Consider the following 114330-nt stretch of genomic DNA (forward strand, 5'->3'; position numbering starts at 1 on the left):
AGGGAAGATAAAGAACTTTTAAAAATAATAATGTTATTTCAAATAAGGTATTTCAGAACTGTACACACACATCATTCCAGTGAGGATTATGCGCCAGGCCTTGTATAATTTAACCAGTACTACCAGAAGTGATCAGCAGAGGGAACAAGAGGAGTTTTTGGTGACTTTCTGTTGGTTTTGTTTTTGTTTTCATGAACTCAAAAACCAGAGATGAGTAAACACCAGCATGAACCTCCTTATGAAATTGAGAACCAGTTTATATGGCGTCTGCCTCCGGTAAGAAACCCTTGTATTTCAGAGCAAATATCTTCAGTGCATAAGTATTAGCTCTGCTTGGATTCTGTACCATTTCTATTTAAGGTAGGCTATAAAAACTGAGAACATTTGTTTCCCAGGAATCATGTTCTATTAAGCAGTCCTATCCCAGTGTGTACTCTTTTAGCAGCATTTTTTTGTCCTGTACATACCACTTATCATGTGGGTTGATTTCCTGGCAAACAATTGTGACAATGATGGATTCAGTATCAACAGCCTGCTCATTGGACAGCCAAGATAAGACTCTACTGAAATCTTTTCTGTCACCTCAAAAGGGTTAGTGAGAACGACCACGTTCTTCAAATTGATCACCATGCAAGGCTGTTGAAGCTCCTGTCAACATTGTGTTAGGTTTCCCCCCACCCACCCATTGAGACCTATATTCAAGTATTATTTAGTCTACAAAACTATATTAAGATGGGCTTCAGAAAGTTGTTTCCCCCATTAGGGTTAATTAATGTACTCAGTAAACTGCAGCTAAACCTTTCTTTAGCAACAATAACTGAAGGGTAGCAGTGAGAGGCAGGAATATAGAACTAGGAGAAGGCATTGACTGTAGCTACTAAAAGTCAACAATGATATTAGAGTTCACCTCATCCTAAATTGACCTGCACAATGCATGGTATCTCATGGTACATGGCATTGTTCCTAATGTTCCTAAGGCTTAACGTTTTTTTAAAGAAGGACTGTCTCTGACATATCTGTTATATTAACTGCCAAGTAGACAATCTTTCTAATTTGTCAATTTATCTCCTTTTTAGGAACATGCTGCTACTGTCAGAGAAATTATACATTCCGGAAGTGCCGCCATGAAAGATAAACTAAAAATTGACTTGTCTGGTAAGTAGTTAATATCCATTCACCATACATTGAACAGTAACTTACTAAGGGATTGCTCTGTGCCAGGTGCTCTATTCCATACTAAGGATTTGAAAAGAATAGAATGTGTTCTCTGTCTTGATGGACCCTAAGAGAGGCTTAAATCACTCCTATCTCTTCTTTTAAGAGGAAAAGAAGTAGATATTATGCACCGTGAGGTAATTATGAAAATGTGTATAAGAAAGAACTTAGGGGTCAACTGTGGGATTTGCCTACTGCTGATTGTCTCCAACATACAAGCTTTGGGATTTCTAACTATGACAAATGAATGTACTGTTCTTTGTTTACAAAGGTGACACACCTTTCTCTCTTTTAAACAACATTTATTAGGTTTTATAGATATAGAGAAGCAGAACCTATGCCCTGAAAATCTGTGTGTATGTGTGTATGTGCATTTAAACCAGGGGTCCTCAATCTACAGCTCGCGGGCCACATGCAAATACAAATACTGTATTTGTTCCCGTTTTGGTTTTTTACTTCAAAATAAGATATGTGCAGTGTGCATAGGAATTTGTTCATAGTGTTTTTTTAAACTATAGTCCGGCCCTCCAACAATCTGAGGGACAGTGAACTGGCCCCCTGTTTAAAAAGTTTGAGGACCCCTGATTTAAACTGTGATTGCCACTTTGCTTTAATTCTAGCTGGATCACCCATTGCAAATCAAAAGCTGCAGAGGGTTTGTTTTTTAAATTATAGAATGTCCTTTGTTCAGAGAATTTTACATGACAATACATGTATTTATTTAATAAAACTTCTATGTTAAAAAGAAAATAAATACAGATAAGTATATAAAGAAGGAATATAAAATGGCCCATAAACCCACAACTCTAGTAGCTCTATTGACATTTTTAGAAAGGGCAGTACAAGTTTATGGCTAGGAAATTCAAATAAAACAAAAAAGTTCAAAAGGAGGAGCGAAACTCTCTTTCATAGTGCCCCAAAGTCAGTGCCAAAAATAACTAATACTAACCATTTCTCCTTGTATTCCCTTACAGACAAAACTTTTATGCATAATATAATCATTTAAATAATCTCTGTTTTTAAAGTTAATTTACACAAAAAAGAGCATGTGAAATATAGTTCTGCATCTTTTTTTTTTCACTTACCATTAGAAGATTACACTTGAATCCTCAAAAGATATCCATATTTGAGACATCTGGGCAGGATTCAGAGTTGTCAGTGTATAATGTATATCCTATATAATCCTATATAATAAAAGGCTAATATGCAAATAGACCGAATAGTGGAACTACTGGTCACTATGACACGCATTGACCACCAGGGAGCAGATGCTTAATTGCAGGAGCTGTCCCCTGGTGGTCAGTGTGCTCTTACAGGGGGAGTGCCACTCGGCCAGAAGCTAGGCTCACGGCTGGGGAGCATAGTTGTGGTGGCGGGAGCCTCTCCTGCCTCCGCGGCAGCACTAAGGAACCTTCGGGGGGATGTCCGCCTGCCAGCTTAGGAGGGAGAGGGCCTAAGCCAGCAGGCAAACATTCCCCTGAGTGGTCCTGGACTGAGAGAAGGCACAAACTGGGCTGAGGCCTCCCCCCCTTCCATAGTGCACCAATGTCATACACTGGGCCTGGAGTATATTAATAACATACATAATTTTATTTCAAAAAGTTTTTAATCCTCACCTGAGGATATGTTTATTGATTGTAGAGAGAGGAAGATGGGGGAGAGAGAGAGAAATATTGATGTAAGAGAGAAACATCGATCAGTTGCCTTCCATACTCGCCCAGACATGGAATCGAATCAGCAACATTTTGGTGTATGGGACAATGTTCCAATCAACTGGGCTACCTGGCCAGGGCTACATATTTTCTTCAGTGTTTGGTGATTGTATAAAATTTTATATTTGTGAAGCTAACTAGAGGTTATACATTGAGACTTACTAGCAAGATTCTAAGATCAATCCTTCCCTCACCCAACCCTTTGAAAACACCCATGCATAATGACATGATTAAATGCTTCTTATGGTATTAAAATGAATGGCTTTGAATGAACGGAATTTGCCTTTTAGGATGAGAATGAAACATTTACTACTTTGTTCACATTTGTTCACAACCATTACTAAGAAAATTCTATACCTTTGATCAAGTGACACAAACTGGGGGAAAATGTATTCCATTTACTCTGCCTTCTTTCCTTTGGGGAGTTACTGAGTGCATGTACAATCCTATATAATAAAAGGCTAATATGCAAATAGACTGAACGGTGGAGCAACCGAACAACCAAACAACAGGTTGTTATGATGTGCACTGACCACCAGGGGGCATGCACGGAACATGGCAGGCAGGCGTTGGCAGCAGGCGGCAGAGCACAGAACATGGCAAATGTTGGCCATGGTAGGATGGTGGAGCAGGTGAGCAAAGGTGCCAGATCAAGGTGGGGCACCGGTCGATGTCATTGGGGTGAGCCTCTGGTGGTTACTGAAAATTCTTTCTCCCGTATGCCACGGTCTGCCAGGGTCCAGCCCCAGCGGGCCAGGGGTTCCCAAAGGTGTGGACGGAGTCGGCGAAGAATGATTTACATGGAGACAACGTTCAGATGATCAGCATAGCTCTCTTTAGTCTCCATGGATCTTCCTGTGCCTGGCTGAGGCCACAGTGAAAGATCCAGAGGCAAACTAAGCCTTTATTTTATAGTCAGAGGTAAACAAGGTAGTGGTTACCATAGTTACACTGTTCTTGTGAGTTTCACTTGTTTTGGCCACTTCCTGCACCTCCCTCAGCCCATTAGCTTCCCAGATAAGATCTAGGGAGCCTTATAAGGTCAAGCCTAATTATGCTAAGAGGACTGTGCCCTCTAAGCTGGGACTTGTTTGTGACTTTGCCAACAGGTCAGTCCGAGGCTTAACCCTATAGCGGCTCCCCACAACAGTCCTGCCCAGTGCTCCCACCTGCGGCTGGCGCCAGCCCCGTTAGCACCTGCTGCTGGTGCCAGTGCTGCTGTTTGCACCTGCTGCCAGCGCCTGGCACCGGCCCTGATTGCTCAGCACTGTCAGCGGGTGTGAGCAGTGGCTGCCAGCCCTGATCACCACTGAGGGCTACTCCACATCCCCCTGCTCCTGAGGGGTGATTGGGGCAGCAGCTGCCACTCGCACCCACTGATGGCACTGGCCCTGCTCTCACCCACTGCTGGTGCCGGCCTTATTCACTCTGTGCCATCAGTGGATGCAAGCAGGGCTGGTGTCTTCAGCGTGTGGGAGTGGTGGTGGAGGGAGCGGAGCTGCCAGCTGACAGGATACCAGGGGCCGTGATGGGAGGGGCCGGGTGGGGTGAGGAGGAAGGGCCGAGACCTGCCCCTGTGCCCACTGCAGCCTTGCTGCCCACGGTTCCTTTTAAGGTGCAGGAATTTGTGCACTGGGCCCCTAGTTCTAGCATAATGAGAAATAGTAGACTTCACTGAAAGACTAGTTTATCACACGTCTTAGTTATTCAAACCCTAGGAAGTTTAAGAGTACATTGGGAAGATGTCAACTTTAATCTTTCCTGCTTCTCTTTAGCTGATGGACGTCATGCAGCTGTTGAGGTGAAAGATGTCTCACTAACTGCTAAGGTGGTTGACTTGCCTTGCGTTATTGGAAGTCTGAAGACTCTTGACAATAAAATGTTTTATAAAACGGCAGATATTTCCCAGGTATGGATGAGTTTTCTTAGTCTCCTAGCTCTCACATCCTTCCAGGAATCCCTTCTCCCTCCTTTTCTCTCTTTGTTTTTATTTATTGATTTGAGAGAGAAACATTAATTTGTTGTTCCACATATTTATGCATTCATTCATTGGTTGATTCTTGTATGTGCCCTGACCAAGGATTGAACCTACAACCTTGGCATATTGGGATGACACTCTAACCAACTGAGCTGCCCAGCCAGGGCCCTTTTCTATTTCTTTCAGTGCTTCTTTACACTTGTGAATGGCTGCTTGTCATTTCTAATTCCCAGCTCAACTGTACAGAAATACAATGGCATGTTCTGGTTTAGTGTTTCATTCATAACTTTTCACTATTTTATTTTATCCAAGTAGCTTTTAGAGCCCCCTGCTTGCCATCTCTAGTGATTTTAATTACTTGAAATGCTAGAGGCCCAGTGCATGGATTCATGCACTGGTGGGGTCCCTTGGTCTGGCCTGTGCCCTCTCGCAATCTGAGACCCCTTGGGGGATGTTGGGACTGCTGGTTTCGGCCCAATCCCTACAGGCCAGGCCAAGGGACCCCACCGGCGCACAAATCTGAGCACCAGGCCCATTTCAGCCTGATCCCCACAGGCCTGGCCAAGGGACCCCACCAGTGCACGAATCCATGCACCTGGCCTCTAGTATGCATATAAGATCTTTGGTTAATCTCTTCATGCCCTCCCCCCTCCCCACTTCTCTCTGAGATTCATCAGTCTGTTCCATGTGTCCATGCCTATGCATTGAGCGTCTGCTCCCCTGGTGATCTTGCAAGTCATAGCTACCAGTCAAACAGTCTAATGGTCCAATGGTCGGATGGTTGCTTAGGCTTTTATATATAGAGATATGAACATCTGGGATTTCTTCTGAACTCTCTGATAGAACAGTATGCTTTTAACTGTTGAGATTTACGCTGATTCTTATCATCTCTTCTCTTGATTTTTTGTTTTCTTTCTAAATCAAAATGCCAGGATATATCTGTTTTAACCATATTCCTTCTACAGTGTTAAACACTCAAGCTAAAAAATACCCACTCAAAGTCCACATACAGAGTCCACATGCCAAGACACAGAGAGAATGAATATGAATGTATGTAATACTTGGTTTTCTGGAAATGTCAAGTAACATTGTCCTTACTTCGATCCTCTAGGACAGGGGTCCTCAAAATACAGCCCGCGGGCCACATGCAAATACAAATATTGTATTTGTTCCCATTTTGTTTTTTTACTTCAAAATAAGATATGTGCAGTGTGCATAGGAATTTGTTCATAGTTTTTTTTAAAAACTATAGTCCAGCCCTTCAACGGTCTGAGGGACAGTGAACTGGCCCGCTGTTTAAAAAGTTTGAGGACCCCTGCTCTAGGACTTCTGGTGGTAAGAATGATCATGATTCATTACTAACCCAAGGTCTGTGTCCATAGTCAACATCTTTGTTTTTGTTAAATGTAGATGCTTGTGTGCACTGCTGATGGTGATCTCCACTCTTCTCCAGAAGAAGCAGTTACCTCTACTGATCTTCAAGTAATCAAGAAAAAGGAAAAGGAGAGACAGAAAAAATATGCCTGGAAGCATGGCAGTAAGTCACCAGCCCTTTTGCTCATTGTGGCTGACTACATTTATCTGTTGAATCCTAATTACTTGTGAACCAGAGACCCATTTACCACACTTGGGTGTTTGGTTCATTAGGCATCCAGACATTCTTTAAGGAAAGAGTCATGTCATGAGCCAGTAGTTTATAACATGACATTTCTCCTTATAAAATTCAGGTAGATATGTGACTACCATTAATATTATATATGTTTCACTATGTTAAATTTATTTTAGTTACTCCACCACTTAAGAATGTCAGAAAGAAAAGGTTCCGCAAAACAAGAAGAAAGGTTAGTTGCATGCTATTTCTATGCCTACTGGGTGGATTGGGAAAGGATCATTAGCAGGGTGTGGGGGAGGGGGAAAGATACGGTTGGGGATTAATTGTTCATTCATTTATATGTTCGATAAACATTTATTGAGTGTGAGCTAAATGCCACTGTGTGCTAGCAATTGGGAATATATAGTGAACAAAATACCAACCTGATCCTTGAGGTTATAGGCTAGTCCTTTAGGTATCTGGTTGTGTCTTGAATTTGAAACTTTTGCTAATGCTTTTAGTTTTCAATTACAAGATTTAGTTTTAAAGTGAACCCATGCAGCACCTGAGATTTGGGAATTGTGGTTATATTCCTAAACGTTACCTCAGATTTTTAGAACCATGAGCAAGCTACTGGAGTATTGTAGTTTGGTTTTATTTTTTTTAATTAAACTTTTTTTTATTTTTAAATAATTGTAGAGTCACGTGCAGTTGTAAGAAAAAAAGGGAATTACCACGTACACTTTACCCAGTTTCCCCATTGTAACTTTTTTTTTGCAAAATTATAGTACAATATCACAAAGAAGAAATTGACATTATTACAATTCACCAATCTTATTTAGATTTCTCCAGTTTTACTTCTACTCCTCTGTGTGTGTTAGTTGTCTGCAGTTTTATACTATATCCACCTACACAGTCAAGATACTAAAAAGTTCTGACACCCCAAGAACCCCTCATCTTGCCATTTTATAGTCACACTCACCTCCCACCTACCTTATACCCCTAGTCTCTAACCCCTGGCAATCATTAACATGTTCTATAATTTGTCATTTTGAGAATGTTATGTAAATGGAAACCTACAATATATAACATTTAAGATAGGCATTTTTCCACTCAGCATAGTTTCCTTAATATCTGTGCAAGTTGTTGCATGTATCAATAGTTCATTCCCTTTTATTGCTGAGTAATTTCATGGTATGAATGTACCACAGTTTGTTTAACTGTTCACCCATTGAAGAACATCTGGGTTGTTTCCAGTTTTTGATAATTATAAGTAAAGCTGTGAACAGGTTTTTGTGTGAACATAGCATCCGTTACTTTGGGATCAATGACCAGGAGTGCAATTGTTGGGTCATATGGTAGTTGCATGTTTAATTGCATAAGAAACTGCCAGACTGTTTTCCAGAGTGGCTGTACCGTTTTACATTCCCACCAGCAATGTACCAGTATGTGTGAACTACCTTCTCTGTATCTTCACCAGTATTAGGTGTTGTCACTATTTTTTATTTTAGCCATTCTGATAGATGTGTAGTGATCTCCTTGTGATATTAATTTGCATTTCCCTGATGACTAATGATGTTGAACATTCTCTTGTTTGCGTATTTGCTATCTACTTAATCCACTTCAGTCAAATGTCTGTTCATGCCTTTCATCCATTTTCTAAATTGATTTTTTAAATTGTTGAGTTTTGAGAGTTATGATCTAAATATTAGGGTGTTTTTTTTTGGGGGGGTCATATATCTGGTTTGCAATATTTTTTCCCAGTCTGTAGCTGGTCTTTCATCTTCTTCATAGGACCTTTCAAAGACCAAAAGTTGTTGTTTTTTTAAATGAGGTCCAATTTATTGATTTTTCTCCTTAAGGGTCTTGCTTTTTGTGTCAAGCCAAAAAACTTTTTGCGCAGTCCAGATCCTCAAGATTTTTTTCTATATATTTTTTTCTAAAAAGTTTAGATTTTACATTTAATTCTACAATTTGTTTTGGAGTTAATTTTTGTAAGAGGTATAAGGTTTAGTTCAAGGTTTTTTTGTTTTGTTGTTGTTGTTGGTTTGTTTTTGCCTTTACTTGTCCAATTGCTTCAGCACCATTTGTTAAAAAGCCTATCCTTCCTCTATTGTGTTTCTTTTATACCATTGTCAAAAATTGGTTGGGTATGTTTGTGTGAGTCTTTTTCTGGGTTCCTTGTTCTGTTGTATTAATCAATGTGTTGATCCTTCCATTGATATCACATGTAGTTATATAATGTCGTGAAATCAAGATGACTGTTCTCACTTTTTTTTTCTTTGTCAAGATTGTTTTAACCTTTTAGACAGCCTGTACCTTTCCATATAAATTTTAGAATAAGCCCAGCCAGTGTGGCCCAGTTGGTTAAGTGTCGTCCCATGCACCAAAGGTCACTGGTTTGATTCCGTCAGGGCACATGCCAAGGTTTTGGGCTGGATGTCAGTGGGGGGTGTTCAGGAGGCAGCCAGTTGTTTCTCATTAATGTCTCTCTCTCTCTCTCTCTCTCTCTCTCTCTCTCTCTCTCTCTCTCTCTCTCCCTTCCTTCTTGTCTAAAACCAATTTAAAAACATATTTTAAAAAGATTACATATTACATTTTAGAATAAGTTTGTCTATGTCTATAGAAAAGTCTTGTTGGAATTTTGATAAGGAATTGCATCAAACCTATAGATTAATCTGAGGAGACTTTACATCTTTACTAGTCTTTCAATCTTTGAACATGGCTGCCTTGGCTTTTATATTGTCAGTCTACAGCATTCATTGAATGCCTACTAAATGTAAACCTAAGTTAAGAATAGTTTTAGACTCTTTAAGCCTTAGTGAAGTATGACAATCGTACTATAACTTCATTGTTTATTATATTTTATTTTATAGCTGGTTGATTTCAAACAAGTCAAAGAAGTCAGCTTTACTGAGGTGGCAGTCATAATATAACCTTATTGTTTGCCCTTAGTATGTTTTATTTCATAGCTTATTAATTTCAAACAGATAAAAAAAATCATAAAAGCTACTTTCAAGCCTTCTCACCACGAAACCTCACTCCCACACAAACACTGAATTTGATTCATTGAAAAATGAATTCATTGTTTAATGTCTGATAACTCCTAGAGGAAAAGATATAGTTTGGCCAGTGACCCCTTGTATTCTAATCAGCCTTTTTTCTCTGATATTTATTTAAAATGCCATTTTTTTTAATAAGTCAAGGCTCACTTTTTACCAGCAGTTGTTTGCAATCACTATCCCCCCTCAAAGTTCTAATTTCTATCTGTGGCATGACAAATCGGTTGCTGTGGAGATGATTATGTAAAACTGGTTTAAGGGCCGAAACCGGTTTGGCTCAATGGATGGAGCGTCGGCCTGCGGACTGAAGGGTCCCAGGTTCGGTTCCGGTCGGGGGCATGTGCCTGGGTTGCGGGCATATCCCCAGTAGGAGATGTGCAGGAGGCAGCTGATCGATGTTTCTCTCTCATCGATGTTTCTGACTCTCTATCTCTCTCCCTTCCTCTCTGTAAAAAATCAATAAAATATATTTAAAAAAAATAAAAAATAAAACTGGTTTAAGGGAGAACACATAGCTAAGATCCATTTTTTAATAGGAAAATATATAAATAATAAAGATGTGGGGAAGTGGAATCTGGGAATTTGGATTTTAAACTAAATTACTTCTAAATAACAAATAAGGAATTATAGTTCTTTGCCAATGTGGGTCAGGGCAAGAAATTAAAAATTGAGGCCTAAGGGTTGCACCTCTGAGGTCTTTAACATAGAGTTGCAGGTTAAAAAGATTAAATGTCTCAAGAAATTTGATTGGGAAAAAGAATAAGCTTAACATACACAAATCTAGAACCTGGTCAAGATTCCTTCGTAGCCCTAGCTGGTTTGTCTCAGTGGATAGAGTGTCAGCCTGCTGACTGAAGGGTCCAGGGTTTGATTCCAGTCAAGGGCACATGCAGGTGTGCAGGAGGCAGCCGATCCATGTTTCTCTCTCATCATTGATATTTCTATCCCTCCCTCTCCTTTCCTCTCTGAAATAAATAAAAATATATTAAAAAAAGATTCCTTCATGAATAGCATTACTTAAAGTATAAATTTGGATGGATATCTTAAAAAGGGTTAATTGTTTGAATTTGTATGTAGAAAAAGGGCTTTCCTGGAAAATACAGGGTGTTAAATGATATTACTAATATTCCTCCTACCCCCCACTTTGGTACAGTGCGCTGAATCTGTTGATCCAGAAAAGGAAGTGAAAAGACTGCTGCGCTCTGATGCTGAAGCTGTCAGTGTCCGTATCCTTTTGTATTAAACTAGGGGCCCAGTGCACGGATTCATGCACTTTGAAAGGAACTGTGGGCCGTGAGGCTGCAGTGGGCACAGGGACAGGCCTCAGCCCATCTTTCACACCCCTTCCTGGCCCCTCCCACCACGGCCCCTGGTTTCCTGTCTGCCAGCAGCCCCTCTCCTGCTGCCACTACTCCCATGCGCTGAGGGCACTGGCCCCACTCGCACCCACTGCTGGCGCAAAGCAATTGGGACTGGCACAGAGCGATTGGGGCTGGCACCAGCAGCAGGTGCGAGTGGTAGCTGCCAGACTCAATCACCCCTCAGGAGCAGGGGGAGGTGGAAAAGCCCTGAGGGTTGATCAGGGCCGGCAGCCACTACTCGCACCCACTGACGGTGCCAAGTGATTGGGACTGATGCCGGGAGCCAGCAGTGGGTGCAAACAGCGGCTCTGGTGCCAGCAGCGGGTGTGAATGGGGCCGGTGCTGGCAGCAGGTGCAAGCACCCAATGGAACCACAGCGTGTGGGAACAAAGAATTTTCAGTAATTACCAGAGGCTCGCCCCGATGACAGCGATTGGTGCCCTGTCTTGGTCTGGCGCTCCCACTCACCTGCTCCACCAATTCGCCATGGCCAATGCCCGCCATGTTCTGTGCTCTGCCGCCTGTTGCTGATGCCTGCCATGTTCCGCGCATGCCCCCTGGTGGTCAGCACACGTCATAGCGACTGGTTGTTCAGTTCTGCTGTTTGGTTTATTCGCATATTAGGGTTTTATATATATAGATATGATATGTGTAGTCTGTTCCATTCCATATGTACTTGCTGACAAGCCCTCACTTCTGGTACTTACGTGCTGATTTTGATGTATAGAACTTAAGATTTTTGGAAATGTTACTTTCTAGCTAGGAACAGTGAATTCATAAAATAAAATTTTATTTACCAGTACATGTGTAATTCAATATAATGCACTTCTCCATACTAGGAATCTGGATAGAAAGGCCTAAAGTTGGATTAAAATAAATAGCACTTTCTGCAGAGAGCCTCTTCTCTTTCAATGGCATCTTCTCCCTTCTTTCTGCTTTTTTCCTTGACCGCCCCTTTCAGGATGGGAAGTAATTGCTGAAGATGAAACCAAGGACATCGAAAGTAAAGGCTCTGTTCCAAGCTTTGAGATGTCCCCAGGAACAAGTGGCTATAAGCCGGATGATAGCTCACCAGGTATTTTAATAAAGGCAAAAAACAGGAGCTTCAGAGAGGGTAGGTGTTGACACTGTGCAAGACTACTCTCTATAGACTTACAGGCCAATTACAGGAGAAGGATGACTTTGCCCTTCTTTCTGATTATTGGTCACTCAGTACTTTGTGGGTTTTTGATTGCGGTTCTAATCTCTCATCAATCTATGGTATTATCAATTTCTATGGGCCCTTAGATTCTCTAAATATCTTGATCATTTAATACATGAATGAATGTTACATTGTTTTATATTTCCTGTCCTTGTTTTTTTGAAGGGACTAATATTCCTACAAGAAAAATTACTTATAAAATTCATTGGTCAGCCCAGCTGGCGTGGCTCAGTCTTGAGCATCAACCTATGAACCAGGAGGTCACGGTTTGATTCCTGGTCAGGCCTTATGCCTGGGTTTCAGACTTGATCCCCAATAGGGGGTGTGCAAGAGGCAGCCGATCATTGAGTCTCTCATCATTGATGTTTCTATCTCTTTCCCCATCTCCTTTCCTCTCTGAAATCAATAAAAATATATTTTAAAAAATTCATTGATTGCCCAGTAAATTTGAGGTGAAGAAGTACAATGGCAGCTGGAATGGAAGTCACTTGAAAAGTTTCAGGTAGTCTCACCTTTTTCTTGCTTAAAACCAATAGACTATCATATGCTTCGGAGGATACTCAATGATTCTAGCAATAGCAGTGATGATGAAGAGGAAAAGGATAAGTACCAGGACGAGGACGAGGAGGAGGAGGAGGAGGAGGAGGAAGAGGATGATGATGATGATGATGATGATGATGATGATGATGAAGAATTTTACTATGATTATGAGAATGAAAAGGCGGAACAGTATTATGAAGAGAATATGGAAAGGGAGCTACAGGCCAAGTTAATTGAATTTGGCCAGTGTAAGACAAAGGAAGGAATCAGTTTAATAGGTAAGTTAGAAGAAAAAACAAAGGGGTGAGACAGAATGGGTGGCAGTGCCTAAGATTGACTCTAAACATACATTAGTTGTAAGGCTAAGTTTGAAAGGTTACTGCTCAGATGTATAGTGGACTTTTATATTTTTTCTTTATTATATAGGATTTATTTGGAAAATGTGGGCATGGACGCCCATACATGCAGGCATATACCCCTTAAACATAGTGGACTTTTAGTTGATTTGGATTTCAATCCATTATTTTAGGCTGTGTTTAGATACATAAAGTTTCTGTCTATCTCTGTTAGTCGTAGAAATTCGGAAGCATATTCATTACATGGAGAAAAAGATCCAAGACATTCAGTGCAGAGCACAAAGACAAAAGAATCTCATCAAGAAAGTGGAAAACCTGACACTGAAGGTAAATTCTTGTTGGCTGGTATAAAGATATCTTGGTATCTTACTTTTAAAATCCCATCTTGGGTTTCCATTCATGTCTTCCCTGAGCAGCATTCTTGTTCACTCATGAAGCTAAACAACCTCTTAGAACCCCCTAATAATAGCTCTACTTCCTTTTATCTGAGTAATTTTGATAATGTCACATAAGCATTTTTTGGAAGGAGCCAGGAGGCTTGAAATAATAATTTCCAATATTGAGCGTTTCCTATGTGAAAGGCACAGAAAGAACTTAACATTTTACATGTATCATCTCATTTCATCCTTACATCCCTGAAATATAGGTACTGTTACTATTCCCATTTTATAGATAAGGATTTTAAATTCAAAGTGGTTAGTGGTTAAGTAACTTTCCAAGGACCACAGAAAGCGGCAGGACATAGGATGAACCCTGTTGTTTGTACTAAAATGTATTCATTGCAGTGAAAGAGAATTAACTAAATTTGTTTTTAAATTTTATTATGCATCTTTGAATAAGAATCAATATCTTGATTTATTTTTATTAATACACATTTCAACTAAAAGAAAATGTATGTTTATGCCATGTTTGCTTTCCTTTTTATAGAGAGGGAAATTCTGAAGCATGTTGAATGACCAAGTGACATAATAGATGTGAACACTTTGAAAGATACAGATATATATGGTATTGTTGTTGCATGCAGCATAGTTAGGAATAGTAATATTCTGACCTAGTGCAGGGAAATGGAGGCATTCATTAACACCAAATTCCAAGCCAGATTTTTATTTTTTATTTTATTTTTTAAAAATATATTTTATTGATTTTTTTCAGAGAGGAAGGGAGAGGGATAGAGAGTTAGAAACATCGATGAGAGAGAAACATCGATCAGCTGCCTCCTGCATACTCCCTACTGGGGATGTGCCCGCAACCAAGGTACATGCCTTTGACCGGAATCGAACCTGGGACCCTTGAGTCCGTAGGCCAATGCTCTATCCACTGAGCCAAACCGGTTAGGGCCCAAGCCAGCTTTTTAAAAATAGTTCACCACAATCAAAGGATTTGTGCTAACTAGAACAATGTAACATGAGGCATTTCTTTATTTCAGGACAAGAAAAAATGCTACGTAGGGTATATAAAATCAAATTGATGGTCTTGTAGTTAGGGGGTACAGTTTTTATACTCTAAATCTTTTAAAAAGAGTACTCTTTTGTTATGACTGACAGTTTTCTTACGTATCAAACTATTTGCCAAACTGTTTGCCTCTCTTGGCTCTTCTTCTTCTTCTTTTTTTTTTTTTCAGACTCAGCATGCATTATTTACACAATTTGTTTTTCAGAATCATTTATACTCTGTGCTGGAGCAGCTTGAGTTACAGAAAAAACAAAAAAATGAGCAGGTAAGAAATGTGTTTTCAAATCAATCAGAAAATATTTGATACAAATAATACCCCACCCAACCCTCAATCTCATTTCTGACTGTTCTTTTTTGTCATTGTTATTAATCCTCACTGAGGATATTTTTTCAGTTGATTTTCTAGAGAGTGGGAGAGGGGGAGGGGAAGAGAGAGAGAGAGAGAGATATTGATGTGAGAGGGAAACATTAATTGGCTGCGTCCCATATGTGCCCCATCTGGGGATTGAACTTGAACTGGGTATGTGCCCTGACCAGGATGAACCCAGGACCCTTTGGTGCACAGAATGATGCTCCAACCAACTGAGCCAAACCAGCCAGGGTTTGGCTGTTCGAACAGTAGTGGTCAAATCTTCTAAATGAGGGTAGCAGGTTGGAATAAGGTTTTGTGAAAATTCACTCATTCAGCGGATATTAAGTGGAATGTGTATTAAGTGAAATTTTCTGGATATACACAGTGTTTTTTTAAATTTTATTCTTCAATTACAGTTTACATTCAATATTATTTTGTATTAGTTTCAGGTGTACATCATAGTGGTTAGACAATTAAATAATTTACAAAGTGTTCCCCTTGATATTTCCAGTACCCACCTGGCACCATACGTAGTTATTAGAATACTAGAGGCCCGATGCATGAAATTCATGCAAGAGTAGGCCTTCCTTCCCCCGGCTGCTGGCACCAGCTTCCCTCCGGCACCGGGGACCCAGGCTTCCCTCACAGCCCTGACTTCGTCCTGAAGGTCATCTGGTCTAATTAACATACTATGCTTTGATTATTATAGAGTACTGACTACATTCCCTATGCTTTACTTTACATCCCCATGGGTATTTTGTAACTGCCAATCTGTACTTCTTAATCCCTTCACCTTGAATGAGACATACAATACTCGTCCTCATGGAGCTAACAGTGTAGCAGAGAAGGCTGACAGTAAACAAATTATACAAACTTAAAGGTGCAAATAATGCCCTAACTGGTTTGGCTCAGTGGATACAGCATCAGCCTGAGGACTGAAGGGTCCCAGGTGCAATTCCGGTTAAGGGTATGTACCTCGGTTGTAGGCCTGATCCCTGGCTCCAGGTCAGGGGGCATGCTGGAGGCAACCAATCAATGTATCTCTCTCACATTGATGTTTCTCTCTCTGTCTCTCCCCATCCCTTCTACTCTCTCTAAAAAGAAATCAATGGGAAAAATATCCTCGGTTGAGGATTAACAAAACAAAACAAAACAACAAAAAAAGAAGAGGATGCAGATCGTGAAGAAGTGCTGTGAAGGAAAAAATGTCAATGGTGCTCTTTGAATAGAGAGTCCTGATTTAATTGGGGTGTGTGTGTGTAATGATCAGCCTTTCTGAGAAAGTTATGCTTAGGTTGAGATCTGATGGATAAGTCCAGGCTAAGGGGATGAAGAGCTTTTTGGATGGAGCATATGCCAGGTCCTACATTTGGAAAGAACGTAGCCTCTTTGAGGACCTCGGGAGTATTCAAAACAAGGAAGAGAGTGACAACATAAGGTTGGAGAAATAGGCTGATGCCATATTGTCTGGTCCCTTGCAGGCCATGATAATGAGGATGGATTTTAGTCCTAAGTGCAATTAGAAGCCCTTGAAGAGTTTTAAGCAGGAAACTAACATTTAATTTAAAAGATCACTCTGATTCTTATATGGAGAATGTATTATAGGAGGGAAGGACTAGAAGAAGGAGGCCAGTAAAGAGGCTGTGTGGTAATATAATGAGATGATGGTAACTTGGACTAAGGTGCAGGCAATGGAAAGTGTGTGTGTGTGTGTGTGTGTGTGTGTGTGTGTGTGTGTGTGTGTATAAAATTTTAACTGCCATATAAATGTTTTATAACAGCTTTATTGAGATATATAATTCATATACCATACAATTCACCCATTTATTTATTTATTTATTTAGTTAGTTAGTTAGTTATTTTTGCCATATCTTTTTTTAAATGGAACTCAAAACGAATACTTTATAGGAGTCAGAGAAAAATACTGCTGCTTAGAGGCTTCAAGAAATTGGCATCATGTATAAATACACGCTACAGATACACAGATCCCCCTGATAAGGCCCTTTACCACACAATGTCCTTTGCCCTGAAAACTATATAGAGGAAAATTTTAACTGCATAAATGAATTTAAGTGTCTGACTATGTTGTAGGACAAAAATGGAGTAAAATTAAACATTATCATTCTCTTGACTATAAGAGGATACCATCACTTTCTTATTTGGCAGCAGTAGAAATACATCCATGTTGTTTTTTTAATTCACCAATTTAAATTGTACAATTCAATGGCTTTTAGTACATTCACAGAATTGTGCAGCCATCACCACAATCAATCTTAGAACATTTTCACTATCCTCAAAAGAAACCTGTATCCATTAACATTCACTTTTCATTTCTTCTGAATCATGCCTATGCTTCACCTCTAGGCAACTACTAATCTACTTCCTACTAGTCTACTTTGCCTATTCTGGCTATTTCATATAAGAAGAAACATATATATTCTTTTGTGTCTCATTTATTTCACTTAGCATAATGTTTTGAAGGTTAATCTATGCTGCAGCATGTATTAGTACTTTATTTCATTTTATGGCTGAATAATATTCTATTGTACCGATATACCGCATTTTGTTTATCCATTTATCTATCAATGGACATTTGGGTTGTTTCCACATATTCGCTCTCACTAAATAATGCTGCTATGAACATTCATATATGAGTGAATACTTTTTAAAGGTGGAATTGATGGGACCTAAGTCAATTACTGGGTGTTGAAGGAGAAGAAGTATTAAGGATGCATACCAGATATCTAACTTGAATAACTATTATTTAAAGTCATAATAGAGTGAGCAGAGTGGAAATATCAGGGCAGTGTGTGATAAGTGGGTCAAGTAGCTATATAGAAAATATATGCTGACTCCAGCCCTATACTTTTGAGGGTAACAATTTTAAAGAGATTGGAGATCATATTATGATAATGGGCTTAACATGGGACTCTTAAGGTAGAGATGATGCTGTCCCCCATCCCCATCCAACAAGGCCGGGGGAATTTTTTTTTTAAAATATATTTTATTGATTTTTTACAGAGAGGAAGGGAGAGAGACAGAGAGTTAGAAACATAGATGAGAGAGAAACATCCATCAGCTGCCTCCTGCACATCTCCTACTGGGGATGTGCCCGCAACCCAGGCACATGCCCTTGACCGGAATCGAACCTGGGACCCTTCAGTCCCCAGGCCGACGCTCTATCCATTGAGCCAAACCGGCTTCGGCAAGGCCGGGGGAATTCTTATGTTCTGTATGTTCCCTTCCTCTCAGTAAATCACTTATCCAAGTACTGCTTATAAACAACCATATGAACGGTTAATGCCAAGATTGCTTTAGCACCCCCTAAACATCTTTGTTTTCATCAACATAAGTAGTTAATATTGGGGAGTGCTATTTTCAACATAGAAAGATAGCTATAAACTTTATTCACTCAGAGCCCTTTATGTTAATTCATTTATTTAATGTAGATTTATTGGGTGCTTATTTAAGCTAGATTCTGCAGAGAACTACAAAATGCTTACAACACAGTTTCTGCCTCCAGTGGAGAAGAAATCATCAGAAGGATAGGAATTTAAAGGACTGCAAGCTCACTACTGGCCACTGAGATTAGGAAAGACTTTATGGAGAGATGGTGTTGGACTGGGGCCTTAAAATGTGGGTTGGATTTTAATAAGGAGATAGAGAAAGGAGGGCATTCTGTATAGAAAGTAGCATGTACAAAATGGCTCGGGGTATTGATGCCAGGCAAAAGAGTTTAGATTTTTGATGTAGGTCATAATGAGCCACCAAAGCTTTTTTTTTTTTTTTTAACCTGGGGAGTAGTAATTCAGGAGGATTTCTCTTCCAGTAATATAGGGGAGAAATTAGAGTGGGGAAAGACTAGAGGAAGATGTAAGAGATAGAAGGAATCAGAACTCAACAATTGATTAGACTTAAAGGACAAAAAGGGGGAGAAAGAGGAGTTCAAAGCCTGGGTAACCAGAAAATGGTGTGCCATTAACACAAATGAAAACAACAGGAAGATATTACTGGGGGTGGAGGATGGAGAAGATGATTAGTTGAGTTGGAAGCACTCTAAAATGGTAGAGTGGAGAGTGGCTCATGCATAGAAATGATCACTGAAGCTGTGGGAATAGATGAGTTAGCCAGGTTGACTGCTCAGCAAGATGTCTGAACCTATGGGGAAAGCTACCTTTAGGAGGTGGTGGGTGAAGCAAGAGCCCACAAAAGAGAAAATTGGACCAGTCAGTGGTTGTAATCATGGTCAGCATCTGAGTGAAAAAGGCCTCTAAATTACTGCAGGTGGCAATTATAGTAGTTTCAGTAGATGGTGTGCAGCATAGGATCATTTCACAATGCTCCATTCTTTTCATTTCACAGAATGAAAAGCCACATTGGAATGTAGTGAACTAAATTGAATAATATTCAAAAACCATTTTTGTTCCACAGACAGTATATTTCTGAGTGTTATTAGTCACTTTGCCATTTCAAGTAAAAAAATAAATAAATCCTACATCACAAAAGTTTCAGGGCTTCTGACTTAGAGTGCATTAGGATAAGAAGAACATCACAAGCTCCTAACTGGTCAGGACTCTGAACCAGTTTCCAAGTGTCTCTTAATGTGGCAAGAAGCAGCAGCTAAGACCCGGTATAAAACCTACTGTGTTCATGAATCAAGAGGCTCTCCCAACTGTCTTACCTTCTGACTCTTTGAATATGACTACAGTAATCCCATCTCCATTACTCCCACACTGAGCTATGACCTCTGTATACTCTTCCCAGAAGTACAAATTCTTAACAGCAAGCATATTTAACTTTTCAGTATATTCAATTTTAAAGCTTCCTTTTACAAATTTGTCAAAATAAAGGACAATATCACGGCTGCAGCATTGTGTATGTATTCTTTTTGTTTGTTAATCCTCACTGAGGATATTTTTTTCTTTAATTTTTAGAGTGGGTAAAAGGGAGGAAGGAAGGGAGAGAGGGAGGCAGGGCAGGAGGGAGAAACATTGATGTGAGTGTGACACAATTGGTTGCCTCCTGCATGCACCCTGAGATTCAACCTGCAACCCAGGTACATGCCCTTGAAACCCAAGTACGTGCCGTTGACTTGGAATCAAACCTTCAACCCTTCGGTGCCCAGGTCAACACCCTAACCACTGAGAAACACCAACCAGGGTTCTGTACACATTCTTTTTTTGTTTTTTTGTGTTTTTTGTTTGTTTATTAATCCTCACCTGAGGATATTTTTCCATTGATTTTTTTTGAAGAGTGGAAGAGAGAGGGAAAGTCAGAGAGAAACATCAATGTGAAAGAAACACATCAATTGGTTGCCTCCTGCATGTGCCCCGACCAGGGCCCAGGCTGGGAGGAGCCTGCAACCAAGGTACATGCCCTGGACCGAACCAAACCTGGGACCTTTTGGTCTGCAGGCCAACACTCTATCCACTGAGACACCTGGCTAGGGTTGTACACATTCTTGACTGTGGCATTGTTCTTTGGAACATCACAACATTAACATACCATATAAATGTCAAATTACAGTTCTTTTTTGGTTCATATAAGTAAATTCTAGATCAAGTAGTGGAACCTGATGATTTTTTCATGTTTTTCTGCCTCTCCCTACAGATAATTTCCCTACAGGAAAAACTGAAATTTTTTCTGGAGAAGTGAGGAGAGCCTTCAGCCTTGCACAGCCAGATTGAAGATTGCATGAAACTGCATGTTTCCATTTGTTTCATTGTTTTATGTTGAATCATTTGTATTCGTTTCTCTGTGCCACTTTTTGCTAACTATATTTGAAGTTTCTAGTAGTGTAGAAAGGGACAAATTATAAAAAAGTAGTAGACCTAAGGACACAACTCAACTATGGGACTTTGCTTCTCTTTATGAATTTGAGAATTATTTATATTGCTCTGTTCCATGGTGCCATCAGATGATTCAGTCATGCTTGCCAAAGGCAGTCTAAGCTTGAAGGCTATGCATCTGGTTTGCATATGTTTTAGCCTTTTCTTCTGTTTGCTTTATGTATTTTCTAAAACATTGAATAAATTGAGTCATTTCTATCAAGGGCTAGGACTAGCTACAGTGAATTTAAGTGCCTACTTCATGGCAGCTAATAGTAGGTTATGCTCTGTCTCTGTTCATGTAATAGGGGCTGCTTTCCTCCTCAGGGATGATTTTTTTACTTTATTAGTATTTATTTCATGCTAAATTTACTCCTGGACCATAAGTTTTTGTTTCTTCAGTTTTGTCTGGGGTATCTTTTCCTTCTGTGCAACCTCTTCTGGTTTAGGAACAACCTGCTCTTCTTCAGTAAGGAGCATCTCCATGTGGCAGGGAGAGCTCATGTATGAGTTAATCCGCCCATGAGCTCTGTAAGTTCTGTGTTGCATCTTCAGAGCTTTGTTCACCTAGATGCGCTTAATGACTAGAGAATCTGCATCTAAACCTTTAAGTTTAGCATTACTCTCTGCATTTGTAAGCATGTGCAGCAAAAATTCAGCACTCCTTTTGGGCCACCGACCCTGTGTCCAACCCCACTGTTTGGCCTGGGCACACCATGAACGCCACCATTATAACGAAGGAATGGCACACATTGCTTCTGTAAACTGGCACCCTCACATACTTGGTGGCTTTTCAAATATGCATACCCTTCGTGGCCTGGGCAGTTTCATGAGTGCTCTTTTTTAAGTTTTATTTTTTATATATTTTTATTGATTTCAGAGAGGAAGGGAGAGGGAGAGAGAGATAGAAACATCAGTGATGAGAGGGAATCATTGATCGGCTGCCTCCTGCACACTCGACACTGGGGACCGGGCCTGCAACCTGGGCATGCGCCCTTGACCTGAATCAAACCCTGGACCCTTCAGTCCACAGGCCGATGCTCTACCCACTTTGTCAGACCAGCTAGGCCTCATAAGTGCTCTTAAAGTGAAAACAAAGATTTGAACCTCTTGATTTGAATAATTTTGTGAAGTTTTCTGAGTAGCGAACCATTTTTAGAGGTCACCTCAGGCCACTTACGGGAAGAATCAGGGATGATTTCTTGCCGCTACAATCTTTGCCCTGATGTTGTGTTTTAGGACTGTGTCTGGTTGTTATTTGCTAGCTAAGGGAATAGAGCAGAGATGAAATTCTAAGGGTTCCCCTTATTCTGAGCCTCTTCATCCTAACCCCCATCAGAAAAGGTTAGGAAAGACCAGATGCTGTAATGACTATGAAGACTCCCTTAAAAACCATGGATGCATATGTTTTTTTTTCAGCTGCATATGTTTTTTTTGTTGTTGTTAAGGTTTTCCACTCTGTAATCTTTAAGCAATAAATAAATTCTTCATTTTAAATGGATTGCTGTCACTTTATTAAACCACTTCCAAAAGGAAACTGGAGAGATAAGCAGTTAACTATGATTAGGAAATGTCACAAGATGCTGTCAATACTGGAGCTCCTTCTAAAGAGCTCCTAGGATAACTCCTAAAGAACTAAGCAAATCATCTCATATTAACCATAGAGCTCCAATATTTTTATTGAATTATGTTTTAGTGGAATGAACATATGGTTGAAATCCCAGCTCTACTGCTCACCTTGGACATGTTTCTATACCTCTTAGAGCCTCCATTTCCTTATCTGGAAATCAAGGGTGATAATGCTTATTACCAAGAAGCATCTGAGGGTTTTCTGGAAGTAGTCCAGCTAGACCCAGGTCTGGTCCCAATTGATGAAGTTGGTGTTTCTCTGGTAAATGTACTCACAAATTTTCTCTGCCACTTCAGGTACTCCAATTACAAATTGAAGTTAGTAAGCCAAGGGCAGAGAAGGGGAGGTCAATATGTATGGGAAGGGCCTATGGAGGAGGGATAAAGACAGAAGGAATGCTGGGGGCTAACTAATGCAGGGAAGAAGTGGAATTAAGGGAGATAGACATGTTAAGGGTAAACTAAATGAAGCCAAGATTAGGTGAGAAGTTATAGGACAGCTTGAAAACCAAAATGATATAAAAATATTACCTCCCTCCTCCCCCGCAGAAACCCAGAATTTAAAAGATGAGAAGAGAATGGGGAAAAGGAATTGAGTGTCAGAGGCAGAAGGTGGGAGAAGAGGTAGGGTTTAAAAAGAAGGTAGGCCTTTTCAGATGAAGGAAGGCAGGGGACTGGAACAGAAACAGATAAAAAGTACCCAGGGCACATGGCTGGAGAGACTGAGATCAGTGAGGGTGGCACATATGCCATACATGGCATCCAAGGGTGAGAGAGGTAAAAGAACCCTATCTAGTCTCTGTTACTGCAGCCAGAGCTCTGCTGAGAGGCAAGGGGGAAGGGAAGATAACAGGAAGGGACAAGGTCAAATTCATGTGTCTGCAGTGGCCTTTCCTTCCAATACCATATCTCATTGTAATCCTGGGCAACTCCTTTGCCATTGCACTCCAGTCCCACAAGGCATATTGCCACCCTGACTCTCCATCCCACCCAACATACACATATATGATACCTCACGAAGTCTTTTTTTTTTTTTAAATAGCCCAGTGATTCTGACTTTTGTATATTACAGACCTGCACTGACCAACATGGTATCCACTAGTCACCTGCAGCTTTTGAACACTTGGCATATATCTAGCCTGAACTGAGATGTGTAGCAAGCAGAAAATATACACAGGGTTTCTATAGGGGGACTGCTCTGTGCCAATGGCCTAGCAACCTCACACTATCCTCATAGGTCACATAGGCAAGGCTCAAATGCAGGCTGCTCTGGGCCTTGGCGAATGCCCTGTAATTCTATAGGAACATGGGAAGATAGGCAGTCTCACAAGGAGCTCCTACAAGATCATTCTCACTCACCTCCTTATCTTGAGGGAGGCTGCCATGAGGCAGTTTCTCATCTGTCTCCTTCATTCTGGTGAGGCATGGCACTTTATGCCTGCCCCCCAGCACCAAAGGGGACATCTGCAGGCCATAAAACTGCTTAGCTGCAGTTTGGAATTGGCTACTCAGCAGCAAGGTACCCCAGCATCCACGGTACATGTCATAAGGCTCCTTTTGTTTCATTGTTGTCCTGTGGGACAAGGGATGCAGGGACCTAGTACCATTGCTGTTCTTGCTTTTGCTGTCTCTCTAAGTAATAAATTGTCTGCATCTATGTGGGTTTCTTATTTCTTTATAAGCCTGTTCCACAATTTCTAAGACTTCTCTTTTAAAAAAGGAACCTAAAATATCATTAAGAATCATTTTATACTGATTACATGTTGAAATAATATTTTAGATATACTGTGTTAAATAAAATATATTTGCAAAATTTGCTTCACCTGTTTATTTTTACCTTTTAATATGGCTGCTAGAAAGTATTAAATTGCATATGTGGCTTATTTCTATTGGACAGTGCTGTTATAGATTGGTGAAAAAAGAAAAACTGTGGTACCAAAGAGGGACTAGCAGAGTTTTATTTTGCCAGAAAATGGCATTTATAAGAAACTATCACCACCAATTATTTACAAGGACATTATACATATAATCTAGAGAATAGACCTTTAAATTAAATAAATGTAACTTTATGGCCACTTACTGCATTATTCTTTTTTGTATATTGTTTCAGGCTGGTAAAAAAAATTCCTCAGATTAATGAGAATGGTATTGAAGAACCATTGCCATAAGAGCTCATTTGGTGAGGGTATAACTAGCTAATGTGTATAGGGCATTAAGAAGCAACCACTTCAGGTAACTGTGGTGGATGTAGTCCTTTTGGTCCAGTACGTATTGGACTCATCTGGTAACCTATGTTTTGCAGTGCTGCTGTGGCTTCTTGGCCCACCTTCTCTTCCCACACACAAATAAGAGAAGGGTGTAGAATATCAGAGTCAAAGAATATATATAACCAGAGGAACCAAAGTAAACAAATACAAATTTATTCTTTTCAAAGAAGACTTCAAGGGAAAGGAGAAAAGCACCACAGCGAGTGGCAATCAAAGTTAACTAATTTGTTCCCAGCCCTGCCTCTTTGTCTCAAACATTTCCAGACTTATGTGTCACCCTTGTCATCTCCCCCGAATCTCTTCCCCAACTCCCATCCTCGTGACCAGTTCTTGCAGCCAGCAAGCAGCATAGCAGGCTTCAGTCCAGCCTCAATACTGCCCTGGGGACAACAAGGACATTCAGCAGGTCCCTCCGCCAAATGCAGCAGCTGTGGGAGGAGATGGAGGCTGGGAGCTGAGCCCTGGCCTTGAGCCTTTCCCTCTCCCACAGCCATGGGTGTTAAAAGCATAAGAAGGAACTGAAATATTCCTTTGTTCCTAGGGCCAGATTTGGCAGGGAGTCCCAGAGATAGAGGTGCCCTGCTGAGCAACTAAGTCTCCACAGCTCTAGGGCAAGGCCTCTAGTTTTCTCTTCCAGGGCTGTTTATCTTAAGGCAGCTACTTCCTTGGTTATTTGTCACCTATGTCAAAGAAACTTTGATGAAATTCTTGGCCTGAAATGGTTTCAGAGGCCACAAGTCTACCATTGAGAATGTGTATTGAAGGAACACCCTAGCCTGAACACACCACCTCAGAGAGTATGAGTATTCCTTAAAATGAATCTGGAGGCAAACCATCTCCCAGAATTGGCCGTTGCCTGTCCTCAGGATTTCTTATTACTGTAACCTAACAGCCCAGTTCCTGGAACAGATAAAGTCAAACAGGTTTCTCCACAATAAAATATTTCCAAACTTTGGGCCTTGAAGGAAATGGGTACTTGAAAGCCTTGATTTCAGCCTTTCCATTCTGGAGGGAAGGGCACATGTCTTCCTGGGTAGGGCCCTCCCTAAGGTTCCATACAACAAACAGCCACATGTCCTCCAGCCAGTCAGACTTCCCTAACAATTTTCCAGTCAACATGACCCCACTATGCTCTCACTACAAGCAGAGGTACCTTCAAAATGGCTTTTTGGCCTATATCAGATTCCGTTGAGAATAACTGGCCTATCAATCCTAACTGTTTATTGATACTATTTGACAACAACCTCAGCAAACACGTTTCTTATCACAGATGCTAACTCTTCAAGTCAGACATTTTCCTCAGGCTGTCTACCCAGCAACTCCCTTCACCACACTTTCAGTTGAGGGCCATAAACTATGCAACATCACACACAATACCTCCAGGAAACACATACGTGACAGATGCCTAATGACATACACCACATCTCAGTAAATGTCACCTTAATTTGGATTCACAGTGCCCAAGGATCCATTTACCTCACTACAGGAAAACTGCCTGCACATGAGGTAGTGACCGTCACTGGAGCTTTGAGAGATAAACAGGCATACCTTGGAGATATTTTGGGTTCAGTTCTAGACTACCACAATAAAGTGAGTTGTAATCTTTTTTCTGATAGAGGGTCTTGCGTTCAATTTGTAAAAACAATGCAACATCTGTGAAGCTCAACAAAATGAAGTGCAATAAAAGGAGGTATGCCTGTACTTACCTCGGACATTAAGGTAAAAACAGGACCACAAAGTGTCAGTAACCCTGTTAGTGAGAATTCAACACTTCACCTGTTGCTTCAGTCCACCTAACAGCACAAATCCTACATAACAAAATCTACATCTTCTCTACTATGCCTGGCCCACTGCAGTTGCCACAGGCCCTCAGCAGCCCTGGATCTCTTGAGTGGAGTGAGGGTTACAGAAAGGATTTTCCAGGATTTCCCTGGTAAAAGATTGTTTTATAACATCTGACCCCCTAAAGCTTAGGCAGCCATAAACCTCAAAGACCCAAGCTTTCTGTTTTATAGCAAATTTCTTCTATCCCATTCCTGCCCACAATCTAGGCCACTACAAATATAGCTTCCCCCCACTCATGGACAGATGCCTAGGCTCCGTGTTTAATGCCCACCTACCACCTGCTCATCATATATCCGGATACCTAAGTCCTTCTTCCCAGAGACCTCTTGAGCAATAAGGTAGATGTTGTGATGAGGTCTGACACTGTAGGCCTTTGGCTTAATGCCCTGTGGTGATTCTAGAAAGAGGCAATCCTAGGCTTTTGGATCCAAGCTGCTGCCTTCCCTCCTATGCAGCAGATAAATCTAGCTTCCCAGAAGCTATATCCACTGGCATACTGCTTGATTATAACACAGCACCCCAAGCATCTCATACCCTCCTGACCTCAGTGGCAACCACAGCTTTCTTCATGGACCTGAGCCAGACTTAAGAACTGGAAGGGGCTAGATAATGTATTCTGTGTCTTAGCCTTTTACAAAGGCTACTAAAAGCCTATTTGTTACTTCTTTTCTGCATGGGGTAGGTAAAGCTTAGATTTGCTCTATTTTGGTATCTGAAGCATCATTCAGAGGAGCCCTAAAAAATTCATCCAAGGCTCAGGTCTCAAGAGAACAAGATTTGCAGTGAGTAAAGAGAAGAGAGTGACTCTTCCTGTTAGATTCCTCTATGGCCACAGGCTTCTGTTGCTTTGGTATTAAAGACAGCTCACCCCAAACATGAATAGAGAGATATCCTAGGGGAGCAGCCAGGATACATCTATCTGTTTAACCAGAGGCTTGGGCTAACAAAAAGCAAGGCAGAACATTAATACTTCAAGAGGTATTAGAATTTAATGTGTGAGTGAGGCCAGAGGAGTACTGATATACAGTAGATATGTAGGATAGATATGTATGTATTTAAATTTAGGCAAATGAAGTCAATTTTAGGGCTCTAGGTTATAAAGCTCCTTTTGAAAGAAAGCTGCCTCAGTGGGCTCTGACTCTGTTCCCAAGGTCACTTCCCCCTCCCCCACTATCTACCCTGAATAGTTTCTGGATAAAGGGATCGTGGTATACATTGCCTAGTAAGAGTTAGTTCAGTTTGAGATTTGGGTTCACCTTCTGGAGAGAATAGTTTTATGCAAAGGAAGGCCAGGCTGTTGCCTGGATGGAAAATGGTCAGTGGCTCCTAGGAACAGGCCACTATTCAGGGTGGCCCATTGCATCTGCCTTAGGATTAGCTGGGGACAATCAGCCACCTCATCCAATTCAGTCTAAAAGAAGAAATGCTGTTGGGCAGTCACACTCTTCCAGGCTAGTTGGTGGCTTCCTCTTCTCACCCGAGGAGAGCAAGACCCCCTTGCTGAGTAAGTTGCTTCCCCTCCCCCAGGGTTGTGAAGTAGATTCAGAAGAGCCAAGGGTGGCTTCACCTGGATTTTCAAAGCAACTCAGCTGTTCTCTCATGATGCTGAGGCCTTTAGGAAAGAGGAGGATGGGGGGTGGGGGTGGAATCTGAGCCCATAAGTATTTCTTTAATGTTTCCAAATGTAAGGTGGAAATAGGACCTAGAATGAACTGTTCCCGTCCCCATGAGAAAGGTCTGCCAGTAGAGGTCTGAGGCAGAGGAACTAAAGATATTTGAGGAGGAAACAACATCTAGGTAGCATCAGGATGGCTAGAGGTATGCCCTCGAGCTGAAGTAATATGACACATGCTGTCCCCAGATTTTTTTCAGGAGCACTTTGATGGAGAGGGGTTGTCTCAGGGATACCCTTTTACCTTTCTGAGTTGGGCCAGAAAATAGGGCTAACTCCTATGGATTCATAATGTTGGAACCCTGGGGTCATTAGGCTTCCCTATCTCCATAATTCCATGGAGAAGAAAAGGAAACAGCAAGCATTACTTAGCTCTGCAAGGCAGCTTCTTTGCTCCCCATCTGAGTGGCCTCCAAGTGCTATTTGCCTGGGCTGCAATAGAAATGTACTTAGGGGACCAGTCTCAGACTTGAAGATTAAAGGGCACATTTTTGGAGTCATAGGAATCATTCCTTTCCTGCACACACCCACCTCACATACCACCAGATCTCTGCTGCTGCCTAGAGCCCAAATAACTCTGGCTGAGAAATGTGGGGCCAGTGGGGACTGGAAAGATTGGGTGAAGGCTGAGGAAAGGCTTTGACAGAACTAGGAGAGGACTATGCACTATAGCATGGGGATATGGCTCCATCAAGAGGCCAGCAGTGTGTTGGCAGTCACATCAGAGCTTCGCACACTGGGGAAGGCATGGCGAAGCTTCTCCATAATGTCCTCCAAGCACAGGCTGACATTTTGGCTCTTTGACCCCACATCATCTGTGTTGGAAAAGAGAAATTTGGAAAGGAAACTAGAGATTCCCTAATGAAGCAAAGGGGCTGCAGTAGGACACCACAAGCTGAAGGGCAAACCCACAGCATTTGTGTCTTCTCAGGTGGTGCTACATGGATGGTGCTCAATATACATATGCAGAATTAAAAAAAAAAAGAATTAATTAGTCAATAAGCCAATCATCCATGCTGCTAGGCTCAAAGCCACGAGGAGAAACCAGAACCAGCCCTAGCAGAACTTTAAGTAGGAGATCTGGGGCAGGACAAAGCATGGAGGAAGGGGCTGGGGGAACTCACCTGCAGCTTCAGTGTCTGGAGTAGTCTGTCCCTTCTCCTGGGGGTGACTGCCTTCTGACTGCTGTGGAGAGGAAGCTAGGGACGAGCCTGCAGAGCCATTGCCATTTGATTCATTGGGTGGCTAGGAAGAGGTAATGCATGACTTAAGTGGCTTTGCCTTCCTGACCTTACTTTGACAGACTCCTGAACTTAGAAGGGGCCTTAGAGACCTCATGTCCATCCCTTTGCCCTTGGACTTCAAGAAACTTTGGTAGTGCCCCAAAGAGTGGCCTACCCTTTGTGGAAATTTCTTAGAATATTTAATTACCAATTACCTTCCTCCTTCAATAAGATGTATCAAAGTCCCCCAGTTCTTATAAGAATGGCATTGCACCTAAGGGTCTCTTGTTGTTATGTCAGCTATAATTATGCTGTTCAAAAACAAATTCTCTCTAGAAATGTGGAGTTGCACACCTGATCCTCAATTCATAACATATCATAGAGACCTCCAAGCATCTAGAGGACATCCCTTGGAGGATCTGGGGAAGAGGCAGGGTGTGGTATCAACTGGTATGTATAATGACAATAGGTAACATTTATCAAGTGTTTATTATATTCCTGGCATTGTACTAAATTCTTTAAATGCATTATCTCATTTTATGGTCACCACAATTCCATGAAGTTGGTATATTATTATCCCTATCTGACAGATGAGGGTACCAGGGATTAGTGAAGCTAAGTAACTTTTCTAACACCCCACAGTCACTAATTGGCAGAGCCACATTCAAACACAGGGCATTCTGATTCTAGAGCTACACTATATAATATACACTATCTCTCAAAGAAGAAAAGGATAAACAGTAAAAAGAGCTCCCTTCACAGAAAAAAATCTTGCTCTTGCCAAGCATGTTCAAACTTGATTCTTTCCAGCAGACATAAGAGAAAAATCAGTTTGGGATGATTCTTTGAACTTTGTTCTTTCAATACTGGGTTCAAATAGGTTATAGGGAAGTGAGCTCTCAGAAGTCCTCTCTCTACCCCAGACCCCACAGTGGCTTGAGAGTAACACACAAGGATGGAGTGAAAGCTAGATGGAAGAGAATTGGCCAAGTAATGCAACATACCAGGCCTGGCCTTCCCTTCCCTTCCCTTCCCTTCCCTTCCCTTCCCTTCCCTTCCCTTCCCTTCCCTTCCCTTCCCTTCTCTTCCCTTCCCTTCCTTTCCCTTTCCTTTCCTTCCCCAATTTCCAGTCCAGTTCTCTTCAGAAGGCCATCTAACAGCCATGGCCAAGGAGTTCTTTCTTTCCTCCCCGTTGTCACATATCTACTCCACTGCTACCCATCTCTACCCCCTGAAGGGGTCACACTGGCCCTTCCCCTGGCTTCAGCCTCACCTGCAGGAGCAGTTCCCTTAAGCGCTGCAGCTGGGACTCTAGCTGCTTGTTGTGGTCTTCAAGGATCTGCATGCGTGTCTCCAGGCGGCTCTTGTGCTGCCGAAGGATCCGTGCCTCAGCCAGAAGCTCCTCATTGCGGTGGTCCTGTGCCACCTCAACAGAGCCCTCAGCCAGGGTGGGTGCCTCAGCAGCCTCCTCATGCTGCCACTTCAGGCGCCTCAGCTCTCCCTGGAGAATCCTGCCACGGACAAAGAAGCCAAGATCTATGGCCCTAATGAGTTCTTGACTATCCCGGTCCCAAATGATCCCTCATATCTGGGTGTGAGCAATACTTTGGCTCTCCCATCCCCACCACCACCCCAGCCGTGTTCTTGCTTAAATGGCTATATCCACTTCCTTTCCAGCACATATGCCATTTATTCTGCCATCCTTGGGCCTCAGAGCAGAGAGAGCTATTATTTCATATAACAAATATCAGGGCTTTAATGTGCTACTTAGGTGATTGATTCTAACCTTAAAAATCAGGCAGAAATACAGTCTGCAAAAAATGAGGCATTATGGCCACTGACTCACCTTCTGTGTTTTTAGATATTTAGAAGACATAACATAAACAAAATATCACCCATCTTCCCTCTTTTGTCAACTACCCTACTCTTTGGCCTACTTTGAACACCCATGTTGAGTCATCAAGAACACAGATTCCAAAGAGATCATCTGCTTTGGGGACATTACTTTTTTTTTTGGCAACAGAATTATTTTCTCCCCATTGTTTCCCAGGGCCTACTAACTGCTGCTCTTATGCAGTGCTTCTCAAACTATCCATAGTGAAGACTTATGGGGTGATAACTTTGTAAGTTACATGAATATCTAATCACTACGTCATACACCTGAAACTAATATAATATTTTGTCAACTGTAATTGAAAAAAAAATTTAACAAAAAATAACTATCCATAGTGAAACACTAGGGGGATTTTTCAATCCACTGTGGACCAATATGTGGTCTGAATGTGCATGGCTAGTACACAGCTCACACCTTACATGACTTGCCACACAAGTTCAACAACAAAGTGATCTATACCCTATTTAATGAAGATAAATCCACTAAGTATGTGCTGAGATGTCATGGCAATGTCAATAAGCATTTCTAAAAATTTACTCTCTATTTCTATATTTATCTTGTTTTGAACCAGTAACAAACACCTTGCAGACTGGCCCTGTTCTAAGGACTTGCTACTACAAGTACAGTCTGTGGACCAGTGACATGGGCACACCTGGGAGCTGGTTAGAAACAGAGGAACTAAGGCCCCTACCCAAACCTGTAAATCAAAATCTGCACCTTACCGAGCTCTCTAAATGACTTGTATGCTCACTATTGTTTGAGAAGCACTGTTCTATGGATTATACTGCATGCCCCCAAAGTGGCTTGGACCATCCTCTGGCCCCTGCTGTCATAAATACTTTATGGAGTTAATACCATTCCTGTCATCTTCACCTTTGCTCTTCCAGTCCTCAAATATGCTATGCAGTGTCACTTTCCTCTTCTTTTATTATTTTAACTTAGTGGTAGGTATCTCTTTCCAATCCAACCCTGAAAATTCTCTGAGGGCAGAGACATGTATACTCTCTGGGTTTGTATTCTTTCTGCTTGCATCTAGTGGGTACTTGAAAATATTTGGGTTGAGTTAAAGGGGTTTAACCAGTTAACTGCCACGCATCCAAAGATGCTTTTATCTCGTTTGCGTCTATAGATGCTTATGGTGTACAAAGGGTTAAAATAATTACTAGACTAGCTTGCACTTATTGAATACTTACTCTAAGCTATGCACTGGCTAACACATTATATGCCTGATCATTTGATCTTCCCAAGTGCCCCTAGGAGGGAGGTACTATTACCAATAGTCCCATTTTACAGATGAGGAAATGGAAGGTCACAGAATATAACTTGTTTGAAGTCATATAGGTAGGATGTAGAAGTGCCAGGACTTGCAAGCTGCCTGACTCTAGAATCCCCATAGATCTGTGTCATAGCCACACCCACCGGTTCTCATCCTCTAAGTGGGCCAGGACCTTCTCTAGCTCCCCCTTGCTTTCTGTGGCCATGCTGCATGGAACCTGCTGTCCGAAGCCTGGCTCCCGGTCTGTAATGGGGCTGGAGTGCCGCAACAGGTACTGATCCTCGTCTCTGCATGGGTGTGGGGAGAGGAAAGGAGATGGCTGGGCACTGAAACAGCTCAGGGCATGAGTTCTCAGCTCCCAGTTCAGGCCTCTGGAAATGCATGCTGAAGGATTCCATTCTAAGTCACGTAGAAAAGGAAAAGACTATGTATTTAGGTTTACGAGGAATGGAAGTATTCAAAGGTGGCAGAGGTCATGATTGGTATATATTAGGACAGAGTGTTTCCAGTATGCTGGGGCTTGTGGATTCTTAAAGCCCTATGGGAAATGATTCCCTGTTTGTGCTATTCTTCTACCCCACTTTCCCTTCACTTCCCCATCCCCAGAAGGATCACTGGCTGCCTTAGTCCAGGTCAGGGCCAGATTGATCCATGTAGTTAGCAGCTCCTAGGCCCTCTGAGCAGGCCAGATACCTCCCTAGAGATGCAGGGCCTGTTCTTGGGGCTATAGCGCCAGGGAGTATCTCTGGCCACACTTCAGTCACGTCCCTGGTATCTCCCAGGGTTGCTGTGGCACTATCTGGGCCTTCGGCATCCTGAGCATAAGGTAATGGCTCATTTCTGCCAAGTTAGATGAAAACAGTCTTCATTCTCAAAGCTGGGATAAAAGGATGGGATCGTGCAACAGAAAGGGATCTGGGCAGATGGCAGGGAGGTAGTTCATCATTCATCCCCCCCCCCCCACACACACACACAGCCCCGCTCAGTTAATAGAGGGCAGACTGCTTCTCTTTCTAAACTCTGTGCTCAGAAAGCAGTCTTCCTTCCTTAGGGTATCAAATACCCTAACCACCATCCCCCCTCCCCTGGAGGATATACCCTTCCCAAGTAAATAGTGGCAGAAGGATCTTAAAGAGAGCTAGCTATTCCTGGAAAAGGAGCAGCTGTGAAAACTCACATGCTGTCATCTGGGGACAGGCTGTCATTAAAGAAGGAGCAATTTTGATTTTCCATCTCAGCAAGCCTGGGAAAAAAGAGGAGCAACAGAAGGGAAAACAGGATGTGGGGCCTGCTTTCATCTCAAGCATTCTAATCCCACAATAGAATATTAGTTTTGGGGGCTGTCCCAACCACACCTAAGTGTTGGGACTCGCTGGTTGCCACATACCCCACTGTGCACACCCCCCCCCCGGCCCTGACTCCTTTCTCTTTGCCCCAACCAAAAACCCCTTCCCCATGAGATTCCTTATAATCCCTGTCCCCCAAACCTGGTGGTACCTGCTGGCGAAATGCTCAATGCGGGAGTGTGTGTCAGCATGTGGCAACCTCGGGGAAGAAGCCGGCCTAGAAGAAAGCAGCAAAGACTCAAGAGGACCAAAGACTGGGCAGCTGGGCAACCTGTTTCTTCACCCCCTCCCCCAATTAGTGAGATGGGAAAGAGATGATGGGAACAGGATACAGAGACTGGATTTACAGGGTCTAGTTCTTAGGCAGGATTCCTAGTCAGGCACAAGTTGAACTGCTCTGTCACTAGTTGGGTTTGCCCTGGAGCACTCCCCTAGCCCACATGGCACTCTGCCCCTTCTTAAACCCAGGCTCAGTGAGGCTGTCCACAGTTCCCACCAGCCACTGGTACTCACGTGTCACTGTACTCGGCCTCCAGCACTGATTGCACAGGCAGATAACCTCGCTGAGGGTGTTTGCTGAAATAATGCTTTGAGCGGAATTTGTTCTTTAAGGTTGTGGCAAAGTCTCTCATATTCTCACTGGATGTGGTCTGAGGGGACAGCGGGGAAAAGGACTTACCTTAAAGGCTTTGGGACATGATGGGGTAGGTGTGGCTGCTCCCCTAGAGCAGGGAACGTGACTGGTCCTCCACTCTTGTTCATGCCTACCACACCCCACTCCTAGAAAAACGTCTAGGAAGACACATGCCAAACTATGAACACTGGCTGTCTCTGAGAATTTGGACCATAGGGGTGGGGACCAGGCTGAGGAGAGAGAAGGACTTTCATTTTATACTTTAAATACCTCTATATAATTTGAATCTTTTACAATGAACATATATTCATTAATTTTTAAAGAATCATTTGCAAAAATTCTAGGGACATAGATGAACAGGAGGTAGAGGATTATCAGTATACCATCTTGAGCCAGTTTTCCATGCATAACTTTTATAATATTTACTGATCCCACTGAGTCGCACATGTTTCTGTGCCAACAAAATTTGGAGAAGAGATGATAGCTTGGAGAGATGGATTATGGGAAAACAGGTTGAAAAATGGGAGGTATGGTGGGAGAGAGCAGTGGGGGAATATAAGCATCCCAGACATAGGCTTGGGGCTTTCGGAGTATCTATGAAATGGAATGAAATAAACGAGTTGAGGGAGCTGAGTCAGCTCAAGCAGCTAAGTCTGGAGCTGTGGATCCTGAGCACAGTGGAGGAGAAATTGCGTGGCTGGAGTCCAAGGATGTTGACCAATGTGGACTTAGGTGGCTATGAAGGGCACAGTACCCAATGAAAACCAAGTGGAATTGGAGACCCAGGTAAAGAACATACCTCCCCCCCTCCCAAGAGACTAAGTAATTAATTTGAGGACAAACTTGGATATTAACTAGAGAGATGGAAGCAATGACAAAGTAGCAGGTGAAGACCAGGTGACAGGAGCAATATAGGAAACTAGGCAGGAAAAACTAAAGTGAGCAACAGAAGCTTGTTGCCTAGAACTGTCTTACACTATTTTTCCTGAAACTTTTCTCTGCAGGAAAACAGTGAATGCCTTTTAAATGGCTGAGAGTGTCCTGGGCTCCTATACCCAGCTGTGGCCCTGGTGATGGAGAAGCTCTGCTGGAAGAACATAGAGGCTTGAATCCCCCAAACTGGTGAATCATCAGGACTGCTGGGAGAATGTTCCCCACAGGAGAGCCGAATACAGTCAGTCAGTGCTTGGCCAAGTAGATCAAGGGCCCAGAATCTGAGAGCTGTCTCCCCCTCCCGCTCGGCCCAGAGGCTCCATACCGGGGTGTAATACTCCATGATGGGGTAGTGCAGCTTGTTGCCTTTGCTGGCCTTGCCTGTCAAGAAGCAGGTCTGGCAGATGTCCACGTTAAATTGTTTCAGACTCCGGTACCTTGGGGAGATGAGAGGTTGTAGGGCAGAGTATCTAGTGGACTATAGTGACCTCCCCATTCCCCTAACATCCAAATATACACACACATCAGGAGAGGGTAGAGCATGGAGCCATAATATGCTCAACCTCCTATACATAGCAGTGGAGTCCTTACTAAATGACTAGCCTTATTCTAGAGAACATAAGTCTCCATCAAACTACATGCTCAGACTCCTAGGAAGTGTGGGAAATAGCACTGTCTCAACATCCTTTTTAAAGTGAAGGGGGGTGCAGGTATAAATTGCTCACAATAGCAAATAGCTTTCTAAAGAAGGATCACCCCAAAAAAGTCCAGTCTCACCACCTACATTGGAGAAGTCACTCTTTCCTATGAAGGCCGCTTATTCTACCAGCCCTGGGTAAGTTAGCTAAAAGTTATTCCCAAAAGTTGTTTTTAAATAATAAACCCTATTATTACCCAATGTAGACTAGCCCTTCAAATCCAGTTCCAAAGCCTGGCTGAGCTGCCCAGGCCTAGTAGTATATAGAATGGTGAAATGCCTAGACTTTGAGAAGTCAGAGGAGCCAACATCTGGTCCTAGATCTATACTAACCAGCTGTGTGAACTTGGGCAAGTCACATTCTACCTCTTTGCCTCATTTGCTTATAAAAAGACTGGGTGGTTGTAAAGGGGGTGTGTATCAGTGCTTTGAAAAGTCAAAAAACTGAGCATTGTATGATGAAAGTCATTTTCAGGATTGTGGCTATTTTCGTGGAAGGGGAATGGGAATGTAATCAGGAGAACTTAAAATGTACTGCAATAATTTTATATTCCTTACGCTTGGTGGTGGGTAAGCGCTGTGGGATGCTGGAGCTGGTTCACAATAGCTCACAAGAGCCAACTGTTACAATTTCAGGGATTTTCTAAGCTGGTTGTTAAATACAGCCATTATTAAAAAAATAAATTCTATAAACTCACAATTAAGTAAATGACATTAAAAACTGAAGTAATAAATACTCAAAACTCATGAGGTTGTTTATGTCTATTGGATTTTCATGGTGGAAATACTATAAATAGTGTGCAACTGTGCATCTCTCCCCAACCTCCTGTGGGTAGCTAGACATCGGCCACAGTGGGAGTATTTACATCATGGAAATTAGCAAATGCTAAAAATTAGGTTCCTTTCTTGCTTTCTGTAGAGTCAGTTGTGAGCCATTTGCCAGCATACCATTTGGTACATAGATGTTCTTATGTCAGGATGCTGGGGCTTCTGAGTTCTACTTAATGCTCCCTGGGAAACCACAAGCAAATTACTTCCCTTTCTGTGCTGTTCCCTCCCCCTCCCCCTTTGGCTTCTCTATACATTTTTGTAGGTCTGGAATATTTCACACTACAACTAAAACAAAAGAAAATATTTCAGATTTTTTAAAATGTTAAACGTTGTGCAATAGAATTACAATACATACCAATGTACACTAGATTAGCTGTAATTATATTATTATGCAATACATTTTTAATATATGATTTATTTGCAACATGGCCTATTTACAATTATTATCATTCCATCAGGTACTGTTTTCCCTACCTGAAGCCCTTGATGGGGCACTGCCTACAGATAGAGCACTTGGTCTGATGCTTCACTTGCTCAGCAATGGTGACCCGATGCAGAACAGCCAGCCACACCATGGATTGGGGCTCTAAGTTGACCCATTCCAAGAACTGTGAAGCTTCAATGACTGGCTTCCCAGTGCTCTAGAGAAACAAGAAGTCCAATGGTAATGACTGAGGCCCAAAGTGTCCCTAGAATGGCAACCCTCCCCAAAGTGTCCCTAGAATGGCAGTCCTCCACAAAGTGTCCCTAGAATGGCAACCCTCCCCAAAGTGTCCCTAGAATGGCAACCCTCCCCAAAGTGTCCCTAGAATGGCAGTCCTCCACAAAGTGTCCCTAGAATGGCACCCCCCCCCAAAGTGTCCCTAGAATGGCAGCCCTCAGAGGAGCAGGATAACTAGCAAGGCCTGGGTTGGCCTAGTGTCCAGAGGTGATTACCTCTGTCCTGTTCTAGTAGAGCTGACACCCTTTCTGGCAGGACTCTGACCCTAAAAGCCCAGAGAACCCTCTGCCCTGTTGTTCCATCCCAACAAACTCCCTTATATCTGAGTAGTTCAGATCAAAAGCTTAGCTCTTAGTCCTCCCTCCTTTCTTTCTACCTTCCCTCTCATAAGCCCTCCCTTCCACCCTCCCAAGTTCCATACTCACAAAACGGAAGCAGCTACGGACACTGGGCTCCACATTGCTGCCCCCAAAGGCTGCCACTTCCCCCAGCTGACGGGGCACCTGAATGGCCTCATGAAGCAGGACACCAAGGTGGCGTTGGTCACACTGGCTGCCTGAGTTGGCTACTTGGCTGAAGAGGTCTGCTGGCCCCACCATAAGTCATGGCCAACCCCGATGCAGGAATGGCCAGAGAATGAGCAAGGAGAGAGCAGAAAAAGAAGACAGGGAAAGAGCACATAGACTTAGCTAATGACTTTTGAAACTGGAATACCTAGAGGCCCATCCCTGACCTCCTAGAAGCTCAAGAGTTCTAAAAATAGCATTCTCTGAGTTCAAAGAGTAAAAGTGAGACAGGCAAAAGAGAGAGTACATCAGAAAGAGAGGGTATAGAGATGAAGACAGAGAGCAAGCTATGTGAGAGCAGTGCCAGACACAGATATAATACTGTTGGGAAAAAAGATTCTCAAGAAGCAAGATGAGGGTGTATGGGGCTCAGTTGTGCCTGAACATGAGTTACAGCTAGTCTTCCCTAGCTTATGTAGTCTGATATTCCAGTATTCTCTCAATTATCCACACAATTGGAAAGAAACACTGGCATGGATCATCTAAAAAGAGGAGCTATTCAAAGCATTTGATCATTTAAGAATTACCTCTAAGTGATTGTGGAATAGACTGTGGTACTTATATTTGAATACGAACTATATCTGCCCTTGTGGGAACTTTCCTATTCCACCACCCCCTTAGAAAACCTCCTCCAAATATTATTGTCTGTCTGCTTCATACCTCACCTAAGGCTTAGAAAACACACAAACATGGAAGACAAGGGCCTGGCTTTTCATAATGGATCCATTACTGACAAGCTTGCACAACATTAGGTAAGTCATGAAACTATACTGAAGTTTTCCTACTTGTAAAATGAAGATAAATAATCATCGTCCACCAAACTCAAAGTAATGTTGGGAGAAATAAGTAATATAGCTATGGACATGCTCTGAAAGGTTTCCTTCCTTGTAAAGTTTTCCCAGACTGCTGTCATTTCTCCTCTGTGACATGATACAGCACATATCCTTTACCATTCTGATTAGTCTAATTAACACTGTAAAATTGCTTTCTGTGTACTTTTGTCTCCTCCTCTGGACTGTAAACCACTTGAAGCAGGGACCATGTTTAATTGAACCTAGCACTCACCACATTTAGTACAGTGGTTAATACACCATAAGCACTTGACAACTAAGGATGCTGCTATAGAAAAGTACAAAATGTTGTACAAAAGATGAAAGATGGAGGAGAAGACAAAGGTACTATATACCAGAGAGGTTAAAAAATACAGAATTACATACTGTGCACTGCCCAATAATGGGGATTATTGCACCCTGCCCATGTAATCCACATAGAAAGTCTTCAGTAGAATGTGTGACATGGCTTGAGCTCCAGACTAGAGAGTGCTAAGCCTTATAGGCTATAGGGAAATATAACTATAAAGTCCGGGCTCTGGGTACCCCAGGATGCTAACTCAGATCCTGGTAAAGTAATTACATCAGATTAGAAAAAACCAAACCCATTGGAGTGATACTGGCAATAAAAATAGGCCTTAGGCCCATCTTGGTCTTTGGCTATTATAGGTTCTTTGCAACAGCCTGGCCCAGAAAGTATCACAAGGTAGCCTGAGTAGTCCTATGCTAAGTCATAAGACCTACCTTCTGCTTGTCTTATACCATCTCTCCTCCCGCCACACCTCTCCCTCCACCCTACTCCACTTCTAGAATTTGGAGTTGTACTCACACTCCAGTTTTTCCTTCACTTCTGTGCCACACAGGCATGCAATGCCAGTCTTAAAGGACAATGCCCGCATCTTTCCACTGCGACCACTAGGTTTAAAAGAAGAGACTGAGAACATGAATATATGTAAAGGGTTAACATCTTGTCAGTCATTTCCCTCACAGAATTGACTTCAATAGGGCTCTGTGCCAACCATGTCCCAAGCTGAGTTGGGTCCAAGTCCACCATGGGAGAAACCCCTTCCCACCAGGTCCACTCCAGATGTCCCATTGAATTTCATCCTGGAGACTGCCAGGGTTTTCAGTGCTTACCTATCAAAAACATTGAGGAGCCAATTGAGGCTCATGTCCACACAGAGTGGCACGTTGACCAGGATGCCTCTTTCCTCCTCCAGCCGTTCATATAAGGCAGTCAGGCAGTGAATGACCTCCACCACATCCATCACATGCTCACTGGCCTGAAGATCATGCTCATTAAAGATCTCCAAAGCTGTGGTTAAAGTGACCAGGTCCACTGAGAAAGAAAGGAGAAGGGGAGAAAATACAGCCAAAAGAAGAACCCCAGGGGCTAGATAAGGAGATAAGGCAACCAGCTTCACCAAATTTAACTCAATTTCCAGACAAACCATTTGTGAGAATGACACAGCTTGCTCTTTACCAAGACACTCATTAGAAGGAAGGGGAAAACAGCAAAACCCTCCTAAATTAACCCAAAAGGTTTCTATACCCATATGTTCTTTGACATCAGTTTCAAGATGGTATGATATGAATAAACTCATATTTAAAAATCCATTTCTCTGTCTTTATACATATTTTATCTGTAAATAGATTTGTCCATAGATTTTGTCCTAAGAACCTAGTTACCAGTTATGAAGGCTCAAGTGTGCTTGGGTAAGGGTAACATACTTCAGGAGAACTTTATAATTACCCCCAATGTTGGAAGCAGCCTAGCCAGATGTGCCAGGAAGATTGAATAAACAGTTTTTCTGAGAAAGGCCAGAAAGCACATTATATCTGCAACCATGTTGTCCCCTAACCACTGATATCTGCTTCAACAGATCTGCTACTACATTCAATCACCCCAAAATGGCAAAAGAATACAAGCTCCACACTGGCCAGTGTGGCTCAATTGGTTGAGGATCATCCCATGCACTGAAAGGTCGCAGGTTTGAATCCTGGTCAGGGCACATGCTGAGTTGCTGGCTCAATCCCCAGTAGCAGGTGTGAAGGAGGAAGCTCATCAATTATTCTCTCTAGTACAGCGGTTCTCAACTTGTGGGTTGCAACCCCTTTGGCGGTCAAACGACCCTTTCACAGGGGTCGCCTAAGACCATCCTCTATATCAGATATTTACATTACGGATCATAACAGTAGCAACATTACAGTTATGAAGTAGCAATGAAAATAATTTTATGGTTGGGTCACAACATGAGGAACTGTATTTAAAGGGCCAGAAGGTTGAGAACCACTGCTCTAGTATCTCTCTCTCTCTCTCTCTCTCTCTCTCTCTCTCTCTCTCTCTCTCTCTCTGTCTCTCTCTCCCCTCCTCTCTTCTCCTCTCCCCCCCCCCGCCATCTCTAAAACCAATAAAGCATATTTTTTAAAAAGAATACAAGCCCTCAGTGGTTCCAAACCATCATCTGGGATACTTCCTGCCATAAAACAATTGCTTGATTATCCATGTTTGACAGGGAAGAAGGGACAAGGAAGAGGATAGCTGTGGGTTAATTTGGAAACAAGTCTGGGACTTTGGGAGAAGAGAAGGGCCCTGGAAGAGCAGGTGTCAACAGCCAGGATATCCCAGCCTTTGGAGAGTTCCCACCAAGTCAATCAACAACCCTGCCCAAGGTAGGATGAAAGTGGGAAACAGACCACAGATGAAGAAGGGAAGAAGCAGAGGGGGAAGGCCATAACGGAGTGTGATGGGAGACTTACAGCGTAGTGCCTTTTGAACTCTGCGTAGCTTCATGGCAGTGCGATAAGCTGAGAACTTAATGTTGTTCAGATCAGCTGCAGAGAATGAAAAGAGATCTACTCAGATCAGGGAAATGCAAATTAAAACCACAACAAGATACCATTACACACCCACCAGATTGGCAAAAGATAAAAGTCTGACAATAACAAGTGTTATCAAAGATGTGGATGAATAACTGCTGGTAGAAGTGTAAACTGAATACAATGTGGTATTAGCCAGTAAAATTGAACGTTCAGGTCTCCTACAAGCCAGCCTGTTATATATCCAGATCAGTGATTTTCAAGTGTTTTTTGCCCAAGACACACAGTAAGAAATTCATTTTACATCATGATCCAATATATATACATTCATGTGAGTATGTATAAATAACTGAACCAAACATTTCAGGAAATAATACCTTACTAGATTTTACAAAGTAAAAACATAAAATTAATATCAAATAAGACTCTTATTAAAGATTTGTAGCACTTTCTTTCATATTTCCTAGTTTGTTTCAATTTTTAAAATGCTTGTCATAACACTGAAACAATATTAAACCTGTAGTCTGAAAAACACACATATGTGTACCAGAAGACATTCACAAGAGCTCTTCAGCAGCACTGTTCTTATTAACTTCAAACTGTAAACAAGCCAAATGTCTATCAACAATAGACTAGATAAATAAACTGTGGTGTATACAAGGGGACACTCTAGCAGTTAAATAAATGAACTAAATTCACATACATCAACGTGAATAAAATTTGCAGCCTAATGGTGAGTCTCTGTTAGTAGCAAAGGTAAGGCACATGAGAGTCACATTCATTACACCTGGGAATTGCCTTTCAAAACAGATCTGGTTTACGTCTACAAGCATAATTTTTTAATGTGATAATAAAGTGGTCCAGGGTGAATGTAGAGCCTCCAGTTGAGGGAGGTGCAGAGGGGAAATGAAAGGAGGCTGCTGGAGAAAGGACAAGGCATTCACTTCCATCCCCACCCGCTTGTTGAACGGGATTCCCTTCTGTTCTCATAGAACAAAGGCAGCTGAATATCCACCCTATACAGGATCCCTGAATTCTTACCCAGGGTTTGATATAACTCGGTCATCTTGGGATGGTCCCAGCATGTGGTCTGAGCCTGGTGGCTACAAACAAAAGCATCAATAGCACCAGGGGCCACACCGCCCCTCACCCCCCTCACACATGCGCACACCACTCAGCGATAGGTTGGATGCAAGGAGCTGCAGGATCCAGGGTTGAACCCTGAAGATCCCAAAGCACAAGGGATCACCTTTACCCAGGTAGAATCTTGAGCTCTTGAGATGAGCAGGAGGAAAAACTGGACTGGATAAAGGAATTCAAACAGATAAGGAGTGACAGGGACAGGTAGAGAAAAAGACAGGCGAGGGAGGGGGTGGGCAGGTAACTGAGCCGCTTCTGATTCAGATGGTCACTCACTTGATATAGTAGGGAACTCTATTGGGTGAAATTGCTCTTTCCCAGGGAACCTGGACAGAGGCTGGTAAGGAAGAAGAGAAAGAGAAAGAAGCTGGTCACCAATGCTCTTCAGGCCCATAGAGAGCCCCTGCTCTGTCATCCCAAGGAGAGGTCAAACCCCAAAGGGAATGCTTGACTCTCATTGCCAGATCTTAACAGGCCCTCAGGGTGGGGCAACTAATAAACACACTTCTCTCCTTGATCTTAGGGCAACGAAAGGAGAAGGTTGTCACTGATATCCTCATATGCCAAAGACATGGCAAGGGCATGAACTGGAATACTTGATTTTGGTTACCCTAAAAATCTTCTCCCCGACCAGACTGGCATTTCTATCCATTCAGCTACAGGCAGCTGGTGTGCTCCTATGGATATGAAGTGGAATCTACATTCCTCCTGGGGCTCAAACCCCTTCCCGAAGAAGGTCAAGGTACTCAGTCCTGTGGAACAATAGGGAATGGTGCTGTCCATTTCTTTATGGTGAGGAACTCTTTAAAGGATGCCCCTCTCTGCTCCATGTCTTTATCTTCTGATGTTGCAGGAGAGGCTGTTACCTGACCAACCTCCTCATTGCTATTTCCCTGAGTACAAGAGCCCTCTGCAGGTATAACTATATACAAGTGATTGTAATAGCAATAGTTCTGACATTAACATTTATTGAGTTCCTACTATGTGCTAGATACTCTTCTAAATGCTTTGTGTACATATCTAATTTTCATATCTGTATTGTCACCATCTCCACCGCTACCACCCTGATCTGAGTCACTATAATCCCTCACCTGGATTATTCCAATATGCTTAAGAAGTCTCCCTGTTCCTACTCTCAGTCCCCAACACTCTGACTCTGTTGAAACATAAGTCAGATCATGTCATCCTTCTGCTCAAACTCCTCCAAGGTTCTGCATTCCATTTAGAATAAAATCCCAAGTTCTTACCCTAATCTACAAGGCCCTCTGTACTCTGGCCTCTTGCCACCACTCTGACCTCCCACTCTCTCCCTTGCTCACTTCTACACCAGCTTCCTTGCTGACACTTAGGCATGCCCCTGTCTTAAGGTCCTGGCAGTTGCTGTTTCCTTTCCCTGGTATGCTCTTCCCTCAGACATCCACATGGTTCATTTCCTTACCTCCCTGAGGTTTCCTCTTCATCGCCATACTCTCAGTGAGGCCTTTCCTGACCACTCTATTTAGAATTGCAATGCCTCCCCCGCTTTAAGTTCATCACTTCCTATTCATCCCTTAGCTGCTTCACTTTTTCCCATAGCACTTGTCACCAATTTGCCTCATATATGTTTTTACTTATTTGTTTATGGTCTGGCTCCCCTCACTAGAATTTAAGCTCTATAGGTCTAAAGACTTTCCTCTGTTTTATTCACTGATGTAGTCTCAGTGCCTAGAAGAGTCCCTGGTCCATAGTAGGCTCTCAATGAATATTACTGAAAAATAAAGTCATTAATTCCCATAACCCTGTGAGCTAGGTAATATATTTACTTCCTTTTATATATGGGAAAACTGAGGTTCAGAAAGGTTAAACTATTTTTTTCAAGCTTGCACAGCTATTAAGTCAAGGAGCTGTGTCTCAGACCTAGGTCTCGCTGATTTGAGAGCTTATCCTTTTAAACACTATGCTACACTCCTTTATCCTTACTGTGCCTAGAATGTCAAGGTATACTGGGATCCCACTACGTCCCCAAAGGACAACAGTAGAATCTCCTGGAAGGTGGCTGAGGCTCTGCTAAGTAAAGTCCAGTTTGTCTCACGTACTGGAGAGGAAGTGCTGTGACCCAGGCCCAAAGTCCCTGTGGGCATCCTGCAGCTGCTTAAGCCTCTCGCCAACTGACACCTATGGAAACAACAGGTAGGAAGTGAGCAGATTCATTCCAGGTATTTAGTGTGGGATTTCCAGGTGCCTCTGAGAATCTTTGTGAACTCCCTCATAGACTGATTCTTCTCTGGTTGCAACTCCTCCCACCATCACCCAACTGCTAGCTTTCCCACAGCATTCCCAAGGGTCAGAGATGAGCATCTCTAATTCCAGACCACAGTCACTCTTTTTTTGTTGTTTTGTTAATCCTTACACGAGCATATTTTTTTCCATTGATTCTTAGAGAAAGTGTAAGCGGGAAGGGGAGAGACAGAGTGAGAGAGAAACATCAATGTGAGACACATCGATTGTTTGCCTCCTGCACACTCCCAACTGGGGCCAGGGATTGAGCCTGCAACCAAGGTATGTGCCCTTGACCAGAATCAAACCTGCAACCCTTCAGTCTGTGGGATGAAGCTCTAACCACTGAGCAAACATCTAGGGTCACAGTCACTCTTTGTCCCTGTATACTCTAAGTATCCATATTAGACAGGTCCCTCTCAGATCCTCATTTCAAGTACTCCTTGTAGCTTAGAGGTTGAGAAGCCTGTTACCTGGCCCCAAATTACAATTTTTCTCCTATGTAGGTCCCATTTCAATGCACCTTCACTTCCTTTGGGTCTAGAGAAGTTCCTCCCAAGCCTAGTTATATTGAGGCTCTTCCCCATGGTTCACTCAAGAGTTCTCTACCTGCAGCTGTTTCCACCGGATGTTGATCTGCTCCAGGGCCCGGGAGTTCTCCATTGACAAGTGCACATCAGAAATGGCAAGTTGATGGGCCAGATCATTCACCAGCTTCACTCCATCTTTCATGGGGGAGAATTCTTCTTTGAATAGCTGTGGAATCAGAGCCCAAGTCCCACAGTGGACAGATAGTGGGAAAGATAAACCATTAGTTATTCACCTCAACTCCTCCCTCTTCACTCCAAGATTTTGATCCAATAGAACAACCTAGGTGCTTCCCTATTAGGGTAACAGGACTAAGATATAGGTGGCCACTGCCCTTATCCTCTTCCTTTCCTACTCACAGGAAACATCAGAGAAAGAGAAGACAGTAGATGACAGAGGAGACTCCAGCAAAACCAGCCCCCAAATCCAGCACATAAATTGATAGGCTTGGTTGTAGTGCTGGTCAACAATGGCCTCTCAGGAGCAGAAACATTGTCAGTGTCTGGGAGGAGTGTCAGGTATCAGGGTGGACTGTAGCCAGGTGAGGGGGCCTATATACCTTTAGAGCCTGGATGTGGTCAGGGAGTGAATCAATGAAGAGATCCCCAATGGGCTCCCAAGTGGCTCGGACTCCCTCAGCCTGAGTCAGAGTAGTACTTAATTCCTCCATTGCCCCTTGGATCTCCAACAGCTGCTCCAGAGTGCGCTCAATGTGGCGGTGCTGGTCCACACAGCGGGCTGTCAGCTTCTCCCATAGTTCACTGGCCACTGTCGCCTGCTTCCATACAAAGCGGCTAAGATTCTGGATCCGCTGTCTGGGAGAGGTATCTGCAAAGGCAGGCAGGAAGCCAGGTTAGGCCAACCAGTCAGGGGAAGCCCATGGAAAAACAGAGACAAAGACAGCCCTTTGTAAGATGTGCAAGCATGTGCACCCATGGGCATGCATTTGTACATGTATTTATACAAATGCATTTTGCACAAACAAATCTGTAATCATTCAAATACAGATTTCCCCATGATTGTGCTCCTTTTGTACATTCAGGTTTTTAAAAAATTAAACTTTCTGCCCAGCCAGCATGGCTTAGTGGTTGAGCATTGATCTATGAACCAGGAGATCACGGTTCAATTCTCGGTCAGGGCACATGCCCGGGTTGCAGGCTCGATCCCCGGTGTGGGGTGTGGAGGAGGCAACCAGTCAATGATTCTCTCTTATCATTGATGTTTCTATCTCTCTCTCCCTCTCCCTTTCTCTCTGAAATCAATTAAAATATATTTTTAAAAAATAAAAATTAAACTTTTTATTTTGAAATCATTATAGATTCACATACAGTTGTAAGAAATAATACAGAGATCTCATGCACTCTTTACCCAGTTTACCCAAACAATAACATCTTGAAAAACTATAGTACATTCTCACAACTAGGATATTAACATTGATGCAATCCACCAATTTTGTTTAGCATTCCCCAGTTTTAGTCATGTGTGTGTGTGTGTGTGTGTGTGTGTGTGTGTGTGTGTGTGTTTAGATCTATGCGATTTGATCACATGTGTAGGCTCATGGATCCACTACCATAGTCAAGAGAGATAATGTTGTTTTCCATCTATTATATCATGAGGATTTCCTCATATTCTTTAAAAATGGGCATGGTAAATGAGTAAAATATTTTAAGAGGCACAGTGAGGCAAATCATCCAGAGTCCTATTTACATAACACTGAAATGTGATTTTGCATTAGTGTCTGCTGCCCACTTCCATCCAAAGAAGGGATGCATTTCATGAAAGACCAACCCCAGAGAAGTTAGTGTAACATGCCCAACTTTTCCACCTAGGCTCCTAAACTGTAGGTTTCTTCTTCCTCCTTCAGACCTCCCCTCAGAAGTAGATTCATATCTCTAAACTCTAGGCCAGTGATGGCGAACCTATGACACGCGTGTCAGAGGTGACACGCAAACTCATTTTTTGGTTGATTTTTCTTTGTTAAATGGTATTTAAATATATAAAATAAATATCAAAAATATAAATCTTTGTTTACTATGGGTGCAAATATCAAAAAATTTCTATATGTGACACGGCACCAGAGTTAAGTTAGGGTCTTTCAAAATGCTGACACACTGAGTTCAAAAGGTTCGCCATCACCGTTAGGCTAACTGGAACTGTCCTGCTCTCTCTTGAGTTTGTCCTATCTAAAGCCCAATGGACAGTAAATTGAGAACTAACCTCCTACTGAGGGGCTCAAGGAAATTAGAGGGTCAATGGCATTGACAAAGGGCTCAACTAATGAAGGGTCCTTCCAGGCAACCACTCAGACCTAATCACAACAGATCCCAGTAGCCTTATATGGAGATGTAGAGTGGCCCATTCTATTGAGGAAAGGTGCCAGAAGTCACTAGGGTCAGTATCAAAAAGTCATACTCAAAATTCTTCTCAAGTGTCATCACCTAATTTTTTAGATTTGAAAAAGAACTTTTTACTTGCTGGTTGATTAGAGCATTACCACATGTCTCTTTCTATGTTGAAATAAAGTCGTATATTTTAAAAAGACACTACTACTACTTGGATTGATGGTGTCAGCTCAATGCATTTGAGTCTTTTGTTTTTTCTTTTTCATGGCTCATTAGAAGTCCACATGTGATGCTCCAGAGCCACATACAGCTTTGGGACAAATGTAGGTGTACCCTGCTTCAGGCTCTGTTCTCTTTGCTTTTTCTTGTAGTATGAATCTCTCCTCTCCAACTTTGGACTCCTAGGAGAAAGCTATCCTCCTAGGTAACAGCTGAGAAAATTAGCTTGGGGAGGGCAGGAAGGTGTTTAGTTGTTCATAGTTCAAGAAGAAGGGTGAAGAAAGGAAGACCACCCACCTTTGCTCTCCAAACGAGGCTCCTCTAATTCCTCAAATGGGTGCTGGGACAGGAAGGCCTGAGCTGACTCTAGCACGGAGTAGATATAGGGGCCCCGAGACTTCACATCTTCCATAAATGTCTGTGAAGTTTAGCAACACAGTCAACAGGGAAGAAAAGTCTTTCAATCAATCACTTTACATTCCATTCTACAATTGACAACCTTTCTTCTCAGTGTAACTTGATCCTGTGGCATTGTCATGTACCTTTGGCCTATCCAGACAAAAAGTCCTCCCTATAGGCAGAAGAAAGAATAGCTGTGATACTGGAACATCTATGTAGTATGAAATGCGTCTCTTTGCCATAGAGTAGAGAGAATCGTGGAGACTTGGGGCTGGGAATTTGGGTTCTTTAGAAGACTGAGAAAGTTCCCTGTAAGGGGCTTAGATAAATCAAAACCAGAATGAGCAAGATTACATTGATTTTAATTAACTTTTTATTGAAGTATACATAGAGAAAAGTAAAAAAATCAAAAGTGCACATCTCAATGAATTTCCATTAAGTGATTCCATCTCTATAACTAGTACTGAGATCAAGAAACAGAACTCCACTAGCATCCCAGAAGAGCCTCTCATGGCCCTTTCTGGTCACTATCTTATACTCCCCCCCCCCACTCTACCCCCCGTTGGGTAACCACTATTTTGTCTGGTAATTCCACCAATTAGTTTTTCCATTTATATAAAAGGAATCATACAGTATATTCTCTTTTTGTATCTTTTGTTTCAATCAACATACTGTCTTTAATATTCATCCATGTTGTGACACAAAATTATAGTTTATTTTCTTGTGTTATATTCCATTTTGTATGTATTTTTAATTGCGATATAATTGACATATGATATTGAGTAAGTTTAAGGTATACAACATATTTACTTGATACATTTATATTGCAATATGTTGCCATTGTAGCATTAGCTAACATCTGTCATGTCACATAATTATCATTTTTTTCAGTGCATCTGTATATATTTTTAGAAATCTGTTGCTATTTTCTGATTATAAAGGTAATATATGTCACAGAAATCTTAGAAGTTTCAGAAAAGTATAAAAAAAAATCAAAAAGAACTCCAATTTCATAATCTAGAGTTGTTAACCATTATGGATATTTTGATATACTTCCTTCTTATGTTTTTATATGTTTGCATACATGTACTAACATGTATATATATTTTATAGAATTGAGATCCACCTGTATATGTTTTTGTATCCTATGTTTTTTCAATTTATGTTATATTAGGTTTATTTTCCATGGCTCCACTAAAAATCATGGCATGATTTTAAGGGAGGCCAATATTTGACAGGAGAAAGAGAGAGAAAAGATTTGAGTTTCTCTGTGGAGTGCCATTCACAGGTCTTTAGGACCGCATGCAACTTCCTGTTACTTTAAGTATGTAAGCGGAGACTGGGTGTCCTTCTGACAGGGTACTGTAGAAGCAATCCCTTCACGACTGAGAGGCACACACCATGGCCTCCATAATTTGAACCTACCGCATGTGTCTCCTTTTCCTGTTGCACCAGGGCCACATCCCCTTGTAGGGGCAGCTGCGCTGACAATTCCTCATCCTTTTGGCTGAGCCAGTCAATAATCTCTTGGAGAGAGAGCTGAAGCTTTCCACTGTGGTCTGAGAAGGCCTCTAGGCGAGCACTGCACACAATGGGTAAGACCAATGATTTTCATCTTGTTGTTTTTTTTTTTTTTTAAATATATTTTATTGATTTTTTACAGAGAGGAAGTGAGAGAGATAGAGAGTTAGAAACATCGATGAGCGAGAAACATCGATCAGCTGCCTCCTGCACACTCCCTACTGGGGATGTGCCCGCAACCAAGATACATGCCCTTGACCGGAATCGAACCCGGGACCCTTCAGTCCGCAGGCTGACACTCTATCCACTGAGCCAAACCGGTTAGGGCTTTCATCTTGTTTTTAAGTGGCAAAACATTTTCTCCCAAACAAACACTTATGTGGAACATTAATATATATATATATATATATATATATATATATATATATATATATATATACACACACACACAAAATACCGACTTCTGCGCATGGGCCAAGAAGTTTTAATCACACTGTACATGTGCGCCCGCACATGATATTTTGTGGAAGAGCCACACTCAAGGGGCCAAAGAGCCGCATGTGACTCGCAAGCCGCAGTTTGCTGACCACTGCCCTAGAGGAACTCAACTCATGCCAACTGCTCATCCACAGAGGCTTTTTGGAGCCTGCTCTCTGAGCAGGGAAGGATGCAATAAGTGGGAAGGGCAAGTCAGGGGGTTGAGTGTAGGCACTCACATGTGCAAGGATGCATACAAATAAAAGAGGTCCAAGGGTCCCAAAGAATAATAGGCTAGAGGTATAACATATGGCATATTAAAAATGTGCACTGTATAATAATCTCTGTCAGCCTCACCCCACAAATGAACCATGAGCTGAGGTCCAGGTGGTGGGAAGCTGGAGGCCAGCCTAGGCTGTGTGCAGTCATCGAGTCCATTCCCCTTAGCTGGCAACAATAATGATGCATTGCCTCCGTATTACCTGGGCCAAGCCCTTTCCCTAAATTTTTGTTTCCACTAATTCTCAGAGCAACTTTATAGGTAGGCACTACTATAGTATTGCCCAGAGAGGTTAAGTAATTTACTCAAGATCACATAGTTAAGTCACTAATAGAGTTTTAATTTGCATTTAGTTTTATCTGACTCCAGAGCCTGCATTTTTTTCAATTTCTCCACACTGCCTCATCCCTACTAGAGCTTACCAGAAACTATAGGTTTGGGCTTTGATGATATAGTGTGGAGAAGAAAAGTGTGGGGTGGGGGATACAGTAGGGGTAGGGAAAAAAGGAACAAGTGATATAGAAATTGCCTTCCAGCTCTTACTGAATTGTCCTCAGCACTAGGTGGGTTAATAACGAATGGATGGGAATAGAGCAAGGGTGGGGAACATCTGGCCTGAGAGCCATATAAGGCCCTCAAAATAATTTGGTCTGGCCCTGCCAAGGCATTAGGGGTGAGTTAATTAAATGTTTGACCAACATAGCAGGCTAATTTTTTAAGCTGATAATTTTGTATGGCCCACAAATAAATATTCAAATAGCCCTTGGCAGAAAAAAGGTTCCCTACTTCTGGAGAAGAGGGATGAAAGAATGGGAGAGAGAGAAGATGAGATCTACCAAGATGGAGAACAGTTATGCAAAGAGGAGGAGGAGGAAATAATCATATCTTTCATTTATATATCAGTGCTTTTAAGTTTAGCACGCATTTTCATATCTTAGTTGAATTCTCATGACAACACTGTGAGGTAGGTAGGACAGGTATTATTCCTTCACCCATTTTTTTCCTTAAAAATAATCCAAACAAATGGAAGCTAAAATTCAGATAACCAAAACCACTTAGCCAAGGTGACACAGCTACTTAAACCTGAGGCTCAAATCCAAGTCTCCTGATTTCTGACCCAGGTTTTTCCTCCAGTGCCAGAGAAGGAAAGGGAGGAGAAGGAGACAGTTAGGCTAATGAAAGGGTGAGGTACAGGCTGAGAGGAGAATGACAGGCTGCAGCAGTAAAAGGAGCCCAACACTGTCCAAGCCAGGTTCCTACGGCCCCTATTTGTAGGGAGCAGGCCTTACCGGAGGTTGTGAGACTTCTTCTTGATTTCATTCCAACACAGATTCATGGCTGACGGTTCCAGGGGTCCAGAGGTACCAACAGACCCATTGAACAGCTTTGTGCTTAGGCAGAAAACCCCAGCACCATCCTGAGGAGGTACAGGGGAGATGGCAGCAGCTCTAACCTGGACAGAAATACAGACATCCTGTGACCCCTGGAGTGTGCCTCACCCTGGTCTGTAGGAAGACAAGGGTGGGACAGGTGTGAACAAGGAAAGATAAGGGTTTGTTCCAGGGTATGTTTGGGGGTGAGATAAAGACTCGGTGGCTCTGTTCATTGCAAGGTCCACTCTTACTATAGGTCAGTCACATATGGCTGCTGATTACTATAGTATTACTCTTATTATTGTAAATTCTGCCAGGACTACTGCCCAGGTGTGAACCTGGAAGTCCTTGCATTAGGTAAGAGCTGCTCAGAATTTCCCCAAATGCTGGCAACCACAGAAATAGATGAGCTGTAAGCTCCTATTTCAGGATCCCATCCTTTACCCAACCTCTGGAAAAGAAAGCTCAGACCAGAGTGGGCAGCTAGGAGGACCAGCCATGGAGTCTACCAAAATCTCAGGTACCCAAGCCCACAGCCCATCACTTGTCGCTCTTTGGGGTAATGTAGGGTTTGGATGAATGGGGTTATGCCAAATAGCCCTAAGAAGTTAGCTGCCTCCAACACAATGTCAAGACTGCTCAACAAGGGGGGCAGTAGGGGTGGAGGAAGGGGGAGTGTGGAGGAGGAAATCTCAGCTTAGCCTCTTCACCCAAGCCCCGGGAAACCCACTACCTGCCTGTCCACCTGCTTGCCTTCTCTGGAAAGAATACAGTCCCATTTGTGGCTGAGATTGTCTAGTTTCCTTCCCCGCCCCCCAGACTTCTTTCCCACACAAGACTCTCCAGGCAATTTAGAAAACCAACCATACCATTAAAACCACAGCTTGCAGCCACATACTAATAGGGAACTGAGGGCGCAGCCAGGTTCTGGGGCAAAACTCTTAACTCAGTCACCCTGCATCCCAAAGAGCTGACACTACCTGTGCTGCAGGGACTCCGTTGCAGGATGGAGCAGCTCCATGATTATCCCTCAGCACAAATCCAGACCCAATGCCTGGTGAGCCACAGGCAGTCTTGACAGGCTCTGAGCAGGCTCCCGCAGAGAGGGCAGGCAGAGCTTCGCCAGGCCAGAGGTGGGAGCTGTCACCCTGTTTGTTTACTGACCCCCCAGGAATCTTGAGGGGGCGGCTATGTAAGGGCTTAGCCGGTGAATCAGAGCTTTGTCCCTAGGGAATTCCGGCTCACTCCCAACTGGGCCCGCCACACCGGGGCCAGGAGGGCCCTCCCAAGCTGGCAAGGATGGCAGGAGTGGGACTGGGCATTCCATGGTGCTGAGGAGGGGCATGCAGAGAGTAGTGCCTGCCGACTTATTTTCATTTGCTGTGGAAGACACAAAGGATTCACTCTGCTTCCAGGCCCATCTCTCCCCTGAGGTGGAGGAAAGGATCAGACCACTTTGGTGACAAACCTCTCTGATAAGCAATTTCCCAAAGGTCTGCTAGGAGGATGGGCTTGGAAATAAGCCTTGTCTTTGACGAAGTAAGTGTCCTTAGAGGCAGTGAGGAATATGTGTGTCACAACTGGGGACAGAGCCGTGGGGTAGCAGGATCAGGTTGTTGGGCAGCAGAAGATTCATTTGAGCCCACTGTGAAAACATGGGGGTGCTCTGCCCTGCCTTTAGAATGCAAAGATGGGTAGGGGTAAAGTCATACCCCGCCCCAGACATCCCACCCCACTTTAAGGCCAGAGGGAAATGGATGGTCTATGGACAGCCTTGAACCTCTGCAGGGGAAGGAAAGGGCAAAATGGCAGTGAGCAGCTCTATGTAGGGGCCCAGTTCTAGAGAGTCTCTTGTGCCCTGCCTGTGCTGCCCTGGGCCACTGGCCTGACAGGCAGGGTCCCTTCTGTATGTGAACACCCTCCTTTTCCAGCAGACTTGCCTGGGGAAAGGTTAACATTCCCAAGCTGGACTCCCACCCCTCAGCACTAAGGGAAACACTTCATTTTTACCAAAAAGGGTTCTGTTCCCATCCTTATTTATCTCCCACAGAGTCTTCTGGGCTTTCCACAGTTCTACATTGTTTCCATGCTGAGGCCCACCTACAGGAATACTTGGAGCAGCTGCCTGACCCTTTCTGAGAGTCTGGGATGGATGGGGGATGGCAACTGATGGTAGGCTCAGCATGGAGAGTGGCTCTCGTTCCAGGTCACAGCTTTGCTTATGCTGGGATAATTGGGCTCAATCCAGTCTTGCAGATTCTCCTGGACTTGGAATGCCCCAGAGTTAGAAATGGTCCCTTGTGACCCAGCCACAACCAACTTCTCCTGGTACTGTAGGAAGTGCCTACAATGAGCTGGCTCCACCCATGTTAGTCTTTCATTCCCTCTAGCCTTCTTCTTAGTCTCCTAACCCCCTACTTGGCTCCCTTACTATGTTCCTTCACCCTGTCCTCCCCTCCTAGTTCCCCCTTATACTCACAAGTCCATGTAGCAGAGACAGGCAAACAATAGGTAAATAATGAATAATAATTGTCTTCTTTCCCTATCAATGGCTTCCTACATCTGGCCAAGATATTTGCTTCTCAACTCCACTCCCCACAGGGCTCTTTCCTCATCTCTTGAAGCTTTAAGACAAAGTCGGGGCCATCGGGAAGGAAGAGAAGTGACTGGACAATGGCAGAGGAGAAAAGGTGGTCTCACCATTGTCAATCATAAAATGAAGCCCTCAGGTCCCTGTGCTTAGGCTGTGAAGCTTGAAGGGGGTAGACAATGAACAGGGCAAATCTTTTGAAAGGGCCCAGGCTTCTCGATCCCTTGATCCTATGAAAGTTCCACTCTGGGGAAGAGGTAGGTGCACTGAGGGACTCTAAGTTGACACTGACTTTGAGAACATGTTAGATGTAGCACTTTCTCTCTGGCTAGATGTGGAGAAAATAGCTCAGGAGAACCTGGATCTTATGCCTCTCTGGACTTTAACTCTCCCTCACTATTCTCCCCCAAAATGGGCTCCCCGGCACTCACATTCTCCATTTCTACCACCTTCCTTCCTTCCTTCCTTCTCCCTGTATATTCATCTGCTGTCTGTACCTCCAGCAATGCTTTAGCACAGCAGCCCACCTGTGAGAAACTAGGAGATATAGTATTTTCTTACACCCTCTTGGCCTCTGGACCCCAAAGCACTGTAGGGCAAGCCAAAATATGCTTATGCTTCTCCCTTGTCAGTTCAATTTTCCCATGGCCTCTCTGGCTGCCCTCTTCAGGATTACTGCCTCTCACACATTGTCTGCCTACCTACCAACATACACAAGCAGGCACACACAGTACCACAACTACACTCCTAGAGGAGGAGAGAGAAGAAGCAGGTATCAGGCACAGGGGATTTTTAGTGGGGCTGAGCCAGGAGTTTCAAGTAAGGCTAGGTACTTGAGAGGAGCAAATGGAAGGAGGTGTAGAATATGAGGCATGCCACAGAGAAGCCAAGGCAAAGGAAGGTCCTGCCTAGACTGTGCCCTGTACGAATACGGTCTTCTGGAACGCCCCTTGGATGTTAACATGAAACCAGCCCCCTCAGCCATTGTGGGCTTTGGCTTGCCCAGCCCAGTACATTTCCGTGCCCAATCCTCCCTCCCCTAAAATGCCTCATGAATGACAAGGGACAGGCCAGAAGGAGGCCATGTGCTATCCAAGGGGTTTCATGTATATGAAGAGTGCCCCTGAGCTTTAGGAAGCATGGACACCCACAAGAACATATACAGATCCTGTATTCACTTTTTCTCCTTTTGCTACTGGCTTCTTACCTGAAGCTGGGGGTAGGTACTTCGGAGGCTGTTGCTATGATGGAAATGGTCAGTGGCTGGCCACTCATGACATCGTGGGAAGGTGTAAGGGCATCCCTGCATGACCATAGGTTGCATCAGAACCAAGGCTCATGGGGGGGGGGTGAGGATGGGCAGTGCACCCACCGTTGATCATAAGCACCTGGAAGAAAAACAAAGGAAGATTTAGTTAAGACCTAGAAAAGCCCTATCAATCAATCAATCCAGCTCTTACCTAGAGGTGCTTCCATCAGTTGTATTAATGAGTTTTCAAAGCTTACTGACCTACCGAATAGTTTTTTTCCAGGTAACCATGTACCATAAAAGACTTTGTCTAATTATTGATCAAGGAAGTATTTATTGTTTATTCATTACATTTTGTGCTAGAAATACAAAGATGATTTGCTGTCTGACATCTCACAGCCTAGGGATGGGGGTAGGGTAGGAGGCAGCCATGTAAGTTGATAATTATAATAAACTGCTTATGTGGCAAGTGCTATAATTAAAATTTGACCAGAAGGCTAGGAGAGAACACAGTGGAAAACAATTAATTCTATCTAAGAACATGCAAAGATATCAGAAAGACTGTGTTTGAGGTGAATCTTTTCTTAAAATATATTTTTAGCCCTAGCCAGTGTGGCCCAGTGGATAGAGTGTCAGCCTGCAGACTGAAGGGTACCAGGTTCAATTTTGGTCAAGGGCAGGTACCTTGGTTGCAGGCTCCTCCCTGGCCTGGGCCCTGGTCGGGGCATGTGCAGGAGGCAACCAATCAATGTATTTCTCTCTGTCTTTCCCTCTCTCTTCCACTCTCTCTAAAAAATCAATAGAAAAATATCCTCAGGTGAGGATTAAAAAAATAAATAAATAAAATATTTTTATTGATTTTATTGGGGTAACATTGGTTAATCAAATTATATAGGTTTCAGGGGTACAATTCTATAATATATCACCTGCATATTGTATTGCGTGTTCACCACTCCAAATCGTTTCCGTGCATCAGCATTTGTCCCCCTTTCCCCTCTCCTACCTCCCCCACCCCCATTTTCCTCTGGTAATTACCATACTGTTATCTGTGTCTATGAGTTTTCTTTTCTTAATCCCTTCACCTTTTTCGCCCAGCTCCCCAAGCCCCCTCCCCTCTAACAGCTGTCGTTCTTTCTTCTTTGAGTCTGTTTCTATTTTGTTTGTTTATTTATTTGGTTCATTAGATTCCCCCAAATAAGTGAAATAATATGGTGCTTGCCTTTCTCTGACTGGCTTATTTCACTTAGTATAATACTCTCCAGGTCTGCCCATGAGGTGAGTCTTGAAGGATGAGTAGATGTTTGCCTTTGCAGAGAAGGGGAGAAAGGGAGAAGGGCAGTCTCACCAGAGGGATCCATCTGTGCAAAAAAACCTTAACATGTTCAAAGTATAATTATAATTATAAAGTTCAGTATGGCTAGAGTTAGGAGGCACAGAGATGAAAAAGACATGGTGCCTGCCCCATGAGGAGTTTACATACAGAAAGAACAGATGTGGGGAAAATCAGGCCATAAAGTGTAACTTGCATTAATAATAGAAGTATTAAAAAACAACCTGATCAAAATAATAATAATAATAGTAGAAGTATTGATGGGATGGAGTGAAGGGATAGATGAGGTGAGTTCTACCTGGTCAGGTCAGGAACAGTCTCTCCTAGAGGAAATATACTTGAGGTGAGTCAAGAAATAGAAGTTGGATTGTCATTAGACAGAGAAGATAAAACAAAAAGAACATCCTAAACAGCATGAAAATAAAATGTATGATGTGATCAGAATACAAGGCAGGTGCCTTATGGGAAGTCGCTGATGAGGTTGGAAAATGAGGCTGTGGCCAGATTGGGCCGTGCCTTGAATGACAAGCAGAGGCTTCTAGGCTTTGTCTTGCAGACAACAGGGAGGCACTGAAGACTTTAAGCCAGGGAAAGACATGACCAGATTTGCATTTTAGAGAGAGCCTCTGGCTGCCTTGTGAAGTGATTCTCCCAGGGAAAGAACCCATTGAGAAGATGTTACAATAGGCAGGCAGTTGTGGTGAGGATGAAACAGAGAGCATGGCTTTGAGATATACTGAAGAGATTAAATACATTGGGCTCTGTGATCAATTGGATGTAAAGTGAAGGGTGAGGGAAGTGAAGAAGACAAAGGTTTCTAATTTGGGAGCTGGGTGGATAATGTTGTTGATAGTAAGAGAGAGAAGGAGCAAATTTGGTGTGGTGGGGGTGAGAGCAGTGTTCCATAATAAGCTATGCTTGAGACAGTCAGCTTTATATGTTAGTCAGTAAGCTTATAAAAGGAAGATATGAGTGAAAAAATTAGATGCTTAAACCAATTGACAGCTTAGTGACTATACACCAATGTAATGAGAATGGGTAGCAAAGACAATGTTTGCAAATGATAAAAGTGCTGGGCAAAGACATGCGAACCCTGATCCCAAAGGACAGGAAGTAAGCATATTTAATTCCTGATGCTGATGATTCAATAACCATCATTTTAGTCTCTATTTCAGTGGTACCCAACACTTTAGGTATAAGAAAGAGTCCCTTCTTAAGCTTAAGAAAATCACACTTCACCCACTCATATCTACAATAGTAGCTGTATTTTAAGTACATACAGAGTGAGAAAAAACACTTATCTATTTTTTTAAATGATAGCATTATTATTATTATTATTATTCCTCACCCAAGAATATTTTTCCATTAAATTTTTAGAGAGAGGGATAGAGAGGGAGAGGAGAGGGAGAGAGAGAGAAACATTGGCATGAGAGAGACACATCAATTGGTTGCTTCCTGCACATGCCACGAGAGGGACTAGGGACAAAACTGCAACCGAGATATGTTACCTTGGCCAGGAATCGAACCTGAGACCCTTCGGTCTGTGGGCTGATGCTCTAAACACTGACCAAACCAGCCAGGGCAACACTTATTCATTTAAAGATCTGATCTGTAGACTCCGTGCATTAAACACCCTTCCCTCCACTCAGGGGTCTATGGTCCAAACATTGGGAATTACTACAGATGATGGGAATCACTACAGATGATGAAGGTGCAAAAATTTATGGACACTTTCTTGTAGTCAAATTCCCTAGATATTACACAGCTACATAACTCCTCATCCCCAAATAAATTCCCCAAAGAATAATTTATTTATTTATTTTTAACATGAATGCTTCTTTTTTCCTAGTAATATGTTTTAATTAAGTTCATACTGTTACTGTTGTAATTAGATAGTTATAAATAGTAGGAAGGGAACAAAGGGGAGGCCAGACATTATAAGCATGGCCATCTTGGCAACTTCACCAGTGTTGGGGTCCATCCCTGCAGGTCCAGGGATTCCCATAGGTGTGGATGGAGTCGGCAAAGGAGTCTCACGGAGACAGGGTTCAGTTGATCAGCATGGTTGGGTTTTCCCAAAGAATAATTTAAAAGGTGGCTCCCCTCTGATCCAACACCAACATAAAAGAGTTAGTACCTCAAGTAAAAATGAAGTATTGCTAAGAATGCACTATAAGAATGAAACTAAAAAGGCTTGTTTTCAGACCCCTTTTTATATTAACATTTTCATTTTTGCCAATTACACAAGTAGTGCATGTTTTTAATAGAAAAACTGGAAAACACAAAAATTATAAGGATGCAAATAAAACTAATCTATAATAAATACTACCATCCAGAAATTACCATTACTAGCAGGTTTGAAGGTTTGAAGCCCTACATAGTTTTACTATGAAAAATATATAAATATACTTTAAAAATAAAATTGTCATCATAGGAGATTTTATATATATATATATATATATATATATATATATATATATATATATATATTTAATTTTGTATTGTGCCTTTTTTCATTTGCCATTTATATCACAATCACTTTAGAATGTCACTAACTATTCCTCTAAAACATGATTTCTTAATGGCAGCAAACGTGATAGAGTGGTGTTGTTGAGGCCATGGGCTTTGGCATCAGACAAACCTAGAGTCAAATTCATACTATTCAACCAAATAGCAGTGTGGTCTGGGACAAGTTCATCTCTCTGTACTTCAATGTCATCTGAAAAATTGGGATGACAACAATACTTCCCTCATAGAATTGTTCTAATGATTAAAATTGTTCTAATGACTAAAACTTAGGATAGTGTCTGGAAATAGTACACTGCTCAATAAATGTCAGCTGTAATCATTATTGTATACCATTTCATTGAATGGATATATCATTATAGTTAGACATAAGTCACACTGCAATGAACAGCCATGTGAATATTTATAATTTTTTCCTTGGGATAATTTCCTAGAAGGGAGAATTCCTGGATCAAAGGGTATGAACCAATTTCAGCTGTGATGCATAGTTCTAAATTGCTCTAGAAAAAAAAGTTAGATCACTTTATACTACCACTGGCAATGTATGAGAGTGCCAGTTTTCCAGCACACTTGCCAACAGTGACATGATCTTATTTTAAAAATATCTTTGCCAAATTTGTGATGATGGCATCTTGAAGATTGCTTTGTATTTCCTTAATTATTAAAGATGTTTAACTCTCCCACTACATTTTTTTGTGGCCAGGTGTATTTCTTATGTCACAAACTATCTCTTTTTCTCCTTTGAGATTCACTTACAGATTAACTTCCTGAATTATAATTGATTGTTCACAAACAAAAATAAACCAAACACAGGAGTTAGAGAACTTGGAGCTTCCAATCCCAATGCAGGCAGCAATATACTCCTCCTGGTTCTAGCATGACTAGCCTCGGGTATTTTCAGACTTTGCCACTAACTGTGACTTCAAGTCATTTCACCTCTCCAGATCTTGGTTTGCTAATTTATAAAATGTTAATGTTTCAGAGTTGCCACACATTAAAACATTAGCATTCCCTCTATTTGTATAGCATGCTTTACATGCTGCTGTACTGTCTTTCTTGATCCTCAGTGCAACCTGGTAAGGTTGGCCCAACCAGAATTATGATCCCATCTGACAGATGAAGATGCTGAGACACAAGTGAACCTGGGCCTCCTGACTCCTGTCCAGTACTCTTTGTTCTACACAAAGAATATTCTTTCTGACCCTCTATTTATCTCCATCCTGTCCCTAATTACCATCTGTACATACTGATTCTCTTCCTATTCCTTTGTCCAATTTGCAGAGGCTATGAGGAAACAGAGATGAATCCAACTTGGTCTCCAACTGGTCAAGTTTAGGAAATAAGACATATAAACAAAAAAAGTATAACTTAAGAGAGAAAATGATTTGTACCGTAAGTGAGACAAGAAAGCATGCAATGAGAGGACACAGAGGAAGAAGTGTTCACCTTTAAGTTGAAGGGATTTAGGATGTATCTATGGAAGAGGTGCTTTTGATGTAAGGTGAGAAAGAATATTTGGATGCACAGAGTACTGGAGGATGCTTTTGGAGTGGAACTTACTCTTCTGTGCTCTCCTCTAAGGGTCCTGATGGATATCAAGCTGTAGCATTTTTTTCCACTAGGAATACTCTTCCTGATTCTCAAAGGTACACATAGGAGGCCCTTACAGGAGGATTGTGGGGAGACATTGTTCCTCTTGGGCAGAGATAAAAGCTTTAAAAACACATGGGAAATACCAGAATTTTAGCATGAAAGCAAGATTGTTGGCTCATGGAGGACAAGGTCCATGTCTGATATTTATTTCTATCCCACATATTTTTAGCATAGTGCAGGGCGCATAGCAGGCACTCAGTGAATGTTTCCTGGGTTGATTTATTGAATTGAACTCCAATTAGGTAAATGTATAGACTAACTTTGTAGGTACAAATCCCAGGAATCATGAAGAGAAAGATTTTGGATATACATATTTCCTTGCATTTCTGTGAAATGATGTATGCAGAATGTTAGCATTTGAAGCAAGACTTGAAATGGCAAAAACAAAAACAACCTGCAAATAACCAAAATGTTCATTACTAGAGGACTAGTTAAATAAATGTGTGTCCATTCAATGGAATTCTATACATCTATTAAAAACAGAATTAAAAACTTTTTATGTGCCAATATGGAACAATCTCTTAAGATATATTTTTAAGTGAAAAGAAAAGAAGAAAAAAATAAGATGGTTTGTTTATATATGTGTAAAAAAGGAAAATATGTGCTTATATATACAATAATATATCTTTGAAAGTATTACAAAAGAACCTGTTAACATTGACTGCCTTTGGAATTTTTCTCTATTTTCTCCCTTTTTTAAAAAAACTGAGAAATATAGTTACAAAAACTGCATAAAACATGCGCATAAAATATGTTGAATTATTATTAAGTCAATCCCCATATAATCACTGCTTGGGTTGATAATTAGAATAACTACCCACACCCACAAAAGCTCTGTGTTGCTAATAAGAGAGGTAATATTTATGGAATATCTTTTTGTATCTTTTGAGTATTGAACCATGTGAGTATATTAGCTACCTAACAGATATTTTCTCCTTCCCTCCCTCCACACTCCTCACAAAAATGCCAGGGACACCTTGAACTCTTTTATGGAAAGATTGGTGTAGCGGTTTTTCTATAGCCAAATAAATAATAACAGTTAAACTTACTTTATTCCATGTTTCACATATATTAACTAACTAGAGGCCCGATGCACGAAATTAGCGCAAGGGTAAGCTTTCCTTCCCCTGGCTGCCAGCACCGGCTTCCTTCTGGCTACCCGCACCCAGGCTTCTCTCCGGCTGCCGCAGCCGGCCCTGCCCCCCACCTGCACCCGCCTTGGCCTGGCACTGCCCGAGTCCGCCGCCACCCCTCTTTCCCCCTCGATTGATCACCCCACCAGCCGGTGGTCTGGGCCTCCCTCTGTGGGGCGATGTTGGGAGCCCCCCAGCCAATCACATCGCACCCACCTTGGCTGACCTGGCATAGTGTGTCATAGTGTGGTTGTCAGGACGGTCATTCTGCTGTTCCGTTGTTGGATCGATTTGCATGTTACACTTTTATTATTATAGATCAATCTACATACAAGTCATTTAAACCTATGAAGCATCTGGTATGTTGTCTTATTGTGCACATAAGAACATGGAGGCACAGAGGTAGTAAGTAATGTGTTTAAAGTGGCATTGTGAATAAGAGCTGAGAAGCTGGGATTCGTATCTAGGTAAATGTGTCCCAGAATACCAGTCCTTCACTGTTCCACTGTTCCACCTCTGTAAATTCTATAACCCAGGCTCTGAGGCATTGTAGTTACTGACCCCAAGCAAGTAGAGAAGACTTTTGGCTAAGGGCCACCAGGTGGGAGCCTAAGAGCTGACTTATCATGCAAAGACAAGAGCAATTGAGAACAGACAGGGTGCAGTGAGTCTGGGGCCTAGAGTATCACCCAACTGGTAAACTCTACAAAATATTTAAATGACATTCGTAGGACATTAGAGAAGTAAAATTCTGGTCTATTCCCCTAGTCTGACCTCAGAGCTTCCCCAGTGTCTTAGAGCTTAGTAAATATTTTTTGACTGAATGGATAAGCTTTTTCCACCTATAAACTGGAGAAGTCTACGAACCTAGCCTACAGAAATACTTGCAGAAGTAAGCAAGTACGTATGCTGAAGTATTATTTGCAATAGCAAAACTGCAATCAATTCAAAATCCCATCCACAGGGTACTAGTTAGGTGGACTATATCTGAGAGACAGCACAGCATTACAGTTAAGGGTGCTTATTATGAGCCAGGATGCTCGGGTTTGCATCCTGGCCATGCCACTTATTAGCACAGGTTTGGACAAGCTCCCTGACTTACTGTGCTTTTTAGTCCTTTCATCTGTAAAACAGGGATAACAAAAAGACCTACTTCATATATCTATTAGCATAGCCATTCACACAATGGAATATTATGCAGCTGTTGAAAAGAGGTAGATTTCTATGCACTCATTTGAACAGATGTTAAAGGTATATATTTTAGGTAAAAGAAAACAGGTGTCAGAATAATATGTCTGATACAACTCCAATTTTGTAAAAAACCATTTGAAAAAAATCTGTGTGTTGTGTGCACAGAAAGAAAGCCTTCAAGGACACATAAAACTGCTTAGTGACATTAATTCTGGAGAGTTGTATGAAGGGGAGTCTCCCTTTGACTTTATACACTTTGTGTGTGCGTGTACAAATTATATATATATATTTACAACAAGCATTCATTATTCTTGGGAGAAAAAAATAAATAGGGAAGACTTCTAAATCAGAGAGGCTCGGGAAAGAACAGGGCAGTGTGGGAAGAAGACATCCATTCTTGTGGGCTCTCCAATCCAAGGTAATGCTGCATGATGGCCCTGTGTCTCACAGTACTGCCTTTCTACCTGACAGCATGACACTAAGAGACGAGACACATATTTCATTGGTACCAAACCTTGTTATGTGTTCCTAAAATAATTCCTGCAATATAGCAAAAAACAAAGGTTCTGCTTCAGATGCTCTAACTTAATGAATAAATCATGGAAATTCAGATTGTCAACCTAGAAGGATCTTAGAAATTATCTAGGCCAACCCTCTCATTTACAAATGGAAACAATGAAATGTGTTCCTGAGAAGTTATTAGCTGTCAAGCAATTTTGAGATATAAAATTTATTTTCTAGTGACAAAATCAGAGACATCCCTTGGGGAGAATTTTATTCTAAAAGCCAATTAATGCACAACATCAGAACCTCCTGCAAGTTCCCACGTTTCCTCTCTCCTTCCTTTTAAGCCAATGCTTTCCACACCCCTTCCCTTCCCTCTAATTTTATTCTAAGGGTCAATTAATGAACTACATCTGAAACCTTTATACAGTGCAAGTTAGTAAACCATTTGGGAGAGCAATTTGATGACATCTCCCAAAGGTGAAGATTCTCAGACCCTGTGATGGGACAATTCCCTCCTAGATACAAACCAGATAGCAACAGTCACATAAGAATATCTACACAAGAATGATTATAGTAAGCCCTAACTGTGAGCCAAAAACTGGAAATGGCCTAATTGTCCATAAACAACAGAATAAATAAATCATGGCATATTCATTAAATGGAGTGCTATACAATAGTAAAAAAAAAAAAATGAACTAGAGCCACATGGCACAACATGGTTAAATTTCACAAATACAGCACAGAATAGAAAAGAAATTGGAGAAGAATTCAGACCATCGATATAAATTTTTAAGACATAAAGCAGTGGTATACGCTGTTTAAAGACAGTCATATGTAGTAAAAGTTCAAATAAATACATGAGAATAATAAACACCAAATCCAGGAGAAGGGTGACTTTGAAGAGAGGGAGGGAAGAAGGGAGGTCTAATTACAGGATAGATAGGGTTTCATCTTTACTGATAATGTTTTTTCTGAAGCTGAGTTGTTGGTAATCTGATTTTCATTACATTATTCTTTACTAGAGGCCTGGTGCATGAATTTATGCATGTGTGGGGTCCCTCAGGGTGGCCTGCAGAGATCGGGCCCCAGCTTGTGCCCCCAGACTCATAGCCCTAGCTTGTGCCTCCAGCCTCGTAGCCCTGCCTGGCACCCCAACTTGGCCTGGCACCACCCCCTCACCTGCTCCACCATCCCCTTGCCTGGCTCTCTCAGCACCCGGGAGCCGGCGGCAACCCTGCCCCCCGCTGCCACCATTGGTTGCCATCTTCGGGGCAATTGGTGGGGCGATCGGCCCTGCTCACACCCGCCTTGACCTGGTACCACCTGCTCATCTGCTCCACCATCCCGCCACAGTCCCATTCTCGTTGGGGCCCATCAGGGCGCAGCGCCTCCACTGAGGCCTGCTGCCAGCACTGCATTGCCAACACCTGCCGTGTTCTACACCGCCCCCTGGTGGGCAGTGCACGTCATAGCGAGCAGTCAAACTCCCAGTAGAACGACTGCCCGAGAGGGAAATTTGCATATTAGGCTTTTATTATATAGGACTAGAGGCTCGGTGCACAAAAATTTGTGCACTGGCGGGGGGGGGGGGGTCCCTCTGCCCCACTTGTGCCCTCTCACAGTCTGGGACCCTTCGGGAGATAACCACCTGCTGGCTTAGGCCCGCTCCCCAGGTGGCAGATGGCAGGCCCGATTCCTTGGTGCCTGCCCCACCTCCCCAGGTCGCGCTCACAGCAAGGCCGATCTGGGAGTTGGGGCACTGCCCCAGGTTGGGTCGCACATGGGACACCCAGACCGGCTGGTGGATTGCTGCTGCCCCGCCCGGCCGCCCTGGGTCAGGTCGTACATGGGATGCCCGGATGGGCCAGTGGTTCACTGCTGCCCCACCCCGCCGCCCCGGGTCGCAGATAGGAGGCCCGGATGGCAGCAGGACAGGCGGGATGGCGCTGTCCCATCCCACCTCCCTGGGTCGCAAATAGCAGGTCTGGATGGTGGCAGGGAAGGCAGGATGGTGCCATCCCGCCCTGCCTGCAGTATGCAAATTAGCCGCCATTTTGTTGGTGGTTAATTTGCATATCGTGCTGATTTGCCAATGGGAGGCATAGCAAAAGTACGGTCAATTACCATGTTTGTCTATTATTAGATAGGGTACCTCTTTGAATGTATAAACATTTTCACAATACATTATTTAAAAGATGCAACAAATCCCATGCTGAAAGGAAAATTCATAGTTTTCGAAAATAACAAAATATTAAAAGAAATGTACTAGTATAAGATATAAATGCTGTTTTCAAAATGATGGTATTATTCCTTAAACCTGACTCATTTTCCTGGGACTAGTTTCATGGGAGGGAACCTGCAAGAGAAGCTGTAGTTGGGCACAGTGGACTGACAATCAGGTGATAAGGATTCACTCTCTCAGATACTCATCGGCTTTGGGAAAGAGAACAATTTGATTAACCTCTTAATCTTTTTCACATTTAAAAATTCAGTGTTGGACTAGATTATCTTACCAGGGGTTTTTTTTTTCCCTCGTGTGACAATTTCTTCCAGCTTTTTATTTATTTTTTATTTTATTTTATTTTTTTGAGTAGCAATTCCCAAAACTGTGTCTGGAAGATGTTAAAGTGTTTTCCATGTAGAAAAGTGTTTCCTGGTCAAATCAGTTTGGGATTAAGTGCTGCAAATCAGGGCCCTTTAAAAGGCAATTTACCTGAGGGCCTTCTCTATACTGGGTTAAACAAAATTAAGCAGATTTATTTATAGCAGTCCTCAGAACCTTTATTTATTTTTTCATATGTACAATATTACATGCTTTGTTATCTTTTGTTTTAAAATGAGCTTTAAATTAAGTTATAGATATTTAAGTAACAAACTGAGATTTCTGAAATCAATCCACAATTACACAAATTTACAGAAAGATAATCTGAACTACCGTTATCACAGCTAAACAGTAAAGGCCAATCTAGGAGAATAGGCACCACATAAAGGATGTAAAACAACAACCTAATAATAATAATAATAATAATAATAATAATAATAATAATAATTGTGGTACTAAAACATTATTGACAACTTTGCAGCTATGTCAGCCTGAGAAGTTACAAATAGTTACCTTAAATTGCAACTAGAGCTGAAACCGGTTTGGCTCAGTGGATAGAGCGTCAGCCTGCGGACTGAGAGGTCCCAGGTTCGATTCCGGTCAAGGGCATGTACCAGGGTTGCAGGCACATCTCCAGTAGGAGATGTGCAGGAGGCAGCTGATTGATGTTTCTCTCTCATCGATGTTTCTAACTCTCTATCTCTCTCCCTTTCTCTCTGTAAAAAATCAATAAAATGTATTTTAAATAAAAAAAAATAAATTGCAACTAGAGCAGTCTTCCTCGGCCTTTTTTCTTTTTATCATTGACCCCTTAGGAACCATTTTTATTTTATTTTATTTTTTCCATCACCATTTATCAACTCTATGACCTCTTCCATCTCCACCTCTGCCCCCACTATTGTCCATGTCCAAGTCCTCAGAACCTTTAATATCCTTATATGCATTGTGAGTCTCCAAGAGAATTCTGTTTTAAAGCATTTTCAAAAAAAGTATTGGACCACAGAATGCACCCCCCACCACCACCATCACTCCTTATTTTAAAACGGAATCTATTAACATTCTCTCAGAACCATGATCTGTGGATTATCGGTTTGATAAATACTGTCTTCAGAGGATTTATCTCGCTTGCTGTTTTAGTTGCTGCTTTGTGGTTAGAATCCTTTGTAAAGGAGGAATGCAGTTTCATACTATTATTTCTGCAGAGTGGGTTCCCTTGGGGTGAGTGTCCACGGCAAGTTTAGAAGGATATCTCTTGGGTTTTGTTAGTGAGAGCCCACCCTATCTGTCATTGTGGCAGATTTAACATGAGAAACTTCTGTGTATCTATGGTTCAAAGTTCTGCAACCCAGATGTGTTCTCTGTATTTGGCTCTTGGGTCTTTGATAATTTGCTGCTTCAAACCATGCTCCCCTCCTTTTGGGTGACTGCGGAGCTAAAGGGTCCTCTGGCCCAGAGCTCAGAGACACTTAACAAGGGAGGAATGCCTCGGGGAACAAATCTCATAGGAAGAGGAGCCCTTTCCATGTGCCTTAATCCCCCAGCAATAGTTTGCAGGAAGCAGGACTGTAGGATGGAGGCTGGCCTACCCAGGAAAAGAGGGGCTCAGTCTTCTCTCAGGGTCAGGACACTTATCACTTCCACTAACAGCATGGCCTTTCCAGGAGGGGGAAGGGGTGTTCCTAAAAGGCCCCAAGGTTGTCTGGAACCAGCTCTGACCCAGATCCCAGAGGTAAGATCTCCTGAGGTTTGGCGTCCCCACAGGACCCCCAAGGTGATTTACCCAAGGGCCTTTCATCTAGAAACAAGGATTCCTTTGGAAACATCAGGAGCTAAGGTGAACTAGATATAGAGCTTATTAAAGACTTTTGTTCTTTTGAACAATCAGAAAGAAAACATAAGGGAAAAGTATGTTCTTTCCCAGACAGCATACACCATGCTCTCAATGGAAGCAGAAGCAGGCAGCTGTCACTGCTGCCATCCCTCCTTCTCTACTTCACTCCACCCCAGCCCAGCAACCTGCTTGGACCCAACACCTGGGCAGCCTGGCTTCACCTGCTTACTAAAGGCAGGATAAGCTTTAACTCCCCACACAGTCTCAAGTCAACTTACCAGGCTGGGGCATTGGGCCTGCTGCCGGAGAAGGGTAAGGAGAACAAAAGGAATGGGTGCTTGACTTCAGGAAAGGTAACCCTGATTTCAAAGCACTCCAAGCTGTGCTCCCAAGAGTAGAGAGGCGCTTCCTGATTACAGAGGGTAGAGAGGAAACCAAGAGAAGAGCAAGGGGGAAATGCAATAGGGAAGACAGATTGAGCCAGGTAGTAAATGCAGAGATGAGGCTGCGCCTTCTGCCCCAGGATCCTAAGTCAGAGTCCCGTTTACTCCATGGAGGCACTCCTGTGTCCTGTCTGCAGACAAGACACACATTTGTTCAGGGAACCTGCTGCAAGTTCCCACGTTTCCTCTCTCCTCCCTTCTCAGCCAATGCTTTCCACACCCCTTCCCTCCCACCAGGAAATCCAAACCCGTGGATTTTTGTCTTTCCACCCGTGGACAAAAAGCATGTCATTGAGAACAAGCAAACAAACAAATAGCACCCCCTCCTCTTGGACCTTCTTCTAATTCATTAGTTGCTCAAATTGGCTTGAGTTTCTATTCCTAGGCATCTTTCCCCCCTCTATAAATCCAAGCAGTAGCCACTTCATTGTGGGTATGCTTTAATGCAAGTTTTTCCCTAAAGGCACACACAGGCGGCAGGCAGGCGTGTATGTGTGTGTGTGTGTGTGTGTGTGTGTTGTCTGCGTGCGCGTGTGCGCATACACACACACACACACACACACACACATACACACACACCATACCTCTGGAGCTTCCCCTCCCTCAGTCTTTTTCCCTCAGCTAGAAGAAAAAGGGTGAGGCTTAAAAATCATTTCTCTGTGGCCTACCTTCTGAGTCCGTCAGGTCTGAGGAGCAGGCGGTAACTGAGAGCTAGGAGGCCCGGGGCTGGACTGCTTCTGTGAATCAGCAAAGAAGTCCCTGAGACAGGGATGCTGACAGCTGCTGTGTGCACACTCTCCCTCTGTCTCTCCCACCTCCCTGCCCTCCTTCTCCTTCTCCTCCTCCCCTCTCGGAGCTGCTCTGTGTTGCTATGCAATCATATCACCGGGACTAAAAGCATCACTTCAACCTCCGGCTAAGATACCCTTGACTGGGCAAACGCAGAAAGAGCAAGGACAGTTTTGTCAAACTCCCAGAGCCTTGGCGGCTCTCAGAAATTCCAATTCATTAGAAGCAGAGGAGGAAAGCGGAAGAGGCTGAGAAGCGGCCAGGGAGAGGGGGAGAGGCTTCCACTGAGGAGGAGGAGGAGGAGGAGGAGGAGGAGGAGGAGGAGGAGACAAAAGAGGCCTGGAGATCAATACAAGCTGCTGGGTGAGGAGCCTGGGCCCCAACTTCCACAGATCTAGCTCAGAACCAAAGCCAACTTCAGAGCCAGCTGCTGGCAAGGCCCTTTGGTAGCCAGTCCAGGAGTTAGTTTATGTTGGAGGTTAAAACATCCAGTCCTAGAGTTAAGGTCCGGTACCCAACGTGCGGTCTTGGGCCCAGGGCTCTGCCAGTCAACCCTAAGTTACATTCTTGCCCCCTCTTAGAGCTACATGTAGAAAAAGCCTAAACCATGAGGGAAACAAAATGGACCTTGAATGATTTGAGAAAATGCAGCATCTCCATGCTTTCCTTCAACAATTACCCCACTCATTCTTCCTCCTTCTGTTCATACTAGCCCTTACTTTTTTCACTATTACCCTGTTAGAGAGAAGAAAGTAAGAGCTCCAAACACCCTGAAAGACATGGGTGAAGCCACTAAAAGGATGGAGGGGAGTACATCCCTTTAAAGAGCACAGTAGGTTACCTACTAAATATTTGTGGGATGAATAAATTGAATGGATGGATGGGAGATAGCAGCCAGAAAGCTCCCATCTCCATCCTCCTACACAAACATACGTATATTTAAAGCACTAGAAGCTCCAGGCCAGGGCAAAGGATAAGAGAAGCATTCTTCCAAGAAGAGGGTGTGCATATGAGAGAGAAACAAATTGCTTTGGATTTGAGTTGCTTAACTTTATTAATTTGTCTCTAAAAAGTCTATAAACTCTGATGGCACTGGGATTTAGAACAGAAAACACTTCCCAGCCCTAAGAACCTGAGATTAGTATTTACAAAGTGTCTGCAAGGACTGAGTATTATTATTATTATTATTATTATTATTATTATTATTATTATTATCAGTACTAGTACTATTATTGGAAACTCTTAGCCAGGTAATAACTAGTGCGTGTGCATGTGCGTGTGTGTGTTTGGAGAGGAAATTTTAAAAACTTTAGCTGCAGGTTTCAGTAAAAGGTTAGCGACCAGGCCTGATCTCTTAAAAACAAACAAAATGGGAACCAACTGCCCCTTCTCCCAAGCTTGGCTTTCAGAGATGCATGAGTGACCCCTCCTGCCTGGCCAAAGTGGCAGCAGCCAGGCCCCCATGCAGGCACAGAAAGGGCCTTTGATTTGTGAAGGGCCTTTTGAAAGCACATCCGGCTTCTCAATCTTCACACCCTCAACAGAGCATTTCTTAGCTACCCAGCCTCACCCAGGCCAGGCCCTGAGTCTCAGCCCCAGTCTTAATGCTGGCAGCTTTCAGGGTTTCTCAACACCATCCAGACCCAAAGCCCCAGGGGTCCTTTACAAGTGACTTTGAATGACTTGGAGCAGGGAGTTGGCTAGAAGAAAGACCAGAAGGAACACTCTGAGAAATTGTTTGGGCTGGCACAGACACAGAATGGCTGTGACAGGCACACACAGAACACATGGGAACCTGACTCACTGCTCACCCTTGGCATTAGCTCAACAGCACACCGAACAACACCAGAATCTAGGTCTAGAAGGAGGAAGGAGAGTAAGCTGGGGGGGGGGTACTTGCTGCCCACTTTGATTGCAGCTGGACTTGCCTAGATCATAAGGAGCACTTGAAATAATCCTTTACTTTTCTCTTTCTACCTCTAGAGCAGGGATGGGGCCTGTGAAGTCATTTGGTCTAGCCCTGCCAAGGCATTAGGGGTGAGTTAAATGAATATTTGACCAAATATAACAGGATATTTTTTTGTTGTTGTTAATCCTCACCAGAGGATATTTTTTCATTGATATTTTAGAGAGAATAGAAGGGAGAGGAAGAGACATACAGAGACGTCTATGTGAGAGAGACACATGGAATGGTTGACTCCCACACATGCCCTGACTAGAGCCAGGGATTGAACCAGCAACCGAGGTACACGCCCTTGACCGGAATCAAACCTGCAACCTTTCAGTCTGTATGCCAACACTCTAACCACTGAGCTAAACAAGGCAGCAGGCTAATATTTTAAAAATATTTTTTGTTGATTTTTAGAGAGAGAGGAAGGGAGAGAGATAGAAAGATAGAAGCATTGATGAGAGAGAAACATCATTGATTGGCGGTTCCTGCAAGCTGGCTTTTGGGGATCAAGCCCACAACCCCGGGCATGTGCCCTGACTGGGAATCAAACCGGTGACCTCTTGGTTTCTGGGTCGATGTTCAACCACTGGGCCATACTGGCCAGGTGTAGGCTAATTTTTAAGTTGATAATTTTGTATGGCCCTCAAATGATGTTATAAATCTCCAAATGGCCCTAGGAAGGAAAAAGGTTCCCCACCCCTGCTCTAGATAAGGCATTCAGGCTGCAGATACAAAAATACAATATCACCATGCAAATAAACCCAGTTTGTTTTGAGGGGTGTAACAAAAGGCTTCCCATAATCTTGCCCACTCACCACATCATGATAGATTCATTGTTTGTTTGCTTAAGGCACTAAGGGATCCTGTGAAAATGTGAATAATACCTATGAGACAAAAAAACATTAAGCTGCCCTGGCCAGGTGGCTCAGTTGGTTGGAGCATCATCCCAGCATCTCAGTTGGTTGCAGGTTCGATTCCTGGTTGGGGAGCATGGAAGGCAGCTGATTGATGTTTCTCTCTCACATTGATGCTTCTCTCTATCTCTCTAAAAATCAATAAAAACATATCCTTGGGTGAGGATTTTTAAAAAGCAAAACATGAAGACATCATCAGCTAGCAACACCTAAGATTTAATTATCCTATCTAATAATAGACAAACATGGTAATTGACTGTACCTTCAATACTCCTCCCATTGGCTAATCAGCACAATATGCAAATTTACTGACAACAAAGATGGCGGTCAATTTGCATATACCTGCTGGGAGCGAAGCAAGCCAGGCAGCCAAAAACAAGCTGGGTGGTGGAGGCGGGAGCAAAACAAGCTGGGTGGCGGAGGGAGGCGGGGGTGAAACAAGCCAGGCTGGGTGGCGGAGGGAGGCAGGAACGAAACAAGCCGGGCAGTGGAGACGGGAGCAAAGCCCACCTCAGTGGGTTTCACTCCCTTCTCTGCTTCGCTCCAGCCATAGGAAGCCCTATTCTTGCAGGAATCTTTCTGCAACAGGCCTCTAGTTAGATTATAATAATAACAATAATAATGGCTGGCAGAGAAACCAAGATGGCGTCATAGGTAAACACCAGAAATTGCTGCCTCGCACAACCACTGAAAAAATACAACTAAAAGACAAAATGGACATCATCCAGAACCATAGGAAGGCTGGCTGAGTGGAAATTCTACAACTAGAAGGAAAGAGAAAACCACACTGAGACTCAGAGGAGGTGCGGAAGTAAAGCGCAGAGGTATGCAGGCTCACGTGGCAAGGGCTGGCAACTGAGGACGCGGCTGTCTTTGAATCGAGGGAGTCACAAGCGCCCGACTGCTCTGAACTCCAGCTCTGGGAAGTCTCTGGGGACCCAGACTCATACAGGGAGAAACTGGACTGTCTGGCAGTGGGCAGAACTCGAAACTCAAGGGCGGCTTTCTCTCAAAGGTGCTTGCAGCAATTACCAGGACACTGAGACATGGGGCCCCTTAGGGCAGGGCTGAGGATCAGCCATAGCTGCTTGCTCCACCCTGTTGATTCCCTGAGATCCCACCCCACCCAAGCTGCAGCAGAGGCTTTTGCATATGAATGCCCTGGCCCTTTGCAATCTGAAAATTACCTAACAAGCTGCAGCTGGGCCAGACAGACCCAGAACTTCCAAGAGAAGGCCCAAGGCCACACGGCAGCTTGCATTGCTTCACAGCTGGACCTCATCTGGGCACCTCCAAACCCCAAACAAGGAAGGGGAATCTGCAGATCTCTTCATAGCTCCTGCTGGGTAGCCTCAGGCAGAGGCTAAATTAGCACCTCTTTAGATCCAAGAGCCAGTGTACCCAGTGGTCAGAGTGGGACCATCCAATTACAACTCCTCAGATCCATAAGGGACACACTCAGGGGGCAGACTCAGTGAGCACCAAAGCCCCACTGAAGCAAGCCTTGCCCCATAAGGGTGTCTTCAGCACAGAAGTTCTTCCACCATAGACACAGCTGATTCTCACAGCCAATTGGCCTGGAGGTCAATTCCTCCCAGTGTTACCTACAACAATCAAGGCTTAACTACAACAAGACTGTGCACAAAGCCCACAAAGGGGTGCATCAAGAGTGTCCACCTCAGGTAATTGGGAAGGCTGAGCCACTGGGCCCTATAGGACACCTAGCACACAAAGCCACTCTACCAATGCAGGGAAGCATAAAAAATGCGGAGACAGCCGAAACCGGTTTGGCTCAGTGGATAGAGTGTTGGCCTGCGGACTGAAAGGTCCCAGGTTCGATTCTGGTCAAGGGCATGTACCTGGGTTGCGGGCATATCCCCAGTAGGAGATGTGCAGGAGGCAGCTGATCGATGTTTCTCTCTCATCGATGTTTCTAACTCTCTATCTCTCTCCCTTCCTCTCTGTAAAAAATCAATAAAATATATTTTTTAAAAAATGCGGAGACAAAGAAACAGGTCACAAATGACAGAAATGGAGGAAAGCAAATGACTGGATATAGAGTTCAAAACCACACTTTTAAGGTTTTTCAAGAACTTTCTAGAAACCGCTGATAAATTTAGTAAGACCCTCAAAAAGTCTGGTGAGACCGCTGATAAATGTAGTGAGATCCTCAAGAAATCTAGTGAGATCCTCAAGGTTATGAAAAAGGACCAACTAGAAATTAAGCAGACACTGACTGAAATAAAGGATATTATGCACAGTTCCAACAGCAGACTAGAGAATCGCAAGAATCAAGTCAAAGATTTGAAATACAAAGAAGCAAAAAAACACCCAACCAGAAAAGCAAAATGAAAAAAGAATCCAAAAATATGAAGATAGTGTAAGGAGCCTCTGGGACAACTTCAAACATACCAACATCCGAATTATAGGGGTGCCAGAAGAAGAGAGAGAGCAAGATATTGACAACCTATTTGAAGAAGTAATGACAGAAAACTTCCCCTACCTGGTGAAAGAAATAGACTTACAAGTCCAGGAAGCGCAGAGAACCCCAAACAAAAGGAATCGCTCGAAAGAGGACCACACCAAGACACATCATAATTAAAATGCCAAGAGCAAAAGACAAAGAGAGAATCTTAAAAGCAGCAAGAGAAAAACAGTCCGTTACCTACAAGGGAGTAGCCATACGACTGTCAGCTGATTTCTCAACAGAAACTTTGCAGGCCAGAAGGGAGTGGCAAGAAATAGTTAAAGTGATGAATACCAAGAACCTACAACCAAGATTACTTTATCCAGCAAAGCTATCATTCAGAATTGAAGGTCAGATAAAGAGCTTCACAGATAAGGAAAAGCTAAAGGAGTTCACCACCACCAAACCAGTATTAGATGAAATGCTGAAAGGTATCCTTTAAGAAGAGGAAGAAGAAGAAAAAGGTAAAGATACAAATTATGAACAACAAATACACATCTATCAACAAGTGAACCTAAAAATCAAGTGAATAAATAATCTGATGAACAGAATAAACCGGTGATTATCATAGAATCAGGGGCATAGAAAGGGAGTGGACTGACTATTCTTGGGGGGTTAAGGGGTGTGGGGGATGTGGGAAGAGACTGGACAAAAATCGTGCACCTATGGACGAGGACAGTGTGGGGGGGGTGAGGGCGGAGGGAGGGGTGGGAACTGGGTGGAGGGGAGCTATGGGGGGAAAAAGAGGAACAACTGTAATAATCTGAACAATAAAGATTTAATTAAAGAAAAAAACAATAATAATGGCTAACATTATTCAGCATTTACTATAGGCTAGTTACTGTTTGAAGTGCTTTGCACACATTATTAGCTCATTACATCCTCACAGCCAATTAAAATCACTGCTATTATTACCCCCCTTTCACAGATGAAGCGCTGTGACACATTGAAGTTAAATGACTTGCCCAAGGTCACATAGCTAATTCATTATTGAGCCAAGACTTACCTTAGATCTCTCTGGGCAATGTCCACATGATTAACCACTTTGCTATACTGCATTCATCCAGTAGTGACCTGATGAAATATCAGGCCTACATAGGTCGTAAAACAAATGTGACTAGGGCAGAAGAATTCCCTGGATAGCTTTTCTATCCTTTGCGCCTTTCCTTAAGCCATTTCCTCTATTCAAAATATCTCCCTGCCTTTTAGAGGTCAGAGACACAAGGGACCTTAAAAGTCAGACTCTTCGCTCTGAGGAGCCCCAAGTGAGCAGACTCCACAAAAAAATGTGGTTAAGGCTATGAGTGGAGTACATAATGGAAAAGATAAACAACCTTGAGATGAGGTGGAGCTCTCCAATTTGCTAGAGTCCCCACACATTCTCTTGCACTCCTCAATTCATTTATACTATCTTCTTGGCTCCTGTGGGCTTTTTCAGTATGTTACTGTTGATGGCCTTGTGGAGTATTTGGAGGAGGGTTGTTTGGTTTTTGTTTACTGGACAGTGTTGGGATTGGTAGAGTCTCTAGTTGTGTTTCAGGAGAGGTAACTTCTTTGCATACCATCACAACTGGATAGAAAAGTCCACTCTGATATTTAAACCCCAGGAAGAGTCATATGCACCTATGGGACATCTGGACAAATCAGGGCAAGCTCATAACCTAGTGTCAACTATTTTTCATAGGAGGGCAAAGAAAGATCAAAGTGGTTGGGACACAAGCTTTGACTGTGGCTCCACCCTGTTAACCTCAAGAAGGATGTTTGAGAACCATGCTGTTATCACTGAGCAGGACTTTGCTAGGCAGACAAGGGTAAGTAGAACATTTCAGGTAAAGAGAAAGTATGTGCAACAGTGCAACGGTCAGAGAACACAGCTTGCTAAAGGACTGCAAGTACTAGTCAGGTATGGCTAAGTTGAGCTAGGGTAACAGGTGGGAAATGGGAAACGGTAATAAGAGATACAGTTATGGATGATACAAGGAGGTGCCAGAATAGCATGCTGAGGATCATTTAAGATTTTTGTTTGCTTGTTAAATCTTTATTGTTGAAAGTATTATATATGTTCCCCCCTTCCCCTCTCCCTAAGAGTTTTGTTTTTTAAGGCAAGCAGCCTTTTGGTGGTGATCACTTTGTAGCGTATACTGCAGATGTTGAATTAAAAAGTTGCACACATAAAACTTCTATACCAATTTTACCTCAATTTAAAAAGGCAAGCAGCATGGTCAGATTTTTCATTTTAGAAATATTATTCTAAAGGACAATTATTGCGTTCCTACTACATGCTAAGTCTGTGGTAGACTCCAGGGACACAGAGAAGACTCAGAAATGGCAATAACTTGGGGGTGAAACAATCAATTAACATATAAAATAGAGCAATAATTGCAATGAATTGGAGTGGAGACAGTATGGAAGCTTGGCCACCTGGTAGGTAGCAGTTACAGTACTCATGTGATGAGGGCCTGAAGCAGGAAGTTGGTAGTAAGGATGAAACGTTGCCCCCGACCTGAGTGGATCTTCCTCATATTATCTTTCCTTTTTATCGTTTCTTCCTAAACTTATTACATGCTGAGTTGTTAAAGAAGAGATAAGCTATGAGCAGCTTTTTTGTCCTTTGAGGGTGGCAGAGGTGATGTAGGTAATTCCCACTGCTGTTTCACAACCTTATTCATTGGCTCCCTGACCATGTTTACTACGTCAAATTGTTTTTACTCTTCTCGAACACCCAACCTGAGCCCACCTACCTCAGCCAATAACCTCCTTTCTTGCTGTACTGAGAAGGCAAAAGCTACCTCTGCAAAATTATTCTCCGCCTCAGAATTTCTTCCAGTTTTCTTCCCCTTCCCCCAACAAAGTAAAATCCTTTTTTTCCCCCTTCCTCACTAAGGTCAATACCTCTACTCATGATCTCACACCATTCTCTTCCTATCTCCTATGAGACCTTCATAAATTTTCCCTCTCTTGCTTTCATCTTCAATCTTTTCCTTGCTTCTGACATTTTCCTGCTGACTAAAAACATGTAAGGAGCAGAAATGTTGCTGACTCCTGTGAGCTTGGAAGTGGAAATAATGTTTCCCCACTAGAGAAAGCCCCATCCCACAACCCACCACACACACACACACTAAGTCAAAAATGTGTTACTGACAAGTTGGAGAAAGTCTGGAGAGAACTAATGTCATCATGGCAAAAAATTCCCAGGTTTTACGTAAGGCTGGGAAGTAAAAGGCATCATTAAGAAAATGCAGAAGATAAGAATCATAAACCGTTGTCAGTTATTTGAAGAGTATTTTTTAACACATTATTTTGTTTATCTAGCAAAGAGTGCTTCCAATGAATGGGCATTTAATGCAGCAAAACTGAAAAGGTTAAATGGAGGGACAGAGGTGAAATGTTTCAGGAGAAGTTGGGATGTGAGAATGAATCAGACAGTATGAAGGAAAGAGTTTCACCAAGTGTGCATAACATAAACAAAGGAGCAGGAAATTGGGAGGTATGTTGGAGGAACATGTTAGGAATGTGGGGACACAATGCTGAAAAGGCTAGATTTTGTCATTGGAATTGATAAGGAATAATACAAAGCCATGACAGCTTAAGGGTTGAAGATTCAGTGTTGGCGCAGTCCATGTTCTGAGCACCCTCTGCTGTTTTTGTTGAACATCTCAAAAATGTGGAATTCGTCGTACACACTTGGTTACCTCCCACCTCTTCTGCTGTTCCTCAAGCTTCTGTTAAACCAGACCCAGCAGCTGGGATGTTATATAACCAAATATTATGTTCTATTTATGTTTTCAGATATATTCCATTTAGACCACAACCACTCAAAATCCAGTTAAAGTGGTACAGTGGACAGAACACTGAATTGGGAATCCTAAATTTGCTACTTAATTGCTATTAACTTTTTTGAGTCTTGGGTGTTGTTTTTTCTCCACCAGAAAGAGAATAATATCTGCACTGTCACTTGATTAGGTTGAGAATAAAAAAGGATAATGGATGTAAATATATAGTGAATATACTGAAATTATTAAGTACTATTCAAATGTAAGAGATTATTTTTTCTATTGCTTCAAGGTCCTGGTGGTTTTCCTATCTGCAGGAGATATCAAGACCAGGAGTAGATTATAACAGTTAAGGAAGCACTGCCAGGAATGTAACGAGCTCCCTATTTCCATGATAGGTCAGATATTATAGTGCTCTGAGTAGACATACCAACAAAGCAGTCAGACTCTTATTCACCATCCTTCACGTTATCAACCTTCCCATCCTCCTGCCGGCCCAGAATGCTAGACATACACATATGCACTAACAACCTTCACATATGAGATTCCAGGATAGGATACATAACATAGTAAGAACCACTGGTTTTCTAGGCTAAAGAGAACTGTTACTGATTTGTACATTTATTATGTTCGGGTTGGTGGGACAAGGTTGGCATTTATTGCTTGTAACTTGCATTGAGAGAAGAAGGGAACTAACATTTTTTGAGCTCAGACTCTGTGCCAAACACCATGTAAGGCATTTGACATCTGCTACCTCCTGTAATGCTCACAACTTGATGAGGTAAGGATTATTGTTCCCAATTCTACAAACAAAGAAACTGCAGCTCAGAGATGTTAGGTAACTTGTTCAAGTTCATTAAGCTAATAAGAAATGCAAGTTAGGATTTCATCCCAAATTCATCTGACTCTAATGCTGATGCTCTTCCCACTTCTCTTCTTCCAGGCAAGGCCTCAATATTAAAAGCAGGGCATCTTCTGGAAATTACCACTTCATGGTACACTTGAAAGTACATACTGGCATAAATCTGGCTAGTACCTTGGCCATCAATAGGTAGAGACCCCTTTCAGGGATATCTTTAAATCCTGGCTTTGTTTTTGAATCTAAAGTAAGCCTGAGCCTAAAAGACATCTAGCAGTGAGCTCTACACAGCTCACAAAAGAAAGGCAAGATCTTTGTCTGATAGAGGTAAAGTGATAATTTCAAGGTGAGAATCTGTCAGTGATAAAAGGATACCTCACACAGTGTTGTCTGGCCAATAACCAAACAAACTCACAGCTACTCCATAGGAGTGGGTAGACTTAGCAGGTGATATATGAGGGGCAGCTAGAGTACAGTGGGGCCAGATTGAGACATTTAGAAACCACAAGCACTGAAAAGATAATGTTACAAGCCCTACATGCCCATATATAATTCAAGATAAAGGTAATACTAACGTAAAATAAGCATAAGATGGGCCCTGGCTGGGTGGCTCAGTTGGTTGGAATGTCATCCCTTACACCAAGGGTTGCATGTTCAATTCCTGGTCAGGGCATGGCACATACCTAGGTTGAGGGTTTGATCCCTGGTCTCCCTTCCTCCCTCCTTCACTTCTTCCTTCCCTTCCTCTCTCTCTAAAATCAATAAACATCTCCTCAGGTGAAAATAAAAAAATAAGCATAAGATGGTTCAACAAAATCTGATCTTTCCCATAATTACTATAGCAATTCATTTTTATTGCCATGCAATTCACTCTTTAGAAGTGTATAATTCAATGGCTTTTAGTATATTTAGAGTTGTACAACTACCACCACCATAATCAATTTTACATTTTCATCACCCTCCCACCCAAAAAAACCCCATTATCAGTCACTCCCAATTTCCCCTACCTCCTTCCCAGTTCTAGGAAACCATTAATCTACTTTCTGTCTCTGTAGATTTTCCTATTCTAGACATCTATAATAATAAAAGTATAATATGTTAATTAGACCAGATGTCCTTCTGGACTACCTTCCGGACAAAGCTGAGGCTGCGAGGGAAGCCCAGGTCCTGGGTGCCAGAGGGAAGCTGGTGCTGGCAGCTGGGGGAAGGAAGGCCTACTCTTGCACAAATTTCGTGCATTAGGCCTTTAATTTTACATAAATGATATCATATAATATGTGGTATTCTATGTCTGGCTTCTTTTACTCAGTATAATGTTATCAAGGTTCTTCTGTATTGTAAGGTATATCAATGCTTCATTCCTTTTCATAGATTCACATAATATCCCACTGTATGAATATACAACCTTTTATTATTTCTTTAATTATTTTTTATCATCACCCAAGGATATATTTTGATTGATTTTAGAGAGAAAGAGTGACAGAGAGAAAAAAAAAAAACATTGATGTGAGAGAGAAACATCAATTGTATGTTCCCTGACTAGGGATCAAACTGCAACCCAGGTATGTGCCCTGACCAGGAATCGAACCCGCAGCCTTTTGGTGAATGGGATGACACTCCAACCGAGCCACCTGGCCAAGGTAGATATACCATGTTTTATTTATCCATTCATCATTTGATAGATATTTGGGTTGTTTCCACTTTGGGGCTATTATAAGTACTGCTGCTGTGAACACTAGTGTACAAATTTTTGTATGAACACATGTCTTCAGTTCCTTTAAGTATATACCTATAAATGGAATTGCTGGGTTATATGGGCACTCTATACTTAACTTTTCAAGGAACTATCAGACTGTTTATCAAAATGGCTGTACCACTTTATATTCCCACCATACCAATACTTATTATTGTCTGACTTTATTATAGCCATCCTAGAGGATATGAAGTGGTATCACATTGTGTCAATCCTTTTTTGAAATATCAAATATACAATTCTTTAAAAAAATCTTTACTGCCTCTATTTAGCTGGTTTCCTAAGCATATCTTTGATCTACCTATTCTTAGGTCATCCAGGACTGGGATCAGCTTGACTGGATCTGGTTCCTGGGGTTGAAGGGCATGTTAGGAAGGGCTTACTGTGTAAAACATTTCCAACACCAAATCAAGATACAAAGATGACTAAGCCACACTGCCTGTCAAATGGGGAGGCAGACACCTACTCAAATGACTACAAAACAAAGTAGAATGAGAGAAGTGCTATAATAAGGCAATGGAGGTACAAAGCGGTGTTAGGGCAAACTAGATGCAGTTTTCCTGAAGAACAATGCTAATCAGCTCCAAATGTCATCAAAGCAGCCCAGACCACCAGCCACAGCATGAAGCCAGAGTCTTCTCGGAAACAGATATAAGAGCAGGGAACAAAGCTCTTAGAGATATACTGTTCCAGGCCTGAGAGGTATAGTTGTCATTTTCTCATTTCGATTACTATTCATGCTTATGACCCACTGGCTCTTTCAGACTTGGCCTCATTACTTTTAGTCTTATGTCAATGTGAAGGACTACACTGAACAATGGTTGTGAAGTGCTTTGTAATTCTAAAGTGCATTATAAATAATAATCTCCATTGCAACTTTCTTACCAACAACAAGCAAATACTACTCCAGCAGTTCCTCATTGCCCTCTGTCCAATCTCCTATTTTACCTGAATTGTTCCCAGTATACCTCTTTCTATCAGTACGCCCCACCTTCTGGAGATAATGCTTACCATCAGCTAAGCCTTCAGAGAGTCTTTGCAGTCTTAGAAGCACTTTGATTCAGTATTTTGCTTTGGAAATAGAAAGCAAGTCTGAGAGATTGCTCCCATTTCATACTGGAGATACTGAGATTAAGTGACTCAATAATTTAAAAGAAATCATGTTATCAGACTGAAATTCTGGGTGTCTTCCCTGTCTTATCTCATCTACCCATGAGGAAACTGCAGCCCTTATTAAGGTTGTGGGTTTGGCGTACCTATTCCCCAGGTCCCAAGCCTTTCTCCTGAGAATAGCTAAGAATAAGCAGGCTGCCTGAGCATAGCTAACTCCTATTCAACAGACTGAGAAGGTAATTTCACTTTTGAACTGCTCTCTACTTTTCTGAAGTGGGACTCAATTGTGCTTGAAAATGTCAAGCACAACCTAATTGCCCTCAACCATCTGTCTAACCCTGCTCAGAGCAATTGGCCAGGGCGTTAAAAAAACACGTGACTCTGCCTGAGGGAGGCCTTGAGGGAAGCCCTTTGGAAATTCAAGCCCTCTAATCATTTATTTATTCAACTATTTATTGAGAACTTACTAATTTTAATACGTCAGAGTAGTAATAGCATAATGGTTACCAGCTCGGGTTCTGAGGAGCAGTGGCCTGGGCTCAAATCCTGACTCTGATGCTTGCTTATTGACTTGAGGTTCCCCTCTTGGTAAAATTAAAATAATAAAATGACGCCATAGAGTAGGTGTGAGGATGAAATGAGATCCATATGTGAAGTGCCTAACCCATTGCCTGGCACATTGGAAGCATTCAATACATGCTAGCTACTATTGATATTCTTGCAGAATCATGGCAAACCTGTCAGGGATCAATGAATAGGAGTAAAATTTTACAGCCTTTCAGCCAGTTTCATGGCCCATTGCTGGGACCATTCTGGGGAAGAAACACTTACTGAAAAGAGTGGTAGGAAAGATGTCCTGATTGGAGGTAAAGTAAAAAGGACATTTGGATGCCAGAGAACTACTTGATTAACTACTGATGTTTCAGAAGAATGTCAACACCAAAGAGGAAATGATCGCCCATTGATACATTCTGTTCTGTGGTAAATGATTCCTGCTAACACAACTATTCTACCAGTTCTCTTTTCCATTGCACCACAAAGAGCACAATGCAGAGTTAGGACAGTGATTCTTAGGTGCAAAGCCTGGAACCTAATAAATTTTTTTCAACTTTCTCCCAGCAGCAGTTTTTTTTGGAGTCAGTCCTGCAAGTTAGGGTACCTCAATTGATTCCAAGAAAAGGCAATATGTGGCAGAAAGAAAATCCAACTGATGAGCTGAGGAGAGACTGATTTAGGACTGCCTTGAGCAGGTAGATGGTCTTTTGCTGGGAAAAGGCTCAAAAGGAACTAAGGCAGGTGGGAAGTGAAGATAAAAATACTGCTTTGACCATGCTGATGACTATCAAGCAGGAATCTTTAACCCCAATCGTGGTTTTCATGTTTATCAAGTGTCTACTCTGTGCACAGTACAAAGGACACAAAGAAGCAATAAATGAGCTTCCTGATTCCAAACTATGATTAAACTGAAGTGGGGAAAATATTCTGCATTTTCTGCCTGTCACTTAATTCCAGATTAGAGAGTACAATGGTAACAGCTGCACTAATTGCTTTTACTTTACATACAGCACTTAGAGTTAGGGCCTCTTGAACTCAATTCACAAAGTGACAGAAACCCATGCGTGGGCACTTTTGTCTGTTATAGGAATGCAGCCAAAACTATATAAAATTCTATGTTTGTGCTCCCTGCTGCACTAGTCTCTCATTGAACTGACATTCTATAGTCTTTAAGCAGCAACCAGGCCAGTGAATTATCTTTGCTCCTCCCAGAGAAGGGCTAGAGGGCCCGAACAGGCATACACACAGTGGGCTCACATCCTCTGCTAGCTCTGCTGTTTTTTTCTCAAGTCCCTTTGGCATTTGGAAGCCCTGTTTTTGTTTTCTATTCCTGATGGGCTGAATCTCAGAAACAGTGGGCTGGTGAGCAACCATTTGTGAACAATCTAATTGTGAGGGAACCAAGGCAAAGGCAGACTGAGCAGAATGAACTTGAGCACTGACGGACTACCAACCCACACCCTCCACATTCCTGTGTCCAAGTGCCTTGCACCTCCCACTTAGGGTAAGAAGGCTCACAATGAGGGGGAGGTACCAGGCAAAGGCAAGTCATTTTCTATGGTTATTTTTCTCTTTTATAAGACATTATTTAAAAGTTCTCCTTTGATGGTCATAGTCTGGGGTGGGTTAGCTGTAGTTCTGTTGACAGCAAAGAGATGGCCTGTTTTAGCTATGTGAATCTCTGGTTATACTACCTGACTCCCACAGAGATGAGCCAGGTTTAACACCCACGCTGTCTAGCCTTTCTTTCTTTTTTTTTTCTACTCAAACCTAGCAAGTGCCAAGCTATTCAAACAATCTCTGCTTATTGAAAGCTTGCTGCTACTGCTAATACTACTACTTAAATTTTTTTTTTTATTGAAGTACTAGAGGCCGGGTGCACGAAATTCATGCATGGGTAGCGTCCCTAAGCCTGGCTAGCGATCAGAGCCAATGTGCGGGGTGACTGGCAGGGTGATCGGGGCCCCCACTCACACCTGCCTTGGCTGCTGCAGGCTGGGGGCAGCTGCTGAGTTGAGCATCTGCCCCCGGGTGGTCAGTGCACATCATAGTGACCAGTCGTTCCGCTGGTCATTCTGCAGTTCAGTCGATTTGCATATTAGGGTTTTATATAGATAGTTGGCATATAATGTTATATTAGTTTTAGGTGTATATCACAGTAGTTCAACATTTTTTAAAAATGTTATTGATTTTAGAGCAAGTAAAGGAGAGGGATAGAGAGATAGAAACATCGATGGGCTGCCTCCTGCACACCCCACAATGGGGATCAAGCCCACAACCTGGGCATGTGCATTGACTGGGAATCAAATCGATGACCTCTTGGTTCATGGGTCAATACTCAACCACTGAGCCACACTGGCCAGGCTAGTTCAACATTTATTTTTTACTTACAAAGAGGGAGAGATAGAAACATCAATGATGAGAAGAATTATTGATCAGCTGCCTCCTGCATGTCCCACACTGGGGATTGAGCCTGCAACCCAGGCATGTGCTCTGACCTGGAACTGAACCTGACCTCCTGATTCATGGGTCGACACTCAACCACTGAGCCATGCCGTCCGGGCATAGTTCAACATTTTTATAGCTTATGGTATGGTCACCTTGATAAATCTAGTAACCATCTGTCACCATGCAGAGTTATTATTATGATATTATTTACTACTAGAGGTCTGGTGCACGAAATTCATGCACAGGGTGGGTGTCCCTCAGCCCGGCCTGCACCCTCTCCAATCCGGGACCCCTCGGGGGATGTCCGACTGCTGGTTTAGGCCAGATTCCTGTGGGATCGGGCCTAAACTGGAAGTCAGACATCCCTCTCACAATCCAGAACTACTGGCTCCTAACAACTCACCTGCCTGCCTGCCTAATGCCCCCAACTGCCCTCCCTTGCCAGCCTGGTCACCCTCAATGGCCCTTCCCTGCCGCCCTGGTAACCCCCAACTACCCTCCCCTGCAGGCAAGTTTGCCCCCAAACTGCCCTCCCCTGCTGGCCTGATTGCTCCTAACCCCCTGCTGGCCTGATCTTGCCCCTAACTGCTCTCCTCTGCTAGTCTGATGGTCCCTAACTGCCTCTGACTCCACCACCATGACTTTGTCCAGAAGGAAGTTGGACATCTGGAAGATGGCCAGTTTACCTGGTCTAATTAGCATATTACCTTATTATTAGTATAGATAGATTATATAGGCTAGGGTTGCTTAAATGGGGGGGCCTTTTTCATCAGGAGGAGATGCTCTTGGCAGACAAAAATACATAACCCCTATATCTGGACTGATAGGCAGCCATATGCACTATACTGCCAAACCGGTTATTAAAATATTGAACCGCTTTCTTACACCTTACACCAAACAGCTGTTGCCCTTAAAACCTCACCTCAGCCCCCACCTTAGGTTCTGCCTTCACAGTTCACCCAGATTAGGTTCTGATTGGTTGGTTTCTATGGCAGTCAGCATCAAAAGCTTTGCCTCCTAGGCAGTCATTGGCTCCTCACAGTTCACCCAGATTTGGTTCTGATTGGTCAGTTTCTATGACAGTCAGCATCAAAAACTCCACCTCCTAGGTAGCCATTGGCTCCTCTGGGAAATCCAGAATGGCCTTGCTTTCATGTCGGTGCCAGCCCTTTAGTCATGCCCCCAGTCTGCTACCGGGTGTATCTCTGGCCACTCTGAGAAGTGGCACCTCAGGTCTGTGCTGGTGGCAATTTTGAAATCTCATCCCTGACCTAACCTTCTTACAGTGCGAGGTATGTGAAGGCAAGCATTTGTCTTGTTCATTCTTAGTTCACTCATAGACTTTACCTATGTCTATGCATCTATGCTAGCACCGCATGGTGACTGGTCAAACAGTCGTTTTGGTCATCACGGTCACTGCCTTTTTATATATATGGATATTTCCTGTGCTGTGGGAATAAGAGGTACTAACTTCCAGTTATAAAATAAATATTACTACTACTTTTATCACCATTTCATCTTCTTGGGGTGGCTCAACCTGATTCCATAGCAACTGAGAAATTACTCCTGACATCAAGGGAAAAGTCTGTGAGATTTCCAAGAGAGGCTAATATTTAAACTGGTCACCAGGAAGAGAAGGGCATTCCAGACTGAGAGAGTAGCATGCTCGGGTTATGCAAGTGAACAGCTGAATGGGGCTACAGTGAAAGGCATGAGGGCAGTGAGAGTGATTCCCAAGAGACTAGAACAAGATAGGGTGGGATGGATTATGAAGAATGCCATACTAAGGCAGGGGTGGGGGTGGGGTGATGGACTGATTTCTCTAGGCAATGGGGTGTTCTAAGCAGATGAAACACAATCCAATCCATGTTTACAAAGAGAGCTCTGGTAGGAGTATGGAGGCTTAGAGGCAAAAGTAAAGAGACCATTTAGGAGGCTTTAGTAAAAGGCTAGATAAGAAATGAGAGCCATAGCTAGGGTAGTGGTAGCAGGGACTGAAAGGTGATAGACTCAACACTAAGAAGCAGTGGTGTACTGGTAAACAACTGGCTCTCCAGAAAAGAAAGAAAAAAAACACCCTTGATTTACAGTTTGTTGATTTCCACGGTATAAATACTTCCCCATGGCTGATTTCAAGCTACCAACCAGGTATCATAGGATGTGGAGTTTGGAAGAGATGTGTTCAGTTGGCTCTCTCGAGCCAATATGAGCCAGCAAATCACTATGAAGTGACTGATTAGATGTGGGAAAAGGGAGAGTGAAATTAAAGATGATGGATGTATCTAATTTGTATAACTTCTTATATGTTAAGTTAATAAAGAGAGCAAACACAGGAGGAACAATAGACTTTGTTTGTCTGTCTGGGGTGAGGAAGATTAAGAGGTAAGAGGCATACCAGGAGGAAATTATGACTTTGGTTTTGGACATGTTGACTTGGAAGTGCTAGTCCTGAAATTCAATGATCAGTGAAGCTCTGCCTTGTAAAAATAACTCACATTAATAAAATACTTATAGTGTGCTAAGCACAGTGCATATTTTTATGTTCTTTCAGCTTTGCAACAATCCTATAGATCTAGATATAGTAGCTGCTCAACATACACCCATTACATAAATGAATGAATTAGATATTATTGTTTTCTTCATTTTACAAATAAAAGAAATGAGGCACAAATTGGTTAAACAACTTGCACAAGGGCACACAGCTGGGACTGAAACTGAAGCCTGCATGATTCCAAAACCATTCTTCTACACTAATATGTGTGCTATGGAGATAAACATGGCAGGGATCTTTTCTTTTTATCTTTCTAACTCTAGTCTAGACTGAATGTTTGCCCCACCCCCACCCCCAATTCATATGCTGAAGCCCTAACCTCTAATGCAGCGGTTCTCAACCTGTGGGTCGCGACCCTTTGGGGGTCGAACGACCCTTTCACAGGGGTTGCCTAAATACATCCTGCATATCAGATATTTACATTACGATTCATAACAGTAACAAAATTACAGTTATGAAGTAGCAACGAAAATAATTTTATGGTTGGGGGTCACCACAATATGAGGAACTGTATTAAAGGGTTGCGGCATTAGGAAGGTTGAGAACCACTGCCTAATGTGACTGTATTTAGAAATAGGGCCTTTGCAGAGGTGAATAGGATTAGATGAGGTCATAATGGTAGGGCCCTGACCCAATGGGATTGGTGTCCTTGTAAGAAAATGAAGAGCCGCCAGATCTCTCTCTCTCTCTCTCTCTCTCTCTCTCTCTCTCTCTCTCTCTCTCTCTCTCTCTGCATACACCCAAGAGAAGGCTATGTGAGGACAGAGTGAGAAGGTGGCCATCTACAAACAAGAAGCTGACTTGGCTAGCACGTTGATTTTTGACTTTTCAGACTCTAGAACTGTGAGAAATAAATGTCTGTTGAAGCCATCCGGTCTATAGTATTTTGTTGTTGTAGTCCAAGTAAATTAATACACAGAGTACAGGAACATTAAATATTTGTTGAATGAATGAGGACTGATCCTAACATTTATGTTGGAATTACTATTTTTCAGAGATAAGGCCTAGTAAGACTTCAGGAAGAGATAGGAGTAAAAAATGGCTCCACATGATAGATCTTTGATGGTGGATTTTTCTCTAATGGGAGCTTTTCTCTGTGGGACTAGTGAGAGGTTTCTTGCCAGGGTTTACCACAATATCACTGGCTGAGTCTCAGAAATATCTTTTCCTGAGAATCACCATATTCTCCTTCCTCCATTCTTAATTTATTTAGAACATTAGGAATGCCATGTAAGAATTAGAAAAGTATGTATTAATTTAACAAATACGTATTGAGCACCTACTGTGCTATACAATATGTCTATTATAGTATTTTTTTCAACCACAAGTATAGGGTGTATTTCATATTATCCCATTTTGCCAATGAGAAAATTAAGGTTGGTGGAGGCTAAGAAATTTGCTAAAGGTCATCTTATAAGTGGAATCACACATTAAACTCATGGATGACTTTTTAAATTTATGAGAGAGAGAGAGAGAGAGAGAGAGAGAGAGAGAGAGAGAGAGAGAGAGAGAGAGAGAGAGAGAAACATCAATTAGTTACCTCCAACACGTGCCCTGACCAGGAATTAAATCCAACAACTTTTGGTGTATGGCTCCAACCAACTGAGCCACACTGGCCAGGGCTCTGGCTGACTTAAAAAAAATTATCTTCTTTCTTTCCTTACTCCTACCAACCAGCAGGGCACATCCTCTATTCCAGAGATATTTTCTCTATCTCTTGGCTTCTACCTATTTCCAATTGAGGGAAGAGGGTAACTGTGCTCTATATGCATTCTCCTATTTCATTCTCAGGACAACACTATACATCTACAGCAGTAGCTAACACACAGTAAATATTTAATAAATACTTTTTTGGAAGGATGACCATGTAATAGTAACTAGCATTTATGGAGTCTTACATGGGTCAGCATCCATTCTAAATACTTTGCATGCACTAACTCATTCAATTTTCACAACACAACAAGGCGACAACTATTGTTATCCACATTTTAAATATACCTACTGGTTATAACTTTTAGCATGTTTCACAGGCATCTCAAACTGAACAGGCTTAACATTGAATACCTCTTCCCCATAGCTCATCCTTTCCATATAACCCCCACCCACGTCCTGCTCCCCTGAGTAGACATATCTGTCTGCCTAACATCCAATTGCCCCTGCTTCTTTGGGGAAAATGGCCCTCTTCCATTTCATTGGTTCTTGTGGAATTATGAATCATAGTACCTCTATTTCCCTGCTGCAGCAGGGGCATGTGATCCAAGCACGATCAGATTTTCTCTTAGAAATCTGAATCTCAAGTGCAAATGAAGATGGAAATTGGCTAGGGTTCAGATATCAAATGACAGCACCTTAAAGAGACATCCACAATTGCCTGCTGCAGAGAAAACCATAGCTGCTCTCTGATCCTGTCCTTTGTAAGGCCTGGTAGCTCAGCTCTTTCTTTAGTTGTGACCTACCCTATAGCCTTCCATTGAATTTTAAGGTATTTTTTGTTGTTATTGTTAAAGTCAGTTAGAGTATTTTTATTTTTTATTTTATTTTCTATTTGCCACTAAAGGACTCTGATGAAACCAAACTTAGTGAATGGCATCTTTTTATTTACCTAGTAGCTTAGGTTAGAAACCCAAGAATAATAGGCTGATAACATACTCCAATATCATCAATCACAAAGTCTGATATTAAGTCTACTTTTTAAAAATTATCTTCATTCAAGGAGATATTTTTATTGAGAGAGAGGAGAGAGACAATGATGTGAGAGAGAAACATCAATCGGTTGCCTCCTGTACGCCCCAACTCGGGGGTTGAACCTGCAATCTAAGTATGTGCCCTGACCAGAATTGAACCTGCAAACTTTTGGTGTATGGGACGACACTCCAACCAACTGAGCCACCAGGCAGGGCTTGATTCTACTTCTTAAATATTTCTAATCTGTCTCTTTAACAAAATACTAGCAAATCAAAACCATACACATATAAAAAGTATTGCATACCATGACCAAATGGGATTTGTCCCAGAGATGCAATGTTGAGTAAACATATAAAAATCAATCAATGTAATTCACAGTGTTATTAAAATAAAGAACAAAACCCAAACCAAATGATTGTTTCAATAGATACAGAAAAAACACATCAACATTCAACAACCTTTTATAATAAAAGAGTTCAGCAAATTAAGAACAGAAGGGAACTTCCTAAACTTCCTAAAGAGCATCTACCACATATCCACAGCTAACATCCTACATAATTCTAAAAGGCTGAAAGCTCCAGCCCTGAGTTCAACAACAAGTAAAGGATATCTTCTTGCCCCATTCCCATTCCCCACTGTCCTGTTAGTTTTATTAGCCAGGATAATTAGTTAAGAAAATAAAAGGTATCCAGATTGGAAAAGAAGTAAAAATATCTCTATTTGTAGATGACAATCTTGTACATAGAAATCCAAATAAATCCTCAAATAAACTATCTGAGCTATTAAATGAATTAAGCAAAGATGCAAGATACAAAATCAAAATACTAGAATCAGCTGTGTTTTGGAACTGCTACAACTCCATGGGGGGGCACTAATTTTTTAAAAAGGACAAAGAAACTGAACAGACATTTCTCAAATATATATATATATATGTATATATATATATATATATACACACACACACACACAGTAGGTCCTCGGGTTATGTCAAAGATCCATTCCTATGGCACAACGTAATGCGATTTTTGCCGTAAGTCAGAACCCACCTACATAAGCACCTACGTCACTCATATGGAGCACATACACAGCAGTAATGAAGTGAAACAGTAAAAAAAAAATTTAAAAGAAAGATAACAATTCCTGACTGTTACTTGTGGTAAATAAATAATAAAAAACATAAAGCACATATGTACATATGTCGAAATGATGGAACTTTTTTTTTAAATAAATAAATGGGAGATGGTGACGTAGCCATGAAACAATGTATGTCTAGTGACAGGTATATGAAAAGTCACTCAACATCACTAATCCTTAGGAATTTTTGCAAGTAAAAAAACCACAATGAGTTATCATCTCACTCCTATTAGAACTGCCATTATTTAAAAAATCCCAAAAGACAATAAGTATTATCAAGGATATGGAGAAAAGTGAACGCTTGTAAATTGTTGATGGGAATGGACTTTGGTGTAGACACTATAGAACAGTATGGAGGTTCTTTAAAAAATTAAAAATACAAATAATTATATCTTCTAGAAATCCCACTTCTAGGAATATATCCAAAGAAATTGAAATTAGGATCTTGAAGTGATGTCTACACTTCCATGCTCATTGCAGCATTACTCACAATAACCAAGATAGAGAAGCAACTTAAATGTCTATTGATGGTGAATTGATTTTAAAAATATGGTATATACATACAATAGAATATTAATTAGCCTAAAAATAAGGAAATTCTGCCATTTGCAACAACATGGGTGAACCTGGAGGACATTATTTTTAATGAAATAAGCCAGACACAGGACAAGTACTACATGATACCACTTATATAAGGAATTTAAAATAGTCAAATTCATAAAAGCAAATAGGATGATATTGCTGGGGGCAGAAGGGAATGGAGTGGTGAGGTAGTAGTCAAAGCATACATAGTTTCAATAAAAAATAAAATCAGTTGTTCTTGTGTACACTTGTAATGAAGAATATAAAAATGAAATTAAAGAAACACAATAGCATCAAAAGAATAAAATACTTGGGAATAAATTTAACAAAAGAAGTTCAATACTGTACAGTAAAAACTATAAAAAATAGTTGAAATTAAGCAAAGCAGACTTGGAAAGACATCTGGTGTTCATGGATTGGAAGATTTAAAATTGTTAAGATGGCATTACTTCCCAAACTAATCTACAGTTTCAATGCATTCCCTATCAAAATTCCAATTGCCTTTCTCTGTAGAAATTGACAAGCTAATCCTAAACTTCATATGGAAAGGCAAGTGACCCAGAATAGCCAAAACAATGTTGAAAAAGAACAAAGTTGGAATATTCAGAGTTCTCAATTTGAAAGCTTACTACAATATTATATTAATCAAGACAGTGTGGTACTGATATCAGAACAGACATGTAGGTCATCAGAATAGACTTGAAAGTCTACAGATAAACCTATAGCCAATTGATTTTTACAAGGATGCCAAGATAATTCAATGGGGGAAATAATAGTCTTTTTAATAAATGGTGTTGGGACAAACCTATATCTCTCCATGGAGAGGAATGAATTTGAACCTCTAACTCACACTGCAAAAAAATAATTATCCCAAAGTGGATAAAATCCTATCTAATAAAGAAGTAATATGCAAATTGACCATCACTCCAACACACAAGATGGCTGCCCCCATGTGGTCAAAGATGGTCGCCCCCATGTGGACACAAGATGGCCACCACAAGATGGCCAGCAGGGGAGGGCAGTTATGGGTGACCAGGCCAACAGGGAAGGACAGTTGGGAGGGACCAGGCCTTCAAGGGAAGGACAGTTGGGAGGGACCAGGCCGGCAGGGGAGGGCAGTTGGGGGTGATCAGGCCTGCAGGGGAGGGCAGTTGGGGACAAGCAGGCCTGCAGGGGAGAGCAGTTGGGAGTGACAAGTCCTGCAGGGGAGGGCAGTTGGGGGGGGGACCAGCCCTGCAGGGGAGGGCAGTTGGGGGCAACCAGGTCGGCAGGGGAGGGCAGTTAGGGGCAACCAGGTTGGCAAGGGAGGGCAGTTAGGGGTGACGGGGCCAGCAGGGGAGGGCAGATGGGGGCAACCAGGCCTGCAGGGGAGGATAGTTAGGTGCAACCAGGCCAGCAGGGGTGGGCAGTTAGGGGCAATCAGGCTGGCAGGGGAGCAGTTAGGCATCAATCAAGCTGGCAGGAGAGTGGTTAGGGGGCGATCAGGTTGTCAGGTAGAAGCGGTTAAGGGCAATCAGGCAGGTAGGCAGGCAAGCGGTTGGGAGCCAGCAGTCCTAGATTGTGAGAGGGATCCCAGATTGGATAGGGTGCAGGCTAGGCTGAGGGACACACCCCCTTCCCCCCTGCATGAATTTCGTGCACCGGGCCTTTAGTATCTAAATAAAAGTTCTAAGGCTATAAAACTCCAAATACAATGTTGATGTAAATCTTCATGGCCTTGAATTAGACAGCAGTGTCTTAGACATAACACTGGACTTAGACTGGACTTCATCAACATTTAAAAATGTTGTGTACTAAAGGGTACTATTAAGAAAGTGTAAGGGCAACCCACTATTTGCAAATCATATATCTGATAAACATCTTGTATTCAGAATATATAACTATGTCTAACATTTGCATAATGTTAAAATTATCATGCTAAGTGACATAGCCAGACACATATTGGGCAAAGGACTCAAATAGTTCTCCACAAAAGATGCACAATGGACAACAAGACACAAAAAATGCTCAACATCATAGTCATCCTATCTAATAAAAGAGAAACATGGTAATTAGCCATACGTCTGCTACCCTTCCCATTGGCTAATCAGGGCGATATGCAAATTAACTACCAGCCAAGATGGCGGCCAGCAGCCAGGCAGCTTGAAGCGAACATGAGGCTTGCTTGCTTCAGTGACGGAGGAATCGAATGTTCCCTGCCTGCCGCTGCCAGCCTCTGAGCTTGCAGTTTGAAACATAGTTACAAATATAGAAGCTAAACAAAACCCCATAAACCTGCTTTCAGCCAGCCGGGATCTCAGAGCTGGAGTTGAAACAGTGTTTCGATTATAGAACCCAAACAAACCAGATACCTGCTTTCAGCAGCGAGGCCTAAGAGCTGGAGCCAAGCCTCAGAGCTAAAGCTGGCCCAGAATAAAAAAATAAAGAAAAAAGGAGCGGTTGGGAGCTTCAGTCACCTGCCAGCCTGAAAACAGCCCTCAGCCCCTCACCCAGACTGGCCAGGCACACCAGTGGGACCCCCACCCTGATCCAGGACGCCCTTCAGGGCAAACCAGCTGGCCCCCACCCATGCACCAGGCCTCTATCCTATATAGTAAAAGGATAATATGACTCCCAGCACCGGGATCAGTGTGACAGGGGGCAGCAACCAAACCCCCTGATCGGCCCTGCTCTGTGTGTGACAGGGTACGGCGCCCCAACCCCCCTCCCACGGGCCCTGCTCTGTGTGTGATGGGGTAGAGCCATAACCTCCCCATCAGCCCTGCCCTGAGTGTGACAGGGTGCAGCGCCCCAACCCCGAGTGTGACAGGGTGCAGCGCCCCAACCCCCTGATCCACCCTGCTCTGTGTGTGACAGGGGGCAGTGCCCCAACTCCCCTATTGGCCCTACTCTGTGAGTGACAGGGGGGAGCTCCCCAACCCCCTGATGGGCCCTGCTCTGTGCGTGACAGGGGGGAGCTCCCCAACCCCCTGATTGGCCCTGCTCTGTGCGTGACAAGGGGTAGCGCCGCAACCTCCCCATCTACCCTGCCTTGAGTGTGACAGGGGGCGGTGCCCTAACCCCCCAATCGGCCCTACCCTGAGCGTGACTGAGGGTGGCATTGCAACCTCCCAATCCGCCCTGCTCTGTGCATGACAGGGAGCGGCGCCCCAACTCCCCAATCAGCCCTGCTCTGAGCCCAACCAGGGGCTGCACCTAGGGATTGGGCCTGCCCTCTGCCACCCGGGAGCAGGCCTAAGCCAGCAGGTCGTTATCTCCCGAGCAGTCCCAGACTGCGAGAGGGCACAGGCCAGGCTGAGGGACCCTCACCTCCCCCCCCCCCGAGTGCACAAATTTTTGTGCACCGGGCCTCTAATTAGGTAAATAAAAATCAAAGCCACAATGAGATACTACTTCAGACCCATTAGTATGGTTATAATTTTTTTAAATGACAAATAAGTACTAGCAAGAATGTGGAGAAAATGGAACCCTCATACATTTCTGTGAGGAATGTTAATGATGCAGACATTATGGAAAATAGTTTGGCCGTTTCTCAATAAGTTAAACAGAATTATCATATAACCCTGCAATTCTATTCCCAGCTATATACCCAAAAGAACTGAAACACAGGTGTTCAAATAAAAAATTGTATATATAAATCTTCATAGCACTATCCATAATAGCCAGAGCTGAAAACAACCCAAATGTCCATCAACTGATGAATGAATAACAAAGTATGGTACATCCTTGCAAGGGAATACTACTCAGCCATAAAAGGAATGAAGTACTGATATATGTTGAATAATGTTGAAATTATCATGCTAAGTGACAGAAGCCAGATACAAAAGGCCATATATTGTATGAGTTTATCTATCTATCTATCTATCATCTATTTATGTAAAATATATTTTTATTGATTTCAGAGAGGAAGGGAGAGGGAGAGAGAGATAGAAACAACAATGATGAGAGACAATCATGGATTGGCTGCCTCTTGCACACACCCCCTCCCACAAGGGATCAAGCCAGCAACCCTGGCATGTGCACTTAACCAGAATTGAACCTGGGACCCTTCAATCTGCAGGCCGGCGCTCTATCCACTGAGCTAAACCAGCTAGATCTGTATGAGTCAATTGATATGAAATAGTCAAAAGAGGCAAATTTGTAGAGACAAAAGAGATTATTGGTTGCCAGGGGCTGGAGAGAGGAATTGGTGAGTGACTGCCTAATTGGTATGGGATTCCCATTTGGTGTCATGAAAAAAATATGGAACTAGATATTGGTGAGCTGTACAATATTGTAAATGTACTTAATGCCACTGAATTGTAAACTTTAAAATGTTTAAATGGTAAATATTATGCTATGTGTATTTTACCAAGTAGTAACATTTAAAACAAAGAGTCATCTTACTAAAACTAGCCTTAAAAGTGCTTGAAGAAACTTAATAACATAAAAATACAAAATATGAAACATTTAAGAAGTCAAAGTTAAACTTATTGGTGATAGAATAAGAAAAATATTAAGAAAAAAGTTTAATGTTATTAACGTCAAGGATAAATCCAAGATCTCGGCTAAACAAAGCTAATGTAGTTAGTTATTAGTCAATATGTCTACTCTTATGTAAATGGCTGATATGAGCAGGGATTTTTTAAGATGTGTAGATTACAAAAAGACACAATTACTGTCCAACCCGCAGAACCTAAGTCATAGGCCAAGAATCCTCAAGTTCTTTCTTTTAGCTCAATCCATTTCCAAACGCAAGGGAAATAGAGCTGTGAAAACAGGAAGGGCAGAAAATCAGAATTGTAGTGTAGCTCCCCATTCAGCTCAACAGACTCATTTTCCCTACTCTAGCTTTCTCTGCACTTGCATAGGCTCTAAGTTGCAGAGGTCAAATGCTTATTTCTTTGTAGTGGGGGAAATATCCAACAGAGGGAGATGTTAGGCTATCCTAGATTCTACAATTAACATGAAATTCTAAACATGACTAAGATAGAGGGTCTTAAAAACTGGGTTAAGTTATTGAACTGACCTAAGTTTTACAATTCTCACCTGATATTAAATAGATTAATACATTTTTACAATTATTTAAAACATGAAAGTTTCCAAATACTATTTAAAATGTTCACTCTGGATGTATCCTCAATTCAGAATAGAGAAAATTAACTAAATATTTTGTTAGAAATCTAGTTGTACTTTATTTGCTTGACTATAGCCATTATAGTTACATTATGTATTTTATTTTTGGTAGAAATATATGCAAATGCCTCTAAATTTGTTCAAAAACATTAAAAAGAGAAATAACATTACAGTAATTTTTATCCACATAAAATTTTAAATCCTACTTCTGCTTATTTATCTACATTTTAGAAAATTTTTATAGTGTATCTATTTTCCTTGCTGATTCTAAATGATCTCAAATAAATATGTAAATTTGATATTTACCTTTAAGAACTCTGAAAAATTCTTGATAGCTGCACAATCACACTATACAATTCTCTTTGCATATTCACAATTTCCTAGACTGGATAAAGACAAGGTATGATATTTAAAAAAAAGCAAATCCCTAACCAGTTTGGCTCAGTGGATAGAGTGTTGGCCTGTGGACTGAAAGGTCCCAGGTTTGATTCGGGTCAAGGGCATGTACCTTGGTTGCAGGCACATCCCCAGTGGGGAGTGTGCAGGAGGCAGCTGATCGATGTTTCTCTCTCATTGATGTTTCTAACTCTCTATCTCTCTCCCTTCCTCTCTGTAAAAAATCAATAAAATATAAATTTTAAAAAAGCAAATAATTTCAGGACTACAAACTTTCTAAAATTATATTTTATACAAAAGATAATCATTATTCAGGGGAAAAAAATGATGGCCAAATAGGCAGATGTGTCCTGTGCCTTGTTCTTGTCCTGCACCTTGTCCTAGAGCAGATAGAAGGAGCAACTAAATCAAATAACATCCACCCAGAATTGGCAAATTAGAGACAGCTGGTGTGACCATTTGCAGCCAGAAAGGGTAGAGCAGTGGTTCTCAACCTTGGCTGCACATTAGAATCACCTGGGAATCTTTTTAAATTCCTGATTTCTGGGCCTCATCCTCTGGAAATTCTGCTTCTTTGTTACTAATGTGGCCCCACTCCATAACAAAGAAACAGAATTTCCGGAGGATGAGGCCCAGAAATCAGGATTTTAGAAAGATTCTAATATGCAGCCAAGGTTGAGAACCACTGGGGTAGAGGATGCCTGCAGAATGGTAGGATCAGAGATCTGAGTTGGAGAGAGATGCGCAACCACTGGGCCAAGAAAGTCTGAAGGAAGTTACACTGCACCAAGTCCGTGTCCCTTGGGGACAGGTATAACATCCGACTGTGTAAAGGAAGTCCACAGGGCTGCTGGGGCTGGGGAATCTAGATCTAAGTCCATAGCCATGAGAGGCTGAGCCCAGAAAGGTGGCCTGAAGAGCTGCCAAAACCACGTGGTGCCAGGGGGAGAGAAACTCACTATCGTGTGGTTGATTTGCCGGTTTTGTCTTTGCTTATATTCACTAAACCCAGTTCATAGGACCTTTCAATTACAAACTCTCACCCGAGGCTGTGGTGCAGGTGGAGGTGCAGATTTGTGGAGGCTCAGGAAAGGCTCTGGAGTGGAGCAGAACAAGGAAAGGTAATCCAGGAATGCTGCACTGACACATCCCAGACCCTCCAACCCTAAGGAGGTATTTTTCTCCTGAAGAGCTAGCTCCTCCCAGACTATACGTTTGCACAGTAAACAAAGACTCTGAATAGCCCCAGAGAGCCTGTGGGGACTGGCTTGAGGATGGGCTGTTCAGTCTGAAAAGCAATACAGCACACCTAAATCCCTGTCAGAAACAGATGCTGAGTGATCAAGATTGACAGCAGGCAGACAGGCAAAGTGGGCAGATTTGTCCCACCTGCTTGCAGTCAAGGCTGTGAAGACAGACACAGAGTAGTGGTGGATCACTTCAACACAGTATTCACTACTTAACAGGAAACTGAGAAGTGGCAGACGAAAGAGTGGGGTCTTAAACCAGGCCCCATGGGGCATTGAAACTCAGCTGAAATGAACAATACTTGACATTTTTATTTTTTATCTTTTATTTACGTTTTTTTACATTTTATTGTTTTGTTTTTAATAGCTTTCTTTTTTTGTATTGTTTTTCTTCATTCTATTTTTTAAAATTATTTGTGCTTTAATTTTATTTCTTGTCTAAAGTTTTACATATGTCTCCTTTTTCCCCAATTGACACCCCCCCTCCCCAGTCATTCCCACCATGGGCAAGCCCCACCGCCCCAGTGTCTGTGTCCATGGGATATGCTAATATGCATGCATACAAGTCCTTTGGTTGCTCTCTAACACCCCCTCCCTTACCATTTGTCTCTGTATCTATTCTTGTTCATCAAAACATGTTGATCATTATATCACACATATAAGTGAGATCATGTGATATTTATCTTTCTCCGACTGGCTTATTTCACTTAGCATAATGCTCTCCAGTTCCATCCATGCTGTTGCAAATGATAAAAGTTCCTTCTTTTTTATAGCGGCATAGTATTCCATTGTGTAAATGTACCACAGTTTTCTAACCCACTCATCAGCTGATGGACACTTAGGCTATTTCCAAATCTTAGCTATGGTAAATTGTGCTGCTATGAACATAGGGGTGCATATATCCTTTCTGATTAGTGTCTCTGGTTTCTTGGGATATATTCCTAGAAGTGGGATTACTGGGTCAAATGGGAGTTCCATTCTCAACTTTTTAAGGAAACTCCATACTGTCTTCCACAGTGGCTGCACCAGTCTGCATTCCCACCAGAAGTGCAGGAGGGTTCCTTTTACTCCACATCCTTGCCAGCACTTGTCTTTTGTTGATTTGTTGATGATAGCCATTCTGACAGGTGTGAGATGGTATGTCCTTGTTTTGATTTGCATCTCTCGGATGATTAGTGACTTTGAGCATGTTTTCATGTCTCTGGGCCTTCTGTATGTCCTCTTTTGATAAGTGTCTATTTAGATCAGCGGTTCTCAACCTGTGGGTGGCGACCCCTTTGGCAGTCGAACAGTCCTTTCACAGGGGTGGCCTAAGAACATCCTGCATATCAGATATTTACATTAATTCATAACAGTAGCAACATTACAGTTATGAAGTAGCAATGAAAATAATTTTATGGTTGTGTCACAACATGAGGAACTGTATTTAAAGGGCAAGAAGGTTGAGAACCACTGATTTAGATCCTTTGCCCATTATTTGATTGGGTTGTTTATCTTCCTTTTGTTAAGTTGTATGAATTCTTTGTAAATTTTGGAAATTAAACTCTTATCAGAAATATCATTGGTAAATATGTTCTCCCATGCAGTGGGCTTCCTTGTTGTTTTGTTGATGGTTTCTTTTGCTGTGCAGACACTTTTTATTTTATTTTTTTAAAATATATTTTATTGATTTTTTACAGAGAGGGATAGAGTTAGAAACATCGATGAGAGAGAAACATCCATCAGCTGCCTCCTGAACACCTCCTACTGGGGATGTGCATGCAACCAAGGTACATGCCCTTGACCGGAATCGAACCCAGGACCCTTGAGTCTGCAGGCCGACGCTCTATCCCTGAGCCAAACCGGTCAGGGTCAGAAGCTTTTTATTTTGATGTAGTCCCATTTGTTTATTTTCTCCTTAGTCTCCCTTATCCTAGGAGCTGTGTTGGTAAAGATATTGCTACGAATTATTGCTGCTATTTTGCTGTCTGTGGAGTCTTGTAGGATTTTTATGGTTTCCCGTCTTACATTCAGGTCCTTTAGCCATTTTAAATTTGTTTTCATGTATGGTGTAAGTTGGTGATCTAGTTTCTTTCTTTGTTTTTTTTTTTGTTTTTTTTTGTTTTTTGGGGGGTTTTTTTGCATGTATCTAACCAAATTTCCCAGCACCATTTATTAAAGAGATTGTTTTGACTCCATTGTATGCTCTTGCCTCCTTTGTCAAATATTAATGGAGAAAAATGGCTTGGGTCAATTTCTGGGTTCTCTGTTCCATTCCATTGGTCTGTGTGTTTGTTCTTGTGCCTGTACCAGTTTTGAGAACCGTGGCTTGCTGGTATAGCTTGATATCTGGTATTGTGATCCCTCCAACTTTGTCCTTCTTTCTCAGGATAATTGTGGTAATTCAGGGTTTTTTCTTTTATTCCAGATGGATTTTTGGAGAGTTTGTTCTAGATCTTTGAAATATGCCATTGGTATTTTAATAAAGATTGCATTGAATCTGTAGATTGCTTTGGGTAGTATGGACATTTTAATGATGTTGATTCTACCAATCCATGAACATGGTATGTTCTTCCATTTATTTATGTCTTCCTCTATCTCTTTTTTCAATGTCCTGTGTACAGGTCTTTTACACCCTTAGTTTTATTCCTAGGTATCTTACTTTTTTTGGTGCAATGGTAGATGGGATTGTTTTTTCATTTCTCTTTCTGTGAGTTCATTATTGGTGTATAAAAAGGCCCTAGATTTCTGGGTGTTAATTTTGTATTCTGCTACATTGTCAAATTCATTTATTAGGTCTAGTAGCTTTTTAATGAAGTCTTTGGGGTCTTCTATATATAGTATCATGTTATCTGCGAATAAAGACAGTTTTGCTTCTTCTCTTCCAATTTGGATGCCTTTTATTTCTTCTTCTTGTCTGATCGCTATGGCTAGCACTTCCACTACTATTTCAAACACAAGTGGTGAAAGTGGGCATCCCTGTCTTGTTCCTGTTCTTAGGGGAAATGGTTTTAGTTTTTTCCCATTGAGTATGATGTTGGCTGTAGGTTTGTCTTATAGGGCTTTTATTATGTTGAGATATGATCCCTCTATTCCCACTTTGCTGAGAATTTTTATCAAGAAAGGGTGTTGGATTTTGACAAATGCTTTTTTCTGCATCGATTGATATGATTATGTGATTTTTCTCTGTTTGTTTATGTGATGTGTCACATTAATTAATTTTCAGATATTGTACCATCCTTGCATCCCCGGAATAAATCCCACTTGGTCATAGAGTATAATCTTTCTAATGTATTGCTGAATCCCATTTGCTAGAATTTTGTTGAGGATTTTAGCACCTGTGTTCATCAAGGATATTGGCCTGTAGCTCTCTTTTTTGTTGTTGTCTTTATCTATTTGGGATTACGGTAATTCTGGCTTCATAGAAAGAGCTTGGAAGTGTTCCTTCCTGTTGGAATAGTCTGAGGAGGATAAGTTTTAGTTCTTCTTTGAATGCTTGGTAGAACTCCCCTGTAAAGCCCTCTGGACCAGGGCTTTTGTTTGCTGGAAGATTTTTGATCACTGTTTCAATTTCTTTGGTAGTTATCGGCCTATTCAGGTTTTTTGATTCTTCTTGAGTTTTGGGAGCTTGTATTTTTATAGGAATATGTCCATTTCATCTAGGTTGTCCATTTTGTTGGAATAGAGTTGTTTATAATATTTTTTCATAATCGTTCATATTTCTGTGGGGTCAGTTGTTACTTCACCTCTTTCACTTATGATTTTGCTTATTTGTGTCCACACCTTTTGCTTCTTGGTGATCCTGGATAGAGGTTCATCAATCTTGTTTATCCTTTCAAAGAACCAGCTCTTGGTTTTGTCTATTTTTATTGTTATTTTATTTTATCTTATTTTTTCTTTTTTCCACCCTTTTCTTTTTCACTGCTCCTTTTTTCATCCTGTTTTCTCTTCTCCTGTCCCCACTTAAGTTTTTCTCTTCCTTTTACCCCTTGTTAAAAATTGATCTTGTTTATCTGCTTTATTAATGTATTATTATTATTTTAGTCTCTGTTGGCTTGTTCACATATCTAATTTACTAGGTGTACCAGTTAATAATGCGAATTTTTTTCAATAGATGGATTTACACATATGTTGATATATATACAATTCAATATGTATGCTATTTTGTTGTATTGACAACAAGCTTCAAAACTACATTTGTTAAATTTTCTGAAGGTGTTAACATCATAGACATTTTTACGCTTAAAAATGTTGAATTTCATGCCAAAAAAAAGAACATTTGTGGGAAGTTTTAATTCATTACTTTATTTTGAAGAAAAGTGCTGCTGAATACTTCAGGAAGCTTATGGTGAACATGCTCCATCTCAAGATACTTGTGAACACTGGTTTAAATGTTTCAAAAGTGATGTTTCAATGTGAAAGACTGTGGGGATCCTCTATAGGGTTAAACCTGGGACTGACCTGTTGGCAAAGTCACAAACAAGTCCCAGCTTAGAGGGTACAGTCCTCTTAAGCATAATTAGGCTTGACCTTATAATGCTCCCTAGATCTTACCTGGGAAGCTAATGGGCTGAGGGAAGTGCAACAAGAACAAAAACAAGTGAAACTCACAAGCACAGTGTAAACAAGTGAAACTCAAAAGAACAATGTAACTTTGGTAACCACTACCTTGTTTACCTTGGACTATAAAAATAAAGGCTCAGCTTTCCTCAGGATCTTTCTCTGTGGCCTCAGCCAGGCACAGGAAGATCCATGGAGACTAAAGAGAGCTAGAGAGTTCTGAACACTGTCTCCGTGTAAAACATTCTTCACCGACTCCGTCCACACCTTTGGGAACCCCTGGACCCTGGGACTGGACCCCAGCAAAAGACAAAGAATATCCAGGTCAACTGAAAAAGTTTGAAGACCAACAATTACAAGCATTATTGGATGCAGATGCCTGTCAAACTCAAAAACAACTTGCAGAAAGATTAAACGTTGCTCAGCAAACAATTTCCGATCGTTTGCAAGCAATTTTAAAGGAAGGAAAAGGGGTTTCACATCAATTGAACGAAAGACAAATGGAAAACCAAAAAGTCATCAGTAAATTGTTGCTTCAACGGCCCTAAAGGAAGTCTTTTTTGCAACGAATTGTGACTGGCGATGAAAAGTGGATTTATTTTGAGAATCCCAAATGCACAAAATCATGGGTTGATCCAGGTCAACCATCAACATCGACTGCAAGGCCAAATTGCTTCGGAAAGAAGACAATGCTCTGCCTTTGGTGAGATCAGGAAGGTGCGGTGTATTATGAGTTTCTAAAACCAGGTGAAACTGTTAATACTGATCGCTACCAACAACAAATAATCAATTTGAACCACGCTGTGATCGTGAAACGACCAGAATGTGCCAGAAGACACGGCAAAGTAATTTTGCTTCATGATGACGCACCATCACTCACTTCAAAACCAGATAAAGACACGTTAAAAGATCTTGCCTCGGAAGTATTAACCCACCCGCCATATTCACCAGACCTTGCTCCTTCAGATTACCACTTCCTCTGATCGATGGCGCACGCACTTTCTGAGCAGCACTTCAAAACGTACAAAGAAGTGGAAAATTGGGTCTCTGAATGGTTTGCCTCAAAATAATAAAAGTTCTATTGGGACGGTATCCACAAATTACCTGAAAGATGGGGGAAATGTGTAGCTAGCGATGGACATTACTTTGAATAAAGCACATTTGATGTTTCTCTTGAAATTATCGTGTTTTCTTTGATTACAAAATCCGCATTATTAACCAGTACACCTAATACTCTGCCCTGCTCCATGTCCAGGCACCCTTCTCTTTTCTTTCTTCACTAGTCAGTTTTTTATTTTTATTTTTATGCTTTTGTTTTTCTTCTCTCTTCTTCTCCTAATTGTTTTAGTTTCACTCACTAACTCAAGCATATCTGCTCTCTGCTCTATTCTTCATTACCAAAACAGATGAATAATTTTTTTGTTTTAGCTTTTTATTTATTTACTTATTTTTCTTTTCTTTTCTTCTTATCCACTCATTCTCTTTCTACCTCCTCTATACTGAACCACGGTCCTTCCCCTATTCCAGTGATGGCGAACCTATGACACGCGTGTCAGAGGTGACACGCGAACTCATTTTTTGGTTGATTTTTCTTTGTTAAATGGCATTTAAATATATAAAATAAATATCAAAAATATAAGTCTTTGTTTTACTATGGTTGCAAATAGCAAAACATTTCTATATGTGACACAGCACCAGAGTTAAGTTAGGGTTTTTCAAAATGCTGACACGCCGAGCTCAAAAGGTTCACCATCACTGCCCTATTCATTTAATTCCTTAACTTTACTTTCTGTATATAATCTCTGCCTCTACAGATTCTATACCCCCCTTTTTCAGGGTGTTTGTTGTTTGCATTTTATGGTTTGTTTGTTTTGTGACGATTTCTCCCCATGTGTATACTTTTTCTTTTTTTTTCTTCTTTTCCTTGTCTCTCTTCCCTTTTGTTCTTTCCTTGATATCATTTTTGCTCTCTTTTCTCTCGCCTAATTATCTTTTCTCTGTATTCACTCTTATTGGGGTTATCAGTGTCATGAGTACAGGCGTTTTGGTCCCTTTATGTTGTGTCTTGTCAAGCTGTATTTTGTGTTATTCAGTCAACATGGTAGAGAGCGAGCTACATAACGAGACACCCTGAGACAAGACTCCATCCACGAATGGGACAATAACATTCAAGACCCAATTACATCAAGAGAACCAAAATATCCCAAGTAGGGGCATCCCCATAATACCCATTCCAGAAGACCTGAGAGATTGCACCACTGGGTCCCACAAAATATCTACTATATAAGACAACCTCAAAAAATCTAGGTGACATAGAATTTTGATCTAATAAAAAGAAACAATCACAAAGAAAGGGCAAAAATGGGGAAACAAAGCAAAAAGCCCCATATGAAAGAAAAGGAGAAATCAACAGAAAAGAAAAAAAAAGAAATTGAAGCAAGCAATTTGTCAGAGAAAGAATTCAGAGCAATGGTTATAAGGATGCTGAAATGGAAGACAAATTCAATAACATGTGTAAGAATCAAGAGGAAATAAAGAAGAATCAGTAGGAAATGAAGAATGACATAGCTGCAATAAAGAACACAATGAAAAGTTCCAACAGTAGACTAGAAGCTTAGGACTGCATCAGCAAGTTAGAAGACAACGTAGAAAAATTACCAAGCAGAGGAGCAACTGGAAAAAAAAAACTTAAAAAGCAGAAGCACCTAAGGGAGCATTGGGACAAGATGAAACAAAAAAACATCCGCATAATAGGGGTTCCAGAAGGAGAGGAAGCAGATTAAAGAATAGAAAACCTGTTTGAAAAAATAATGACAGAAAACTTCCCCGATTTGGGGAAGGGAAAAGTCACACAAATCCAAGAAGCACAGAGTCCCAAACAAGATGAACCTGAAAAGACTGACACTAATACACATCATAATTAAATTGGCAAACATCAAAGACAAAGTAAGAATCTTAAAGGCTGCCAGAGAGACATAAAGTTACCTACAAGGGATCTCACATTAGACTATCAAATGATTTCTCAACAGAAACACATCAGGCCAGAAGGTAATGAAATGAAATATAAAAAGTGATGCAAAGCAAGGGATTGATTCCAAGAATACTATACCCAGCAAGGCTATCAATCAAAATTGAAGGTAAATCAGGAGCTTTACAGACAAAAAAGGGCTAAGGGATTTTATTACCACCAAGCCAGCAATGAAAGAAATGGTAAAGGGACTGCTGTAAAAAGAGGTAATAGAAAGGGAAGGAGGAACACAGGCATAAAGAATAAAAATGCCAACAAACAAGTACCTATCAATAATAAACTTAAATGTAAATGGATTAAATGCTCCAATCAAAAGACATAGGGTAGCTAAATGGATAAGAAAACATGATCCATATATTTGCTGTCTACAAGAGACACACCTCTGAACAAAGGACGCACACAGACTGAGAGTGAAGAGATGTAAAAAAATTTTTAGGCAAATGGAAATGAAAAAACAGCTGGGTTAGCAATATGTATATCTGACAAAATAGAACTCAAAGTGAAGGCCATAGCAAGAGATAAGGAGGGCCACTTCATAATATTAAAGGGAGCAATTCAACAAGAAAATATAACTCTGGTAAACATATATGCACCTAATTCAAGAGCATCCAAAGACATAAATAAACTTCTGGAAGATACCAAGGGAGAGAATCACAGCAATACAATCATAGTAGGGGAATTCAATACTCCATTGACACCACTGGATAAATCCTCTAAACAAAAATAAGCAAAGAAACAGCAATCTTGAATGACTCACTAGATCAGATGTAATTAACTGATATCTTCAGAATATTTCACCCCCAAGCTCCAGAATATACATTATTCTAAAGTGTACTTGGGGCATTTTCAAAGATACACCACATATTGGGGCAAAGGCAAAGTCTCTTCAAATTCAGGAACATAGAAATCATAGCAAGCATCTTCTCAGATCACAATGGCATAAAATTATAAATCAGCTACAATAAAAAATGAAAAAAATCAAACACTTGGAGGCTAAATAGCATACTATTAAACAATGCTTGGGCTACCAAAGAGATCAAAGAAGAAATAAAAATACATTCTGGAAACAAATGACAAAAGAAAAAAACAATCAATCCAAAATCTATGGGACACAGTGAATGCAGTCCTGAGAGGGAAGTTCATAGCTCTACAGGCCTACATCAAAAAACAAGAAAAATTGTACTAAATTATCTAACCCTACAACATAAAGAATTAGAAAGAGAGCAACAAGAAAAACCCATAGTTGGCAGAAGGAAGGATATAATAAATATCAGAGTAGAAATAAATTACATAGAGACCAAAAAAAACGATATAAAGAACAATAAAACCAAGAGCTGGATCTTTGAAAGGATAAACAGGGTTGATGAGCCTCTAGCCAGGCACACCAAGAAACAAAGAGACAAGACCCAGATAAACAAAATCAGACATGAAAGAGGAGATGTAACAATAGGCCCCACAAACATACAAAGGATTGTAAAAAAAGAATACTACAAACAACTCTATTCCAACAAAATGGACAACCTAGATGAAATGGACATATTCTTATAAAAATACAATCTTTGAAAACTCAATCAGGAAGAATCAAAAAACCTGAATAGACCGATAACTACTGATGAAATTGAAGTAGTAATCAAAAAACTTTCAGCAAATAAAAGCCCTGGTCCTGACAATTTGGGAGTTTTACCAAACATTCAAGGAAGAAATAAAACCTATCCTCCTCAGACTATTCCAAAAAATTCAAGAAGAAGGCACACTTACAAGCTCTTTCTATGAAGCCAGCATTACCCTAATCCTAAAATCAGATAAAGACACTACAAAGAAAGAGAATTACAGGCCAATATCCCTGATGAACACAGGTGCTAAAATCCTCAACAAAATTATAACAAATGGGATTCAGCAATACATTATAAAGGTCATACACCATAACCAAGGGGGAATTATTCCAGGGATGCAAGGCTGGTACAATATCAGCAAATCAAAAAACGTGATACATCACATAAATAAATTGAGGGGAAAAAATCACATAATCATATAAATTGATACAGAGAAAACATTTGGCAAAATCCAACACCCTTTCCTGATAAAAACTCTCAGTAAAGTGGGAATAGAGGGAACATACCTCAACATAATAAAAGCCTTATATGACAAACCTACAGCCAATAGCATACTCAATGGGCAAAAACTAAAACCATTTCCCCTAAGAACAGGAACAAGACAGGGATGCCCACTTTCACCACTTGTATTTGAAATAGTACTGGAAGTGCTAGCCATAGTGATTAGACAGGAAGAAGAAATAAAAGGCATCCAAATTGGAAAAGAAGTAAAACTGTCATTATTAGCTGATGACATGATATTGTACATAGAAAACCCTAAAGACTCCATCAAAAAACTACTAGACTTAATAAATGAATTTGGCAATACAGTAGGATACAAAATTAATACCCAAAAATCTATGGCTTTTTTATACACCAATAATCAATTCACAGAAAGAGAAACTAAAAAAAAAACAAAACAAATAAACAAAAATAACATTTACCATTGCTACAAAAAAATTAAGATACCTAGGAATAAATTTAACTCAGGAGGTAAGAGACCTGTACTCAGAAAACTACAGGACATTGGAAAAAGTGATAGAGGAAGACATGAACAAATGGAAGAATATACCATATTCATGGATTGGTAGAACCAACATTAAAATTTCATACTACCCAAAGCAATCTATATATTCAATGCAATCCCCATTAAAATACCAACAGCATATTTCACAGACATAGAAAAACTCTCCAAAAATTCACATGGAATAAACAAAGACCCCGAATAGCTGCAGCAATCCTGAGAAAGAAGAACAAAGTTGGAGGGATCACAATATCAGATATCAAGCTATATTACAAAGCCAGTGTTCTCAAAACTGCCTGGTACTGGCACAAGAACAGACATATAGACCAATGGAACAGAATAGAGAACCCAAAAATCGACCCAAGTCATTATGTTCATTTAATATTTGACAAAGGAGGCAAGAACATACAATGGAGTCAAGACAGTCTCTTCAATAAATGGTGTTGGGGAAATTGGATACATGCAAAAAAATGAAACTATACCACCAACTTACACTATACACAAAAATAAACTTAAAATGGATAAAGGATCTGATGTAATAATAGAGGACTATGCAAATTATCCGGGACACCCTCATATCACGACTGGTCAGGGTGGATGGAATGTGGGGCTACGGGGTGGGAATCCAGGTCTCATGTGATTTTGTCCCGCCCAGGCAGACTCCCCCCTGGCCCCACAGAGAAATCCAACGCGGAACCCGGGGTTTACTAAACTTTACTGGAGCTTCTCCCCACAACCCCATACCCTGCCCCAGGACCACACTTCCCACAGCAGGGTTCCCCGGCAGCCTCCTGACAGGTGGGTGGCTGGGGAGAGCTGAGTGAGGCGGGGCGGCAGGGAGCCACAGAGGGGCAGGGTGGCTGGAGCCATGTTCCCGGGGGTCTGAGGAGAATGCCTGACAGGAGCCCGGACTGCAAAGTAAGAGGAAGCAGCCATGGAGAGCTCTTCCAATCCCTCTGCACAGACACCGTATCCCAGCCCCCGCACACCCAAGGGGATGGGGAGACTGACTGAATGGGGAGAAGACCCAGCCTTGGGGGTAGCCACAGCCCGTACCTCCGACTCCTGATCTCTTCCCCTGCCACTCCCACAAGGGGTGCCCAAAGCAATAGCACGCCGGTGATGACCCATCAGCACCCCTGAGGCACCCAGGGCCCACGGCCTGCCATTGCTGGGCCCCCTCTGCTGGGGCTGGGCATGCTTCTACTCCCTACAACTCGAGACCCAGGTGGAGACAGGCCCAAGTGGCCCCCCAGGGTCAGACCCAACCCCTCCGACAGCAGCGGTGCCATCTCTGCAGCGCCCAGGGGCGGCAGCTAAACCCGCCCTCCTAGCCTGCCTGGCCCCACCCTGGTCCAGTCCCTGCCCCACTCCAGGAGACTGGAGTCCCGCCCTAAGCACATACAGCTGCTAAAAGGCCACACACAATTTAAAGAATGGCACCAGGCAGGAAGGTTTGACAGTAACTCCCCCTTCGGCCTCGCCGTCCTCCTAGTGCCCCCCTACTGCCCTCCCTGGCCAGCGCCTCCAGAGATGACCACCGCTACAGGGCTGCTGGCCAGAGCTCACCCCTCCAAGGCCTGCGGAACCCTCTGCAAAGCTTCGATAGCTACAGTCCCAGGGAACAATCATGCCTTCCTCCCCTAATCAGCACCTGCTACCTGTGAGGGTACCCATCAGCTTAAAAATAACAATCCTTTCTGGTTTAGACATCACTTACTTGATGAAATTTTTCTAGGTTTATTAGCTCAGAACCTCCTCATGACAGCCCAGTGAGGTAGGTGGACAAGAGATTACAATTCCCAGGGTATATGCGTATGTATTCAGTAATGAAGCTCAGAGAGGAAATGTGTCAAGCCCAGTGGTTCCCAAAGTGTAGCACATGCCCCACAGGGGGGCAATTTGCTTTTAAGTGGGGGCAATTCAAGAATGAGTTAACAGCCCTAACTGGTCTGGCTCAGTGGATAGAGCATCAGCCTGCGGACTGAAAGGTCCCAGGTTCGATTCCAGTCAAGGGCATGTACCTGGGTTGCGGGCACATCCCCAGTAGGAGGTGTGCAGGAGGCAGCTGATCGATGTTTCTCTCTCCTCGATGCTTCTAACTCTCTATTCCTCTCCCTTCCTCTCTGTAAAATATCAATAAAATATATATTTAAAAAAGAATGAGTTAATAGTGAATTTTTTGCATTTCTTATGGTTCTAGGGGGCCTCATCTACAGTGTACCGTACATAATAAAAGGCTAATATGCAAATGACTGAATGGTGGAATGACTGGTCACTATGATGCAGACTGACCACCAGGGGGCAGACACCAGGGGGTCAGTGTGTCCCACAGGGACAGTGCTGCTCAGCCAGATGCCAGGCTCATGGCTGGCGAGCACAGCGGCAGTGGTGGGAGCCTCTCCCACCTCTGTGGCAATGCTAAGGACATCTGACTGATGGCTTAGTGGGCCTAAGCCATCAGTTGAACATCCCCCCAGGGATCCCGGACTGTGAGAGGGTGAAGGCCAGGCTGAGGGAACCCTCAAGTGCACAAATTTCATGCACCGGGCCTCAAGTTTTAACATAAGATGGAAAACCATAAAAATCTTAGAAGAATCCATAGGCAGCAAAATACCAGACATATGTCATAACAATATCCTTACTGATACAGCTCCCAGGACAATGAAAACTAAGGAGAAAATAAACAAATGGGACTACATCAAAATAAATGGCTTCTGCACAGCAAAAGAAACCATCAACAAAACAAAAAGAGAGCCCACTGTATGGGAGAACATAGTTGTCAATGTGACATCTGATAAGGGCTTAATCTCCAACATTTATAGGGAACTCATACAACTTAACAAAAGGAAGATAAACAATCCAATCAAAAAATGGGCAAAGGACCTAAATAGATACTTCTCAAAAGTGGACATACAAAAGGCCAAGAGACATATGAAAATATGCTCAAAGTCACTAATAATCTGAGAGATGCAAATCAAAACAACAATAATGTACCACCTCACACCTGTTATAATGACTATCATCAATAAATCAACAAATGAAAAGTGCTGGTGAGGATGCAGAGAAAAAGGAACCCTTGTGCAATGCTAGTGGGAATGCAGACTGGTGTAGCCACTGTAGAAAACAGTATGGAGTTTCCCCCCAAAAATTAAAAATGGAACTCCCATTTGACCCAGTAATTCCACTTCTAGAAATATATCCCAAGAAGTCAGAAACACCAATCAGAAAGGATATATGCACCCCTATATTCATAGAAGCACAATTTACCATAGCTAAGATTTAGAAACAGCCCAAGTGCCCATCAGCCGATCAGTAGATTAAAAAACTGTGGTACATCTGCACAACAGAATACTATACTGCTGTAAAAAAGAAGGAATGCTTACTATTTGCAACAGTATAAATGGACCCAGTGAGCGTTATGCTATGCGAAATAAGCCAGTGAGAGAAATATAAGTATCACATGATCTCACTCATTTGTGGAATATAATGAACAACGTAAATTGATGAACAAAAATAGACCCAGAGACCTAGAAACAGCAAACATACTGTCAAACCCCAGAGGGAAGGCAGGGGTGGGTGGGAGGGGGTAAGAGATAAACCAAAGGACTTGTATGCATGCATATGAGTATAACCAATGGACACAGACAGTAGGGGGTGAGTGCATGTGCTGGGGGTGGAAGTGGCCAGAGAGAGATCAATGGAGGAAAAAGGAGACATATGTAATACTTTCAACAATAATTTAAATGCAAAAAACAAAACAACAAAAAGCTTATATTTAAAGAAGGGAGCCCCTTTTTTGCTAGTCATTATAAAATATGCTATCAATAAATAATTATTGCCATATACATATCCTAGATTTTTAAAATATTCTGGAAGCATTCTATATAATAAAAGCCTAATATGCTAGGTGTCTGGTTGACCATTCAACCAATCAAAGTGTAATATGCTAATGACATGCTAAGGCCACTCAACTGCTCGCTAAGACATGCACTCACCACCAAGGGGCAGAGGGTTGACTGGTTGACCAGTGGCTATGAAATGCACTGACCACTAGGGGGCAGATGTTCCAACCAGTAGGTTAGCTTGCTGGTAGGGTCTGCCTATCAGGACTGGGCGACACGGGCCGGACATGCCCTAGAGCCCTCCCTCAGTCCCTCCCCGCTGGCCAATCTCTCACATCTCTTCCCTGCCCTGATAGTGCACCAGTAGGGTCCCTCGGCTTGGCCTGCGCCCTCTCTCAATCTGGGACCTTGGGGGATGTCGGAGAGCCGATTTTGGCCTGATGCCAGAGGCTAGGCCAAGGGATCCCACTGGTGCACAAATTTGTACA

The 114330-nt window shown here is 42.1% G+C and overlaps 2 protein-coding genes and 1 pseudogene across 4 annotated transcripts; 1 reads left to right on the forward strand and 2 right to left on the reverse strand.

The window, feature by feature from the left end:
* Positions 1-204: 204 nt before the first annotated feature.
* On the forward strand, positions 205-20731 carry TAF7L (TATA-box binding protein associated factor 7 like). Of its 2 annotated transcripts, XM_059679245.1 has the most exons (12): positions 205-276; positions 1077-1155; positions 4703-4836; positions 6316-6442; positions 6691-6746; positions 9373-9414; positions 10712-10784; positions 11881-11994; positions 12657-12938; positions 13231-13343; positions 14674-14733; positions 20431-20731. In XM_059679245.1, the coding sequence occupies exons 1-12, from the start codon at positions 211-213 to the stop codon at positions 20473-20475; spliced, it is 1191 nt and encodes a 396-aa protein (XP_059535228.1). In that variant the 5' UTR covers positions 205-210; the 3' UTR covers positions 20476-20731. The 2 variants fall into 2 exon arrangements, with proteins under 2 accessions (XP_059535228.1, XP_059535227.1); XM_059679244.1 differs by lacking the exon at positions 12657-12938 and having other exon boundaries at positions 211-276.
* Positions 20667-21549, reverse strand: LOC132224147 (large ribosomal subunit protein uL22-like; annotated as a pseudogene).
* Positions 21550-24682: 3133 nt separating this feature from the next.
* Positions 24683-56401, reverse strand: DRP2 (dystrophin related protein 2). 2 transcript variants are annotated; one of them, XM_059678829.1, is made up of 22 exons: positions 56225-56401; positions 52344-52507; positions 50202-50358; positions 48675-48795; positions 46376-46644; positions 45838-45984; positions 45048-45126; positions 43249-43309; positions 42874-42935; positions 41773-41847; positions 40150-40351; positions 39842-39927; positions 38042-38199; positions 37370-37536; positions 35693-35804; positions 34314-34450; positions 33952-34017; positions 33632-33697; positions 32598-32741; positions 30558-30795; positions 29186-29306; positions 24683-28876 (listed from the first exon to the last, which is right to left on the reverse strand). In XM_059678829.1, the coding sequence occupies exons 1-22, from the start codon at positions 56339-56341 to the stop codon at positions 28752-28754; spliced, it is 2874 nt and encodes a 957-aa protein (XP_059534812.1). In that variant the 5' UTR covers positions 56342-56401; the 3' UTR covers positions 24683-28751. The 2 variants fall into 2 exon arrangements, with proteins under 2 accessions (XP_059534812.1, XP_059534811.1); XM_059678828.1 differs by lacking the exon at positions 56225-56401 and adding an exon at positions 53408-53536.
* Between the last annotated feature and the right edge of the window lie 57929 nt (positions 56402-114330).

The sequence above is a fragment of the Myotis daubentonii genome, chromosome X, assembly GCF_963259705.1.
Source record: "Myotis daubentonii chromosome X, mMyoDau2.1, whole genome shotgun sequence".
Taxonomy (NCBI): domain Eukaryota; kingdom Metazoa; phylum Chordata; class Mammalia; order Chiroptera; family Vespertilionidae; genus Myotis; species Myotis daubentonii.

Coding starts and splice junctions, on each gene's coding strand:
- TAF7L (XM_059679245.1), top strand. CDS start 211: ATGAGTAAACACCAGCATGAACCTCCTTATGAAATTGAGAACCAGTTT. Junction 277..1,076: donor TTATATGGCGTCTGCCTCCG/GTAAGAAACCCT, acceptor TCTCCTTTTTAG/GAACATGCTGCTACTGTCAG. Junction 10,785..11,880: donor TGCTGAAGCTGTCAGTGTCC/GTATCCTTTTGT, acceptor CGCCCCTTTCAG/GATGGGAAGTAATTGCTGAA.
- DRP2 (XM_059678829.1), bottom strand. CDS start 56,341: ATGCAACCTATGGTCATGCAGGGATGCCCTTACACCTTCCCACGATGT. Junction 30,796..32,597: donor CACTTAGAGGATGAGAACCG/GTGGGTGTGGCT, acceptor TGTCCGTGGCAG/GATTCTCCAGGGAGAGCTGA. Junction 29,307..30,557: donor TAAGGGAACTGCTCCTGCAG/GTGAGGCTGAAG, acceptor ACCTCTTCCTAG/CCACCCAATGAATCAAATGG.